The 131,406-nt window shown below is 42.2% G+C and overlaps 6 protein-coding genes and 2 non-coding genes across 12 annotated transcripts; 4 read left to right on the top strand and 4 right to left on the bottom strand.

Moving 5' to 3' along the window:
• Window positions 1-14,416: 14,416 nt before the first annotated feature.
• On the bottom strand, window positions 14,417-20,007 carry LOC115516656 (peroxisomal succinyl-coenzyme A thioesterase-like). The gene is made up of 3 exons (XM_030319518.1): window positions 18,963-20,007; window positions 17,781-17,983; window positions 14,417-15,096 (listed from the first exon to the last, which is right to left on the bottom strand). Exons 1-3 carry the CDS (start codon window positions 19,417-19,419, stop codon window positions 14,491-14,493), a joined length of 1,266 nt encoding a protein of 421 aa, XP_030175378.1. The 5' UTR covers window positions 19,420-20,007; the 3' UTR covers window positions 14,417-14,490.
• On the top strand, window positions 15,149-15,219 carry LOC115517504. The gene has a single exon (XR_003969947.1). It is a non-coding gene; the product is annotated as a small nucleolar RNA SNORD56 (small nucleolar RNA).
• Window positions 20,008-34,591: 14,584 nt separating the features above from the next.
• Window positions 34,592-40,062, bottom strand: LOC115516654 (peroxisomal succinyl-coenzyme A thioesterase-like). Its single transcript, XM_030319515.2, has 3 exons — window positions 39,329-40,062; window positions 38,175-38,377; window positions 34,592-35,448 (listed from the first exon to the last, which is right to left on the bottom strand). Exons 1-3 carry the CDS (start codon window positions 39,780-39,782, stop codon window positions 34,843-34,845), a joined length of 1,263 nt encoding a protein of 420 aa, XP_030175375.1. The 5' UTR covers window positions 39,783-40,062; the 3' UTR covers window positions 34,592-34,842.
• Window positions 35,501-35,571, top strand: LOC115517506. Its single transcript, XR_003969949.1, has one exon. It is a non-coding gene; the product is annotated as a small nucleolar RNA SNORD56 (small nucleolar RNA).
• Window positions 40,063-71,923: 31,861 nt separating the features above from the next.
• LOC115516653 (acyl-coenzyme A thioesterase 1-like) lies at window positions 71,924-78,420 on the bottom strand. The gene is made up of 3 exons (XM_030319514.1): window positions 77,732-78,420; window positions 75,961-76,163; window positions 71,924-73,599 (listed from the first exon to the last, which is right to left on the bottom strand). The coding sequence occupies exons 1-3, from the start codon at window positions 78,300-78,302 to the stop codon at window positions 73,000-73,002; spliced, it is 1,374 nt and encodes a 457-aa protein (XP_030175374.1). The 5' UTR covers window positions 78,303-78,420; the 3' UTR covers window positions 71,924-72,999.
• HEATR4 (HEAT repeat containing 4) lies at window positions 78,376-128,518 on the top strand. Its single transcript, XM_030319498.1, has 18 exons — window positions 78,376-78,458; window positions 87,768-88,721; window positions 90,119-90,306; window positions 91,324-91,464; window positions 96,013-96,216; window positions 97,436-97,579; window positions 100,963-101,142; window positions 102,826-102,986; window positions 103,633-103,737; window positions 106,052-106,170; window positions 107,360-107,540; window positions 108,286-108,355; window positions 109,162-109,351; window positions 110,037-110,115; window positions 110,830-110,989; window positions 112,416-112,474; window positions 126,410-126,572; window positions 128,226-128,518. Exons 2-17 carry the CDS (start codon window positions 87,811-87,813, stop codon window positions 126,566-126,568), a joined length of 3,051 nt encoding a protein of 1,016 aa, XP_030175358.1. The 5' UTR covers window positions 78,376-78,458; window positions 87,768-87,810; the 3' UTR covers window positions 126,569-126,572; window positions 128,226-128,518.
• On the bottom strand, window positions 88,555-114,657 carry RIOX1 (ribosomal oxygenase 1). 5 transcript variants are annotated; one of them, XM_030319500.1, is made up of 4 exons: window positions 112,194-114,657; window positions 111,569-111,745; window positions 107,629-107,632; window positions 107,110-107,519 (listed from the first exon to the last, which is right to left on the bottom strand). In XM_030319500.1, the coding sequence occupies exon 1, from the start codon at window positions 114,621-114,623 to the stop codon at window positions 112,620-112,622; it is 2,004 nt and encodes a 667-aa protein (XP_030175360.1). In that variant the 5' UTR covers window positions 114,624-114,657; the 3' UTR covers window positions 107,110-107,519; window positions 107,629-107,632; window positions 111,569-111,745; window positions 112,194-112,619. The 5 variants fall into 5 exon arrangements, with proteins under 5 accessions (XP_032449300.1, XP_032449301.1, XP_030175360.1 ...); XM_032593409.1 differs by lacking the exons at window positions 107,110-107,519; window positions 107,629-107,632 and adding an exon at window positions 88,555-88,623; XM_032593410.1 differs by lacking the exons at window positions 107,110-107,519; window positions 107,629-107,632 and adding an exon at window positions 95,633-95,663.
• Window positions 128,519-130,522: 2,004 nt separating the features above from the next.
• LOC115516655 (histone H3.3A-like) lies at window positions 130,523-130,980 on the top strand. Its single transcript, XM_030319517.1, has one exon. It carries the CDS (start codon window positions 130,523-130,525, stop codon window positions 130,931-130,933), a length of 411 nt encoding a protein of 136 aa, XP_030175377.1. The 3' UTR covers window positions 130,934-130,980.
• Window positions 130,981-131,406: the final 426 nt, after the last annotated feature.

Below are 131,406 nucleotides of genomic sequence, written 5' to 3'. Positions count from 1 at the left end.
CAAGGGTGTGAGGCATAGTTTACCAGAGCAAAGCAAGGCTGTTGTCTCTTAACCTTCAGTGTCAACACAAAGCTGTTATTTTTCAAGCTAAGCATTAGCCCTACACTACAATTTAACCCTTACACTAATCCTCCCATTGCCTCTCAGTCCTTTACCAAGTCTTTTTCTAGAGTTAAGAGTACCTAGGGTGGCTTCCAGAGCAGGTAGATGTTTCTGCGATGAGATCTACCTGGGTTCCGGTCTGATCCTGCTCCTTAAGAGCCTGGTGATCTTTAGCAAGATATGTAATGAAGCCCCTGAATCCAGTCTCCTTATCTGTAAAAGCTTTATTGTGATGATTACACGGGCTAACGTGTAAAAGCACCGCACTAATCCACCTATAGTGGGTGCTCAGTAAGAGTTTTGCTCTTCATTCGCAAATCTCGACACTGGCAGTGTGAGGGTTGAGTTGTGTCTGAGTTCTGGCAGGAATCAAGTGGCACATTCCAAATGCGTAGTTTGTGGAGAGTTTCATAAAGGGACTATTCCCAAAGGCATTGGCAAGGTTAAAAAACAAACAAGGTTGGCGGCAGACCCTTGGGCCTGAAGTCTCAAGCGAGAGGGCTGCCTGGCAGGAGTTGTAGCTATGGTGGTGGGAGGCAGGCAGTCCACTGTGAGATAGTAGGAGTGGAGAGAATAAACACCTTGACCTCACTCTCCTCTTGCCCTTCATATTCCTGAGTGTGTTTCTTTAGCTGAACCCAGCCAATCAGCTCAGCCTACTAGGTTACACAACAGGGTGGATGGAGCATACAGAAGATGCCCAGTGAGGGCAAGCTCAATAAATATTTATAAGCTGAATAAAAAGAAGCCAGAGTAGGTCCCAGATCTCAGAGTTCGGTGAGCTTTGACTACTCTATCTCCCGAGTAACTGCTGCAGGGTTTTTTCAACACCTGTTGCTTAAAGAGTTACAGGCTGTGCACAATCTAGGGACACTCAGCTTACAAAGACTTCGTGGGCTGTCACAGCCGCCAGCACAATTGAAATCTGCACTCAGATTTCAGAAAGGCATGGTGAAAGGTGACTTCTCCCTCTCCCTTCCCTGATACACAGGATGCTGTGAAGAGACACAGAAATGGCTCCCAGGCACATGAGGGGAAAGCAGCTAAGGAGGAGGCCTTGCGCTGGTCATTCAAAAGTGCTTTCCTGTAGGGAATTCAGCACGTAGGAACTCCATGGAAGAAATAAGTATTGTACAGGCCAACTGCCAGGGCGGCTTGCTCACAATCTGAAAAAGAACCAGCTGCTGTAAGAGAGGAGCGACTTCATACAAATTCCAGTGTTTGTCTAGTGACTTGAAGTAGCTGTAGATTAATACCCCAATATGTGGCGTACTATCTCCAATATTAAACATAAAAATTAATTTCTGTGCCCCTATTTTAAGGGTAAGGACTTATGGATAGACAAAAGCCTTTGCCTGATTTAGGGTAGGATCTCTCTGGTTACCCCCCAGATAATTACACACCCAGAAATGTTTGTATCTTGTAAAAGGCCCCTGAACTTTTCCAGGCTTAATAGCCCACTGACTTTTATTATAAATTCAATATGGAAAGGTTGAGTTTCAGAAAGAATTATTTCAGTGTTATCTCTGATCAGTATAGCATCAATGAGTAATTTCACTATCTGAATTAAACTTAGGACACCTGTTTAAATATTGCCTAAACAGATTATGTCAAATGTTAGAGAACTGGAAATATCTTGGAGGCAAGATAAATCATTGGCTGCCAAGTGAGAGCAAACTGCTGTTAATGTCTAAAATGTAAATACATACATACATACATACATACATACATATATACATATGGGGATCAAAACAATGCCATAGTAAGATTAATAAAATAACAATCAGAGATGACTGAGAAAGATCTTCCTGTAGAGAAATAGTGTCAACCACAGTTACAGATTCTTTTGGGATTTTTATCCTCCGTTGACATCTGAGATCCATTTACTTTTCCAAAAATCCGAGTGAGAGTTAAAGGAGAAAAGGTTGGAGGTGGGATGGGCTCCCAGTTAACGCCAGTATTGGTTATGATTTCACTCATGATCCTGCCTGGGTCTATTTCTTGTTTACAGTTTTTGTGGGACAAGAGAGCTCCAAGTTTCCATTTCTTAGCAGCCAGTATACATCCCATTTGAGTAAGTCCCTTCTCCAAGATAGCGATAACTTAATTTCAATACTACTCTCGTGGTTACATAGTATTGTATCAATGGTAACTTCCTGATTTTGATATTTGTAGTATGGTTATGTAAAATGTTAACATTAAGGGAAGGGGAGGAATTATATAGGGAACCCTGTACTATTTTGACCCACATTGTTGTGGGTCTAAAATTATTTCAAAATGAAAGGTTTAAACAACAAAGAAAAATATCAGAGAGTGAGGAAATCACCAAAAAGGATACCTTTGATCTTCTGTGCCCCACTTGTAGGGTTGCTAAAACCTGTCCACCTCACATCCTTCCTCCTCCATATCTTTCAACATTTAGTCTTTCCCATTTGATTGAGGTTTCCAGGAACTTGTGTTATCTCTGATCCTGTGTCTAAAAATCCGCTGAAATACTTGAATATTTCCCTTGTCTAAAGCATCTAGACCTAAGCATATGATTTCTCCGGAGGAATCTGATATTGTAACAAGTCTAGAGAGAAAGGGCACTAGGGCCACATGTCTCCCCTTTGAGGGAGTCTTTAAGGAAAGGCTCCTTACATTCAGAGAGATTCGATTAAACGGAAAGCATGGTTTTCAAAATAAACACTTGCTGTCTGGGTACAAAGACAGCTATACTCTTAGCCTGGTAAGCCTGCTCTTGGCTCAGTTCCCAGAACTTTGAATGACAGAAGTTACCAAGGTGAGTGCTTGCCAGGAGTTTTGCCCTAGTTGGAGCTGTTAGTGGGGAGTTTGAGAGATTAACTCTTTCAGGTGCTATATCATTTACTTTTGTAACTAAAAAAAAAATTTTTTTTTTGAGAGAGAGAGAGCATGAGTGGGGGAGAGGGGCAGATGAGAAACAGAATCCCAAGCAGGCTCCGTGGTCAGCACAGAGCCAGACACAGGGCTTAATCCCATCACCCTGGGATCATGACTTGAGCCATAATCAAGAGTGAGATGCTCAACCAACTGAGCCACCCAGGGCCCCCCTGCTTTTGTAATTGTATTAAATCACTAGTAATCAATGACGAGATAGTTTGACCCAGAAACTATTGTACGAACAGAATGAAACACTAGTTCACAAAAATACAATTTTAAAATATTTTAAGGAAGCTCTACACCCAACGTGGGGCTTACAACCCCAAGATCAAGAGTTGCATTCTGTACAGACTGAGACAGGCAGATACCCCCTAAAAATGTATTTTCTATTTGCCAGTTCTCTGGCTATTCACCACCAGCACCATCCGTGCCCTGCAATAGCTCTGCTTATAACCATTTGGAAGAGCAGGATGTAAATCTTTGAGAAAATATGAATGCAATTTTCATATTGCAAAAAAATATGAAAGTTTATTTGCAATGTAGTGAAAGCAGATTATTTGGGCAACTGGGGCAGCCTGCTTCATGCTGATTCAGATGGTCTCTTTAATTATTCCTGATTCCTTCTGTTATAACTCTTCATGACTGCAGTTATTTTCCAACTTCCCATAAGTAGGATCGTGGTAATCTCCATAAGCTCATCAAACACAGAAACAGAGCATCTAACTCTTAGACATCATATTCAGAGGAGAGCGCTCACTGTGAGACCCTCTCTCCCCCAATTCAGCCTGGCCAATCTGAATGTCCTCTGCCTGATCCTAGTAGCCAATTTAACATAGATTTTCCAGAAGTCCGGTTCTATATTATAGTAAGAGCTGGATTTCTTGGTGAGTCAGTAGGTCTCTTCTCAATAGTGTGTCTATTTGTTGGCCCTTGGAAGCCTTCTTCTTTTACCTTTATTACTGGGAAAGTTTGAGGTGATTTATGGAGAAGGACTAAATACATTTGCCCTTCAACATCATGAGGAGAAGTCAGAGAATCTTGTCTCAAGAGACCAGCTGAATGCTCCCTGCTGCTCTGATTTCTTGAAAGCCCAGGAGATAGTACTCTCATCCCCTCATCTTTTTACCCTAAGCTTTAAACTCCAAATCTTCTCCCCAAATAGACTTTCCTCTCATAACATCACAGTTTTCTATTTTAATATTGTCATTATAAGTCAGACCCAGGTCCTGCTAGCTGGAATTGTCTTTGCTGCCTAATGTCCTGTCAGTGTTTTTTCCAGGTGCACAACCTAATTCTAGCATACCCCATGGACTACATAGATTTAGACTACATAGTATTGTTTCCACTGGTGGTGCTTTGAATCTGGAGTGTGGTTCCCAAATTGGACATTTGAAATCTCTACCATAGGACCTTGAACTTGTCTAGGAGGTGATAATATCCTTGGATAAAATGAATGGCATGTGCAGGGTCTTAGAAGAATGTTGTATGTTCACATCATCAAGAACAACAGGTAAGAACTTGGCCCTACCAGCAAGAATTACTGGGAACTAGTAGAAACCTCAATACTGGCTTATGATACACAGTGACTGCGCAATATTTACTTTAACCAATGCCAAAGTTCATATAGTTCCAGGCTTTGGACATACCTGAGACCAAACAAAAACTACATCAGAATCCTGGGATTATGAAGAAAATCCAGAAAGTTGATACCTTCATGCAGATTATATATAGTTCATCTTAGAGTGGACAATGCCTTTTCATTTCTTTATGAGCATGAAGTAAGGTAGATATAAAGAAACTGATTGGCATTTCTGTGATTGGTGAAGATCTTAGGGATGGCACAATATAGGAGACACTCTTGATGAACCCCATCATCCCTTCTCATGTCTTTATGTGATTAAAAGTCAAAGGTGTCTGGAATTACAATTGTAGTGGGCAAGATCTTGTACTACATAGATAGATAGATAGATAGATAGATAGATAGATAGATAGATAGATAAAGAGAGACAGAGAGATGCAAGACAGTAGAGAACCCCATCATAAGACAAGAGAATCATTCTGTAATAAGAGCACCACCCATTCATGTACTTACGAGATTAAAATGGTAAGAAGAGTGCCTCGCTGGCTCAGGCAGTAGAGCATACAACTCTTGAATCTCAGGGTTGTGAGTTTGAGCCCCATGTTGGGTGTAGAGATTACTTAAAAATAAAATCTTAAACAAGCAGCAAAACTAAAAGGCAACCGACAGAATGGGAGAAGATATTTGCAAATGACATATCAGATAAAGGGTTAGTATCCAAAATCTATAAAGAACTTCTCAAACTCAATACCCAAAAAACAAATAATCCAGTAAAGAAATGGGCAAAAGACATGAATAGACACTTCTCCAAAGAAGGTATCCAGATGGCCAACCGATACATGAAAAAATGCTCAACATCACTCATCATCAGGGAAATACAAATCAAAACCACAATGAGACACCACCTTACACCTGTCAGAATGGCTAACATTAACAACCCAGACAACAACAGGTGTTGGCAAGGATGAGCAGGAAGAGGATCTCTTTTGCACTGCTGGTGGGAATGCAAACTGGTGCAGCCACTCTGGAAAACAGGATGGAGGTTCCTCAAAAAACTAAAAATAGAACTACCCTATGACCCAGCAATTGCACTACTAGGCATTTATCCAAGGGACACAGGGATAAAGGGACACATGCATCCCCATGTTTATAGCAGCACTATCAACAATAGCCAAAGTATGGAAAGAGCCCAAATGTCCATCGATGGATGAATGGATAAAGAAGATGTGGTGTATATATATATATATATATATATATATATATATATATATACACACACATATACATACAATGGAGTATTACTCAGCAGTCAAAAAGAATGAAATCTTGTCATTTGCAACTACGTGGATGGAACTGGAGGGTATTATGCTACGCGAGATTGGTCAGTCAGAGAAAGACAAATGTCATATGACTTCACTCATATGAGGACTTCAAGACACAAAACAGATGAATGTAAGGGAAGGAAAACAAAAATAATTAAAAACAGGGAGAGGGACAAAACAAAACATAAGAGACTCTTAAATATGGAGAACAAACTGAGGGTTACGGGAGGGGTTGTGGGAGGAGGGATGGGCTAAATGGGTAAGGGGCATTAAGGAATCTACTCCTGAAATCATTGTTGCACTATATGCTAACTAATTTGGATGTAAATTAAAAATAAAATAAAATAAAAATTATTTCTCCAATAAAACAAAATAAAGTAAAATCAAATCAAATCAAATCAAATCAAATCAAATCAAATCTTAAGAGACGTGCCTGGGTGGCTCAGTCAGTTAAGCGTCTGACTTTGGCTTAGGTCAGGGTCTCGCCATTCTTGAGTTTGAGCCCCTCATCTGGCTCTCTGCTGTCAGCGATGAGCCTGCTTCAGATCCTCTGTCTCCCTCTCTCTCTGCCCCTGCCCTCAAAAATAAATAAATATTAAAATGAAATAAAATAAAATCTTAAGATAAAATGGAAGAGGTAGGATTTCCTGCTGGCTCAGTCAGTACAGCATATAATTCTTGATATCAGGGTTGTGAGTTTGAGCCCCATGTTGGGTGTTGAGTGTTTATTTTTAAAAAATAAAATAAAAATTTAGGGAAAAAAAGAAGATGTAGAGGAATTGCAATGCTAGTGAATGATTTTATGCAGAAGAATCTCAGGAAAACCACAAAAAGACCCAAAGCCTACCAATCTGTAGCACATCACTAATTTATGAGATTATAATGAATATGTGTACAGAATTTAAATTCATCTGATTAGTAAGGTTTTCCGAAAGAACCAGCATCAGAAAGGAAGTATTACTTACTGAAGACCATTATCTGTTGCTCTTTTTTGAAATGAAACTGGTTTAGTATTTGTATATTGTTGCTGTGGTATGTAAGTATATTGGGTTCAGACCGATTTAAGACATGAAATACACCCAGGGAGTCATCTTAAGCTGTCTTATGTTGGGTAAGAGTGGTCAGGGGAAATCAGTCTAGCTAAGAAGATCTCAGTAATAGATTTGAGAAGCTGGGTAAGGAGCTCAGAAAAAGTAGAGACAAGTGACTCTTCTTGAAGTCTATATCATTAACTTCTGTCATAAAAGAGCAAAATGGAAAAATGTAGTAGAAATATAAAGTAGATAGGTTATCGCATATCAGATAAACACTACAGAAGTACATTTGCACCCATCCCTTGGAATAGACCTACCCTGCTCCCTTTATGTGAATCAGTTCGGGATGCCTAATGTGGTTCTAAATACTGGTGGGCCACGAAGATGTGCAAGGAACACAGAGGGTCCTAACCTAAGGCAGGCAATTCTTCTGGAGTTTTCTTTCTTTTTAAATCTGTATTGATTTTTTTAAAAGCTAAATGTTGAGTACATCAGAAGAATAATTGAAAAATATGTGAGACTTTAAGGAAAAATAATGACCATTATCTAGTAGCAGTCATAAAACATTGTCTTTACTTCTGAAGCCCCTGTGTGCTGCACCCTGATCCCAATCAAAGGTAATCACCATCTTCAATTTTGTGTCTATTAACCTTTTAGCTTTCTTTATAATTTTATCGTGTTTGTATCTTTGAACGATATTTTTTACTTTCACCAATTTTTGAATCTTACATAATACATTTATTTTTTTTTCTTGATCAAAGTTAAGTTTTTATTTAGATGAATGCAAATCTTTTTTTTTAAATGTTTACTTGTTTATTTTGAGAGTGAGAGAAAACATGCTCAGGAACTGAGGAGGGGCAGAGAAAGAGGAAGAGAGAGAATCACCACGCAGGCTCCAACCTGTCAGCACAGAGCCAGACATGGGGCGTGATGTTTAGAAATTTGAGGTTATGATACGAACCGATATCAAGAGTTGGACGCTTAATGGACTGAGCCACCAAGGCACCACTAAATGCAAATCTTATGAGTATATTCTACTTAAAAGAATAACATCTCTGTGTAGTATGATTTGTAGATCATACCATACAATGTATACTTATTTAAATGTATACTTATTTAAAGTATACAATTCAGTGGTTTTAGTATATTCACAAGGTTGTGCAACCAGCACCACTACTAATTCAAGAACAATTTCATCACCCCAAAAAGAAACCCTGTACCCCTTAGCATCACTCTCCATTTCCGCCCAGGTGTCTCCACTCCCAGCCCTAAGCAACCACTTACCTACTATCTGTCTCTATTGATTTGGTTATTCTGGATATTTTTTACAAATGGACTCATACAATAGTGGTCTTTTGTGACCGGCTTCATTCACTTCGCATAATGTTTTCAAGGTTTATATTGTAGTATGTATCAGTACTTACTTTATTGCAAGACAATATTCTGTTTTGTGGATATGCTGTACTAAATTTTAATTTTCTGTTGAATGATTTACACTTGGGTTGTATCTGCTCCTTGGCTGTTGTGAATATTGCCAATATTTCTTGGCTATTGTGAATATTTCTGCTGTGAGTACTCATGTGCAAGTTTTTATGCATATGTATATTTTTGCTTTTCTTGGATATAATCTAGGTCTGGAGTTGCTGGTCATTGCAATTCTGTATTTAACCCTTTGGAAAAGCCAGACTTTCCAAGTAGCTGCACCATGTACAATCCCAACAGCAGTGTATGAGGGTTCCTCTTCTCCACATCCTCACTAACACTTGTTTTTATCTTTTTTAAAAAGTAGGTTCCACTCCAACATGGGGCTAGAACTCCCGACCCCACCATCAAGAGTCACATGTTCTACCTACTTAGCCAGCCTGGCGTCGCTCTGTCTATTTTATTATAGCAATTCTAGTGGGTAAGAAGTGGTATCTCATTGTGACTTTAATTTGTATTTTCCTGATGCCTAATGGTACTGAGCATCGTTTCATGTGCTTATTGGCAGTTTGTATATTTTCTTTGGGGAAATGACTATTCATATCATTGACTATTTAAATTCCCTCAGCCTGAAGTTCCACTCACTCTTTCATCTTCAATCAAGTCTCTGCTCAAAGACTACCTATTCGAATATGCCTTCTCTCACCAGTCTTTAAATAGATGTCTTAAATGGTATCACCTCCCTCAGGCTCTCATCTTCTATTTTTTATTCTTCACACCACTTATCATTTTATTTTCTTACCTCCAAACTAGAGTAAATGCTTTTGACAGCAAAGACTTCGTTACCTTTGTTCATCTTTGCCAGGAGCTTAGAACATTCCCTGCCACACTGTAGGCTTTCCATAAATATTTGTGGAGTGAAGTGGGATGACTGAAGGCAACAACAGGAGAGAAAAAAAGCTGTTCTGTTACTTTTGGAGTTCCTTTCAACAAAGGTTGAATAAACACAGGTTTATTTCACCTTGACAAAGTAAATGCCATATTAGTAAGACCTAATATAAATTCATTTGAATATACATAGGAGATACGGAGTTTAAACAGATTGGTTAATATGTTTTCACTCTTATGTGGATCCTGAGAAACTTAACAGAAACCCATGGGGGAGGGGAAGGAAAAAAAATGAGGTTAGAGTGGGAGAGAGCCAAAGCATAAGAGACTCTTAAAAGCTGAGAACAAACTGAGGGTTGATGGGGGGGTGGGAGGGAGGGAAGGATAGGTGATGGGCATTGAACAGGGCATCATTTGGGATGAGCACTGGGTGTTGTATGGAAACTAATTTGACAATAAATTTCATATATTAAAAATAAACAAACAAACAAACAAACATTTAAAAACTAAAAATAAACAGATTGGTTAAACTGACTTTAATTTTCATGGAGATTTTATTTCATTCTTCCTTGTTGAAAAAATTCTTAGAACAACGTTTAACTATCATAATTCTGTTACCTTATATGTTTACTTTATACCCTATACATGTGCCTACTGTCACTTGAGGTTAAGGTGTCCATCTCTTATTTTCTGGAAGGAAGTCAATACTATATATGATCTTATAGCATTTTTTAGAGCACAAGATTGAACACACTAGGAAAATCAACCTGATATCTTGCCCTTTACTGAAATGTATAGTCCAATTACATTTCATGTAATTACTGATCTATTTGAGCTTATTATTTATTTTCTTTCCTGCTTATTCTATAGTTTTGATCTTCTTTTAGATTTTTAAAAATTATTCCACTTGCCTCCTATATTAGCTTATGGTAATAACTTTCCTGATTTATTAACATTGAATAAAAATTAATATTTGTATCACCTTGTGAAAAATGCAATAACCTCTACTTATTTCCTTCCTACATATGCTATTTAATTCTTTGTGTATTTGAAACCCCATAGTATATTATTTGTAAATATTTATTTAGATTTATCTATATATTTACACTTTTCATTATATTCCATTTCTTCCTTCACCTACTTGCTTTCCCCTAGAATCATTTTCCTTGTGCTTGAAGAATACTCGTTAGTTTTTCCGTTATTGCAGGTAGGCTATATTATCTAAATTCATATTTTTCTAAAAATGATTTTATTTTGATTTCATTAAATTGTTCTCAACAAACTTTATGAACAATACATGCTTCCATACTGAAGTATCTATTTTGCTAGTTATAGGCTTCTAGGTTGTCAGGTATTTTCTGTCATCACATTGAGGATATTATTCCAGTGGTTTCTCCTTTCCATTATTGCCGTTTTTAAGTCAGGTGTTAGATCCATTGTTTTTCCTTTGAAGGTTATCTTTTTTCTGTGGCTACTGGTAAGGTGTTTTTTCCCATATTTTTCTTTTTTTATACACATATTTTTAGATTTAGATTCAAATTAGTTAACATATAGTGTAGTATTGGTTTCAGGAGTAGAATTTTGTGATTCAGCACTTACATATAACACCCAGCGCTCATCCCATCAAGTGCCCTCCTTAATGCCTATCAACACATTTAGCCTAACCCCCCCCCCCCCACACACACACACACACCTTGCTGGTAAGGTTTTTTGTTTTTTGTTTTTTAATGTTTATTTATTTATTTTGAGAGAGAGAGAGAGAGTGCCCTTACACACACAAGTGGGGGAGGGGCAGACAGAGAAAGGGAGACAGAATCACAAGCAGGCTCTACACTGTCTGCACAGAGCCCAATGTGGGGCTCAGTCTCACAAACCATGAGATCATGACCTGAGCCCATACCAAAATACAGACTCTTAACCCACTGAACCACCCAGGCGCCCTGCTGGTTAAGTTTCTAATCTTTATCTTTCTTTTCAGTTTTCCTACATAACAAACAATTCTGTGGGAAGACTGCATTTTCCAAAGATCACTGCAACACTAACTCCCATCTCAGATGCTCTTCTAGGAAACTTGCCGTTTTCCTTATCAGGAGATGAGGGTCTATAGCCACTTCTCCTTGCACTTGAGGTCTTTGTGTCCACCTCAAACAATAGAGTACAGTTGAAATGATACTATGTGACTTCCAAAGCTAGATCTTTTTTTTTTTTTAATTTTTTTAACATTTATTTATTTTTGAGACAGAGAGAGACAGAGCATGAACAGGGCAGGGGCAGAGAGAGAGAGGGAGACACAGAATCGGAAGCAGGCTCCAGGCTCTGGGCCGTCAGCCCAGACCCTGACGCGGGGCTCGAACTCCCGGACCGCGAGATCGTGACCTGAGCCGAAGTCGGACGCTCAACCGACTGAGCCACCCAGGCGCCCCCAAAGCTAGATCTCAAAAAATGCCATGTATTTCTGCCATCTTCTCTTGGGAAATTCATTCTTGAACCTCCGGTATTATGCTGTTGGAAAACTCAAGCAGCCTGTGGACATACCTATATATACAGGAATCACAACTGCTTTTAGGACTAGGTGGCAGGTGGAAGCTGGAAGGACTTCAAGGAGACTGTTAGTGAAAGCCTAAAGGGCCGCATGGAGACTATTATTGAGGGCTAAAGGAAAGCAATAAACACTTACTGGAAGCTGAAGGCAAGAATGACACAGTAAGGTGAAAAATGGAAAATATACCTAAATGAATTCAATAATCTGGCTAAGGTGATTTCCCAGCAGAATACCCACAGTGCCACCTGGCTTCTTCTTGCTGCCTGTGATAAAATGCAAGAGGACAAATTAAAGAATGCTCTGTTAAATATGAAGGAAGCAGGACTTGCCAAGTTTGACAATAATACTGTTTCTCCTTCCCAGCCTTCCCATGTGTTAATTAGTCTTTAAGTAAGACAGGACCTCAGATCAAAGTCAAACCTGGAATGGGTCTGTGGAAGATCGTTTGTAAAGACCTCAGAGAGATTCAAGGTAGCGCTTCCTGGAACATTTCAGACTGACAAAAGGCCCTCTGAAGATTTTAAGGTGTCCCTAGCAGATCCTATCAAATAACAGAGCTTCTACAAATCTTAAGAGTATTATCCTGCAGCATCCTCACAGGAAGCCCCAGGTAGGGAAGTTCTTATCTCAAATAGACTTCTAGTGGTATGTTTTATCTAATAAGGTGAATCTCACTAAGGTTTTTAGGAAACCCACATAGTTCTTAAGAGAATTGTTCTGGTAGAAGTACAAATTTGAACGAAAACAGAAAAAAATGCCCAAAAAAGGGGGAGGGCGGCACCTGGGTGGCTCAGTGAGTTGAACGTCTGACTTTGGCTCAGGTCATGATCTCATGGTCTATGGGTTCAAGCCCTACATCGGGCTCTGTGCTGACAGCTCAGAGCCTGGAGCCTGCTTTGGATTCCGTGTCTCCCTCGCACTCTGCCCCTCCCCTGCTCATGCTCTATCTGACTCTCTCTCAAAAATAAATAAAAATTAAGAAAAAAAAAGAACTTTGGACTCCTAATATGTTTCATCTAGGAAGCAGATTGAGGAGGCTTTGTAGTTACTAATTCAAGTTTTCTTATGGAAAATAAAGGTAACTCACGGGGCAGATTTTCAAAAAATGGTTACAATGTTTCCCATCCCACATTCTTCTAGAATCTTGCCACTGGTGAACTCTATGTTCTCCTTGAACTTGGGTGGGTCTTTGTGACTGCCTTGATCAAGAGAGTAGGGCAAGAGTGATGCCATGTAGCTTCCAAGACGACATCAAAAGAATGGCATGCAATTTTGCCTTGCTCTCTTGGATCCAAGCCCAAGTAGCCAGGGAGAAGGTCCACGAACTGTGAGATCATGACCTGAGCCAAAGTCGGACGCTCAACCGACTGAGCCACCCAGGCGCCCCCATAAGAGACTCTTAAATACTGAAAACAAACTGAGGGTTGATGAGGGGTGGGGGAGAGGGGAAAGTGGGTGATGGGCACTGAGGAGGCACTTGTTGGGGTGACCACTGGGTGTTGTATGGAAACCAACTTGACAATAAATTATATTTAATATAAATAAATAAAAAATAAATAAATAAGGGCATGAGAGTGAGACCTCCCCCCATGATGGAATTAGCGCCCTTCTAAAAAGAGGAAGAGAAACCAGACCTCACTTTCTCTGCCACATGAAAACACAAGGAGAAGTCAGCCATCTGTAAGCCAGATAAAAGCCCTATCAGGAACTAAATCTGCTGGAACATTGATCTTGGACTTCCCAGCCTCCAGAATGAGATAAGTATCTTGTTGTTTCAGCCATCCAGCCTATGGTATTTTGTTACAACAGCCCACGCTAAGACATAGTGCTTCTTGAATTGTGGCTTGATGTCCTTATCAGTTTTGGAAAATTCTCAACCCTTATTTCTTCAAACACATTTATGCAATGCTTTGTAGCCCTGATGTCAGGAAAATGAGGAATGATGAGAGAGAGAGGGACACAGAATCGGAAGCTGATTCCAGGCTCTGAGCTGTCAGCACAGAGCCTGATGCGGAGCTTGAATCTGTGAACTGTGAGATGACCTGAGCCGAAGTCGGATGCTTAACCGACTGAGCCACCCAGGCACCCCTCCAAACTCTATTCTTAAAGCCAGGAAGCAGGAAAATAAGTCACAGTCATTCATCCTTGGAACAGAGCTTAGACTTAACTATTCTTGGGACAGATGCTCCCCTTCTTACCTCAACTCCTCCTCCCAAAGAATTCATCTCTGATATCTGTGAGGAAAAGGTCAGTCTGGCTATCCTCATATCAACACCTCTCTATACAGTTTTGGCCAATGAAAATTCTACCCTGCTACCAGTATTTGAACCAGTAGCAAACATTGGATGGCAATTCTCCCAGAGATAAAAAAAAGTAACCTAGTATTTATTCAACTTTAAATTTCATCCACAGCTCAAAGTGGTAAGTAAAAACCATCTAGAAGAAAACATAAATTTTAACAGGGAATGCTTTTTATTTGTGTGTGTGTGTTGTATACATCTAACTGAATCTTCTGTAATATGCATGTATTACATTAGTAAAATTAATGAAAAAATAATTTATTCAAATTGTTACCTAAAACCCATCATTAATACCCATGACATGAATTTAATGTTATCCAGGGGACAACCAATTCGCATATGATTATTAAACACCAGAATCTGACCTTGAATTTCTCGTGTAGACAACAGACCCAACACATTACAATTTGGGAGAAGCTATATTCTGGGGACCTCCAAGATGTTTGCAGAAAAAGGTTAGAATTTGTTTCCAAGCATCTTCCTGGGCCTTAGAATGAGCCCTGGGCTCCCCACCCCAGAGCACAGGTTTGTTCAGTAATTTATGCACAGAAGCTGGGCACAGGGGGAAGTAAGGAGGCTCAATGTAATGCCCAGTCCCAGGATAAGAGATGATCTTAAGTTTTTCCTTTCCATGGGCCTGTAACCGTTCAGAGGCTATTTGGGCATATAACTCACTCCTCCAGTTATGGTCATCCTGACCCACGATGAAGAGGATGGGCCCTTGGGCCTTCTCAATTGGAATCATGCTGGGGTTCTCATAGCCTCCTACAGTATCATTCCGTATATCCACAATGTCCAGGAGGCCTGAGAAAGTGACCTTGATTCTCCTCAGATCATAGCCCAATGAAGGCATGCAAGTCTGCTTGTAGTATATAGGTTTGTTTCCACTTAACCCAGATCCATTGATGGAAACTGTGGCTGAGATGTTCTTTAAAAATGAGGCCATGGAGAGACAAATATCAGCCCCTAAAGAAATGCCCAGAAGCCCAATGCCTGGGCCCTTTACCTGGAAGAAAAGAAGAAAGAAGCATCAAGAATGTATCTAATAGAAAAATGTTCTACAATGATGGCAGCATTTTTCGTCAATAGCAGCTCACCTAGTGAGTGTTCATACTTTCAGTCTTAGTGAAGCTGAGGGTAGAGGAAAAATAAGAAGTAGCTGTCCTATTAGAGGTTGACCAAAAAAAAAAAAAAAAAAAAAAAGGAAATGAAGAAAAAAAGGAAAAAAGGAAGAAAGAAAAGAAGAAAAAAAAAAAAAGAAAGAAAAAGGGTATCGGGCTGGGTCAGTGGGTAGAGCACACGACTCTTGATCTTAGGGTCCTGTGTTCAAGCCCCACATTGGGCATAGAGATTAGTTTCAAAAAATAAATAAATAAAGGTATTACCTATTAAAAGAAAAAGGAATGTAACTAGAGATGCTGCTACCTTTAATTTGTGAATTGGCCACAAGAGTATCAACTTCAGCTCAACTTCAACCTCAACCTCTTTCCCATATTAAACATATCTGGCTGAACACATGGCAAACAATTCTTTTTTTTTTTTTTTCATGGCAATCAAAGATTAACCTCACTGGCAAGTCTGGGAATCATTTACAAATGTTCCAGAGAATCATCCACTAGAGAATGCCCAATCATGGAGCCTGTGAAATTCAGGTCCACATTCAGGTAGGCACAAGCAAGTCTCAATGGGCCTAGGTATCTAACTGTGTGGAATCAAGTTCTGTTCTATTAAGTGAAAGATTCATCAAACCCCATCTAAATACACTACCAAATAATTAACTCTATAGAAACAAAGACTTCAGAATCAAATTAAGTAGTTCTTAGCTTCTGAAATGCATGAGCAAGTTCTGGTCAAAATTTGGGAACACACATAGTAAGTTAAAGATTAAAAAATCAAAATAAAAAGATTCCAGTGAAGGAAACAAACAACAAAACTAAAAGGTAACCTAAGGGATGGGAGAAGATATTTGCAAATTACATATCTTATAAAGGGTAGTATCTAAAATATAGAAAGAATGTATAAAACCCAACATGCAAAAAACAAATAATCAAATTAATAGATGGGCAGGGGCACCTAGCCAGTTCAGTCAGTAGAGCATATGACTCTTAATCTCAGGGTCCTGAGTTCAAGACCCACACTGGGCATGGAGCCTACTTAAAAACAGTGAAGGAAGGAAGGAAGGAAGGAAGGAAGGAAGGAAGGAAGGGGAAAGAAAGAAAGAAAGAAAGAAAGAAAGAAAGAAAGAAAGAAAGAAAGAAAGAAAGAAAGAAAGAAAAATGGGCAGAAGACATGAATAGGCATTTTTTCAGAGAAGACATACACGCCAAAAAAAAAAAAAGAAGAGGAAGACATACAAGCCAACACACATATGAAAACATGCTCAACATCACTCATCATCAGGGAAATGCAAATCAAAACTATAATGAGATATCACCTCACACCTGTTAGAGTGGCTAAAATCAGTAACACAAGAAACAAGTGTTGACATGGATGTGGAGAAAAAGGAACACACATATACGGGAATGCAAACTGGTGCACCAAATGTGGAATACAGTATGGAGGTTCCTCAAAAAGTTAAAAATAGAACTACCCTACAATCCAGTATTTGCACTACTGGGTATTTACCCAAACAATGCAAAAACATGAATTCAAAGGGATACATGCACCCCTATGTTTACTGCAGCATTGTTTACAATAGCCAAATTAGGAATCAGCCCAAGTACACATGATAGATGAATGGATAAAAATGTGGTGTGTGTGTGTGTGTGTGTGTGTGCGCGCACGCGCATGTGTGTGCGTGTAGATAGATAGACATAATTGAGCCATAAAAAAGAATGAAATCTTGCCATTTGTAACCCCATGGATAGAACTAGAGAGTACAATGCTAAGTGAAATAAGTCAGTCAGAGAATGACAAATACCATAGAATTTCACTCATAGGTGGAATTTAAAAATCAAAATGAGCAAAGGGAAAAAGAGAGGGAGGGAAATCAACAGACTCTTAACTACAGAGAACAAACTGATGGTTACCAGAGGGGAAGGTGGGTGGGGTTAAATAGGCGCTGGGGATTAAGGCTGCAGTTGTGATGGGCCTTGAATCACTACACTGCACACCTGAAAATAATATAACACTGTATGTTAACTATACTGGAATTAAAATTACAAAACTTAATTAAAGGGGCTCCTGGATGGCTCAGCCAGTTGAGCATCCAACTCTTGATCTTGGCTCAGGTCACGATCTCATGATTTGTGAGTTGGAGCCACACGTTGGGCTCTGCGCTAACAACAGGGAGCCTGCTTGGGATTCTCTTTCTCCCCCTCTCTCTGTCCCTCCCCTGCTTGCTCTCTTTCTCAAAATAAATAAATAAACATTAAAAGAAACTTAATTGAAAAAAGCATGCAAAACTAACAAATTAGAAACCCCATTTGCATAACAAGAGGAATTTTAATGTCCCTGAATAATTCCTTTAAATAAAATCTCACATGGATTTTATGATTAATTCCGCATTACTAAGCCATCTGACAGAGAAAGTGTAAATAGGCACCTAAAGCCAAGGAAGTCTCCAAAAGAAATCTCTGTGAAGGAAGACTAGAGCAGCATCAAGGGCACCTGGTACAGGTGAGTGCAAAGTGACACCATCTCTGGATGTATTTCTGGAAAGAATGATACAATAAAGGACATTAGGACAACCTGGGAGTGTTGAAGCATGTAGCACACGGCTTCTTCAAAGTAGGTCAGGTCTATGCTATCCAATTCCTCGGGAAGATCTTCAAAATTATAATAAGCTAGCGCCAACGTGGCAAAGCCATGACCAGCCAGAAGGCTGGCTCTGTATTCCAACAGGCCCCCTCCAATTCCAAAGATGTCAATGATCCCTGGGAAAGGTCCAGGTCCTAGAGAATAGAATAATATAAAGGAAAGGCATTATACATTTAATGAATTTGTTTTCCTTTTAGAGATCTTTCTAAATTACTTAGTGGGTTCCTATGAATCAAAGGCAAAAATCTGCTCCCCAAGTTACTACTGCAAAGGAACACAAGTACCTTGGAAAGAGGAAAATCTACAAAGTACCTTCTCAGTGATGAATTTATCCTCCATACGATTCTATAAATTATCTACAAGATTCTAAGAATTTTGGTTGTCAGGAGAGTAACAAAGTCTGTCATTAATGACTGCAGCATGGAAGGAGGAATTTCATGTTTCAGACAGTGTTGATACACAGTGTCCTGTTAGGGGATTGGACATGAAATTAAGAATCTTGAAATAAAGCTTTATGTTGGGTTGCATCGACCCTTGGCTTTCGTGTGTGTGTGTGTGTGTGTGTGTGTGTGTGTGTGTGTGTGTGTGTGTTTGTGTGTGTGTGTACTGATATTTCAGATGTCTATCTAGAGAGAGGAAAGAAAAATAAATACCCAGAGATGACTTCAGGTGAGAAAGGCAGGGGAGTCTTAAGTGTGACCTGTGGCACCGAGGGGCATGAAGAAGTGGGGAAACCGCCTAATGCACCCAGGACACTAGAGAAGGATGACATGGCAATCCTTCCTTGATCGTTATCATTTTCCCTAAGACCAGTCGGGCTGATGAGATCTACAGAGTAGTTTTTAATAGCAAGGTGGACAACATGCCTACCCATTTTTTTTTTTTTACCTTCGGGACAATACCCACCTCATTGAGATATTACGGAGATTAAAAGAGATAATGCCAGCAAAACGCGTAACACAGAGCCCAACATCTCAAAATACACACCCCGGTTTGTGCACTGGCTTAGCAATCATCAGCTTCTCTGTCCTTAGGGACGACCTAAATTCTCCCTAAAGCAGTACCGGAAACCACGGCCACCAGGGCACCCTGTCCCGCGTGCCTAGCACTCACCAGGCGGCAGGAAGAGCGTGCCGCGCACCCGGCCCGCGCGCACCGGCGCCCGCAGCATCCCCGGCCGCAGGAAGTCGCGCTCCAGCACCGCCCGGCCCAGGAGCCGCCCGGCGTCGGGCTCGTGGCCCTCGAGCACCTCCAGCTCCACCGCGAAGGGCGTCTGCACGTCCCGCTTCACAAACCGCCAAAAAGGCTTCTCGGGCTCCAAGGCCCAGAGCAGCCCCATGGGCTCGAGCCCCGTGAAGCTGCCGCCCAGCGCGGGCGCGCGCGCCAGGTCCAGGAGGCCGCCGGCGTCCGCTTGGTACAGCGCGCGGGCCCGGAAGAGCGCGCCCTTCTCGTCGCGCAGGGACGTGCGCAGCGTGACAGGCTGTCCCGGGGAGAGGCCACGCACGGTGATGCGCACGGGCTCGTCCCACGCGCAGCGGCCCGCGGGCTCCAGCGTCACCGTAGCCGCCATCCTGATTATTGCGGAACAGCGAGGCCGTCTCCCCAGAGTCACGTGTCCGGCCGGGAGTCCCTCCACCTCCAGGGGAAGCAATTGCAATTGGAAACTTTGCGGTATTCAGATTGGACGCTTGGACACGCTAAGCCGCTGTATGAAGTCAGCTAGAGTTTGTGAAAATCCACTAGTGTCTAATTGGAAGGAAGTATCTGCCAAAATAAGAGTTCATTATTATGCAATCCAGCGCAGTGAGTGTGGAAATAGACGTACCAAGACCGCTGAGATTGGGAAAGATACTAGTAGTTGGGAGAACCTGGAGTTTTATAAAGCATCCCAGGCGATTATAATTCAGATGATCAGTGGAGAAACAGTCCTAATTATTGCATCCACACGACTCCTGAAACAGAATGCTACGGGCACCAGTGACAGTCACAACAAAGTTTATTACAATGAGAGGCAAGGCCGACCGATCGGGACCAACACTCTTGATAAGAGTGCGGCCCCGAACAGTCGGGGTACAGAGTTTTCATAACCGATCACATCGTTTTAGCATCACCTGGGAACAGAACAAAGAAACAGGTTCCAGATGAGTTAGAAACAGTTGCCTAATGAGGTGTTTACTTTAGACTTTCTGCCTCTAAGTTGCAACCAGTGGATCTCCTTGACCCTGCCTCTGATGCTCTTTTCTTTGAACTTTTGTTTCCTTAATTGGTGAAGCCTTAATTTACAAGGGTGTGAGGCATAGTTTACCAGAGCAAAGCAAGGCTGTTGTCTCTTAACCTTCAGTGTCAACACAAAGCTGTTATTTTTCAAGCTAAGCATTAGCCCTACACTACAATTTAACCCTTACACTAATCCTCCCATTGCCTCTCAGTCCTTTACCAAGTCTTTTTCTAGAGTTAAGAGTACCTAGGGTGGCTTCCAGAGCAGGTAGATGTTTCTGCGATGAGATCTACCTGGGTTCCGGTCTGATCCTGCTCCTTAAGAGCCTGGTGATCTTTAGCAAGATATGTAATGAAGCCCCTGAATCCAGTCTCCTTATCTGTAAAAGCTTTATTGTGATGATTACACGGGCTAACGTGTAAAAGCACCGCACTAATCCACCTATAGTGGGTGCTCAGTAAGAGTTTTGCTCTTCATTCGCAAATCTCGACACTGGCAGTGTGAGGGTTGAGTTGTGTCTGAGTTCTGGCAGGAATCAAGTGGCACATTCCAAATGCGTAGTTTGTGGAGAGTTTCATAAAGGGACTATTCCCAAAGGCATTGGCAAGGTTAAAAAACAAACAAGGTTGGCGGCAGACCCTTGGGCCTGAAGTCTCAAGCGAGAGGGCTGCCTGGCAGGAGTTGTAGCTATGGTGGTGGGAGGCAGGCAGTCCACTGTGAGATAGTAGGAGTGGAGAGAATAAACACCTTGACCTCACTCTCCTCTTGCCCTTCATATTCCTGAGTGTGTTTCTTTAGCTGAACCCAGCCAATCAGCTCAGCCTACTAGGTTACACAACAGGGTGGATGGAGCATACAGAAGATGCCCAGTGAGGGCAAGCTCAATAAATATTTATAAGCTGAATAAAAAGAAGCCAGAGTAGGTCCCAGATCTCAGAGTTCGGTGAGCTTTGACTACTCTATCTCCCGAGTAACTGCTGCAGGGTTTTTTCAACACCTGTTGCTTAAAGAGTTACAGGCTGTGCACAATCTAGGGACACTCAGCTTACAAAGACTTCGTGGGCTGTCACAGCCGCCAGCACAATTGAAATCTGCACTCAGATTTCAGAAAGGCATGGTGAAAGGTGACTTCTCCCTCTCCCTTCCCTGATACACAGGATGCTGTGAAGAGACACAGAAATGGCTCCCAGGCACATGAGGGGAAAGCAGCTAAGGAGGAGGCCTTGCGCTGGTCATTCAAAAGTGCTTTCCTGTAGGGAATTCAGCACGTAGGAACTCCATGGAAGAAATAAGTATTGTACAGGCCAACTGCCAGGGCGGCTTGCTCACAATCTGAAAAAGAACCAGCTGCTGTAAGAGAGGAGCGACTTCATACAAATTCCAGTGTTTGTCTAGTGACTTGAAGTAGCTGTAGATTAATACCCCAATATGTGGCGTACTATCTCCAATATTAAACATAAAAATTAATTTCTGTGCCCCTATTTTAAGGGTAAGGACTTATGGATAGACAAAAGCCTTTGCCTGATTTAGGGTAGGATCTCTCTGGTTACCCCCCAGATAATTACACACCCAGAAATGTTTGTATCTTGTAAAAGGCCCCTGAACTTTTCCAGGCTTAATAGCCCACTGACTTTTATTATAAATTCAATATGGAAAGGTTGAGTTTCAGAAAGAATTATTTCAGTGTTATCTCTGATCAGTATAGCATCAATGAGTAATTTCACTATCTGAATTAAACTTAGGACACCTGTTTAAATATTGCCTAAACAGATTATGTCAAATGTTAGAGAACTGGAAATATCTTGGAGGCAAGATAAATCATTGGCTGCCAAGTGAGAGCAAACTGCTGTTAATGTCTAAAATGTAAATACATACATACATACATACATACATACATATATACATATGGGGATCAAAAACAATGCCATAGTAAGATTAATAAAATAACAATCAGAGATGACTGAGAAAGATCTTCCTGTAGAGAAATAGTGTCAACCACAGTTACAGATTCTTTTGGGATTTTTATCCTCCGTTGACATCTGAGATCCATTTACTTTTCCAAAAATCCGAGTGAGAGTTAAAGGAGAAAAGGTTGGAGGTGGGATGGGCTCCCAGTTAACGCCAGTATTGGTTATGATTTCACTCATGATCCTGCCTGGGTCTATTTCTTGTTTACAGTTTTTGTGGGACAAGAGAGCTCCAAGTTTCCATTTCTTAGCAGCCAGTATACATCCCATTTGAGTAAGTCCCTTCTCCAAGATAGCGATAACTTAATTTCAATACTACTCTCGTGGTTACATAGTATTGTATCAATGGTAACTTCCTGATTTTGATATTTGTAGTATGGTTATGTAAAATGTTAACATTAAGGGAAGGGGAGGAATTATATAGGGAACCCTGTACTATTTTTGACCCACATTGTTGTGGGTCTAAAATTATTTCAAAATGAAAGGTTTAAACAACAAAGAAAAATATCAGAGAGTGAGGAAATCACCAAAAAGGATACCTTTGATCTTCTGTGCCCCACTTGTAGGGTTGCTAAAACCTGTCCACCTCACATCCTTCCTCCTCCATATCTTTCAACATTTAGTCTTTCCCATTTGATTGAGGTTTCCAGGAACTTGTGTTATCTCTGATCCTGTGTCTAAAAATCCGCTGAAATACTTGAATATTTCCCTTGTCTAAAGCATCTAGACCTAAGCATATGATTTCTCCGGAGGAATCTGATATTGTAACAAGTCTAGAGAGAAAGGGCACTAGGGCCACATGTCTCCCCTTTGAGGGAGTCTTTAAGGAAAGGCTCCTTACATTCAGAGAGATTCGATTAAACGGAAAGCATGGTTTTCAAAATAAACACTTGCTGTCTGGGTACAAAGACAGCTATACTCTTAGCCTGGTAAGCCTGCTCTTGGCTCAGTTCCCAGAACTTTGAATGACAGAAGTTACCAAGGTGAGTGCTTGCCAGGAGTTTTGCCCTAGTTGGAGCTGTTAGTGGGGAGTTTGAGAGATTAACTCTTTCAGGTGCTATATCATTTACTTTTGTAACTAAAAAAAAAATTTTTTTTTGAGAGAGAGAGAGCATGAGTGGGGGAGAGGGGCAGATGAGAAACAGAATCCCAAGCAGGCTCCGTGGTCAGCACAGAGCCAGACACAGGGCTTAATCCCATCACCCTGGGATCATGACTTGAGCCATAATCAAGAGTGAGATGCTCAACCAACTGAGCCACCCAGGGCCCCCCCTGCTTTTGTAATTGTATTAAATCACTAGTAATCAATGACGAGATAGTTTGACCCAGAAACTATTGTACGAACAGAATGAAACACTAGTTCACAAAAATACAATTTTAAAATATTTTAAGGAAGCTCTACACCCAACGTGGGGCTTACAACCCCAAGATCAAGAGTTGCATTCTGTACAGACTGAGACAGGCAGATACCCCCTAAAAATGTATTTTCTATTTGCCAGTTCTCTGGCTATTCACCACCAGCACCATCCGTGCCCTGCAATAGCTCTGCTTATAACCATTTGGAAGAGCAGGATGTAAATCTTTGAGAAAATATGAATGCAATTTTCATATTGCAAAAAAATATGAAAGTTTATTTGCAATGTAGTGAAAGCAGATTATTTGGGCAACTGGGGCAGCCTGCTTCATGCTGATTCAGATGGTCTCTTTAATTATTCCTGATTCCTTCTGTTATAACTCTTCATGACTGCAGTTATTTTCCAACTTCCCATAAGTAGGATCGTGGTAATCTCCATAAGCTCATCAAACACAGAAACAGAGCATCTAACTCTTAGACATCATATTCAGAGGAGAGCGCTCACTGTGAGACCCTCTCTCCCCCAATTCAGCCTGGCCAATCTGAATGTCCTCTGCCTGATCCTAGTAGCCAATTTAACATAGATTTTCCAGAAGTCCGGTTCTATATTATAGTAAGAGCTGGATTTCTTGGTGAGTCAGTAGGTCTCTTCTCAATAGTGTGTCTATTTGTTGGCCCTTGGAAGCCTTCTTCTTTTACCTTTATTACTGGGAAAGTTTGAGGTGATTTATGGAGAAGGACTAAATACATTTGCCCTTCAACATCATGAGGAGAAGTCAGAGAATCTTGTCTCAAGAGACCAGCTGAATGCTCCCTGCTGCTCTGATTTCTTGAAAGCCCAGGAGATAGTACTCTCATCCCCTCATCTTTTTACCCTAAGCTTTAAACTCCAAATCTTCTCCCCAAATAGACTTTCCTCTCATAACATCACAGTTTTCTATTTTAATATTGTCATTATAAGTCAGACCCAGGTCCTGCTAGCTGGAATTGTCTTTGCTGCCTAATGTCCTGTCAGTGTTTTTTCCAGGTGCACAACCTAATTCTAGCATACCCCATGGACTACATAGATTTAGACTACATAGTATTGTTTCCACTGGTGGTGCTTTGAATCTGGAGTGTGGTTCCCAAATTGGACATTTGAAATCTCTACCATAGGACCTTGAACTTGTCTAGGAGGTGATAATATCCTTGGATAAAATGAATGGCATGTGCAGGGTCTTAGAAGAATGTTGTATGTTCACATCATCAAGAACAACAGGTAAGAACTTGGCCCTACCAGCAAGAATTACTGGGAACTAGTAGAAACCTCAATACTGGCTTATGATACACAGTGACTGCGCAATATTTACTTTAACCAATGCCAAAGTTCATATAGTTCCAGGCTTTGGACATACCTGAGACCAAACAAAAACTACATCAGAATCCTGGGATTATGAAGAAAATCCAGAAAGTTGATACCTTCATGCAGATTATATATAGTTCATCTTAGAGTGGACAATGCCTTTTCATTTCTTTATGAGCATGAAGTAAGGTAGATATAAAGAAACTGATTGGCATTTCTGTGATTGGTGAAGATCTTAGGGATGGCACAATATAGGAGACACTCTTGATGAACCCCATCATCCCTTCTCATGTCTTTATGTGATTAAAAGTCAAAGGTGTCTGGAATTACAATTGTAGTGGGCAAGATCTTGTACTACATAGATAGATAGATAGATAGATAGATAGATAGATAGATAGATAGATAAAGAGAGACAGAGAGATGCAAGACAGTAGAGAACCCCATCATAAGACAAGAGAATCATTCTGTAATAAGAGCACCACCCATTCATGTACTTACGAGATTAAAATGGTAAGAAGAGTGCCTCGCTGGCTCAGGCAGTAGAGCATACAACTCTTGAATCTCAGGGTTGTGAGTTTGAGCCCCATGTTGGGTGTAGAGATTACTTAAAAATAAAATCTTAAACAAGCAGCAAAACTAAAAGGCAACCGACAGAATGGGAGAAGATATTTGCAAATGACATATCAGATAAAGGGTTAGTATCCAAAATCTATAAAGAACTTCTCAAACTCAATACCCAAAAAACAAATAATCCAGTAAAGAAATGGGCAAAAGACATGAATAGACACTTCTCCAAAGAAGGTATCCAGATGGCCAACCGATACATGAAAAAATGCTCAACATCACTCATCATCAGGGAAATACAAATCAAAACCACAATGAGACACCACCTTACACCTGTCAGAATGGCTAACATTAACAACCCAGACAACAACAGGTGTTGGCAAGGATGAGCAGGAAGAGGATCTCTTTTGCACTGCTGGTGGGAATGCAAACTGGTGCAGCCACTCTGGAAAACAGGATGGAGGTTCCTCAAAAAACTAAAAATAGAACTACCCTATGACCCAGCAATTGCACTACTAGGCATTTATCCAAGGGACACAGGGATAAAGGGACACATGCATCCCCATGTTTATAGCAGCACTATCAACAATAGCCAAAGTATGGAAAGAGCCCAAATGTCCATCGATGGATGAATGGATAAAGAAGATGTGGTGTATATATATATATATATATATATATATATATATATATACACACACATATACATACAATGGAGTATTACTCAGCAGTCAAAAAGAATGAAATCTTGTCATTTGCAACTACGTGGATGGAACTGGAGGGTATTATGCTACGCAAGATTGGTCAGTCAGAGAAAGACAAATGTCATATGACTTCACTCATATGAGGACTTCAAGACACAAAACAGATGAATGTAAGGGAAGGAAAACAAAAATAATTAAAAACAGGGAGAGGGACAAAACAAAACATAAGAGACTCTTAAATATGGAGAACAAACTGAGGGTTACGGGAGGGGTTGTGGGAGGAGGGATGGGCTAAATGGGTAAGGGGCATTAAGGAATCTACTCCTGAAATCATTGTTGCACTATATGCTAACTAATTTGGATGTAAATTAAAATAAAATAAAATAAAAATTATTTCTCCAATAAAACAAAATAAAGTAAAATCAAATCAAATCAAATCAAATCAAATCAAATCAAATCTTAAGAGACGTGCCTGGGTGGCTCAGTCAGTTAAGCGTCTGACTTTGGCTTAGGTCAGGGTCTCGCCATTCTTGAGTTTGAGCCCCTCATCTGGCTCTCTGCTGTCAGCGATGAGCCTGCTTCAGATCCTCTGTCTCCCTCTCTCTCTGCCCCTGCCCTCAAAAATAAATAAATATTAAAATGAAATAAAATAAAATCTTAAGATAAAATGGAAGAGGTAGGATTTCCTGCTGGCTCAGTCAGTACAGCATATAATTCTTGATATCAGGGTTGTGAGTTTGAGCCCCATGTTGGGTGTTGAGTGTTTATTTTTTAAAAAATAAAATAAAAATTTAGGGAAAAAAAGAAGATGTAGAGGAATTGCAATGCTAGTGAATGATTTTATGCAGAAGAATCTCAGGAAAACCACAAAAAGACCCAAAGCCTACCAATCTGTAGCACATCACTAATTTATGAGATTATAATGAATATGTGTACAGAATTTAAATTCATCTGATTAGTAAGGTTTTCCGAAAGAACCAGCATCAGAAAGGAAGTATTACTTACTGAAGACCATTATCTGTTGCTCTTTTTTGAAATGAAACTGGTTTAGTATTTGTATATTGTTGCTGTGGTATGTAAGTATATTGGGTTCAGACCGATTTAAGACATGAAATACACCCAGGGAGTCATCTTAAGCTGTCTTATGTTGGGTAAGAGTGGTCAGGGGAAATCAGTCTAGCTAAGAAGATCTCAGTAATAGATTTGAGAAGCTGGGTAAGGAGCTCAGAAAAAGTAGAGACAAGTGACTCTTCTTGAAGTCTATATCATTAACTTCTGTCATAAAAGAGCAAAATGGAAAAATGTAGTAGAAATATAAAGTAGATAGGTTATCGCATATCAGATAAACACTACAGAAGTACATTTGCACCCATCCCTTGGAATAGACCTACCCTGCTCCCTTTATGTGAATCAGTTCGGGATGCCTAATGTGGTTCTAAATACTGGTGGGCCACGAAGATGTGCAAGGAACACAGAGGGTCCTAACCTAAGGCAGGCAATTCTTCTGGAGTTTTCTTTCTTTTTAAATCTGTATTGATTTTTTTAAAAGCTAAATGTTGAGTACATCAGAAGAATAATTGAAAAATATGTGAGACTTTAAGGAAAAATAATGACCATTATCTAGTAGCAGTCATAAAACATTGTCTTTACTTCTGAAGCCCCTGTGTGCTGCACCCTGATCCCAATCAAAGGTAATCACCATCTTCAATTTTGTGTCTATTAACCTTTTAGCTTTCTTTATAATTTTATCGTGTTTGTATCTTTGAACGATATTTTTTACTTTCACCAATTTTTGAATCTTACATAATACATTTATTTTTTTTTCTTGATCAAAGTTAAGTTTTTATTTAGATGAATGCAAATCTTTTTTTTTTAAATGTTTACTTGTTTATTTTGAGAGTGAGAGAAAACATGCTCAGGAACTGAGGAGGGGCAGAGAAAGAGGAAGAGAGAGAATCACCACGCAGGCTCCAACCTGTCAGCACAGAGCCAGACATGGGGCGTGATGTTTAGAAATTTGAGGTTATGATACGAACCGATATCAAGAGTTGGACGCTTAATGGACTGAGCCACCAAGGCACCACTAAATGCAAATCTTATGAGTATATTCTACTTAAAAGAATAACATCTCTGTGTAGTATGATTTGTAGATCATACCATACAATGTATACTTATTTAAATGTATACTTATTTAAAGTATACAATTCAGTGGTTTAGTATATTCACAAGGTTGTGCAACCAGCACCACTACTAATTCAAGAACAATTTCATCACCCCAAAAAGAAACCCTGTACCCCTTAGCATCACTCTCCATTTCCGCCCAGGTGTCTCCACTCCCAGCCCTAAGCAACCACTTACCTACTATCTGTCTCTATTGATTTGGTTATTCTGGATATTTTTTACAAATGGACTCATACAATAGTGGTCTTTTGTGACCGGCTTCATTCACTTCGCATAATGTTTTCAAGGTTTATATTGTAGTATGTATCAGTACTTACTTTATTGCAAGACAATATTCTGTTTTGTGGATATGCTGTACTAAATTTTAATTTTCTGTTGAATGATTTACACTTGGGTTGTATCTGCTCCTTGGCTGTTGTGAATATTGCCAATATTTCTTGGCTATTGTGAATATTTCTGCTGTGAGTACTCATGTGCAAGTTTTTATGCATATGTATATTTTTGCTTTTCTTGGATATAATCTAGGTCTGGAGTTGCTGGTCATTGCAATTCTGTATTTAACCCTTTGGAAAAGCCAGACTTTCCAAGTAGCTGCACCATGTACAATCCCAACAGCAGTGTATGAGGGTTCCTCTTCTCCACATCCTCACTAACACTTGTTTTTATCTTTTTTTAAAAAGTAGGTTCCACTCCAACATGGGGCTAGAACTCCCGACCCCACCATCAAGAGTCACATGTTCTACCTACTTAGCCAGCCTGGCGTCGCTCTGTCTATTTTATTATAGCAATTCTAGTGGGTAAGAAGTGGTATCTCATTGTGACTTTAATTTGTATTTTCCTGATGCCTAATGGTACTGAGCATCGTTTCATGTGCTTATTGGCAGTTTGTATATTTTCTTTGGGGAAATGACTATTCATATCATTGACTATTTAAATTCCCTCAGCCTGAAGTTCCACTCACTCTTTCATCTTCAATCAAGTCTCTGCTCAAAGACTACCTATTCGAATATGCCTTCTCTCACCAGTCTTTAAATAGATGTCTTAAATGGTATCACCTCCCTCAGGCTCTCATCTTCTATTTTTATTCTTCACACCACTTATCATTTTATTTTCTTACCTCCAAACTAGAGTAAATGCTTTTGACAGCAAAGACTTCGTTACCTTTGTTCATCTTTGCCAGGAGCTTAGAACATTCCCTGCCACACTGTAGGCTTTCCATAAATATTTGTGGAGTGAAGTGGGATGACTGAAGGCAACAACAGGAGAGAAAAAAAGCTGTTCTGTTACTTTTGGAGTTCCTTTCAACAAAGGTTGAATAAACACAGGTTTATTTCACCTTGACAAAGTAAATGCCATATTAGTAAGACCTAATATAAATTCATTTGAATATACATAGGAGATACGGAGTTTAAACAGATTGGTTAATATGTTTTCACTCTTATGTGGATCCTGAGAAACTTAACAGAAACCCATGGGGGAGGGGAAGGAAAAAAAATGAGGTTAGAGTGGGAGAGAGCCAAAGCATAAGAGACTCTTAAAAGCTGAGAACAAACTGAGGGTTGATGGGGGGGTGGGAGGGAGGGAAGGATAGGTGATGGGCATTGAACAGGGCATCATTTGGGATGAGCACTGGGTGTTGTATGGAAACTAATTTGACAATAAATTTCATATATTAAAAATAAACAAACAAACAAACAAACATTTAAAAACTAAAAATAAACAGATTGGTTAAACTGACTTTAATTTTCATGGAGATTTTATTTCATTCTTCCTTGTTGAAAAAATTCTTAGAACAACGTTTAACTATCATAATTCTGTTACCTTATATGTTTACTTTATACCCTATACATGTGCCTACTGTCACTTGAGGTTAAGGTGTCCATCTCTTATTTTCTGGAAGGAAGTCAATACTATATATGATCTTATAGCATTTTTAGAGCACAAGATTGAACACACTAGGAAAATCAACCTGATATCTTGCCCTTTACTGAAATGTATAGTCCAATTACATTTCATGTAATTACTGATCTATTTGAGCTTATTATTTATTTTCTTTCCTGCTTATTCTATAGTTTTGATCTTCTTTTAGATTTTTAAAAATTATTCCACTTGCCTCCTATATTAGCTTATGGTAATAACTTTCCTGATTTATTAACATTGAATAAAAATTAATATTGTATCACCTTGTGAAAAATGCAATAACCTCTACTTATTTCCTTCCTACATATGCTATTTAATTCTTTGTGTATTTGAAAACCCCATAGTATATTATTTGTAAATATTTATTTAGATTTATCTATATATTTACACTTTTCATTATATTCCATTTCTTCCTTCACCTACTTGCTTTCCCCTAGAATCATTTTCCTTGTGCTTGAAGAATACTCGTTAGTTTTTTCCGTTATTGCAGGTAGGCTATATTATCTAAATTCATATTTTTCTAAAAATGATTTATTTTGATTTCATTAAATTGTTCTCAACAAACTTTATGAACAATACATGCTTCCATACTGAAGTATCTATTTTGCTAGTTATAGGCTTCTAGGTTGTCAGGTATTTTCTGTCATCACATTGAGGATATTATTCCAGTGGTTTCTCCTTTCCATTATTGCCGTTTTTAAGTCAGGTGTTAGATCCATTGTTTTTCCTTTGAAGGTTATCTTTTTTCTGTGGCTACTGGTAAGGTGTTTTTTTCCCATATTTTTCTTTTTTTATACACATATTTTTAGATTTAGATTCAAATTAGTTAACATATAGTGTAGTATTGGTTTCAGGAGTAGAATTTTGTGATTCAGCACTTACATATAACACCCAGCGCTCATCCCATCAAGTGCCCTCCTTAATGCCTATCAACACATTTAGCCTAACCCCCCCCCCCCCCCACACACACACACACCTTGCTGGTAAGGTTTTTTGTTTTTTGTTTTTTAATGTTTATTTATTTATTTTGAGAGAGAGAGAGAGAGTGCCCTTACACACACAAGTGGGGGAGGGGCAGACAGAGAAAGGGAGACAGAATCACAAGCAGGCTCTACACTGTCTGCACAGAGCCCAATGTGGGGCTCAGTCTCACAAACCATGAGATCATGACCTGAGCCCATACCAAAATACAGACTCTTAACCCACTGAACCACCCAGGCGCCCTGCTGGTTAAGTTTCTAATCTTTATCTTTCTTTTCAGTTTTCCTACATAACAAACAATTCTGTGGGAAGACTGCATTTTCCAAAGATCACTGCAACACTAACTCCCATCTCAGATGCTCTTCTAGGAAACTTGCCGTTTTCCTTATCAGGAGATGAGGGTCTATAGCCACTTCTCCTTGCACTTGAGGTCTTTGTGTCCACCTCAAACAATAGAGTACAGTTGAAATGATACTATGTGACTTCCAAAGCTAGATCTTTTTTTTTTTTTAATTTTTTTAACATTTATTTATTTTTGAGACAGAGAGAGACAGAGCATGAACAGGGCAGGGGCAGAGAGAGAGAGGGAGACACAGAATCGGAAGCAGGCTCCAGGCTCTGGGCCGTCAGCCCAGACCCTGACGCGGGGCTCGAACTCCCGGACCGCGAGATCGTGACCTGAGCCGAAGTCGGACGCTCAACCGACTGAGCCACCCAGGCGCCCCCAAAGCTAGATCTCAAAAATGCCATGTATTTCTGCCATCTTCTCTTGGGAAATTCATTCTTGAACCTCCGGTATTATGCTGTTGGAAAACTCAAGCAGCCTGTGGACATACCTATATATACAGGAATCACAACTGCTTTTAGGACTAGGTGGCAGGTGGAAGCTGGAAGGACTTCAAGGAGACTGTTAGTGAAAGCCTAAAGGGCCGCATGGAGACTATTATTGAGGGCTAAAGGAAAGCAATAAACACTTACTGGAAGCTGAAGGCAAGAATGACACAGTAAGGTGAAAAATGGAAAATATACCTAAATGAATTCAATAATCTGGCTAAGGTGATTTCCCAGCAGAATACCCACAGTGCCACCTGGCTTCTTCTTGCTGCCTGTGATAAAATGCAAGAGGACAAATTAAAGAATGCTCTGTTAAATATGAAGGAAGCAGGACTTGCCAAGTTTGACAATAATACTGTTTCTCCTTCCCAGCCTTCCCATGTGTTAATTAGTCTTTAAGTAAGACAGGACCTCAGATCAAAGTCAAACCTGGAATGGGTCTGTGGAAGATCGTTTGTAAAGACCTCAGAGAGATTCAAGGTAGCGCTTCCTGGAACATTTCAGACTGACAAAAGGCCCTCTGAAGATTTTAAGGTGTCCCTAGCAGATCCTATCAAATAACAGAGCTTCTACAAATCTTAAGAGTATTATCCTGCAGCATCCTCACAGGAAGCCCCAGGTAGGGAAGTTCTTATCTCAAATAGACTTCTAGTGGTATGTTTTATCTAATAAGGTGAATCTCACTAAGGTTTTTAGGAAACCCACATAGTTCTTAAGAGAATTGTTCTGGTAGAAGTACAAATTTGAACGAAAACAGAAAAAAATGCCCAAAAAAGGGGGAGGGCGGCACCTGGGTGGCTCAGTGAGTTGAACGTCTGACTTTGGCTCAGGTCATGATCTCATGGTCTATGGGTTCAAGCCCTACATCGGGCTCTGTGCTGACAGCTCAGAGCCTGGAGCCTGCTTTGGATTCCGTGTCTCCCTCGCACTCTGCCCCTCCCCTGCTCATGCTCTGACTCTCTCTCAAAAATAAATAAAAATTAAGAAAAAAAAAGAACTTTGGACTCCTAATATGTTTCATCTAGGAAGCAGATTGAGGAGGCTTTGTAGTTACTAATTCAAGTTTTCTTATGGAAAATAAAGGTAACTCACGGGGCAGATTTTCAAAAAATGGTTACAATGTTTCCCATCCCACATTCTTCTAGAATCTTGCCACTGGTGAACTCTATGTTCTCCTTGAACTTGGGTGGGTCTTTGTGACTGCCTTGATCAAGAGAGTAGGGCAAGAGTGATGCCATGTAGCTTCCAAGACGACATCAAAAGAATGGCATGCAATTTTGCCTTGCTCTCTTGGATCCAAGCCCAAGTAGCCAGGGAGAAGGTCCACGAACTGTGAGATCATGACCTGAGCCAAAGTCGGACGCTCAACCGACTGAGCCACCCAGGCGCCCCCATAAGAGACTCTTAAATACTGAAAACAAACTGAGGGTTGATGAGGGGTGGGGGAGAGGGGAAAGTGGGTGATGGGCACTGAGGAGGCACTTGTTGGGGTGACCACTGGGTGTTGTATGGAAACCAACTTGACAATAAATTATATTTAATATAAATAAATAAAAAATAAATAAATAAGGGCATGAGAGTGAGACCTCCCCCCATGATGGAATTAGCGCCCTTCTAAAAAGAGGAAGAGAAACCAGACCTCACTTTCTCTGCCACATGAAAACACAAGGAGAAGTCAGCCATCTGTAAGCCAGATAAAAGCCCTGATCAGGAACTAAATCTGCTGGAACATTGATCTTGGACTTCCCAGCCTCCAGAATGAGATAAGTATCTTGTTGTTTCAGCCATCCAGCCTATGGTATTTTGTTACAACAGCCCACGCTAAGACATAGTGCTTCTTGAATTGTGGCTTGATGTCCTTATCAGTTTTGGAAAATTCTCAACCCTTATTTCTTCAAACACATTTATGCAATGCTTTGTAGCCCTGATGTCAGGAAAATGAGGAATGATGAGAGAGAGAGGGACACAGAATCGGAAGCTGATTCCAGGCTCTGAGCTGTCAGCACAGAGCCTGATGCGGAGCTTGAATCTGTGAACTGTGAGATGACCTGAGCCGAAGTCGGATGCTTAACCGACTGAGCCACCCAGGCACCCCTCCAAACTCTATTCTTAAAGCCAGGAAGCAGGAAAATAAGTCACAGTCATTCATCCTTGGAACAGAGCTTAGACTTAACTATTCTTGGGACAGATGCTCCCCTTCTTACCTCAACTCCTCCTCCCAAAGAATTCATCTCTGATATCTGTGAGGAAAAGGTCAGTCTGGCTATCCTCATATCAACACCTCTCTATACAGTTTTGGCCAATGAAAATTCTACCCTGCTACCAGTATTTGAACCAGTAGCAAACATTGGATGGCAATTCTCCCAGAGATAAAAAAAAGTAACCTAGTATTTATTCAACTTTAAATTTCATCCACAGCTCAAAGTGGTAAGTAAAAACCATCTAGAAGAAAACATAAATTTTTTTTTCAACGTTTATTTATTTTGGGGACAGAGAGAGACAGAGCATGAACGGGGGAGGGGCAGAGAGAGAGGGAGACACAGAATCGGAAACAGGCTCCAGGCCCTGAGCCATCAGCCCAGAGCCTGACGCGGGGCTCGAACTCACGGACCGCGAGATCGTGACCTGGCTGAAGTCAGACGCTTAACCGACTGCGCCACCCAGGCGCCCCAAGAAAACATAAATTTTAACAGGGAATGCTTTTTATTTGTGTGTGTGTGTTGTATACATCTAACTGAATCTTCTGTAATATGCATGTATTACATTAGTAAAATTAATGAAAAAATAATTTATTCAAATTGTTACCTAAAACCCATCATTAATACCCATGACATGAATTTAATGTTATCCAGGGGACAACCAATTCACATATGATTATTAAACACCAGAATCTGACCTTGAATTTCTCGTGTAGACAACAGACCCAACACATTACAATTTGGGAGAAGCTATATTCTGGGGACCTCCAAGATGTTTGCAGAAAAAGGTTAGAATTTGTTTCCAAGCATCTTCCTGGGCCTTAGAATGAGCCCTGGGCTCCCCACCCCAGAGCACAGGTTTGTTCAGTAATTTATGCACAGAAGCTGGGCACAGGGGGAAGTAAGGAGGCTCAATGTAATGCCCAGTCCCAGGATAAGAGATGATCTTAAGTTTTTCCTTTCCATGGGCCTGTAACCGTTCAGAGGCTATTTGGGCATATAACTCACTCCTCCAGTTATGGTCATCCTGACCCACGATGAAGAGGATGGGCCCTTGGGCCTTCTCAATTGGAATCATGCTGGGGTTCTCATAGCCTCCTACAGTATCATTCCATATATCCACGATGTCCAGGAGGCCTGAGAAAGTGACCTTGATTCTCCTCAGATCATAGCCCAATGAAGGCATGCAAGTCTGCTTGTAGTATATAGGTTTGTTTCCACTTAACCCAGATCCATTGATGGAAACTGTGGCTGAGATGTTCTTTAAAAATGAGGCCATGGAGAGACAAATATCAGCCCCTAAAGAAATGCCCAGAAGCCCAATGCCTGGGCCCTTTACCTGGAAGAAAAGAAGAAAGAAGCATCAAGAATGTATCTAATAGAAAAATGTTCTACAATGATGGCAGCATTTTTCGTCAATAGCAGCTCACCTAGTGAGTGTCCATACTTTCAGTCTTAGTGAAGCTGAGGGTAGAGGAAAAATAAGAAGTAGCTGTCCTATTAGAGGTTGACCAAAAAAAAAAAAAAAAAAAAAAAAAGGAAAGAAAGAAAAGAAGAAGCAAAGAAAAAAAGAAAAAAAGAAAGAAAAAGAAAAAAAAAAAAATGGGATCAGGCTGGGTCAGTGGGTAGAGCACACGACTCTTGATCTTAGGGTCCTGTGTTCAAGCCCCACATTGGGCATAGAGATTAGTTTCAAAAAATAAATAAATAAAGGTATTACCTATTAAAAGAAAAAGGAATGTAACTAGAGATGCTGCTACCTTTAATTTGTGAATTGGCCACAAGAGTATCAACTTCAGCTCAACTTCAACCTCAACCTCTTTCCCATATTAAACATATCTGGCTGAACACATGGCAAACAATTCTTTTTTTTTTTTTTTTCATGGCAATCAAAGATTAACCTCACTGGCAAGTCTGGGAATCATTTACAAATGTTCCAGAGAATCATCCACTAGAGAATGCCCAATCATGGAGCCTGTGAAATTCAGGTCCACATTCAGGTAGGCACAAGCAAGTCTCAATGGGCCTAGGTATCTAACTGTGTGGAATCAAGTTCTGTTCTATTAAGTGAAAGATTCATCAAACCCCATCTAAATACACTACCAAATAATTAACTCTATAGAAACAAAGACTTCAGAATCAAATTAAGTAGTTCTTAGCTTCTGAAATGCATGAGCAAGTTCTGGTCAAAATTTGGGAACACACATAGTAAGTTAAAGATTAAAAAATCAAAATAAAAAGATTCCAGTGAAGGAAACAAACAACAAAACTAAAAGGTAACCTAAGGGATGGGAGAAGATATTTGCAAATTACATATCTTATAAAGGGTAGTATCTAAAATATAGAAAGAATGTATAAAACCCAACATGCAAAAAACAAATAATCAAATTAATAGATGGGCAGGGGCACCTAGCCAGTTCAGTCAGTAGAGCATATGACTCTTAATCTCAGGGTCCTGAGTTCAAGACCCACACTGGGCATGGAGCCTACTTAAAAACAGTGAAGGAAGGAAGGAAGGAAGGAAGGAAGGAAGGAAGGAAGGAAGGAGAAAGAAAGGAAGGAAGGAGAAAGAAAGAAAGAAAGAAAGAAAGAAAGAAAGAAAGAAAGAAAGAAAGAAAGAAAGAAAGAAAAATGGGCAGAAGACATGAATAGGCATTTTTTCAGAGAAGACATACACGCCAAAAAAAAAAAAAAAAAAAAAAAAGAAGAGGAAGACATACAAGCCAACACACATATGAAAACATGCTCAACATCACTCATCATCAGGGAAATGCAAATCAAAACTATAATGAGATATCACCTCACACCTGTTAGAGTGGCTAAAATCAGTAACACAAGAAACAAGTGTTGACATGGATGTGGAGAAAAAGGAACACACATATTCGGGAATGCAAACTGGTGCACCAAATGTGGAATACAGTATGGAGGTTCCTCAAAAAGTTAAAAATAGAACTACCCTACAATCCAGTATTTGCACTACTGGGTATTTACCCAAACAATGCAAAAACATGAATTCAAAGGGATACATGCACCCCTATGTTTACTGCAGCATTGTTTACAATAGCCAAATTAGGAATCAGCCCAAGTACACATGATAGATGAATGGATAAAAATGTGGTGTGTGTGTGTGTGTGCGTGTGTGTGTGTGTGCGCGCGCACGCGCATGTGTGTGCGTGTAGATAGATAGACATAATTGAGCCATAAAAAAGAATGAAATCTTGCCATTTGTAACCCCATGGATAGAACTAGAGAGTACAATGCTAAGTGAAATAAGTCAGTCAGAGAATGACAAATACCATAGAATTTCACTCATAGGTGGAATTTAAAAATCAAAATGAGCAAAGGGAAAAAGAGAGGGAGGGAAATCAACAGACTCTTAACTACAGAGAACAAACTGATGGTTACCAGAGGGGAAGGTGGGTGGGGTTAAATAGGCGCTGGGGATTAAGGCTGCAGTTGTGATGGGCCTTGAATCACTACACTGCACACCTGAAAATAATATAACACTGTATGTTAACTATACTGGAATTAAAATTACAAAACTTAATTAAAGGGGCTCCTGGATGGCTCAGCCAGTTGAGCATCCAACTCTTGATCTTGGCTCAGGTCACGATCTCATGATTTGTGAGTTGGAGCCACACGTTGGGCTCTGCGCTAACAACAGGGAGCCTGCTTGGGATTCTCTTTCTCCCCCTCTCTCTGTCCCTCCCCTGCTTGCTCTCTTTCTCAAAATAAATAAATAAACATTAAAAGAAACTTAATTGAAAAAAGCATGCAAAACTAACAAATTAGAAACCCCATTTGCATAACAAGAGGAATTTTAATGTCCCTGAATAATTCCTTTAAATAAAATCTCACATGGATTTTATGATTAATTCCGCATTACTAAGCCATCTGACAGAGAAAGTGTAAATAGGCACCTAAAGCCAAGGAAGTCTCCAAAAGAAATCTCTGTGAAGGAAGACTAGAGCAGCATCAGGGCACCTGGTACAGGTGAGTGCAAAGTGACACCATCTCTGGATGTATTTCTGGAAAGAATGATACAATAAAGGACATTAGGACAACCTGGGAGTGTTGAAGCATGTAGCACACGGCTTCTTCAAAGTAGGTCAGGTCTATGCTATCCAATTCCTCGGGAAGATCTTCAAAATTATAATAAGCTAGCGCCAACGTGGCAAAGCCATGACCAGCCAGAAGGCTGGCTCTGTATTCCAACAGGCCCCCTCCAATTCCAAAGATGTCAATGATCCCTGGGAAAGGTCCAGGTCCTAGAGAATAGAATAATATAAAGGAAAGGCATTATACATTTAATGAATTTGTTTTCCTTTTAGAGATCTTTCTAAATTACTTAGTGGGTTCCTATGAATCAAAGGCAAAAATCTGCTCCCCAAGTTACTACTGCAAAGGAACACAAGTACCTTGGAAAGAGGAAAATCTACAAAGTACCTTCTCAGTGATGAGTTTATCCTCCATACGATTCTATAAATTATCTACAAGATTCTAAGAATTTTGGTTGTCAGGAGAGTAACAAAGTCTGTCATTAATGACTGCAGCATGGAAGGAGGAATTTCATGTTTCAGACAGTGTTGATACACAGTGTCCTGTTAGGGGATTGGACATGAAATTAAGAATCTTGAAATAAAGCTTTATGTTGGGTTGCATCGACCCTTGGCTTTCGTGTGTGTGTGTGTGTGTGTGTGTGTGTGTGTGTACTGATATTTCAGATGTCTATCTAGAGAGAGGGAAGAAAAATAAATACCCAGAGATGACTTCAGGTGAGAAAGGCAGGGGAGTCTTAAGTGTGACCTGTGGCACCGAGGGGCATGAAGAAGTGGGGAAACCGCCTAATGCACCCAGGACACTAGAGAAGGATGACATGGCAATCCTTCCTTGATCGTTATCATTTTCCCTAAGACCAGTCGGGCTGATGAGATCTACAGAGTAGTTTTTAATAGCAAGGTGGACAACATGCCTACCCATTTTTTTTTTTTTACCTTCGGGACAATACCCACCTCATTGAGATATTACGGAGATTAAAAGAGATAATGCCAGCAAAACGCGTAACACAGAGCCCAACATCTCAAAATACACACCCCGGTTTGTGCACTGGCTTAGCAATCATCAGCTTCTCTGTCCTTAGGGACGACCTAAATTCTCCCTAAAGCAGTACCGGAAACCACGGCCACCAGGGCACCCTGTCCCGCGTGCCTAGCACTCACCAGGCGGCAGGAAGAGCGTGCCGCGCACCCGGCCCGCGCGCACCGGCGCCCGCAGCATCCCCGGCCGCAGGAAGTCGCGCTCCAGCACCGCCCGGCCCAGGAGCCGCCCGGCGTCGGGCTCGTGGCCCTCGAGCACCTCCAGCTCCACCGCGAAGGGCGTCTGCACGTCCCGCTTCACAAACCGCCAAAAAGGCTTCTCGGGCTCTAAGGCCCAGAGCAGCCCCATGGGCTCGAGCCCCGTGAAGCTGCCGCCCAGCGCGGGCGCGCGCGCCAGGTCCAGGAGGCCGCCGGCGTCCGCTTGGTACAGCGCGCGGGCCCGGAAGAGCGCGCCCTTCTCGTCGCGCAGGGACGTGCGCAGCGTGACAGGCTGTCCCGGGGAGAGGCCACGCACGGTGATGCGCACGGGCTCGTCCCACGCGCAGCGGCCCGCGGGCTCCAGGATCACTGTCGCCATCCCTGCCCAGTTCCGCGTGTAGCGCTCGGCTGCAGTCGCGTCTAGACCGTGGAGAGCGCGCTGGAGGCCCGAAGGGATCAGGCGTCCCCCGGCACCCGACGGTAGGTGGTGGAGCCGCGTCAGGAGGAGTGTCAGGGCGCTTCAGATCCGTGGACCGCACGCCCGGGACTCGTCTCAAGGAAAAGCAGCAGGTCGTTCTCCGGGGCCTGGGCGGTGCGCGCGCAGGGCGTCCTGAAATCTGGGTGTAGCGTCGAACCCGCCTTCAGAACACTTGTCTCCCTCTGGCCATTGTCACTTGAAGTGAAAATTGTTGGGTAATTGATTCGTGGTGAAACCATAGCCTAATGAGCTTAGGCAGAATTCCAAAAATTCCAGCCCCTTCAGGGAAAAGGGCTGCTTGTTTTTTTTGGTTTTGCTTTTTTTTTGGGGGGGTGGGTGGGGTTTTTTTTGGTTTTTAATGTTCAGTACATTATAACGTACACACAAAAAGCGCTCAGACCGACCCTAAGAGTCGGAAATTTTCACAACCGGAACATTCCCGTGTAACCAAGCACACGAATCCAGAAACACCATCACCAGCACTCCAGCAGCTACCCTCATTCTTGCTCTAAGCACCTCCCCTGCCCCCACAGGTACTCTATCCTACTCCAACAAAATGGGTTATTTTATGGAAATGAATCCTTCCATGCGTCGTCTTTAGTGCTTTCCGCTTTGGCCCAACATGATGTTTTTGAGATTCATGTATATCGTTAGGCGTGGTTGCAGATGGTCTATTATCACTGCTTAATGCTATTCCATTTTGTGATAGGAAAGGATTTGTCAATTTTACTATCAATGGGCATTTGATAGTTCTCAGATTGGGACTGTAGTGCTATGAACATTCAAGAACCTATTGTTTGATGGACATACATGTGCTTTTCAGTGAAGTATATACCTGGGAGTGGAATTGCTGTATGGTAGGGAATGCATGGGTTTCAAACTTAGTAGATGCTAAAAGTCAACTTTTTGAATGTGACCCTTGAAGCGGCATAAGGTTCAAAGATGCCCAGCGTTTTATTTATACATATAACAGCTATGCTTTATCAATGCCCAAATGCTTTACATACAAAATTCAGCATGTTCACAAAACACTGGGATTATGTTTCAAATATTGCAAAGGGAGAACTTGAGGCTTGGAGAATATGAAGCCACGAAGTTTACTCTCTAATAAGTGACAGAGCTTTGACCAATTCCAAACGTGGAGCTCAAAGGTGAGAAGCAGCATGGTGGTGAGGTATAATCAGAGTTCTACCTCTGGCTTCATTAACTAGTTCTGTAGCCTTAGGCAAGTTTTTTTATTTTTCTAGGTCTCAGAGTTCTTGTGTGTAACATGGTAAAAGTCTCTCATAGAGGATGAAACATGATACTGTATGTGAAAGTCTTAGAATGTGTGAAGCAAAATGTAATGTTTGATTTCATAATTGTCAGAGACTGAGCCCATGTGTGTTTCATTTCTCCTGGTCTGCAGATCATTGCCAAAGGTTTGTATATTGCTTTTTAAACTGCTCTGTACAAGAAAAATCATGGTTCTTTTTTAGAGAAAAAGAATACATTAAAAAAATTTTAATTTAATTATTTATCTTTGCGAGAAAGAGTGAGCAGGGGAGAAGCAGAGAGAGAGAGAGAGAGAGCGAGAGAGAAGGAATCCCAAGTAGGCTCCAGTACAGAGCCCCATGTGGGGCTCAAACTGAGGAACCGCCAGGTCATGACCACAAGATCATGACCTGAGCCAAAATCAGGAGATGGACGCTTAACCGAATGAACCATCCAGGCGTCCCCCAAAATACATATTTTTTGAAACAGATGTAAGCAATACTGAAAAGTTTAAAATGTGAAGTGATAGAATCTCTTCTTCCAGTTCCCCCTTTCCCCGAAAGATGGGTGCATACATCTTAATTTTTTTCTGAATGTTTGCAGTGTGTAAGCATATGGAAGTGTGAACATACTGAATCTATGTTCTGCAACTTGCAGACCTATGTTTTTATTTTTCTGTATATACAGGAATAGAATTGATAGGTCATATAGTAACTCTATCCTTTTGAGGAGCTGCCAGACTGTTTGCCAAAGTATCTGCACCATTTTACAGTCCCATAGCGGTGCATGAGACTTCCAGTTTCTCCACATCCTTGCCAACACTCATTATTATCTGTCTTTTTCATTATAAACACCCTAATGGGTAATAGTTTCTTTGTACTTTTCATTTGCATTTCCTTGATGGCTAACGATGTCAAGCATCTTGCCATGTACTTATTGACCGTTATATATCTTTGGAGAAATGTCTATTCAGATCCTTGTCCTTTTTTTTTTTAAGTTGGGCTGTCTTTTTATTATTGAGTTGAAAGGGTTTTTATATATTCTACATACATGTCCCTTATCAAATATGTGATTGACAAATATTTTTCCCATTCTGTGAGTTATTTTTTTATTTTTTTTAAATAAAAAAAATTTTTAAAGTAGGCTCCATGCCCAATGTGGGACTTGAACTCATGACCTTCAGATTAAGAGTCACATGTTCTACCCACTGAGCCAGCCAGGTGCCCCTATTTTTTTAATGGTATCCTTTGATGCATGAAAGTTTTTAGATTTTTTTGGTTATTTTTTAAGTAAGCTCTATGCCCATTGTGGAGCTTGAACTCATGACCCCAAGATCAAGAATTGCATGCTCCACTGACTAAGCTAGTCAGGTGCCCTTACTCCTGTGTTTTCTTCTAAGAGTTCTGTAGTTTTAGCTCTTACATGTAGGTCTTTGATTCATTTAGAATCAATTTATGTATGGTTTGAGTTAGGGATCCAAATTCATTATTTTGCATGTGGATATCCAGTTGTCTCAAGACCATTTGTTGAAAAGATCTTTCTTTCCCCCATTGAATTTTCTTCTCACCCTTGTCAAAAATCAGTTGACTGTAGGGGCGCCTGGGTGGCGCAGTCGGTTAAGTGTCCGACTTCAGCCAGGTCACGATCTCGCGGTCCGTGAGTTCGAGCCCCGCGTCGGGCTCTGTGCTGACTGCTCAGAGCCTGGAGCCTGTTTCCGATTCTGTGTCTCCCTCTCTCTCTGCCCCTCCCCCGTTCATGCTCTGTCTCTCTCTGTCCCAAAAATAAATAAACGTTGAAAAAAAAAATTAAAAAAAAAAAAATCAGTTGACTGTAAATATGAGGGTTTATTTCTGGACTCTCAATTCTGTTCCATTGATCTTTATGTCTGTCCTTAGGTGTGTACCACATTGTCTTCATTATTGTTGCTTTGTACTAAGTTTTGAAGTTGGGTATTACGAATCTTACAACTTTACCCTTTTTCAAGATTCTGGGTTCCTTGAATTTCCATAGGAATTTTAGGATCAACTTGTCAATTTATGCAGAGAAGCCAGCTGGAATTTTGATGGAGATTGCATTGAATCTATAAATCAATTTGCAGTCTGCTAGGGTGACCATAACAAATCCCACAGATTTGTGGTGGCTTGAATGACAGAAATTCATTTCCTATAGTTCTGGAGGATAGAAATTTAGGATGAAGGTATCAGCAAGCTTGTTTCTTTCAGGGGGCTGGGAGGGAAAAATCTGTTTACAGACCTCTCTTTTTGGCTTCTAGATGACCATCTCTGTGTCTTCACATGGTCTTCTCTCATGCATGTTTGTGTCCTAATTTCCTCTTTTTATAAGGACACTAGCCATATTGGATTTGGGCCCATTCATATGGCCCTATTTACTTTAATTACCATTTTAGAGGTCCTATCTCTAGGGTGCATAGATGGCTCAGTTGGTTAAGCTTAGGACTCTTGATTTTGGTTCAGGTCATGATCTCAGAGTCCTGAGATCTGAGATCAAGCCCCACCTCAGGCTTCGCCTCAGGCTCCACTTCATTGGTTTCCACATCGGGCAAGAAGCCTACTTTAAAAAAAAAAGTTACTGTTTTAATGGTTACTGTTAAAACTTTAACAGAGTGAAGAGTTACTCTTTGCCTTTCTGTCAGAAAATGAGGAAGATCTTGGAATACTTTTAACTCTCATCAACTCTCATATTTTTGTTGCTTTCTGTTTCCATTTATTATCTGCTTATATTTATTTTATCAGTGCCTTCTTTCCTGCGTTTATATAGCTATATTTTTTATCTAAGTTATTGAGATAAATGATTGGTTCTTTTATTTGTTTTTTTTTTAAATTATATTCCAATGAGTCTATTTGGGCCTGTGCTTTTCTTCTGAATACCAATATGGCTATGTACAGGAGGGTTTGATGTGGACTTTTTCAGTATTGTTTCATCATAATTTTTAACTAGTTTTTAACTTTCTACAGCTCCTTTTTTTTTTTAATGTTCATTTATTTTTGAGAGAGAGAGATACCACACGTATGTGAGTGGATGAGGGGCAGAGAGAGAATCCCAAGGCACCCTGGCACCCCTAACTTTCTACAACTCCTTTTTAATCTGATTTATTTATTTTCTAAATCTGAGTATTTAGAAGGAGCTTTCATTTTAATTGAAAATTTAGGGGCACTTGGATGGCTCAGTTGGTTGAGCATCCAACTTTGGCTCAGCTCATCATCTCCCAGTTTGTGAGTCTGAGCCCCCCTGTTAGCCTGTCAGTGCAGAGCCTCCTTCAGATCCTCTGTCCCCCTCTCTCTGCCCCTCCCCTGCTTGCGCTTTCCCAAAAATAAGTAAATATTAAAAAGAAGTTAAAAATTTTCCCCAAGTAATTTTGTATATTGTAAAAGTCTAAGAGTAGGAAAGAGCTTAAAATGGAAACCAACAATCTTTTTCCCACCCCTCTTCTATCATAAAGTTCCGTGTCCTTCCAGCAATCTCTTTTAACTGTTTCTATTTTCACTTGCTTTTATGGTTACCTCCATTATACTAGATACTATGCCTATACCTCTGTTTCTTAATTTTTACATTTTAGAATTATCTATTGACTCATGAGTGTTCAACGTACTCTTTCTTCCCCTCTCAGTGTTTGACAGATGTGTTATTACTTTTGACTATTCTGTTGATTACTTTTGTAATTTTAAATACTATATTTAAGTCTTTATTTCTAGTTCCATTAGATCTATGACTTTTTTTTTTAATGTTTATTTATTTTTGAGAGAGAGAGCATACATGCACACGTGAACCGGGGAAGGGCAGAGAGAGAAGGGGACAAAGGATCCAAATCAGGCTGTGCGCTGACAGCAGCAACCCTGATGTGGGGCTGGAACCCACGAACTTTGAGATCATGACCTAGCCAAAGTCAGACGCTTAACTGACTGAACCACCCAGGTTCTTTTGAAGATATGACTTTTGAAGATAAAGACTTTAGGCAACCTCTATGTTTTCCTTAATGTTTTCTTTCACTTTTCTTCTCTCCCAGAGAGCTGTTAATATTCCATGTAGATAACAAATTTCTTGTTAATTTCTGACTAAACACCTTGCTTGGTGTTTATTTAAAAAAACATTTTTTTTAACGTTTTTATTTTATTTTTGAGAAGAGAGAGAGTGTGAGTGGGGGAGGAGACAAAAAGAGGGAGACACAGAATCTGAAACAGGCTTCAGGCTCCAAGCTGTCAGCACAGAGCCGGATGCGGAGCTCGAACTCATGGACTGCAAGATCATGACCTGAGCTGAAGTCGGACGATTAACAGACTGAGCCACCCAGGCGCCCCTAAAGAATATATTATAGGGGTGCATGGGTGGCTCAGTCAGTTAAACGTCCAACTCTTGATTTGAACTCAGGTCATGATCTCACAGTTTGTGGGATCAAACCTCACATCAGGCTATGTGCTGACAGTATGGAGCCTGCTTGGGATTCTCTCTCCCTCTCTATCTCTCTCTCTGCCCCTCTTCCACTCACACATGCTCTCTTCCTCTCAAAATAAATAAACATTAAAAAAAAGAATATATTGGGGCGCCTGGGTGGCTCAGTCGGTTAGGCGTCTGACTTCGGCTCAGGTAATGATCTCGCGGTCCATGAGTTCAAGCCCCACATCAGGCTCTCTGCTGACAGCTCAGAGCCTGGAGCCTGCTTCGGAGTCTGTGTCTCCCTGTCTCTCTGCCCCTCCCCTGCTCATGCCCTGTCTCTCTCTCTGTCTCAAAAATAAATAAAAATATTTATTTAAAAAAAAATATATATATATATTATAGTCCACATCATTTTTATTCTCAGGATTTTCTTGAACTTTTTTATGTTCTGTACATTGTCAACTTTTATACATATTGTAAGAGTATTTGAGAAAAATATATTGTCTGTTGCAAAGTTCTCTCTTTCTCTAACTAAACAAATTAATTAATTATGTAGTTTAAATCTTCTATATCTTTACTAATTGTTTATCTTAGATCTATTAGTTTCTTAATGGTTGAAACACATAAACGATTATTGGAGAGCTATACGTTTCTTGTATTTCTAAAATGTTTGCTTTATGTATTTGAAACTTTATTAAATAGATATATAAATGTGACTCTTCTGTTGTCTTGCTGAATTGCCTGTCTTTTTAATACATGGCCACCAAGAATAAACACTATATTTTCACCTCCTTTGCAGCTAAGAGTGAACGTGTAACAAAGTTCTGGCCAATTGTATACAGGCAGAAGTGGAATGTGAAACTTTGGGAAGTTATTCCCAAGGGAGAGGGTGCCCTTCTGCGCTTTTCTTCTTCCTGCTGGTTGGATTTGTATATAGTACTAGAGCTGAGGCGGCTAGTTTTCCTTATCTTAGAGAGCAAAATGGAGTCTCCCATGTTAAGCAGGAGCCTGCGTCAAGCAATAATGCAAGCAGTTAAAGGTACTGCACCTATGAGATACAGCTAGGACCCGCATCAGCTGACCACCCAGAACTGATAACAAGCAGGAGTAGAGGAGGTCTGCAGAGACCCAAGATCAATTAAATCCCTTTAAAAAGGGGAAGATTTTTGCAGCGAACGGTCAGACTCTTCAGACATGACCCCTCCATGTCTGAACACTTTAAAAAGGCAGCTGCCACCGAAGGCCCTGCCCAGTTGATCTTGGAACAGAACTGAGATCCGTCACTGCCTGAATGGCAGCAAGTGCTGAGAGCCAACCTGGACTGGACCAAGGCCTTGTCTCCACTGCCTGCCCACAGACTGACTTCATGTTTGGTTCCTTAACTTCCTACACCCTTCTGTTATCCTGTTGTGTTACCTGTCTTATGTTCTGCTCTGTGTGCTTGTAGGAAGCCAAGTTTAATCACATGGTAAAATGCCATTGAGTTTGGAATTCCTGAACCTGCTTTATAATTATGATTTACTTTGCTTTATGATTGAAAAAAAGCTGACATTGTGGAAAGATCCAAATCATGTGTGCGCTTTCATAGCACGCTCATGATGCTTATATCATGATATGGAGCTACTTAGTGATCATGGTATCTCCCCTACCAGATCACTATGATATTGAAGCCACTTAGTAAGGACAGCAGAGCTTGGGCCCCTGACATTGCAGAAAATAATCCTTGCATTGTGCCGCTTACCTGGAATATTTGTGTGAGAGAAATTAATATCTATGTTGTTTACACCACGGCTTGGGGGATTTTTCTGTCACTAGCAACCAACTCTAACCCTAAATCCTCTTTTTAACTTTTGTGCTGATAGTTGGGTCTCAGCAAGTCTCTTAAGACTGATAGGAATTTCTGCTAATTTAGAAAGGAGGTTCAGAGGTTAGGCAGCTAAAGAAATGATAAATTACCCCTTTCATTATGATTGGTGCAGGGAGTTTGGGGCAAACTACTAAGTTAGAAGAAATAGTCCTTACAAGAGATCACCCTCACTTCTGATACCAACTGCAAGTTTGGCATGGGGGAGGGGTCTCAAAACTACCCACAGAGTCAATAATACGCTGGAATGACCCAGAGAACAGGCAGAAAGCTATTATATTCATATTGTGGTTTATTACAGGGAAGGTACAGATTAAAATCAGCCAAAGGGGGGCGCCTGGGTGGCGCAGTCGGTTAAGCGTCCGACTTCAGCCAGGTCACGATCTCGCGGTCCGGGAGTTCGAGCCCCGCGTCGGGCTCTGGGCTGATGGCTCAGAGCCTGGAGCCTGTTTCCGATTCTGTGTCTCCCTCTCTCTCTGCCCCTCCCCCGTTCATGCTCTGTCTCTCTCTGTCCCAAAAATAAATAAACGTTGAAAAAAAAAATTAAAAAAAAAAATAAATAAAATCAGCCAAAGGAAGATGTGTCCAGGGTGTTTGTCCTGGAAGTTTCTATCATGGGGGGGGGGGGGGGGGGGGGGGAGGGGGGAGGGGCAGAGTGAGAGGGAGACACGGAATCTGAAACAGGCTCCAGGCTCTGAGCTGTCAGCACAGAGCCTGATGCAGGGCTCGAACCCATGAACCATGAGATCATGACCTGAGCTGAAGTCGGGTGCTTAACCGACTGAGCCACCCAGGTGTCCCGTGAGGCCTTTTAATCTGAAGGCTGAAGTTGGCTGCACATACTCACCCTCTAGGCATGTGACCACGTGTACTCTGAGTGTGGGAGGACTTTATACTGTGGCTGTGGGTTTTCTCTTATCCTGAATTTTATTTATTTATTTATTTATTTATTTATTTATTTATTATTTATATTTACTTGGGGGAGGGGAGGAGCAGAGAAAGAGGGAGAGAGAGAGAATCCCAAGCAGGCCTCACACTGTCAGCATGGAGTCCAACAGGGGACTCGATCTCACAAACGATGGGATCATGACCTGAGCTGAAATCGAGAGTTGGATGTTTAACCAGCTGAACCACCCAGGTGCCCCTTATCCTGAATTCTTAAAGCTAAGTAAACTTTGGGGCACCTGGATGGCCCAGTCGGTTAAGCGTCTGACTTCCTCCACTCAGCTCATGATCTCAAGGTTTGTGAGTTCGAGCCCCGCCTCAGGCCCTGTGCTGACAGCTGAGAGTCTGGAGCCTGCTTCAGATTCTGTGTCTCCCGCTCTCTCTGCCCCTCCCCTGCTCCGCACCCTGTCTCTCTGTCTCTCAAAAATAAATAAAAACGTTTAAAATATAGATAAATAAATAAATAAAGCTAAGTAAAGTTGGTGCTGAGTAAAGCCTATTTGTTTCCTAAATTTGTGTAATCCAAAGCCAAGACGATTGCTATTAAGACAGTGTTTGCTGGACGTGAGGACCTCCCATTGGGTGGAGACCAGCAACAGAGATGATGAAAGCATTCACCCAAGGCCAAACAAAGGAGGTAGAAGTTTATTGAATACAGTGCAAGGGAGCAGAGGACAGTACAGCAAAGGAGAGACTACGTGCCAGGAGGCAGTGGTGGGGGCTGTCGTTAAGGGGGAAGGTGAGGAGGTATGGGAACCTATGGAATTTAACTTTGGTAACTATGTCCGAAGGTAAGTAACCCACTGGTCAGCTAGGACTTCTGGTTATTTTGAGGTGGGTTGCCGAATGGGCCTATTTGTAGTCAGCCCAGGGGTTATTACCATGGCTCCTTCTACCTTGCTCAGGTTTCTTTTGCTAAAATTGGTTGCCTAGAAGTGGCCTCTACACTGGAATTTTCCATGCCTTAATTTTTTCTCGTACATTTCCCACCTCTTACTGTTTCAGCAAAATTATGAGAGGTTTTCTTAACTCTTCCTTCCAAATTCCTAATTTGGCTATTTAGCCATAGCCATTTTGTTTTTCAGCTTATCTTCTGAATTGTTTATCTCAGCAATTATATTTGTAATTTCCTTTTTTTTTAAGATTAAAAAAATTTTTTTTAATGTTTACTTATTTTTGAGACAATGCAAGACACAAAGTGCAAGCAGGGGAGGGCAAGACAGAGGTAGACACAGAATCTGAAGCAGGCTCCAGGCTCTGAGCTGTCAGCACAAAGCCCGATGTGGGGCTCGAACTCACGAACCGTTGGATCATGACCTGAGCTGAAGTCAGATGCTTAACCAACTGAGCCACTCAGGCGCCCCTTAAGATTTTATTTTTAAGTAATCTCTACACCCAGCATATGGCTCAAACTCACAACCCCTAGATAAGAGTTGTACACTTCACCAGCTGAACCAGCCAGGCACCCCTATATTTGTAATTTCCAATGAATTCTTTGATTCCTTTTTTAAATTGCAATTTTTTCTCATTTTCATGTGAAATATCTTCAAATACCAAATCTGAGGATGCTGAGAATTTTTTCTAAGTTATATATGGTTTACTGGATCATCTGTGTTTACTTTCGGGTCAGTGTTTCTGTTTGCTCAATGTGGTCCTTGTGATTCGTGCTGCTGGTTTTCCTCATGATCCATTTATATTTATAAACAAAGGATTAGACTAATTGGTATAGGTAGATTGCAAGTTCCCTCAGCAGTTGCAGGAGTCTTTTTCCTCAACAGGCCTCTCTCCTCAACTCCTCAATGGAGAGAGTAAACCCCCAGTTACAAACAGTATGACAGTATTTCCCAGCCTCCTCTGTAGTTCTGTTGGGTTTGAATGATTAATGATGAGGGAGTGTGAGGCAAGCTGAGGGCAAAGTGCAGGCTAACACCACCCGCCCTTCCCACATACACATGGGATATGTGTGATATTCCTCAGACACTCCTGGCTACTCAAGAACAAGGGAAAGGAAAGAAAACATGGTTGACTGATAGAGATCACAGTCACGCAGGACGGGAGTTTCCTTCAGTTTATGGATAACTTAGTAAACTGCAAGAAAAGGGCAATCTTATCCATAGCCTAATCTCCAGAAATCTATATAGACTCCATTTCCTGGAGCCCTAATATCACTCTCATTAAGATGTAAGGAGGTTTAAGTGCTTGCCATGGTGATGTGGGAGACAAAGGCAAATGAAAAATTAAATTCCCTTACTGACTACAGCCCAATGACAAGTCCTTGAAACAGGCAGAGTGACCTTCCTCTAGAAGTTCAGCTGCCTTGATGATGACACTTTGCTAGGGGCAATAGGGAATCTGGCTTAACATTATCCTGACCCCCCAGGATTCTGTAAATCTACCTTAACACATAAAAATTCCTTTGGAAACTTCCTTTATCTCAACTCCCCCAAGATATATGCTGGCAGTCATACTCCAAGCTTATGGTTCCCTGATATACATCTGAAGGGTCTCATGACTGAGGTTTTACTAAACGGTAATAAATGGTGTTTTCCTAATAGCAGCTGGACCTTCAAGGTCCTGGAAACCTTGCCTCCAAAATATCTTAGAGACTTTCTCTATCCCTGACCCCCTCCCCACCTGAAGGCATATAATCAGTTACCCTGTCGCAACCCCAGTGCAGCTCTTTCTGCCCAAGGGTCCTAACCCCGTGCTTTAATAAAATCACGTTTTTGCACCAAAGACGTCTTAAAGATTCTTTCTTGGCTGTCAGCTCCAGACCACCCCATCATCACCCCAAAACACCATCAACTAAGTACTAATGGGATGAGGGCAAAAATTATACACCCTAGGCTGGTCCCTAAAACACGACTCCTTTTCTCTTTCCTTCACATGGCGATTTTGGAAGCCAACCCAGATGTTCCAAATGGCAGGGCTCCATCATAGAAGCCTGGATCCATAAATCAATGCTTGAATAACAGCTACTTAAGTTTGGTTCCCAACTTGCTTCAAATTGTGAGGATAGTGACAAACCATTGTTGTTTTAAGCCACTGAGATTTCAGTTACCAGGGCATACCTAGCATAACCTAAATAACTGTTACCATGCCCATGCCCAGGGCAATTGGTCCAGAGAGTCTTCATGTTCTTTGTGTTTGTTCATTTTGAGTAAGATTTTTTTTTTTTTTTTTGGAGCAGTTCATTTTTGAATAGTCTCCCCATATTTGGCCTATGGTTTCTTTCATTCATGTCTATCCCATTTCTTCTGTGTTTTAAATTTTTTTTTTCAACGTTTATTTATTTTTGGGACAGAGAGAGACAGAGCATGAACGGGGGAGGGGCAGAGAGAGAGGGAGACACAGAATCAGAAACAGGCTCCAGGCTCCGAGCCATCAGCCCAGAGCCTGACGCGGGGCTCGAACTCACGGACCGCGAGATCGTGACCTGGCTGAAGTCGGACGCTTAACCGACTGCGCCACCCAGGCGCCCCTCTTCTGTGTTTTATATTCTAGGAAATCTTTATATTCTCTACACCTTTAAATATCACTCTTTTTTTATTTTCTAAGATTGTTATGGATTTATTCTTTCTTCTTTTTTTAAGTAGGCTTCATACCCAATGTGGGGCTTGAACTCACCACCCCTGAGGTTAAGAGTCATGTGCTGTATGGATGTATGGACTGGGCCAGCCAGGCACCTGTTGGATTTATTCTTTTTTTTTTTTTTTTTAAGTTTTATTTATTTATTTATTTATTTATTTATTTATTTATTTTGAGAGAGAGAGCAAGCGTGAGTGAGGGAGGGGCAGAGAGAGAGGGAGATCCTTCCCATGAATTGTGAGATCATGACCTGAGTCAAAACCAAGAGTCAGATGCTTAACTGACTGCACCACCCAGGCACTATGAATTTATTTATTTATTTATTTATTTATTTATTTATTTATTTATTTTAATGTTTTATTTATTTATGAGAGACAGAGCATGAGCAGGGGAGGGGCAAAGAGAGAGGGAGACACAGAATCTGAAGCAGGCTGCAGGCTCTGAGCTGTCAGCACAGAGCCTGATGCAGGGTTCGAACTCATGGACTGTGAGATCATGACCTGAGCCGAAGTCGGATGCTTAACCGACTGAGCCACCCAGGCACCACTGGATTTATTATTTTTTTTAAGTATGTCTTGGGGTGGGGGCCGGGTACCTGGGTGGTACTGATGGTGCAGAGCCTGCTTGGAATTCTGTCTTTCCTTCTCTCTGTCCCTCCCCTGCTTGTGCTCTCTCTCTCTCTCTCTCTCTCTCTGTCTCTCTCTCAATCTCAAAATAAATAAACAAACAAACAAACAAAAAACTTTTTTTTTTTTTAATGTGCCTTGGGACACCTGGCTGCTCAGTTGTTGGAATGTGCCACTCCTGATCTCAGGGTCATGAGCTCTAGCCCCACATTGGGTGTACAGGTTACTTAAAATAAAATCTCAAAAAAAAAAAAAAAGTATTATCTTTCATTTGAAGGGATTTGGAAGAAGAAGAGTGATGAATTTAGTCCATCAAGTTCAGCCAATATTATTTCCTATATTTATTATCAATTTGTATTTTACCTTCTGAGAGCAGTCTTTTTATATCTTTTGGCCAAGTTTCTTATTGGTTCATAGAAGCCCTTTATATATTTCCTGTGTGTTATGTATTATATTTTCTCCTATTCTGTAATTTATCTTTTAATTTTCTTTTGCCGTACCTTCACATTTTATAATGTTCAATCTCTTGGTCTTTTCCTTTAGTGTTAAAAAACAACATTCAACCAAGTAAATTTGAAGATCTAAGTGACCTTATTAATCGTAATTCATGAATTGGGCAGCATTCCATCTAGTAAGTGGAGGGGAGCTGTGAAGAGTTGTACAAAAGGGAAGATTTTTAGAGGGAGAGTGGGGCAAGACGTTATTAGCAAGGTCACCCTTCCTTAGGGAGAGGATCAAGGGGTCTTATTATGCAGATTACCTCATCTTCCTTTGGGGAATGGCTAGGGCCTCAGGACAGATTCCTCAGTAATTGATGCCGACAGAAAATTCTTGACTGACCAGTTAAGACTGTTTATGGGAGAGGTTGGAATTGGGGGTTAAGCCCAGGTTTGGTGACTTGGCCTAAATGACACCATTTTAGGCCTGTGATTTTGTTTTTAACAGTTTCTGGGTTTTGTGTCATGCTAAGGAATACCTTTCCCTATATATGATTATTACATTTTCTCTCTTATATTTTTCCCTAATCTCCTACTTGTATGGCTTTATTTTTTAACAGTTAAACATTTTTAATGTGTTTATTTCCCTTCAATGAGTTAATGAAGGCAGATCACAGGCATACCCAGAGATTTGTCATTCTTCTTTTGTTTGCTTTTAATGTTTATTTTATTTTTGAGAGAGAGCGTGCGAGCGCAGGGCAGGGCCAAAAACGGATGTTTAACAGACTGAGCCACCCTGGTGCCCCAACAGTTAAACTTTTATTCCTTCCAGCATTCAGTTGGTCTTTTAAGAATTCTTTAGACAGGGGTGCCTGGGTGGCCCAGTTGGTTAAGCATCTGACTCTTGGTTTGGGCACAGATTAGGATCTCACGACTTGTGAATTTGCATATGTCTGCCTCTGCTTCCACAGCATGGAGTCTGCTTGGGATTGCTATCTGCCCACCCCCTCTCTCGAAAATATATAAATAAACATTTTTAAAAAAAAGAATTTTTTAGTCATGTTAGTGACATTATAGTAGTTAAGCTTCTTTTGACTGCAAGTAAGAAAAACAAATTCAAACTGGTTTAAAAGAAATTATGGGAATTATACATTGTAGGGGAGGAAAATGATTTCTCTCGACCCTTCAAAGTCTCCTAGCTGGTCTAAGAATTAAATTGACCTGAGGAGACAGATTAACAGGAGAGAAAAAACAAAGTTGTATTATGTGCACATGGAAGCCCAATAGTGAAATTCAGACCCAAAGCAATGACCAAGGCAGGCAGTTTTTAAAAAATTATTTTTATGGTAAGCAGTCTTTCTACATTTTAGACAAAGATACAGTACATTTGTGAGGAATTAACAGTACAAAAAAAGACTTGTGTTTAGGAACTTAAATTAGTAAGGAATTCTGAACAGAATTTGGGCTAAAGTAGTAAATTAGTAAAAGATAGCAAAGTTGGGGTGGGTGGTGAATGAATTCACCCAAGGCAGAAGAGATAGAAGTTATGGAATACAGTGCAGGGGAGCAGAGGGCTGGACAGCAAAGGAGTGACTGTCTGCCAGGAGGCATTTGGGGAGTGGGAGGCGGCCAGCTGAGTTTGTGGGGGAGTGAGGAGGTATGGGAATGTATGGAATTTTCCATTTTTACTACCTGTGCCTGATTATTAAGTAGCCCATCGGTCAACTAGGGTCTATGGGTGTTTTGAGGTGGGTCGCCTAATGGGCCCAGTGGTCACTGTGGACCCTTTTCCTTACTCGGGTTTCCATTGCTCATGTCTACTGCCCAAAAGTGGCCTCTATAGTTGGTTTATACGGCCTTTTCAGCTCTAAATTCCCTATCTCTGGTGATAAGGATGTCTCTTTCCCTTCTGGTACAGGGAGGGTGCCTTTCTCAGGAAAGATTTATTTCCTTCTTTCTGGGGGACAGAGGGAGTTCTGAGTGTCCTTGCACAGGCTGGTTTTTTTTTTACATAGTTTTAATTAGAAATAATCAATTTGTCATTGTGGTACATTTAGGGGTGTTCTGCCCAGGGCCCCTACAGCATCTATTAGAATGTCCAAAATCCAGAACACTGACAACACAAAACACTAGCAAGGATGTGGAATAACGGGAACTCTCATTCATTGCTCCTGGGAATGCAAAATGGTATAACCACTTGGGAAGACAATTTGGCAGTTTCTTACAAAATTAAACATACTTTACCATATGATCTAGCAACTGTACTCCTTAGTATTTACCCAAAAGAGATAAAAACTTATATCCACACAAAAACCTGCATACAGATATTTATATACCAGCTTGATTCATAATTTGCCAAAGTGTGAAGCAAACCAGGGTGTCCTTCAGTAGGTAAATGGATAAACAAACTTTGGTACTTCCAGACAATGAAATATTATTCAGCAATAAAAAGAAAAGACTATGAAAAGGCTATGAAAAGACATGGAGGAACTAAATGAAAGAAGCCAAGCTGAAAAGGCTACATACATTATGATTCCAACTCTTTGACATTCTGGAAAGGGCAAACATGGCAAAAAGACCAGTGGTTGCCAGGGGTTGTAGGGGAGGGAGTGGTGAACAGGTGAAACACAGAGGATTTTTAGGGCACTGAAACTATTTTGTATATTATTATGGTGGATTCATGTTATTATACATTTGTCCAAACCCATAGAATGTACAATACCAAGAGTTAAACAATGTAATCTAAGGACAGGTAGTAATAATGGGTCAATGTCATTTCATCAGTTGTAACAAATGTGGAGCTCTAGTGGAAGGTATTGGTATTGGGGGGGAGGGGGGCTGTGCATGTATAAGGACAGGGGGCATATAGGAAGTCTCTGTACCTTCTTTTCAGTTTTACTGGGAACTTAAAACTGCTCTAAAAAGTCTTTTTTAAAAAAAAAAAACAAAATAGGGAAATTTATTGCATGGAAATCAAGAATAAGTCTGGTTTCATATTTGTTTGATCAATAGCTCAGTGACGACACCAAGAACGATTTCTTTCTGTCTGTTCTGCCATTCTTGATGTGATAAGGCGGCTGCCAGAATGATTGGGGCTTCAGGCTTCTTCATTCATGTTGAGTGGGAGAGAGAACATTCAGATCTCCAAGTATGTGACCTAAATCACATATTTTCTTCTTTTTTTAAAATGTTTATTTTTGAGACATAGCCCATGCAAGTGCGCGGGGGGAGGGGCAGAGAGAGGGAGACAGAGGATCGGAAGCTGGCTCCACACTGACAGTAGAGAGCCTGATGTGGGGCTTGAACTCACGAACCATGAGATCATGAGCTGAGCTGAAGTCAGATGCTTAAATGACTAAGCCACGCAGGCACCCCTAAATCACATGCTTTCCCTGGATGGAATGTTGAGATGGGCTTAAACCAAACAGGGACCACCATTATTGCCTTTGCCTCTAGAGTGGAGTTAGCTTTCCCCGAAGCCCATTGCTACAGGGAATGGGTGATGCCTGAATACAAATCAGGAATTCTTCTAAAAGGGAGAGGGGTAGTGTTTGCTGGGTAAGTACTTGACAATATCCTTGAAAGCACTGGAGGAGACCCATTATGGCATTGATGGCCTTTAGAAGTTAGGGTAAGAAGGGAAATTTTTTAAATTTAGAGAAAGAAAATGGGATTGATAGGATTTATGACCATTAAAGGAACTAATTAAGGAATTTGGAGGTTGACTTTTAGAAAACTCTTGTGTTTTTAGATTTGAACAGAGAATTTGACATTAGAAAACAGGAAACAAGAAGAAATTAAGCACATAACAGTGCGAGATAAAAATTCTCCCTTAGTTTCTCTTCAATTCTCAAAATCAAGTGGAGAGGAGAGAAACACAGTGGAAATGAGTCGGGAGAAGGGGTTCAGGGGACGATATCCCAATATGTCCCTTAGGCATACTGATCATTTTGAGCTAAAGGCAATTGAAAAACAGCAGGTGCCGGAAAGGCCCTCATCCCCTCTTCCCCTGAAACAGAAGATGAAACTCCCAGGTGAGAACCACCCTCCCTATACCAGGAGGAAAGAAATCAGTCTCAATACCAGAAGGAGTCAAGGCTGAGAGAAATCTGCACAAGATCTTATTAAAATACTTCTTTTCCTGGGGCCCCTGGGTGACTCAGTCAGTTAAACATCAGATTCTTTTTCTGATTTTTTTTTAGAAGATATTTATTCATTTTTTGAGGAGGGATTGGGCAGAGAGAGAAGGCGACAGAGGATCCAAAGTGGGCTGTGCACTGACAGCAGCGAGCCCAATGTGAGGCTCAAACTCACAAACCTTGAGATCATGACCTGAGCCGAAGTTGGGCACGTAACCAACTGAGCCACACAGGCGCCTCAAATGTCAGATTCTTGATCTCAGTTCAGGTCTTGATTTCAGGGTTGTGAGTTTGAGCCTTGCGCTGGACTTAAAAACCAAAACCAAAACCAAAACAAACAAATAAAAAAAAAACTTCTCTTCCTTTAGTTTCCCCATATACTCTACTTTTTCACAATTGCCACTCTGTTCAATCTAGTATGTAAGTACTTGGGTTTTGCCACTTATTTGGGTTGTCCGTTTCTTGTGGAGAGTTCCTTGTACATGTAAAAATCAAATTGGTATGTTTTTCTTTTGTTAATCTGTTTTATGTCAATTTGAATTTTTTATTTTTTTAATTCATTTTTGAGAGAGAGAGAGAGAGAGAGAGAGAGAAAGAGAGAGAGAGAGAGGGCATAAGCAGGGGAGAGGCAGAGAGAGAGGGAGAGACAGAGTCCCAGGCAGGCTCTGCAATGTCAGTACAGAGTCCAAAGCGGCGCTCGATCCCACAAACCTTGAGACCATGACCTGAGCCGAAGTCAAGAGTTGGACGCTTAACCAACCCCAGGCGCCCCTGTCTTATGTCAATTTAATTCTCAGGCTCAGGTAGAAACCCTAAGAAGGCAGAGGTGAAGCTTTGCCTCCCTCCACAAGTGGGATAAGGTAAACCCACAGGAAATTCCTAGCAGAAGTTTTGTTGATACTAGAATAGTAATGAGTGTCAAAATAGAGCACAAATGAATGTTGCTGAAATGGGGAGTGAGGCAAGAAGTTCGTCAAATTCCTAGTAATCAATTCTTGACGACTCCTCAACAAGTATGGAAGATACAATATTCTTGTCAGTAAGATCAACCAGCAGTCTGTCCCGACACTCAGAAGAGCTGATCAAAGAAGTGTTGCCTAGGAATGATGGGTGGCAGATTGCAGGGCTGAAGAAATCATCTACTGTCTACACCAAGCATGGAATAATCTAATTTTTCTTTATTAGTCAGGAAATGAAATAAACTCAATATTCTGTGGTAATATCACCACAAGACCAAAACATAAGGACATAAAAAACATAGAGAAAACAGAGACAAAGTATTGGATACGGCTGAACTTTAATGAAAAAGTAAAACAATGTTTTCCATGAGAATCCAAGAAATTACACTGGTTTGACACTTTATGTATCCTTAGAACTCTGGTTTAGCTCCCCGCCCTATTTTTTCCCCACAATTCTCAATTAGTGGCCTACTTTAAAGTTTGCTCTTCCACAAGAATGATTTTTTTTTTATTATATATTTAACACCTTTCCATTTTATACTGATTAAATTAGTAATACAGTATTTGATTAGACAAGTTCCTGCAGACTTTGTGATCCTTAGACTTTTTTGAGGTAGGGAATGTTTATTTATGGATCGTTTTCTTTCAGTGATTTTCCAGCATTATTCTGTTGAATGTTTGTAAGAACTTTTTTTTTTTCAAGAAAAGTAGATATTCAGAATTTAAAAAAAACAGCTATTGGAATTGAATGTTGGTTATATGGATGTTCTCTTTTATTTAATGGATATTCTTTTTGAACTTATTCATTAGTGGTGTATTCTGTATATTCTGTATATTAGGGAAGATCTATAGTTCTCATCCGATGTCTATCTTTCCTGTGTGTCTCCTTTACTACTGACACAGAACACTTTACTTCTGACACTTCTGGTCGCTAAATGTGTGGAGTGGCGTTTTTTCCTCACACGCAGCAATTTTCTGTGATACAAGCTGGGTATCCTATACCCAGAATTTAATTCAATGCTGACACTATCTACCTAGAGACAGTGTCTGATCTCACAGGTTAAGGGCTCAGTCGCCCAAGGCACATACAAGGCAGCTCCCACCCTATTTTACATGCCGATTCCAAGTGGTAGGGCCCCAGGTTACCCACAGATTTGGAGGTTCCCACAACCCTCTCTTCAGGTTCAGTTAATTTGCTAGAGCAGCTCACAGGACTCAGGGAAACGCTTATTTATGTTTACCAGTTTATTACAGGATATGATAAATGAGATAGATGAGCGGCCAAATGACAAGATACATGGGGCAAGGTCTGGGAGGGTTCTGAACACAGGAGCTACTGTCTCCATAGAGTTGGGGTATGTGCCACTCTCCCAGTGTGGATGACTTCAACCTGGAAGCTCTAAAAATCTTGGAGCATGTGACTCTTGATCTCTGAGTCATGAGTTCAAGCCCCACGTGGGGTGTAGAGATTACTTAAATAAATAAAACTTAAAAAAAGTTATAACACATCTTAACTGTAAACCAGTTATTTTGTTCTTTGAGTAATCTGCCACAATAAATGTAATACTATTGTCATGGAGAACGGGCACTTAGTGTAGTGGCTAGGAATTTAGCTTTCGAGTGGAAAATTATGTTGAAATGCAAAATTATGGATTTAAAATAGTTTAATTTCAAGTGTTTCTTTGGTAGAACTAGATAGATTACATTCTAAAATTGATTGAGGTTATACCTTCTTAACTTCTGTACAGACATAGTAATAAATTCACTTATCCCTTATTTCTGTCCAGGAATACACTCATCCTCAACAGTATCTTTTTTTTTTTTTTTAATTAAAAAAGTGACAAGAGTAACTCAAACATATTAAAGTTATGGAGTTTGAACATTTTTAGCTTCACTTTTACCTTATAAGAGTGTTACTTATTAGTCATAGCCTAAAGTGCCAGTGAATTTTTGGGTTGCCTTTTTGCGGGGGTTGGGGGGGGTGGTTGCAAAAAAGAGTTCCAAGAAAGGGAAAACATGGAAAAAGCGTAACCAAGTTATCCCATGAAAATCATGAAATTTTGTTTTTTTACTTGTAGGCATACCCATAAAATATACAAACTTATTCATTCAGGACAGGTATAGCTATTTGAGATGATATCTTATAATTTATAGCTATGACTATATCTTTCATATGTTATTGAAGCAAGAGTCCTAATGGAAGAACCCTCCCTTTGGAGCCACTTCTCAATTCATGTGAGGCTTACACATCTAGGGAAAATGTTCATGCGGGGTTTTTGTTTGGTTGGTTTTTCATGTCAGAATAGTTTTGAAGAGTCAGAAAGAAATTTCTCTTTGGGGGAGATTTCCTTCTGTGAGCCTAAACTTTTTCCACATAGAAGCTCTCCTAGAGAAGGGTCTTTTGGTCTGGAGTACTGTTCATTACCCAAAGAACTTCTGAGAGTATAACCTTTTCTCAGTTGTGTTGCCACAGAGAATCAATCACATTCCAGCTCAGGAACAGAAGCTTCTTGGTGGAGAGTCTCCTTTCTAACCCATCATACACATAGAACTTCTTGTCACTTTGTGGACTTGCTAGGGGATGGCATGGACTTCTTTTTTTTTTTTTTTTAATGTTTATTTATTTTAGAGACAGTGAGACAGCACAAGCTGGGGAGGGGCAGAGAGAGAGAGAGAGGGAGACACAGAATCTGAAGCAGGCTGCAGGCTCTGAGCTTTCAGCACAGAGCCCAACGTGGGGCTCGAACCCACAGGCATGGCATGGACTTATACAAAAATGAGACCACATTTTGGCTCATGTGGTAATTTCTCCACTTTTTGATCTGATTCATTGTCATTTGCTTTGGAGAAAAAGAAGCATCCTTCAAATCAAATTTATAAATATCCTTGTAACTCTGGCTATCTTACAACTATTCAGTCCAGGTTACCCTGAAGGACACTGCCTTTATTTCTATGAAGCTGTAACTCTATTCATACTTTAGATTTTAATGTAATTAATAATTCATTTTCCAGGAAAGAAACTTAACTCCTCAATCAGATGTACCAGAAGTATTTATACTGTAGTAGGGGAAAAGAGCAGTCCCTCTCACCTTGCTGTGACCATTGGAGCCCATACTAATTCATACTCAACTGATTGGCTGATTCTCATTCATAAATCTGAATAGACTCCATCATTAATGTCTGCATTCTCTTTGTTTCACCTTATATGGGCTCTGTCCATCTTCATAACAAAAAGATAACTGTAATTTATTTTATTTTTATTTTTTTAAGTTTTTATTTTAATTCCAGTTAGTTAACATACAGTCCTATAGTAATTTCAACTGTACAATATAGTAATTCAACAATTCCATACATCACCTGGTGCTCATGACAAGTGCACTCCTTAATCTCCATCCCCCCCACCCAACTCCCCTCTGGTAACCATCAGTTTGTTCTCTATAGTTAAGAGTCTGTTTCTTGATTTATCTCTTTGTCTTTTTTCTTCCCCCTTTGCTCACTTGTTTCTTAAATTCCATATATCAGTGAAATCATACAGTATTTGTCCTTTCTGACTGACTTCTTTTGCTTAGCATTATACCCTTTAGCGCCATCCATGATGTTGCAAATGGCAAGATTCATTATTTTTTATGGCTATAATGTTCCATTGTGTAGACACACACCACATCTTTTTTAGCCATTCATCAATCCATGGACACTTGGGCTGCTTTCATATCTTGGCTATTGTAAATAATGCTGCTATAAACATAGGGGTACATGGATCCCTTTGAATTAGTGTTGTATTTTTTGGGCAAATACCCAGTAGTGTGATTGTGAGGTCATAAGGTAGTTCTGTTTCTGGCTTTCTGAGGAACCTCCATACTGTTTTCCGTAGCGGCTGCCCAGACTTGCATTCCCACCAACAGTGCACGAGTGTTCCTTTTTCTCCACATCCTTTTCAACGCCTGTTGTTTCTTGCGTTGTTGATTTTAGCCATTCTGATGGGTATAAGGTGATATCTCATTGTAGTTTTTATTTGCATTTCCCTGATGGTTAGTGATAATGAACATCTTTTCATGTGTCTGTTGGCCATCTGTATGTCTTCTTTGGAAAAATGCCTGTTCATGTCTTCTGTCCCTTTTTTAATTGGATTATTTGTTTTTCCAGTTTCAAATTTTATAAGTTCTTTCTGTATTTTGGGTACTAACCCTTTATAAGATATGTCATTTGCAAATATCTTCTCCCATTCTGTAGGTTGCCTTTTAGTTTTGTTGATTGTTTCCTTCACTCTGCAGAAGTTTTTAATTTTTTTTTCATAGTTTATTTATGTATTTTAATGTTTATTTAGCTTTGAGACAGAGACAGAGCACAAGTGGTGGAGGAGCGAAGAGTGAGGGAGACACAGAATCCCAAGCAGGCTCCAGGCTCTGAGCTGTCAGCACAGAGCCTAACATAGGGCTTGAACTCATGAACAGTGAGATATTGACCTGAGCCAAAGTCTCATGCCCAGCCAACTGAGCCACCCAGGTGCCCCTATTTATTTTGAGAGAGAGAGAGGGTGGGGGAGGGACAGAGAAAGAGGGGGAGGGAGAGAGAGAGAGAGAGAGAGAGAGAGAGAGAGAGAGAGAGAGAGAGAGAACCCCAGGGAGGCTCTGCACCATCAGTACAGAGCTTGATGCAGGGCTCGAACTCACGAATCATGAGATCATGACCTGAGCTGATGTCTGATGCTCAACCCACTGAGCCACCCAAGCACCCCAGAGGCTTTTTATTTTGATGTAGTCTCAATAGTTTATTTTTGCTTTTGTTTCCCTTGCCTCAGGAGACATATCAAGAAAAAAAAAGTTGCTATGGCTCACGTCAGAGAGGTTACTGCCTGTGTTGTCTTCTAGGACTTTTATGGTTTCAGGTCTCACATTAAGGATTTTAATCCATTTTTGTGTGTGGTGTAAGAAAGTGGTCCAGTTTCATTCTTTTGCATATTGCTGTCCAGTTTTCCCAACACCCTTTGCTGAAGAGACTGTCCTTCCTGTTGGATGTTGTTTCCTGCTTTGCCAAAGATTAATTGACCCTATAGTTGTGGGTTTATTTCTGGGTTTTCTAATCTGTTCTATTAATCTATGTGTCTGTTTTTGTGCCAGTACCATACTGTTTTGATCACTACAGCTTTGTAATATGACTTAAAGTCTGGAATTGTGATGCCTCCAGCTTTGCTTTTTTTTCCTCAAGACTTCTTTGACTATTTGGGATCTTTTGTGGTTCCATACAAATTTTAGGATTGTTTGTTCTAACTCTGTGAAAAATGCTGTTGGTATTTTGAGAGGGATTTCATTAAATGTGTAGATTGCTTCGGGTAGTATAGACATTTTAACAATATTTGTTCTTCCAACCCATAAGCATGTAATATCTTTCCATTTCCTTGTGCCATCTTCAATTTCTTTTCATCAGTGTTTTATAGTTTTCAGAGTACAGGTCTCTTAACCACTTTAGTTAAGTATTCCTAGGTATCTTATTATTTTTGGTGCAATTATAAATGGGATTACTTTTTTTTTTTATTTTTTTAATGTTTATTTTTGAGAGAGAGAGAGACAGAATGCAAGCCAGATTCAGAGAAAGAGAGGGAGACACAGAATCTGAAGCAGGTTCCAGGCTCTGAGCTGTCAACACAGAGCCCGACATGGGGCTCGAACTAGCGAGATGATGACCTGAGCTGAAGTCGGACACTTAACCGACTGACTGAGCCACCCAGCTGCCCCAAGTGGGATTACTTTCTTAATTTCCCTTTCTGCTGCTTCATTTTTAGTGTATAGAAATGCAACAGATTTCTGTATATTTATTTTGTATCCTATGACTACTGAATTTGTTTCTCAGTTCTAGCAGTTTTTTGTGGCATCTTTAGGGTTTTCTATATATAGTATCATTTCATCTGCAAATAGTGCAAGTTTTACTTCCTTTTTTAAATGTTTATTTATTTTTGACAGAGAGAGAGAGAGAGACAGAACATGAATGGGAGAGAGGCAGAGGGGGAGACACAGAATCTGAAGCAGGCTCCAGGCTCCGAGCTGTCAGCACAGAGCCCAGGGCTCGAACCTATGAACCCTGAGATCATGACGTGAGATGAAGTTGGATGCTTAACTGACTGAGCCACCCAGGTGCCCTGGATTTCTTTCTCTTTATTATTTCTACATTTATTAGTGGTTTTTGATATATGGTTACCATTAGGTTTGTATGTCACCTCTTCTGCATATAGCAGTCTATATTAAGTTGATGACTACTTAAATATGAACTCATTCTATTTTCATCTCCTTCCCACATTTTAGGTATTTTAGATTTTTTATTATATTTTACATCCTTTTATTTTGTGAGTTCCTTGACTGATTTTTTACAGAAATATTCATATTTACTGCTTTGGGGTTCCCTACCTTTATACTGACACTTTGGTCTCTCCTTTCCACTTAGAGCCCCCTTTAATATTTCTTGAAGTCTGGTTAGGTGGTCACGAGCTCCTTTAGTTTTTGTTTGTCTGAGAAACTATCTCTCCTTCTATTCTTTTTTTTTTTTAATGTTTATTTTTGAGGGAGAGAGACTACTAGTGGGGGAGGGGCAAAACACAAGGTCATGACCTGAGCCAAAGTTCGATGCTGAGCTCACTTAGCCACCCAGGTGCCCCTCTCTCCTTCTATTCTGAATGATAGCCTTACTGGATAGAATATTCTATGCTGCAGATTTTTCCCATTTAGCGCTTTGAATATATCAAGCCACTCCCTTCTGGCTTGCAAAGCTTCTGTAAAAAATTTCCTGCTAGTCTTATGGGTTTTCCCTTGTATGTTACTGGCTTCATTTGTCTTGCTACTTTTTTTTTTCTTTATCACTATATTTGTCAGTTTAATTACAACATATTTTGGTGTGGGTCTACTTTTGTTGATTCTTTTTAAGGTTTATTTATTTTGAGAGAGTGTGTGTGAGCCCATGTGCATAGGTGGGGGAGGGGTAGAGAGAGAGGGAGAGAGAATCCCAAGTGGGCTCCACACTGAGGGCTCAGTGCTGAGCCCAGTGCAGGGCTCAGACCCACGAAGCATAAGATCATGACCTGAGCAGAAATCAAGAGTCAGACACTGAACTAACTGAGCCACCTAGGAGCCCCTGCTTTTGTTGATTTTGATGGACATTCTCTGTGCCTCCTGGATCTGGACATCTGTTTCCTTCCCCAGATTAGGGAAGTTTTTAGCTATTATTTCTTCAAATAAATATTCTGCTCCTTTTCCTCTATCTTCACTAGGGACTCCTATAATACTAATGTTATTATATTTCATGGAATCACTGAGTTCCCTGTCTATTCTCATTTTGCATAATTCTTTTTTCTCCCTTTTGTTCAGGCTGATTACTTTCCATTACTCTGTCTTCTAGGTCACTATAATTCATTCCTCTGCTTTTTCCATCCTGATGCTCATTCTATCAAGCATGCTTCTCATTTCATTTAATGAGCCCCTTATTTCTGCTGTTATTCCTTAACCTCTGTGATAAGGATATCACTCATGTCTTCTATTCCTTTCTCAAGTCCAGTGAGTATCTTTATGATCATTTCTTTAAATTCTCTATCAGATATGTTACTTTTATCCATTTCAGTTAGATTTCTGGCCATGGCCTTGTCCTGTTCTTTCATTTGGGATAAATTTCTCTTTCTCCTCATTTTCTCTGCCTCTCTGTGTCTGTTTCTATTAAGAAAGTCAGCTATATTTTTTGTTCTTGAAAGTAGCGACTTTATGAAGAAGAGGTCCCAGAACCTGGCACTTCAGGAGAGTATTCTATGTGTGTTGCTTAAGCCCTGCTGTTGTGTGAGTCACTTTTCCTTTCAGTGCAGTTGTCTGCACTGACTCTGCCTGTTGGGGCTGTGCTTGCTCTGTGTAGTGTTAGTGGGACCCAGGCAGGCCAGCTCTGAGGGGGCATGCCCCCTGGGGAACTTGCGAGTGGGCAGCAGAGGTACCAAAATTTTGCTGTGCCGCTAGTCCTTTGTGAGATCCCCCGAAGCACTGTGAAGCCCTGTGGCAACTGGGGGCCAGGTGCTAGGGTGGCTGGGGTGAGAGACTGGGCATCATGCACAGCAATGGTTGGACACGGCTGGGTGTGGTTGGGGGCATGTAGTGGCAGCTGTGCATCCCATAGCTGGGAGCAGCCCACATTGTGGCTGGGCATTGTGCACCAGCTGGAGGCAGCTCAGGGCAGCAGCTGTGTACCCTGTGGCTGGGCAGGACTGGAGTGCAGTTTTAACAAAATATGCCCTGAACCCAGGGCCAAGGAGGCAGGCTTGGAGTGGGCAAGTGCCCAGGAGAACTCATGGGCCTGGCACACTGCTAGCAGGTTAGGTAGCAAGTGCCTGTGCAGCCCTGCCTCCACAAAGGCCCTGTATTTATGCTGGGGGTGGGAGAAGGAAATGGTGCCTGCCACCTCCCTTGTTTTCCAAGTCCCCCAACATGCTACGAAATCAGTATGAACCTATCTGTCTCCCATTTGCTGCCCCCCCACCCCCACTCGGCCATTGTATAAACTGCTGTATTTACGTTGCCTGTCTGCGCAGGCTGCTGTCTCTTTAGGGGTGCGAGCCAACTATCACTCACCCTCCTGGCTTGCCCGGGGCTGAGTCGGCTGACTTTTAAAGCTCTAGGCTCCAAGTCCCACTCATTGTACAAACTCAAGGAATTCATCCCCTCTGTTTTTAAAAGCCAAATGTTACGGGGATTGGTGCAAGTCTGTTTCTCTGCCGTCTCTGGGCACACAGCTCCCTCCCTACTGTGGGCAGCCTCCCTCTGCCTTTCTGACCTTCCTAACCTTTCAGATGCAGCTTCTCTGCATTTAGTTGTGGGTTAGTTCTGCCATCTCAGGATGGCTGTCCGGTTTATTAACTTGGATATGGATGATACCTAGTTGTAAACGTGTGACGGGGTGATCTCAGGGTCCTCTTACTCTACCTTCTTCCCCTCACTGATAACTGGTCTAGTTCGCATAGAGAAAAATCTCGCTTTACAGGGATTTTTTAAAAAATCTTTTTTTAAGTTTATTTATTTATTTTGAGAAAAAGAGAGAGTGAGAGAGCATGAGCAGGGGAGGGGCAGAAACAGAGAGAGGGAGAGGATCCCGAGCAGGCTCTGAGCTATCAGCACAGAGCCCAACTCGACACTCGAACTCAAGAACTGTTAGCTTATGATCTGAGCAGAAATCAAGAGTTAACGTTTAATTGACTGAGCCACCCAGGCGCCCCTAAAAAAAATTCTTATGGGGATTGTAGAATTTGGCACTGGGACAGGCTACCCCATAAAACCAAGTCAGAGTTACAAGGTACCATTGATTGTCAAAGATATTGATTAAACAAACAAGATGGGCATTGTTTATGATTTAAAAAAAAACAATCAGCATATATATTTCTACTACAGTAGTATAAAGAGGAATTGTAGATCATTCTTCTTAACACTATCAAGATAAACAGACTTCATAAAGCTAGAATACAGTGTATTTTGTTAAGAAAGGCACAAGAAGGTGCACGTGGGTGGCTCAGACGGTTAAGTGTCAGACTCTTGATCTCAGCTTAAGTCTTGATCTCAGGGTCGTGAATTCAAGCCCCGCACTGGGCTCCACACTGGGCATGGAGTCTACTTTAAAAAAAAAACAAAAAAGGCAGAAGAAACTCTATTAGCTTACAAAACAAATCACAAATCTTACCGATTTATGCAGTCATCTGAACAATGTTTCAAACTATTTGAAACGCCTATAAGACAAAGAGCTTTTAGATCTATGAAAAGTCTAATATGTAATCTTACAGCATTAGAAAAAAAATCCTAACTTTTTAAAAGCAAAACGTTAGTTGATTAGTGACTATACAAAGATGCTTGGAAATAAATTAACGTTGCAACTTGTTTTTCCTTGAAACTATAAACTTGCTGACCTAGAATCTTTTGTTGTGGTTGTTGTTACTTATTTATTTTGAGAGAGACAGAGACAGTGCAAGTGGGGGAGGGGCAGAGAGAGGGAGACAAGCAGGCTGTGTGCTGACAGTGCAGAGCCCAGCGTGGAGCTCAGACTCACAAAACTATGAGATCATGACCTAAGCCAGAACCAAGAGTTGGACATTTAAGCGACTCAGCCACCCAGGCGCTCCTAGAATCTTCTTTTAAACTACACAGAACCTATTCGTTATCCCTAAAGGATAAACTTATATTTGCAGCCTTACTCTTTCTTAACAGGGAAGTCTTCTACATCCCAAGGAAATGGTCTGAGATCTACACAGAAATGAATTTACAACGCTAACCATCACAACACTAATCATTACAGCTAAACTGTTTTAAAATTTTTAAAGTTCATTTATTTTGAGAGAGAGAGAGAGAGACAGCGCGTGAGCACGAGTGGGGCAGGGACAGAGAGAGATGGGGAGAGAGTGTGCTCGGGCACTGTCAGCACAGAGCCCAACTTTGGGCTGGAAACTCATGGGCTGGAACTCATGAACCGTGAGATGAACCTGAACTCATGAACCTGAACCGAAATGGAGTTGGACCCTCAGCTGACTGGGCAATCCAGGTGCCCTACAGCTAAACTATTTTTTAAACCGAGATGTCCAAAAATAGAAAACTGCTTAGGTCATTATAGATTATGAAATCTTGTCAACATATTTGGTATGGTGTGTGCTCATTGTATGATGTTAGGTCATACAATGGAAAGCAGTGGAAAGCAGGACACACAGTGGAAAGCAGGACAAAAATCTATACACACGATAAAGTATGAATACACACACATATGTAGAAAAAAACTGGAAGGAAATGAAGCAAAATTTTAATTGTGCTTCCTTTTTTAAATACTTAAAACTTTTATTTTAAAAGTTTTTAATTTACAGAAAAGGTCCAAAATAAGAGAGCTTCTGGATATGCAACACCCAGTTTTGTTAGCATTTTATATCACTATGGCGCATTTGTCACAACTAATGAACCAACGGATATATCATTATTAACTAAACTCCATACTGTGCCTGTATTTCCTTAGTTTTTCCCTAATGTCGTTTTTTTGTTCAAGCACCCTATCTAGGATACCATATTACATTAGTCATTGTGGTGTCTAAATGAGGTGTCTCTCCATCCGAGAGGGGCCCCCAAATGTGGGGTGACAATCAGTTGGAAGCTGGTGGTGCAGGAGGTAAAATAATTCACCTGAGGCAGAACAAAGGGCGTAGATGTTTAATGAATACAGGGCAAGTGGGCTGCAGGCAGGACAGCAAAGGAGAGGTGTCTGCAAAGGCAGTGGGTGGGCTCTGTTTTTAAAGGGGGAAGATGGGGCGCCTGGGTGGTGCAGTTGGTTAAGCGTCCGACTTCAGCCAGGTCACGATCTCGTGGTCCGTGAGTTCGAGCCCCGCGTCGGGCTCTGGGCTGATGGCTCAGAGCCTGGAGCCTGTTTCCGATTCTGTGTCTCCCTCTCTCTCTGCCCCTCCCCCGTTCATGCTCTGTCTCTCTCTGTCCCAAAAATAAATAAAATTTGAAAAAAAAAATTTTTAAAGGGGGAAGATGAGGAGGGACAGTGATGTATGGAATTCTCCCTTTTTGGTAACTGTGCCCAGTTATAAGTAGCCCATTGGTCTCTGTGCTGACAGCTCAGAGCCTGGAGCCTGCTTCAGATTCTGTGTCTCCCCCCTCTCTGCCCCTCCCCCACTCATGCTCTTTCTCTCCTCCAAAAATAAACATTAAAAAAAAAAACAAACTTAAAAAAAAAAAAGGCAGCGAATTGGTTAGTTAGGGTTTGTGGATTTTTGGGGTGGGTCGCCTGATGGGCCTGTCTGTATTCAGCCAGGTGGTCGCTCTGGGCCCTTTCTGCATCCCATTGCTCAAGCCTGTTTGCCTAAAAGCCACTTCTACAGTCATGTCTCCTTAGCTGCTTCTTGGCTGACGGTTTCTCAGACTTTCTTTGTTTTTCACGTTCTTGACAGTTTTGAGTATTTTGGTGAGGTCTTTTGCGGAATGTCCCTTAATTCGGGCTTGCTTGATACTTGAGACCAGGGTTATGGGTTCTTGGGAGGAAGACAGCGGACTTAAAGTGCCACTTTCAACACATCAGTCACATCAAGTGTACGTGGTATCAACACAATTTATCACTGATGTTTACCTGGGTAAGGTAGCATTTGTCAAGCTTCCTCATCACAAAGTTACTCCCTGTCCCCCTTTCCATCCTGTACACTTTGGTAGTGAGTAACTAAGTACAGCTGTCTGCCTTTTGACTTCTTCGTAGTTTTCAGTATTTTCTGGATTTCTAGAATAAACATACATTACCTTTAAAAAAAGGCCAATAACCCCCAATTTTAAGTCCTACCTAGAGTTCAAGTCCCATCTGAAATGCCACTTAAGTCCTCCCCACCTCTCTACCATGTTGGAGGTGGTTTGTCTCATCCTTATATAATACTGTCTCCATGGCACTTTTATTCTGTTTCACCTCTACACTAAAATGTTACTTCCCCCACTTGTTTATACCTCCATCTTATTTCAGAAGGGATTAAAGGAGGGTCTCTTCACCTCCCCGTGTCTGTGCTCTAAGGCCCAGTCAAGGAACATGGTCATCCACACTGTTTTTTTTTTTAAGTTTATTTATTTTGAGAGAGACAGAGAGTGCAAGTGGGGGTAGGGGCAGAGAGAGGGGGAAAATCTCAAGCAGGCTCCACACTGTCAGCACAGAGCCCAATGTGGGGCTGGAACTCACAAACCACAAGATCACAACCTGAGCTGAAATCAAGAGTTGGATCCTTGAACGACTGAGCCACCCGGGTGTCCCTGGCCATCCACACTCTTAACATCTTTTTGTTTCTGTCCTGAGGCTCTTTCAGGAACCTGCTCCACAATCTCTGAGGATGCTAAGTATTCCAGCATGATGAACAAGGGAAGAGATTGCCTTGGAGAGTATAGTTAAACCAGTCTGGTTTTTCTTGCCCACGTGCTTAGGAAGGCATGCAGAAAGCACAATCAGCAGTGCAGAGAAAGCTACCTACCTGCTATTACATTCCTGGGCATGGGTGGAAGAGGCATCCCTCAGCCCACTGAGGTTAGTGGGGACTAGAAACTATATAAACAGCACATTTTCTTCATGTGAAAAAAAGAAAACAAAATCTTCGAGTCTTTCATCGCTTTTTGCTTCTTTATTTTTTTCAAAGTTTACTTATTTGAAGGAAAGAGAGAGAGCCCACACGCACCCACAAGAGGGGGAGGGAGGGGCAGAGAGAGAGACAGAGAGAGAGAGCATCTCAAGCAGGTTCCACAACTAGTGAAGTGCCTGATGCAGGGCTTGATCCCACAACTGAGAGATCATGAAAATCAAGAGTCGGGTGCTTAACTGACTGAGCCACCCAGGCATCCTACTTTTTGTTTCTTTTAGTTCTCAATTTTCTTCTATTTTAGTCCTGACTTGGCAGAGCCAGAAACCACAAGCCTCAAGTTAGCACCCTTACTAGAGTTTTTCAAAATGACATTTTATTTATTTAGGTGCTATCTGAATCTGAGGCAGGATTCTCAGTAATGTAGCGATTTAGAAAAATTCAATGAAAAAACAGAAAAGAAAGGGATATATAAATAATATAAATCATAATCCATATTAAGAAAAAAAGATCACGTTGCCATGTTTACATCTTAATAATCTTCCTTTCCTCAGGGCACCTGGGTGGCTCAGTCGGTTGAGCATCTGATTTTGGCTCAGGTCATGGTCTCACGGTTTGTGAGTTTGAGCCCTGCTTTGGACTCTGTGCCTCCCTCTCAAAAATGAATAAACATTTTAAAAAAGTTTTAATAATCTTCCTTTTCTTTTTCTATAATTGTAAATATATTTCCATGTCTGTGTGGATTTCCTGTGCATATGCTATTTAATTTGATTTTCTCCTATTAATCTGTCTTATGTCAATGTGCTTCTTATTCTTAGTCCAGCTAGAAGGACTTGTGACAGGACAGGAATTCTTGCTCCCCGACAGTGGAGACAAGGCTGAGAGCACTGAAAGGAAACAGCAACTTTATCTGTAATGGCCCAGTTTTAAACTTTAATAAAAGTTGCTTATACTTAAGGCTCTCTTTTCATTCCTGACATTGTTCATATGGAGACTTGTTGCGGACTTTGAGTCTGGAGTTCTCTCTTGTCCAGCAAGAGAGTGGATGCAGAATTAAATGTGAGAGAGGCTAATGTCTGGGAGGAGACAAGAGCCCTGAGTGAGGATCTTTGCTCTGTTTTTATTGGGATCAGAATGCTTACAAATGTGATGAACATGCAGAAAGAGACCATGAAACCATGAACATTAACTCATATGTGTGAGAGAAAGGGGGTTTCAAAGATATGTAGTGTTAAGGGTTTGGGTCAATACAAAACAAAATCTTTTCCGCTGAGCCAGATGGTTGTTTACACAGGCATGAGGCGCTGTGTCTGTTTATCTTAACTTGCCTAAGGGAGAAGACAGATACAGCAGGCTACCTCAGGGTCAACAAGGCACCTTTCTTTGGCTAATTAGCTCCACTCTGGGCAGCTTCACCCTGCTGCTGTCTATAGCCCTGTTGACCTATTCTGGACATTCCTTCCTGTGAGAGCAGCTTTCTGCTTTTGTACTATGCTGGGAGTGCTTTTCCCTGTTGACCTAATCTTGGACGCTTTCATTCTGTGGCTTCCCATTCTTATGCTTTTGTACTATGCTGGAGGCGCTTTCGCCCTGTTTACCTTTTCTTGGATACTTTCATCCTAAACCTTGTTAACCCATTGGTGCAAGCTCAGGGAATTCCTAAACGTATTCCCCACAGAGACTATTTTTAACAGTAATGTTATTTAAAGAGAAAGGAATAAAAACCCAAAAGCGTTAGCATAATACCTCAGATGAACTGACTTTAACGGATACTTTTTAGCATATATTGGTCTCACACTCACAACCTTCAAATACTGGGTTATGTTTTCAAGAGAGTCTGCCTAACTTTCCCCCACCCAAGTGTTTGTGGAAGAAAGTCTGGAGCTGCTTCCAAGCATCCACCTGGGCCATGGCATGAGCCCTGGGCTCCCCTCCCCAGATGACAGGACCACCCACCAAGGTGTGTAGGGAAGCCTGGCACAAGGGGAAGTAAGGAGGCTCAATATAGTGCCCTGCCCCAGGGTAACAGATGATTTGCGGCTTTTCCTTACCATGGGCCTGTAAGCGCTTAGAGGCCTCATTAGCATAGAATTCACTCTTCCAGTTGTGGTCATCCAGACCTACTAGGAACAGGAAGGCATTCTCAGCCCTTTCCACAGGAATGAAACTCTTCTGGTCAGGTCCCTCCAAAGGGCTGTTCAGCACATCCAGAATGTCTGCCAAGCCGTCTCTGGTCAGCTTGATGCGACTTTGCTCGAGGCCCACAGGAGGCAAAGTTTCATCCTTGTAGTGTAAGGCTCCCCCCACATTGGCCACAGAGCCATTGATTATGACGGCGGCGGTGATGCCTTTCAGGAACGAGGCCATGGAGAGGCAGAGATCACCTCCTTTGGAACTCCCAAGCAGCCCAACTCCCGGACCCTTTACCTGAGGAAAGAACAGAGGAGAGAGGAGAACGAGTCCATGAACAGTGCAGCATGATCTGTAGTGCCTGGAACTGGATACCAGGCAGAACTGAGTCAGAATCTGGGCTCTACCATTTGCCAATTTTACAACCTTGGGGTATTTACTTTTCTTCCTCTCTGTCTTTTTTTCTACAGTCTCTCCATCATCATTCTTGGGTGACTTCAACAACCATGTGGAGAACAGAGTAAATACTTTGGCTTCTCAGTTGCTTGACCTCAAACTTAAACAATGTTTTTTTCCCTACCCTGTCTCAGCCATCCACTCCCACTGTCATAACCTAAACTGAGTCATCATCAGTGAGTAGTTCATCTCTAAAACCTCAGCTTCAAGCATTCCACTCTCTGATCACCATCTTCAATAATTCCAGGCTAACCATTCTTTTACCACCCATTTCCACCTCTCGGTGGCCTTGACTGCCACTGTTGTTTTAACTGTCAGTATGTCTCTTGTGTTCTTACTTGCCTCTCACTTACTTCAGATTTCAAGCTTCTTTGTTATTATCACTTCCTTGTAACCACCCTTAAGTCTAAGATCTCTCTGCCTTTGGTCATACTTTCCTGGGAAAACACTAACCTTGGTTAAACCCCCCTATTCACTTCCTCCAGGCCTGTATTTGTGCAAGTGAACACTGCTGGAAAAAAACTACACATTTATGCTGACAGAGCTTACTTTCATTTCATGACCACAAATTTCAGATAAGCATCCATATTTCCCATCTATCCTGCCACATTTCACTTATGTGCGCTTCCCACTTCTGTAAAAGACTGTGTCACACCTCCTACCTCCTCAAGCCCCTTAACCTTTAACCTTGTTTCTTTCACTTTCAGCTCTTCTACTTGGTGGAGAAAATAAATAGCCCAGTAGGAACTGCTCCTCATTTTCCCCTGTGAGATCTACTTAGTGCCATGTGAACTCAAACTCTATACCTTCTCTTCTGTTTCCAAAGAAGCATCTCTGTGCTTATCAAAGGCTCCCTGCTGCTTGTACTTGGGATCTCCTCCACTCTCATTCTCAAGGACTTCACTCCTACAATTACATCATCTCCCTCTCCTCTTTCATAACTTTCTTCTCAAATGGCCCATTCCCATCAGTGTACTTAAATGCTCTAGTATCTCCTCCATTTTCACAACAGTCCCTCCACCTCACATCCACTCTGCCCTAGTTTTCTACTCTCTTTTACAGCAAAATTTGTGGAGACAAAATTGTCTATAGCTGTTCTTCTCGTCTTCCCTTTTCTACCTAATCCCCTCAGGGTAGCTTGGGTTTGCACTATTCCACAAGGACTGCTCTTGCCACAGTTACCAAAATCTTCTATTACAAGTGGCCATTTGAGGGGCGCCTGGGTGGCTCCAGAATTAAGGATCCAACTCTTGATCTCAGCTCAGGTCATGATCTCAGGGTCCTGAGTTTAAGCCCCACATTGGGCTGTGTGCTGAGCGTGGGGCCTGATTAAATCTCTCTCTCTCAACAAATGACTAAACTTAAAAAGAAAAACAACCCAAAACAAACAAAAAACCAAATGGCCATTTGAGTCACCTGTCAACAGCAGTCTTTTTTTTCCTTATGACTTCTCCAATAGCACCCTTGACTGGTTTCAACCATTTACTCCTCATAAAGGAAAAGTACTAGGAATTAAATGATATGTTATTACCATCCCAATTTTTCGGAGGAAAGGGAGGCCCCAAGGTCATGGAACTAGTTACTAGTTGGTGAAATCAAACTTACATTTAACTTTAACTTTTGTCTGTCTACATCTTGTGCTGGTGCCATTACACCCTATCACCTTTTCTAAGAGTTCCACAGCTTCCCATCCACTGTGAGCTCTGAACTGTAAAATAAGTAAGGTGTATCTTCTGATCCTCTGATACTCTGAACCTATAAAGCCCTCAAAGCACTTCCTAATAACTAGCTTCTTTGGCAGCCCAGTTCTTCATTTAATACTGTGTTCTCAGAAGGGCCACAAAGAAGGGAGCATTGTTAGACACAAACATTTAACCTACAGCCTTCTGGAGATAAGTGATTACCTTCCCCTTTCCCTCTCCTTCCTGTATCGAACTTAGGGTTCTCACACGTGTTTGAGCTGAATATAATAAACTATAAAATACTGGAATTTAAAATTCCAAGCCGAAGAAGAACATCTTTAGTAGCAGAATATATGATAACATATAATTGCAGACAAACTGTCTACGTGAAGTAACTATAAATGGTAATGTGTGTTGGGTACTGGGAGTAGCTGTTGTGAATTTGTCAAGTTGTATCAAAACCAAGAGCAGTCAGGAGAACACCTGATACACAGATCACAAAACCTAGAGACATTCCAACCTCAGGATGATCCAGCAGGTAGTTCACAGCTTCTTCAAAGTACTCCAGGTGGAGGGTCTCTATGCCCTGGGGGAGGTCTTCATATTTATAATAAGCCAGAGCCATCACAGCAAAACCCTTGCCAGCCAGCAGACAAGCTCGATATTCCGGAAGGCCACCTCCAACTCCAAAAATGTCCACAATCCCAGGGAAGGGCCCAGGTTCTTTGGAAGAAGCAAAACACAAAACTGAACTATTTCTTAAACTCTTTGCAGTGGTGTCAAAAGCCATGTGTTGTCTACTTGGTGATGTCAAACTTTTCTATTGACAATCAGAAATGTTAGAAGACCTCTGGCCTTCAAAGATCCAGACAGTGGCACAGGCTCAATCCACATTTCCCCTATGCCCAGAGCTTCAAAGCCCCATAGATTTTTTACAGTAAGTATGCATCACTTTTCTAATTAAAAATAATTTACAAGTAGACAATGAAAACAGCAAAACCACTGACCACTGCCCCCCCAAAAGTGACAATGCCAAATGCCAGAGAATATGTAGAGCAAGTGGAACCCTCATACATTGACGGTGGAAATGCAAAACAATACAGCCACTTTGGAAAACAGTTGAGCAATTTCTTATAAAGGTAAACATATACTTGATCATATGATTTCACAATCTCACTCCTAGGTGCTTACCCAAGAGAAATGAAAATTGGTGTTCATACAAAAACTTGTATGCAACAGTTTGCAGTGACTTTATTCATAATCTCTAAAGACTTGAAACCCAGCCTGAAAACCCCAGTCCTTCAACTGTTGAATGAATAAAACTGAAGTATACCCATAGAATGGAGTACTACTAAGAAACAAGAAGAAACGATTGGATATATGGAGCATGAATGAATCTCAAATGCATTAAACTAGACTCTGTTTATGGGACATTTTCACCATTTACACAAAAAGTTTGTACTTAACATGCAAAATCTGAAAAAATGATAAGGCAAACACTTTACACCCAACACCTTAAGAAATAACTCAGTACTAACTATCCAAGCCCCGAGTATCTGTGTGCCCCTTCTCTCCCTTTTCACTATGCTGAATTTTATCATTCTCTTATTTTTCTTTACAGTATTACCACTTATACATGTACCTTAAACAGTATTTTATCTTGCCTATTTTTTGAGTTTTATTTATCTGAATGGAATGATATTGAATGTGTTCTTCTGGGACTTCATTGTTTCACTCAGTACTCTTTTGAAATTCATCCATGTTGATTTTTTTTTTTTTTTTAGGGAAACAGCTTCTTTCCTTCCCTTTCCTTCCTTTCGAGAGAGTGCAGGAGGGCGGGGGGGGGGGGCAGAGAGAGAGAATCCCAAGCAGTCAGCGCAGAGGCGTTGCTAACCCACCAAGCCTGAGATTATGACCTGAGCTAAAACCAAGAGTCAGACGCTTAATGGACTGAGTCACCCAGGCGCCCTATACCAATTTTCTTAACCTTGATATACTGTGGGAGTTAGAAGCAAACTTGCTATACTGAGAAACTATTTTAAAAGTCGTTAAAGACTTGGAACTACCTATAAAATGTTTTTGCTTTTACTTACAACTGTCTTTTCCATTTCCTTATGATGTCTTCTAACTGACCTCTAAGTTTTGGAGCAACAGAGCCACCTCCCCAGGCAGGGTACACTTTAACGTCCCCACAGACCTCTGCAATGTTGGGAGTTACATCCTTACTCTTGGTAGACGTGCAGGAGACCAGAGAAAGGCAGACAGGACAGCCTGAGACGCAACGCACTCACCAGGCGGCAGGAAGAGCGTGCCGCGCACCCGGCCCGCGCGCACCGGCACCCGCCGCATCCCCGGCCGCAGGAAGTCGCGCTCCAGCACCGCCCGGCCCAGGAGCCGCCCGGCGTCGGGCTCGTGGCCCTCGAGCACCTCCAGCTCCACCGCGAAGGGCGTCTGCACGTCCCGCTTCACCAGCCGCACCAAGGGCTTCTCGGGCTCCAGGGCCCAGAGCAGCCCCATGGGCTCGAGCCCCGTGAAGCTGCCGCCCAGCGCGTGCGCGCGCGCCAGGTCCAGGAGGCCGCCGGCGTCCGCTTGGTACCGCGCTTGGGCCCGGAAGAGCGCGCCCTTTTCGTCGCGCAGGGACGCGCGCAGCGTGACGGGCTGTCCCGGCGCGAGACCGCGCACCGCGATGCGCACGGGCTCGTCCCAGCCGCAGCGGCCCGCGGGCTCCAGGCTCCAGCTCGCTGTCCTCCGGGCAGGTGCCCATGAGACCCGGCCACCAGACCATAGCTTTGGAGAGCCTGGCAGCTGACCCCATCGGCGGAGTCCAGAAGCTCGCAGTATAGCCGCAGAGGAGGCCACCATTTTGTCTTTTGACCTCGTTTCAATGAACACCGTGGAGAAAGTTAGAAACCAGTAGAGACCCTCTAGTGGCAGGCTGCCTCAGCTGCATGCTGAGAGCCCTGTGCGGCCAAGGAGGACGCCAAGTTGAGCTTGGAGGGCCAGACTCTTGCACATCAGGTCAGTAGCTTACTTGTAAAAAAAAAAAAAAAAAGCCAAAGCGGCGCCTGAGTGGCTCAGTCGGTTAAGCATACGACTTGGGATCAGGTCATGATCTCACAGCTCGTGATTTTGTCCCAAGTCCGGTTCTATGCTGACAGCTCAGAGCCTGGAGCCTACTTCAGATTGTCTCCTTCTCTCTCTCTGCCCCTCCCCGGCTGGCGCGCGCTCTCTCTCTCTCTCTCTCTCTCTCTCAAATATAATAAACAAAAAATAAAAGAAAGAGCGAAAATAGATATACATGAACTTGCTTTATATACTGAAAAACCTGCACTTTTTATGTGGGATAAGAATTTCCTAGTTCTGCTTCTCATAAGCTTTTTGGCTTGTGCAGTGTTGGCTGCACAGGGGCTGGTTGCTGGCTGTCAATGGCTAAGACGAGTGCAGGCCTGGAATTGAGTCTTATCAATTTGTCGACTGATTCACTCCCATTAATAATTATAGGGCGTTTCATTAAAAGTGTGCATCACACGGGACGCCTGGGTGGCGCAGTCGGTTGAGCGTCCGACTTCAGCCAGGTCACGATCTCGCGGTCCGTGAGTTCGAGCCCCGCGTCAGGCTCTGGGCTGATGGCTCAGAGCCTGGAGCCTGTTTCCGATTCTGTGTCTCCCTCTCTCTCTGCTCCTCCCCCGTTCATGCTCTGTCTCTCTCTGTCCCAAAAATAAATAAACGTTGAAAAAAAATTTTTTTAAAAGTGTGCATCATGGTGTTTTGCTTGTATATTTACCTGTGTATATGCTTATCTTCTACACTATCCTACATTTTAGGGGCCTGGAGTCTTACTAGCTGTGTGACCTCAACCTCATTCCTTATAGGTGTAAAAATAGCCAGTTGAGATTATACTGCATTGTCAAGTTGCTGTATTTAGGCAAACGTGATCTCTTTCTCATCCGGGACATTTCACCTTTTCCCCACTTTTTTTTTTTTTTTTTAAGTCAAGTCTTTAAAAATTTTTTTGATGTTTATTTTTGAGAGAGAGAGAGAAAGAGAGCTAGAGCACGAGTGGGGAAGGGGCAGAGAGCAGGAGATACAGAATCCCAAGCAGGCTCCAGGCTGATAGCACAGAGCCCCATGTTCAAACTCACAAACCGCAAGAGCATGACCTGAGTGTAAGTCAGATGAGACACTCCACCGACTGACCCACCCAGGCTCCCCTCCCCACTTTTTCATAAAATCCACCCAGGAGTGGATATTTCATTAAACTTCAGGCCCTTTCCAAGGCCTTGTATTTGATTTTACATTCATGATTTTTCATATCCTTTTTATTAGAGAAACCTGCAAATTGTGTAAGCTTATTTCAAGCCCACAATTTGTGTTTGCCACTGCTCCCAATAAGGCCACCCAAGGACTTTTTACTTAGTTTCGAATGTTCTTATGTCCTGCTGGTCATTAATCATGCAACTCCCTATAGCTCTAATTACTTTTGCACTGGTTCTGTGGGATATTTCAGTGTATTTTGGGCACAGAAACTAAAGAAAGTAAATAATAATAGCTAGTTCTTAATCCTTACAAGAACCTTATGAGAAAATTAAGGCCTGGAGAGGTGAAATGATTTGCTAAAGATCAAGCAACTGGATATACTGGGATTTATATCTCTGCAATCAGATTCCAGAGTCTGTGCTCTAAACCATTATGCTTTAAATGTCTTTTTTTTTTTTTTTAATTTATTTATTTTGGGAGCGCACACACAAGCACGAGGGAAGGGCAGAGGGAGAGACAGAATCCCAAGCAGGCTCAACTTGGAGCCTGATGTGGGGCATGATCCCATCACTGTGAGATCATGACCTAGGCTGAAATCAAGGTGGACCCTTAACCAACTGAGCCACCCAGGCGTCCTGTATTTTGGGTAGTTTTAATTTTCTTCTTTGTCCATAATTTCTATCAGAAATAACATGGCTTTTATAATTAAACAGTATTTTTTTAATTGTATATAGCAACATAAAATGTGCCATTTTAACCATTTTGTTTTAAGTGGGCTTCATGCCCAGAGCAGGGCCCAAACCCGTGACCTGGAGATCAAGACCCAAGCAGAGGGGTGCCTGGTGGCTCAGTTGGTTGAGTGTCTGACTTCAGCTCAGGTCATGATACCATGTCTGTGGGTTCAAGGCCCACATCAGGCTCTGTGCTGACTGCTCAGAGCCTGGAGTCTGTTTTGGATTCTGTGTCTCCCTCTCTCTCTGCCCCTCCCCTGCTCACACTCTCTGTCTCTCAAAAAATAAAATGTTAAAAAAAATTTAAAAACAAAAGACCAATAGTTGGACACCCAATGGACAGAGCCCAGGCACCCCCATTTTAACCATTTTTAAGTGTATAGTTAAATACACTCACATTGTTGTGCAACCATCACCACTGTCCATCTCCAGAACTTTTTCATCACCCAAACTGAAAACCCCCCACAGCCCCTGGAAACCACTTTCTGTCTCTAGGAATTTGATTGCTCTAGTTACCTCATATAAGTGGAATCATTCAGTATTTGTCCCTTTGTGTCTGCTTATTTCAGTGAGTGTGTCTTTCAGGTCCATCCATATATGTAGCATGTATCAGAAATTCCTTCTTTTTTAATGCTGAATAATATTCTGCTCCATGTATGCAACGCATTTTGTTTATCCATCTACTGATGGATATGGGGTTGTTTTCACATTTACTATTGTGCATGTGCTGCTATGAACATGAGTGTACAAATACCTGTATAAGAGCCCCTGTTTTCAATTCATTTGGGTATATACGCAGAAGTAGTAGGATTGCTGGATCACATGGTAATTCTGTTTAATTAAAAAAAATTTTTTTAACATTTATTTCTTTTTGAGAGACAGAGACAGAGTGTGAGCAGGGGAGGGGCAGAGAGAAAGGGAGACACAGAACCCAAAGTGGGCTAGCTCCAGGCTCCTTGCTGTCAGCCAAGAGCCTGACATGGGGCTGGAACTCACGAACTGTAAGATCATGACCTGAACTGAAGTTGAACCAACTGAGCCACCCAGGCACCCCTGTTTTAATTTTTTAAAATGCTTTTATTTTTAAGAGAGAGAGAGAGACAGAATGTGAGCAGGGGCAGGGCAGAGAGAGGGAGACACACAATCTGAAGCAGGCTCCAGGCTCGGAGCTGTCAGCAAAGAGCCCAGCGCGGGGCTAGAACTCACGAACCGTGAGATCATGACCTGAGTCAAAGTCAGATGCTTAACTGACTGAGCCACCCAGGTGCCCAAATTCTGTTTAATTTTTTTTAAGTCTTTCAGTCTTTTTTCATCTCAGAGACCATGTCTTTTCACCCTTTTGTAAGGGTCCCAGGGTCTGAGCACAGCTTGAGCCCAGGCACTGAAGTGAGTGCTCATTTTCTCACTTGGTAGTGCTCATTTCTCTCAGTGGTAACCACCTGGATAGCATGGCCCCAGGTCAACACAACAGACAGAACCTTATGCCCAGAAATCTTCCTTACCATCAGGACAAATTAGTTCTGTAAAGGAACTCCTGAAGACTAGTATTCTGGAAGTCTGGGATTTTACTATTAGAAATAGGGGATTTGAAGAATCCCTTTGTAAAAATAGTGTCATCAGCTGATAATCTAGCCAGGATTTGGGGACCAGGGGAGATGGAATTGAACTATGTGAAGGAAGGGGATTCAGTGGGGGGTGGTGATGAAAGGGGAACAGAAAAGACCCCAAAGACAGACCCATTCTACTTTACGGTTTGTTCTATCAGCCTAGTGATCTTCATGCCAGAGCTGGGTGTTCATGTGTTCACTGCTTTGCCTTTTCTCAGCAGTACTTATGAAGACTAGTGGGGGAAAAAATTGAGCAGCACACATCTAGGGGTTTATTTTCAAAGGATGACTAAGGAATCCATTGTGGCATCAATCAGTAAATACAAGGCAATTTCCCGAAGTTGTTTACAAAAGGAAATTAAATAAATAGTCGAAGATACCACTGATTGAACCTGCAAATTCTGTGAGTAGACTCATGGAATTGTAAAGAGGTGGTTGCCTGGTAACCAATATAAACAGCTTTGGAACCTAAGAAACTACAGAAGGTTTAAGATGCTTTCTTTTGATGACTGTGTTGTAGGAAGCCATTTTGAAGGTAATTTCAAAACACTTCTACTTTACCAGTACCTGAAAAGAGTTTTCGTCAGCTGAATGATGATATAAGACAGCCTGAAGTAGTTGAAAAGATTTTGATTAGGCGTCAAAAGGGTATTACTTCAGGTATCAACCACTACTGTGATCTTAGTCATGTTTTTCCTCTCTGGGCCTCAGTTTTGATATTTGCAAGATATAAGAGTTGGAACAGAGTCATCTTTCTGGCAGTTACCTTAGTAATCTCAGGAGTCAGCAGTATATCTGTGTGAGTACATGGCAAGGAATAGTAATTAGAAAGTAGAGGGGAAAAAAATGAAGGAACTTTCTGATGAAAAAGAGGCAGCAGAGAGAGGGGTGTGAGTCAAGCCAGGTTGAGGCTGTGTTCCCTGATCCTGCTCCCCCCACCACCAAGCTTCTTTCATATATCCCAAATATAGCTCTTGGGGGGGTGCCTGGGTGGCTCAGTCAGTTGAGCAGCCGACTTCAGCTCAGGTCATGATCTCGCGGTCCGTGAGTTCGAGCCCCGCGTCGGGCTCTGTGCTGACAGCTCGGAGCCTGGAGCCTGTTTCAGATTCTGTGTCTTCCTCTCTCTGACCCTCCCCTGTTCATGCTCTGTCTCTCCCTGTCTCAAAAATAAATAAAACGTTAAAAAAAAATTAAAAAAAAATTAGCTCTTGGGGCTATGGCTTCTCTCAATTTAATGTGTATGAACACCTGTGAGAGCTGGTTAAAATACAGATTTCTAGGCCTCACTTGCAGCCTACTCAATCAATATTCTGGGGTGTAGCACACAGGATTCCTCATTTTTAAAAATTTTTTAACGTTTATTTTTGAGACAGAGACAGAGCATGAGCAGGGGAGGGGCACACAGAGAGAGAGACAGAGAGACAGAGAGAGACAGAATCCAAAGCAGGCTCCAGGCTTGAACCCACCAACCGTGAGATCATGACCTGAGGCGAAGTTGGACACTTAACCAACTGAGCCACTCAGGCACCCCTGGGATTCTGCATTTTAACAAGCTCCTCAAATGATCTTGATGCAGAAGATCCTTAACCATTAACACTGTTGTAGAAGCTGACTGTCCCTCTTGGGCCCTACCTTAAAATCTGTGGGTGTAGGGGAGAGGTATTTTCAAAAGCTCTCAGAAAACTGTGCTAAGGTTTATTGCTTTTTAGCCTTCTTTGACAGTTTCTGCTGCTTTAATAACAAAGAAAAAGCAAGGTATTACTCCTTTTGACATGAATCATTCAGCCCACTTTAATTATTTCTGGAGAATAAAGGTACCAGACCAGGGGGTGAGGGTAGGGGAAAATTTGGAACCTCTGAGATATCACTCATTTTGAATCTGGATTCTTCTATTAGGTTTTACTTGGAGGCACGTGGCCTAGCCCTTCCAGCCCCACTCCTGCCTGTCTAGCCTGGTTCTGAGAGGCACAGAGATAATGTTGCTGTTTACCAGATTGTGGGGCCTGGTCTGCAGTTATCCCAGGTTTGACTACAGGATGCCATGTATTCAATTTCTTATGCTCTCAGTATACAAAGGCACCTGGACCTGCCACCCTGTTTTGTTTTGTTTTAAAGTAGGCTCTATGCCCAACATGGGGCTCGAACTCATGGCCCTGAGATCAAGAGTCGCATGCTCTACTGGCTATGCCAGCCAGGCTCCCCCTGCTTTTGGTTCTTAAGGGGATGTTTGTGCCTCAGTGTTGGTCTACGTAACATTTAAGTTTGGATAATATGGAGCCTCCAAACTCCATTCATAGGTTTTTTTCTTCCCTGTCTATCCACCTTCTCTTTTAATTGCCTAGGGCCCCAATAATCCTAACCTGTTCCCTAAGTGCCCAATGCACCATCTAACTGTGGGACCCCAGAGACTTGCCTTCTGGCGGCAATAGTCCATACTGTAAATCAGTTAACAGTTCCTCTTAGTTGTGTAATACTTTGAAGCTTGCAAAAAAAACCCCTTTCATACTTGCTCCTTAATTTTGAGCTTCATATGTACACCAAATTAGATATCAAACTCTATTTTCAGACTGGCAAACTGAGACAAACTAGAGATATTAAATCACATCCCCAAGGTAACATGGCTGGGAAGTGCAGAACTTGGCCTTACACTTGTCTTCTGACCCAATGTCTGTCTAGGACAAGTCGCTTTTGACAAAACCCTTCAACATTTTGTCCTGTCCTCATTTCTTTTCAAAACACATCAGGTATTATTCCTCTTTTCACCAACCTACCTTATTAGATGAGAATAACTATCCCTTGAGAATTTACAAAAAATGGCAATGCTAACATGGTATTCTCTCTGGGATGCTGGCACCGTAACCAAAGATTCTGTGTGTCACAGGCTAAAGAGTGTGTGTGTGTGTGTGTGTGTGTGTGTGTATATATATATATATATATATATATATATATATATATATATTTTGGGACATCCAAAATCATTCCATATAGTCATCTTGGGGCGAAACTGGTCTTTATCTGTTTTTCAGGTGTTTAGGACCAAATGCCTCCTATCGTAAGAGCAAGATATTGACACACTGACGTGTTAAGAATGATAAAATGTTCTATTAGGCAATACACAAGGTACAAGAACACTATCATTTTCATCTAACAATTCATCTTCAACCAGTAAGAGTAGGCACTGTTTCAGGAAAAGTATCACTTGTGACCACCTTCTAACCTTGCCATAACTTTTTTACATTAACTTTTAAAATACTCAGTGCCCTCATGGCCATGTTGCCTTCATGGTTGTGAAGAGATGAAACAACTAAATTTAGTCTCGTGCAAAAAATCCTGGCGGGATATCATATTAATCACGTATGACTTAATTTGAGTGACATCTAGATAAAAGCAGGCTCTTAACAAAAAGAAATACACCAATAGGTCAGATTTCATACACAGAAGAAAGTAGAAATAATCAATCAATCAATCATCATCATCATCATCATCAATCAAGCCCTGGGAAGCCAATGTGGCATGGAGGTGAAGTGCTCTTAAGTTGGAATCTGGCAACTAGGTTTAAAACCTGGCTCTTCTTATGGCCTGTGTGACCTGAAGCAATTTACTTAACCACTCTGAGCCTCAACTTCTTCCCATTCGCATTCAAGACCGTAATATCTTCCCCATGTAAAGCCCTTAGCAAATTGCAGGCACACCTCATTTTATTTTGCTTTACCTTAATGCACTTCACAGAGATTGCATTTTTTTACAAATTGAAGGTTTGTGGCAACCCTGTGTCGAGCAAGTCTATCACTTCCATTTTTTTCAACAGCATTTGCTTACTCTGTGTTTCTGTGTCACATTTTGGTAATTCTTGCAATTTGTTATGGTGATCTCTGATCATGACTCACTGAAACCATAGATGATGGTTAGCATTTTTTAATTAAGGTAGAACATTTTTTTTAAGTTTATTTATTTATTTTGAGAGAGAGAAAGAGAAAGAGAGCAAGTGGGGGAAGGGCAGAAACAGAGAGAATCCCAAGCAGGCTCTGTTAGCGCAGAGCCGGATGCGGGGCTCAAACTCATGAACCGTAAGATCATGGCCTGAGCCCAAGTCGGACGCCTCGCCAGTTGAGCCACCCAGGCGCCCCTGAACGTTGTTTATTAAACATAATGCTATTGCATACTCAATTAAAATTTAACTTTTACATGTACTTGGGAGACCAAAAAATCCATTAGACTCACTTTTATTATGATATTTGCTTGACTGCAGTGGTCTGAGGTACGTCTGTACTCCACAATATTTCTGAGGTACGTCTGTACTCCATTATTGTCAATTATGCTAATATGCTAATATGCTAATATTAGATGAAGGACTTCAGAAGGAAAATTTTTTTAATGTTTGTTTATTTATTTTTCTGGGAGGGGCAGAAAGAGAGGGAGCATCCCAAGCAGGCTCTACGCTGTCAGCGCAGAGCCTGATGTGGGGTTCAAATTCGTGAAAACTGAGATCATGACCTGAGCCAAAATCGAGTCCAACACTTAACTGAATGAGCCACTCAGATGCCCCCAGAAGGAAAAAAGTAAAAAAAAAAAAAAAATTTTTTTAAAAAGTTTATTTACCTTGAGAGAGACAGAGACCGTGTGCAAGTCAGGGAGGGGCAGAGAGAGAGAGGAAGAGAGAGAATCCCAAGCAGGCTCCACACTGCCAGCATAGAGCCCAACGTGGGGCTCAAATTCACAAAACCGTGAGATCATGGCCTGAGCTGAAACCAAAAGTCAGAGATGCTTAACTGACCAAGCCACTCAAGCACCCCAGAAGGAAAATTTTTAAAAAAGCAGTAAATGTAAGCTAGCTAAAACATGGAAACAGCTTGCCCCAGTAATTAAGGAGGAGGTGATTTAGCTACTTGGTGAAATACCCTGTAGCTGTTAGACACTTTAACAGTGAGGACTATGTAGTAAGATGGTAAAGTACTGGGGGATTTGGAAGGGCAGCAGAGACAGAAGACATGATCCTTGGACAGTACAGTTAGCCGAATATTTAACACTGTGAGGTGTCACAGGATTGAGAGTTAAAATTACTGGTACAGAATCAGTGTATTGTACACCTGAAACTAACGCTGTATGTTAACTATACTGGAACTAAAAATGCAGATAAGAAGCTGGTACAGAGTAGGAGTGATTTATAAATTTGTGTGGGACATGGAGGCCTGGATAAGGTCAAGAAAGTTGTGGAGCAGGTAGGAACTGACCTAGGCCTGAAGAATGGACAGAATTTGTCAAGGATGGAGTGTGCTAACACACACAGCGGGCACAGACGGAAGCTCCACTCTGTGGAGGGAGCGATGGGTGGAGATGAGCTAAGAGACTCAAGAGGTTACAGTCGGACAAGGTCATAAACTGGGGTCACACTCATGGAGAACCCTGAATGCCAGGCTGAGGTATCTGAACTTTATGCTATAAATAAGCCTTTTGAACATACATAAAGCAATATTTGAGGAAAAATGAAGGGCTGAGATTTGAGAACAAATGGCAGAACTGGAAGCAAGGGGCTGATACAAGGAATATTTAGAATGTTCACCATTTCTGCTTTTTTTTTTTTGTCCCTCTTCTAATTCACGTGGCTTCTCCCCACTCGGACCCACCCCTCCTCCCCTTATCTGTCTTCCCATTTCTTCCCTTTCTGTACTGCTATGGCCTACCAATTTCTGCTGACCTAAAGCTCTCACCAGTTCCTCCCATCTCCTCAACAGATACCTGGTCACACCTCCAAACCCTGCATCTGGACCAGGGAGTATGGAAGGAAGCCTTTGCTGGGAAAGGATGACCAGAACCCAACATGGAAAGACCTTTCTTTCCCACCATTTCCATCAGTCACTCCCCCCACGGCTGGGATGGGGCATGATCTTTACCCCTTCGAAACCAAGGAACAAGGAGGAATGTGCCTCTGTCTCCAGTGTACCTCCAGTCTACCACTTTAGCCCACATCGCTGTGTGCACCTCAAGAACCAATATCTGAAAAAGGCTGCTACAAACCTTACCTTCTCTGAGGAGGTGGTGTGGCAGCGAGGGCTTTCCAGCATCCCTTTCAGCCAGTACAACTTTGACCATCTCTATAATGCAGACCACATCATGCAGCCTACCCAGATCAGGAGGGCCCAATATGAGAAACCTATCAGCTTCAAGTTCTTGGGTTCTTCAGGTCCCTCAGCAAGGGTCACCTCCCAGGCTGTGAAGACAGAAAGCTCTGCTGAACTTAAGAAGCAGCTGAAGGAATCAAAGCCAGCAAGTGTAGTCCAGGAAAAACCTTGCCCTCTCATCCCTCATTCCTTCAGGGATCCGGACGTGCTAGGTCTATCACTTTCTCCAGATGTGAACCTGGAAGTGAGGGAAGCCTGGCTTCCACCTCCTGAGAAGGAGGCCAGAGCCTGGGAAGCCATCGTGCTGGAAAAGCTGAACAAGCGCACTGCCCGATGGATCCAGAGCAAGCGTCCCCTAAGGTCTCGGGTATCCCCCAACAAGTGGCAGAGCTTTCTGCACCAGCAGTATGACTGGAGCCACATCCGGGATGAGCTTTCTTCCACCAGTGACCTGGAGCTCTTGAAACAGCTGGAAGAAGAAGAAACAGCAGAATTTGAGGATCGAAGTGTTATCCTGCCAATCCAGGAGAAAAAGAAGCCAGAGCTGCTGCTTCCTGTTTACTATAGGTAGACTGGCTGAGGCCTCTGGCACACCTTTGAGAATGCTTGGCTCCCCTTCCAGGACTCCTGCGTTAGTTCACATTCCTTATTTCAGAATGTGCTGTCCCATCAACCTCTTGGAGTTCTCCACTGCCAACCTACTCTCTAAGATCTCCTTCAAGTAAGGTTTCACAGCCTAGGCACTACTGACATCCTGGACTGGATAATCCTGTTGGGGGGGTCTGCCTTATACCTGTAAGATGTTTAGTAACACCCCACTGGATGCCAGTAACACTCTGTAGCTGTGACAACCAGAGAGGTCTCCAGTCATTGACACATGTCCCCTTAAGGGACAAAGTCACTCCCAGTTGAGAACCACTGCCTGTAAAGGGATTGGTTTTGGGCCTTTCCTAACAGACTGAGCGATTCTGCTGATCCAGTTACTATCCAGGTGCTCCCAGAAATGTATCCATGGGGAAAATAAGGTTTGGTCCTGCCTCGCTTTGAATTAAGGAGCCAATGTGTCAGTGCCTCAAAAACGAACTGGCAGCAGGACAGAGAACTAAACAATTTGAGGGAAGATTACTACATATTTCTGGTTGCTTCCTTCTCATTTATAGCTAGATGGAAGACTGGAGCTAGTCTAATGTCCCTGATTCCCAAAAGCGAACTAAAAGTAAGTGGGAATCCATTAATTTGTCCATTTTTTTTTTTAATTTTTTTTTCAACGTTTATTTATTTTTGGGACAGAGAGAGACAGAGCATGAACGGGGGAGGGGCAGAGAGAGAGGGAGACACAGAATCGGAAACAGGCTCCAGGCTCTGAGCCGTCAGCCCAGAGCCAGACGCGGGGCTCGAACTCACGGACCGCGAGATCGTGACCTGGCCGAAGTCGGACGCTTAACCGACTGTGCCACCCAGGCGCCCCTGTCCATTTATTAGATAAATATAAACTGCATTCCCACTACTTGCCAGGTACTCTGCAAAGTGCTGGGAATAAACGTAAACGAGAGATATGGAACCTTTAAGGAGCTTATATGTTCACGGGGTGGAGAGGATGAAATAAGCACATACATAATAAAGTGAAATAATAGAATTGGTTCCCTTCCCCACGTCAGTGCAATCTCTAAGGGTACCAATGTTGTTGTTTTTGTTTTTTTTAAAAAAGGGTAATGCTGGGAGCATGGCCACTCTGTCATACTGTCCAGTGGCTACAGGAGTGGCTCTATTAGAGGAAGAGGAAGTTGGCTGCTGATAGGTACCTTCATAGGGCATCTTGGGAGCAAAGTGAATAGTTAAACATAGGTGTTTTCCAGATGCTCATGTGTGTATGAGGTGAGCTTAAAGAGGAACTGTGGGTCTGATGGAAAGCAGGAGGTCCATCTCCCACCTTTCCCTTCTCTCCCTCTCTCCCTCCTGCTAAGATCGCCCAAATACTTGCCTCAAGTGCAGACAGGTGAACCTATGCCAGGCAACAATAAGACTGCTGAGGGTATCAAAGGAAAGAACATCTGCCAGCCCCCGAACCAGAGGTACTTTCGACAGGTGAATCCTCGAGCTGGAAAGTTTGCTTACTCCACAGACAACACCTTTGAACAGGAAATATACTTTGGTAATAGAGCTGGGGTGCCGTGCTGGGGGCTGGGTGGACATGGAGCAGGGAGGTGGAAAGTAGCCAGGGGATGAAACAGTCATGAGTGTGGACAAGAGGCTCTGGATGACCAAGGTGTTCATGGCAACATCCCCTAGTTACCAGCACAGATTTTTTTTTTGGGGGGGGGGGGGGAAGAGGGGCAGGCAGGTATCTGGTGCAGGCGAAACTGTTTTCCCTCTTCCCCTTTCTCTATCCCTTTCTGTTACTAAGGAGGCTGTGGAGGGTGGGGTCATAAAGTAAACAGATTTGGCTCTGAGAACAACTACCTCTTGTCTTCTTTCTTTCCCTTTGAGATAATCCCCCATTGAGGTGCTATGTTAGAAAAAAATCGTGGGATTTGGAGTCTAGTGGAGCCTGGCTTAGCACCTTTCCACTAACCTTCAGTAAGTTATGTAATCCCTCTGAGCCTTATGGACCTTATTTGTAAAATGATATTAACAAAAATGCACCTCAAGTAAAGAACAGACAAGAAAGCATCTATAATGCTTCTTGGCTCATGCTCAATAAATGTCCACTACCTTCCCCTTCCATCTTGCTATCCTTTAGACGCTTGGGCTTCCAAGATACATGATCTAGGTCTGTATGTTCCAAGCTGTTTATTCTTCCTTGCCCCCATCTTCTTCCTAAACTGTCAACTGAAAGTCTTCCTAAAGCATTTAACAGAATTATTCAGATGAAGGTATTTATGAATGGTAGGAAGTGAATTAAATCTCCCTTTATTAGTACTTAACTTTTAATAGGGGACAATGCCTGTAAGTTAGACAGGTTCTGCTTTGGTTTCAAGCCTCTATGAAGCCACCAGCTCATATTTCCAAGCAATAATCACCTTCAAGGGATGCCCCCACATCATGGTAGTCGTAAGTCCTAAGAGCTTAGAGTAAAGCAAAAGGAAATTGGGTCTGATCCTGGTGACTGAAAACCCAGCAAGACAGGAAGGAGGGTGGTACTAAGGACTCCTTATTTATCTGTTCACAGATAAAGTCCAGGTCATCCACCAGATTGGTGCAAAGAGAGACCATATTTTCCTGGAAAACTTCAATAGGTACAAGAAGCAGCTCTCCAAAGTTTTCCCTGAAACCCCGGAAAGGTGGACTTCCCAGCCAGTTCCTGAAGCACGTAAGCGGGAAGTGGATAATAGGGGTGATGAGGGAAGTGTGGCTATTTCTTTAAGGACCCTGTTTAATAGGCTGGGCATCACCAGCATGTAGCGGAGTCGCTTCCTGCCAACTAAAAATCATCTCATAAAATTATAAAACACTAACTGTAACTAGGAAGAACCTTTGTGGAACATCCATTCAGTTGAAATCAGGTCAAATTCAGATGTAACCAAGAGATTTAGGGCTGGTAATTACCAATGAGGCAGGTCCCATTTTCTTCCTTTACTTCCAGGAGAAGTACATTGAACCCTTGATCCAGCACTGTCCTTTCCCTTTGGGCTGGCTCTACCGTCCCATTCCATTCTCAGACCCATACCTGCCTCAGGTACTAGGGTCATCCTCTGTTCTAAATTTGTTTTATATCATTCTTGGGGTGCCTGGCTGGCTCAGTTGGTAGAGCATGAAAGAGGAGAATCTTTTTCAAAAATTTTTTCTTGTTTTTGCTACAGGTTTCTTATAGCTTTTTTTTTTAAGTTTATTTATTTTGAGAGAGAGAGAGAGAGAGAGAGAGAGAAAATCACAAGCAGTCTCCTCACTATCAGTACAGAGCCCGACTTAGGGGCTCAAACCCACAAATCGTGAGATCATGATCTGAGCTGAAATCAAGAGTCAGACACTTAACCAACTGAGCCACCCATGCATCCCAAGAGAGAATCTTAAGCAGGCACCATGCTCAGCACGGAGCCCAATGCCGGTGGGGGGGGGGTCAATTCCATGACCCTGGGGTCATAACTTGAGCTGGAATCAAGAGTGAGACACTCAACCAGGAACCCAGAGCCACCAGGAACCCAGAGCATGCAATTCTTGATCTCTGGGTTGTTAGAGTCCCACGTTGGGTGTAGAGATTACTTAAAAAAATCTTCAAAAAGAGAGTATCATTCTTGATTCTGAGAGAGAGAGGGAAGAGAGATGGCTAGGAAATGAGCTTATGAAACAAAAAGTGCCCATCCTCCAAGGGACTATGCTTCCATGTCCCATGACCCTTCTCTTTGCAGTGTCACTGCTCCAATGGGCCTCCTGGCGAACAGAAACTAATGGTAGTGGTGGAGAAAGCACCCCAACAAAGCTTTTGATTGGGTCTATGCAAATCACCTTCTGGGGCTTCACTAGCTTCATTAGAGCTACTAATTGTCCCTACAGCAAGGCACTTTTGTAATACTGATTTTTGTGATATTTATTGATACTTAGGGGACTTTGTGAATGCATTTTGTAAACCATTAAGTGCTATACAAACTCAAGGATTTATTATTAGTATACTCCCTTCCCAGAAGCCAACTGGATTGTTTATGTCCTCCCCTCTGAAAAGAGGTGAATCCACAGAGACAGAAAGTTGATCAGGTTGCTGGGGGAAGCGAGGAATAGGCACAGGGTTTCTTTTTGGGGGGATAAAAATATCCTAAAATTAGACGTTGTGATAGTTGTACAACTCTGTGAATATATTAAAAACCACTGAAATGTATACATTTAATTTTTTTAATGTCTTTTTTGTTTTTTTGTTTTTAATTTTTGAGACAGAGAGACAGAGCATGAGCAGGGGAGGGGCAGACAGAGGGGGAGACACAGAATCTGAAGCAGGCTCCAGGCTCTGAGCTGTCAGCACAGAGCCCGATGCAGGGCTTGAATTCACAGGGTGTGAGATCATGACCTGAGCTGAAGTCTGATGCTTAACCGACTGAGCCACCCAGGCACCCCTGAAATGTATACATTTTAAAAGGATGAATTTTATAGTATGTGAATACTACCACAAAGATGTTATTAAAAAAAGAAACCCCCCTGCTGCATTCAGATGCCTCACCACCTGCCTCACAGGCATTTTTTCCCTAGTGTGCTAGATGCCTGCTCTCTTCTTCCCTAGAACACAGAATATTTAATGAACAGAAGCTGTGGAATCTTTCCCAAACTTCTTTTTTTAAAATTTTTTTTTTCAACGTTTATTTATTTTTGGGGACAGAGAGAGACAGAGCATGAACGGGGGAGGGGCAGAGAGAGAGGGAGACACAGAATCGGAAACAGGCTCCAGGCTCTGAGCCATCAGCCCAGAGCCCGACGCGGGGCTCGAACTCCCGGACCGCGAGATCGTGACCTGGCTGAAGTCGGACGCTTAACCGACTGCGCCACCCAGGCGCCCCCAAACTTCTTTTTTTAAATAGTGTTTGAAATTGGGGGCACCTGGCTGGCTCCATTGGTAGAGCCTGCAACTCTTGATCTCAGGGTCATGAGTTTCAAGCCCCACGTTGGGTGTGGAGCCTACTTTAAGTAAATAGTATTTGAAATTGTTCTGGGAGAAGGCAAGTCAGAATAGTAATATACATACACCTTCTTATAACTATTTTACTCCTTATTTCAGGAAATACTAGGTATGAGAGAACCTGAAAAAAAAAATAGGAAAATTCCTGGAGTTAGATGTGGGTAGATTATTTTACTCTCCATTTTGATTGAATTGAAAAACTTAGATAATTTCTTTAAAATGACAAAAATTCTCATGGGGCGCCTGGGTGGCGCAGTCGGTTAAGCGTCCGACTTCAGCCAGGTCACGATCTCGCGGTCCGTGAGTTCGAGCCCCGCGTCAGGCTCTGGGCTGATGGCTCAGAGCCTGGAGCCTGTTTCCGATTCTGTGTCTCCCTCTCTCTCTGCCCCTCCCCCGTTCATGCTCTGTCTCTCTCTGTCCCAAAAATAAATAAACGTTGAAAAAAAAAAAAATTTTAAAATGACAAAAATTCTCAAGATACAAAGTGTACTTACTGCTATATAGCCTTAATTTCCCCCAAATCATGATATAAAACTCTAGTGTGCCCACAAGATCACTACAGTTCTTATATATTAAGCATAGGTCTTATGGTACAAAGTCAAAGGCACCATTTGTTTCTGCTAAAAAGCATACTGTGCCTTTTATACCACAGAAAGCCACAAGGTTGTTGCTTCATGTGCTCCCTTCAGAGGACTTTTTTTTTTTTTTTTTTACATTTATTTATTTTGAGAGAGAGAGAGAGGAGTGAGCGAGCATGGGGGAGGGGCAGAGAGAAGAGAGAGAAAATCCCAAGCAGGCTCTGCACCATTAGTGAAGAGCCCAATGCAGGGCTCCATCCCACGAACTACAAGATCACAACCTGCACCAAAATCAAGAGTCAGACACCCAACCAACTGAACCATCCAGGCGTCCCATCTTCAGAGGACTTTTGACATAGAACGTGGCTAATGGGTGTGTTTTAACCTGCCTAGAACTTAAAGGACCAGAAGTAGAATTAGTGTTGGCAGTTGTGCATGTTTATTCCCATGGAGGTTAAATACCAGAGATTCAAGACTTTCTCACCACATCTTTTTTAACTCCCTGAGCAGGGGGACAGAGGAGGAAAGGAACTAATCCAGCCATGTCTCACTTTCTTGGGAGGGATTTCAAGCAGGCTGAGAGGAAAGAAATGGTGGAGTGTCATGTGGCAAAGTATCGACTCCCTGGGAGCTGACCTGTCTGGATGTGGTTCTACCACTCTGGCTGCACACCCTATACTGAAAGGAAGCCAGCCCTCAACAGGGTGACTGAGCTCCTCCAGTATGACCAACCTGCGGCAGAACCATTTGGAGGGCATGCTCTGTATGGGCATCTGAACTAAACTGCCCTCGAGTCTCACAAGACTCTTTACATTAGAAGAAAGAAATGGTACTGCCTTCCTTGCTCAAAGGGAAGAATGGATTCAGAACAAATCTAAATGTGTTAGAATGAAATCTTGGAAGAAACACAAACCATTGGTAGTGACAGATTAGAGCATGAGACTGATAAGTGATGCAGCAGATAATGAATTTGGTAATCTGGAAAAGTTTTTATCTGTTTTGCCTTCTCCACACAACTGCTCTTCTTAGGAAGAGGCTTTCTGAATTTGACACCAGGGAGATCACCAAGTCTAGAAAATCTAACCAAATTTATATAATATGCTCTTCTGTCCTCAAATTTCCAGCTGTTATTGGTCAGAATAAGGAAAAACTCAGAGATACTAAAACCTTTCAAACTTAGCAGCTTGTAGCAATGTTCCTTCTCCCAAATTAAAAACATTAAAAAGAAATATAAAACCAGCACCTGGCTGGCTCCAGCGAAGAACATGCGACTCTTGATCTCAGTGTCATGAGTTCGAGTTCCATGTTGGTTGTAGAGATTACTAAAATAAACTTAAAAAAAAAAAAAAAAGAAAACCTCATAAACTAGGAATGGACAATTACACTCTACCTAAACTGCAATATATCAGATACTGGATTTTATGAGAAAATCTTATTACATATAAACATATTTATGTTCCTAAAGATTAAACTTATAAAAAGGTTTGCACAGATCTCAATCCCCCCCTACCCCACCCCCTCCATCAGCATGGCTTTATTATGTCTGCCATCAGGACTCTTCCTAATTCTCTATAATAATGGGAAAGTCTGCTCTCAAGAGTTTTGTTTCGCCTTAATGCTAGCTGGGAACACAGGTCTAGGGCACTGGGATAAGACTACCTCACACTGCCCTAATGAACAGCCTGTAGGCCTGTGCAAGGAGTCCCGCGCTGGATTGCTCTGCCCACCCCAGTCAAGGATCTGCTGCTCCAGGTGGATGAGGAGGATGTGCCCATTAAGACCAGGAGGCTGAAGAAGCAGGAAAAATCCCAGGAGAAGGCTGTGACTTGGGAACTGGTGGTGCTGCAGCGGATGCTGCAGGAATGGAAGACTGCCTGGGCTCTGAGTAAGTGAAGGGGTGGGGGTGGGTCCAGAGATAGCAGTATATATTTTAGGGAGGAAGTTCTTACCTTGGACTAGTTTCTCAATCTCTCAAAATCCATTCCTTGCGAAACATACAAATCTGGTTGCCTCCTCAAGTTTACAATAGAGAAGAGCCTTTTACACAATCATAGTTGACGTATAGGCTCTTTGCATTGGCAGGTTTGACTTCAGAAATTTGTGTATACTCACTATCACTACATCGAGGACTCTTCGCAGACAGGGCCTGTCTCATGACCTCTGAAACTTCATGCTCAATAAATGATGCAAGAAAGGAATGACGAAATATGCTGCCCAAGCAATGGAAATGTAGTAATCAAAAGAAACTGTAGTTGGCTGCGGTATAAATAACCCTTTTCTAAAATGTGTATGTGAGGCTGGGATTCTCATATATCCATTCTGCCTTTGGAGATATGGGCGTAGAAGGCTGAGTGCCTAAGGGCAGAGTAAAGGCCTAGCAAGGACTGTGTAAAGCTATAAGACCTGAGGACTCAGGGCTGCTGGCCTGCAAAACACGAGACTAGTTTAATTAGCATGGGACAAACAGGCAATCCATCACATATACTAGATTAGATAAACAAAAAAGGGTTGAAAGAGATCGAGAAAAACCTACTTGATGCTTGCGGAGAAGTTAGCAATAAAGTGTGGAAGACCCTGAAAGCCAGATAGAAGAGCCCTCAAAGGCAGGGAAACATAATAACCACTAACAGTTGAGCCCTTGTCAGGCATTTTGCTAAATACTTTGTCCAGTTAACTCATTTAATACTCAAAGTAGCTCAATATGGTAGGTTCTAGTATCATTCCCATTTTACAAATGAGAAATATTAAGCTCAGAGAGGTTAAGTAACTCATCCAAGGTTACACAGCTAATAACTGTGATTCCAAACTGGGTATGTTTGACAACAAAGTACCCTTAATCACTATGTTTTATCACCCCTATTATTTTCCATATGGTAACAATGAAGAGCTATTTAAACAGAGATAGAATATAAAATGGGATGGGGGGGTGAAGTTGTGTTTGGGAACTGCCCCAGAGGGCCCATGGATTATCAGGGAAGTAACTTCCCAAAGAACCCTGGAGCCCTTTATTTGTCTGAGCTAATGTTTTGCTTGAATTGTGCTAGGAGAAAGCAGACTAACTCTAACCTGACGGTTTTCTTCTCATTTCCCTCCCTGTGGCATAGTTACTGAGTGGCACCATGAGACAGTAGAGGGCCTGCTGCGGGGCTTGGGGGACATGCATGATGACATTCGGATCCGAGCCATCATCACATGTGCTACAGCTGCTTTAGAAAGGCCCCGGATTGCCACCAGCCAAGGGGACTCAGGTCAGAGCCAGAATTGAACTGTTTGAGAATATAAGCAACTCAACACAGCCACAATGTTAACTGGTGCAGACCTTCAACCTTATCTGAGATCATTTTACAAATGTGGAAACCAAGGCCCAGACACTGGCCTGAATACACACAGCTTATCATCAACGGAGATGAAATTAAAATTCCTGACTTATGGTCCAGTGCTTTTTACATCACATTTCATTACCTTTTATTTACTCAGCAGTTTCATGGAAGTCCACATTGTTCCACCTTGAGAGATCCCATTTGTAATAGCCAAAAATTATGTATGTGTGTGTGTGTATACATTGTAGTCATCAAAAGAAACTATAGTTGGCTGTGGTATAATATCCATACATGTATATATACACACACACACACACACACAGACACAATTCACTTTCCCCTCCTGACTCTATTTTAGCACTTCTTTTGACAGCACATCTGAAATCCAAACTGAACTAATCGGCATAGACCCCTCCCCACTTTCCAGATCTCAATCAGCAGCCCTACAATTCATCTATTTGCTGAGTCAAGGCCCTGGGAGTCCTGGACAAATCCTTATTCTTCCCATAACCAATAGATTCTACTCATTCTGCTTCCCTCTTTGTATATTCATCAGTCAACAGACGAATATAAAAAGAGGGAATTCTCTTCCCCCGACTCACTTCCCAGTCCTAGTCCCACCCCATGGCACTCCCGAGTCACCAGTGTTAGTTTGGCATTTCACATCTTTCTTTGTGCTTTTCCAAATATATGCCAACATGCATGTAGGCTTTTCTACTTATTATAAAAATGAGTGAATTTTATCAGCCATTTCCTAGTTTTTTCTCCTTTAATTTGTGCACACGATGAATTCTCTTGTTAGGCTATAACAGATCATGATATATTATTCTTTTATTACTCCACTGGGTTTGATTTGTTAATATTTTATTTATTTGTTTGCTTGTTTATTTAGAGAAGAGAGAGCACAAGCAGGGGAGGGTCAGGGAAAGGAGAGAGAGAATCCCAAGCAGGCTCTGCATGGTCAGCGTGGAGCCTGACTCAGGGCTTGATCCCACAAACCACGAGATCACCTGAACTGAAATAAAGAGTCGATCAACACTTTACTGACTGAGCCACCTAGGTGTCCTGATTTGTTAATATTTTAAAATGTTTTATTACATTTGGTAGTTTACTTCTGTTAAGTTTTAGTTTTTGCTAGCTTTATAAAATGAACTAAGGACACAGCCATTTTTTCCAATGGTCTTAATCTTTTGGGAAAGCAATGTCAATAGCTTTTTTCCTTAGTAGTAATAAGCACTGAAAAAGGAACATTTCCTATCTACAACAGCCAGAACTGTAATCTGCTGAAGCGCCAGTTTAACAAGACAGAAGGACCCAAATGATAAAGTGCTATTGAAAGGACATAAAACCAACTGACTTATTTCTCAAATGCCCTCACATTTTATGTGAAGCCTGGACTGGCACTTTTTCCTCTTTGCTGCTGGTAGCATCCTAATATTATTCTGTCCTAATATTTATTAGTCTATCATAATAGTCTGTTTGCTTTTTTGCCTTTCCTACCAGACAAGGAACTCCTTAATGGCAGGAACTAATTTTATTTCTACGAAGTTGTTAGGTTTTTTAAAGTTTCATTTCACTTACTTTCTATCTACCAAGTTCCAGATAAAGGGCATTTCTGCTACCGGTTTTTAAATCTGCTGGAAAACTCCTCATGTCTCTTTACCTGATTAACTTCTATACTTGTCCTTCAATTTTCAGCTATCACCTCTTCTGAAGAGTCTTCCCTGCCCCATTACCCAGACTTGGTTCATTCTCCCCACTACATGCTTCCACACATATACTTTTTTTAAAAAGCTCTATGCCCAATGTGAGCTTGAACTCACGACCCCAAGATCAAGAGTTGCATGTGCCCCACATATACATTTTTTATTGTATACTTATATCCTTGGGTATTAAATGGATGATGTATTTTCAGTGCCTGGCACAGATAAAACCTTCAGTAGGCAGCAACTGATTATTATAATCTTATCCCCAGATCTTCCACATACATACAAAGAACACTTTTGTCTGCTCCGAATTATGCCTTCCATTTGATCCCTTTCACATGTTGGTGTCTAGATTGATTTGTTTTTGTCTTGTTTCTTCCCCATACATTCTCAAAGAAAATTGTCTTACTCATTATTTCTTGAAATACTCGTTTGACTTCTACTTCTACGTATTCCCCTAAAATACATGTTTCCATCTAGCCTATTCTTAACAAATGGCAGAGTAGCCCACAGCAGTAATAAAACTGGACAGATAAGAAATCTTAAAATTCCTCGTCACAGGTCCAGCTGTTTCTTCTTGGGAAGTCAGTTAGCCTATCTGAATTTCAAATTCCTTATCTCTAAAATGAGGATAACTGTGGATGAAAGGTTAACAGGCCCTTTCCCCTTCTACTTGAGAATTTGAACTTTAGTTAAAATGCCTACCTGTTGCCCAGATAACCTGATCAGGATAGGAACTATCTTTATAGGCAACATTGTTTATGATAAAAATAAACTCTGATAAATCACATTTGGACTGGAAAAAACTGTAAGTGAAATATAAATACTTTAAAGGGGCACCATCCTTTGGGCTTCCATGAATGCTGTCACTTAATAACAGGCATACCCTTTGTGGACCCTGGAATTATATCTATGGAGTTGTTCTAAGACATACTAACTCCTGTGGAACATAGCACTTGTCCCCAGAAGGATGTGTGGAATGCTGTACAAACTGCATCATGAACTCTGGCCAAAAGGAATGCCTGCTGCTACCCTGTTGGCAAACTGTGCTCCTATCTTATATTCTTCTGAAGACTGGTGCTTTGTGTGGCCTATGAGTCTTGTGAGTCTGTTTAAACCTAAAAAGACTCCTGAAATAACTCACATTTCAGGTGGGCTCTACAGTTAATACGTGCCTTGCCTACGTCAATGAGGGCTAGAAGGTTGAATGGGATAACATGAAAACACTGTAATTGGCAAAGCACTACCTAAATATAATTGCTATTATTATTATTATAAATACAAAAAATATACGTGGTAAATAGGTTGATTTTCATCACTAAAACTAATGGTGAAGGTCACCATTGTCTAGCTAGAAACCTTCTGCAGCTTGAATCCAACTCTTTAGAGGCCAGATGATAAAGGATTGGGAACTGGCATACCCAGCACAGAAGTGAGCCATAAAAGCCTGCCCATTGCAGGGGCTCAGCTAAACTCTTATTAAGTAGCAGTAAGCATCTGCAACTGAGACTGAGGCCGACCACTGTGTGGCTATGGGAAGGAAGCTGTGTTTCAGGGAAAATCAACGTGGCTAGCACTTCTTACCTGGGTCTCTCTTGAACATAGACAAAGAGACCGTGAAGGCCCCATCTATCAAGGACTTGCCAGAGGTTCTACAGCCTGCCCTGGAAGCTGCTCTTTGTGATAAAAATGCCAATGTGCGGATGGCAGCAGCAGTATGCCAATATGCCATACAGTCACACAATCCCCTTGCCCGGGACATCATGCAGACTGCCCTTTTAAAGGGTGAGTAACTCCTTGTCACTTCTGACCTGGGTATATGGGGTAAAGACAGGACATCTCACCATCAGCTTTTCCTGATCCTTTCTTCTCCAATATCATGCTTTGTGATGTCTACTGTATTAGAGGGTTTGGGTTTATGTTTATGAACATCCAGAGATAGCTATTCTTAGGGTACTTTTCCAAAATAGGTACATTGCCACCTAGTGGTACCTAAATATTTCATGGATACATTTGCCTAGAAACCATGTCCCCTTTCATACAAATTTACTTTTTAAAAGAAGTTTGTGTTTAGGGGCACCTGGGTGGCTCAGTAAGTTAAGCATCTGACTCTTGATTTTGGTTCAGGTCGCAATCCTAGGGTTGTGGGATCAAGCCCTGCGTTGGGCTCTTTGCTGACAACATGGAGCCTGCTTGGGACTCTTTCTCTCTCTCTCTCTCTCAATCCCCTCCCCCCCCGTCCCCCCTTCACACTCTGTCAAAATAAATAAACTTTAAAAAAAAAAAAAAAAAGGAAAAAAGTTTGTGTTTGTGTGTTTATGTATGTATGTATATAATCTCTACACCTAGCATAGGGCTCAAACTCAGGACTCTGAGATCAAGAGTCACATGCTCTTTGGACTGAGCCAGTCGGGAGCCTCACCACAGATTTCCTTTATTTATTTATTTTTTAAAATTTTTTTCATGTTTATTTATTTTTTGAGACAGAGCACGAGCAGGAGAAGGGCAGAGAGAGAGGGAAACATAGACTCCAAAGCAGGCTCCAGGCTCTGAGCTGTCAGCACAGAGCCCGACGTGGGGCTTGAACTCACAAACTGCAAGATCATGACCTGAGCCGAAGTCAGATGCTTAACCAACTGAGCCACTCAGGCACCCCACCACAGATTTAACTTTTTTTTTTTTTTTTAACGTTTATTCTTGAGAGAGAGAGAGAGAGCGAGAGCGAGAGAGACAGGGAAACACAGAATCTGACGCAGGCTCCAGGTTCTGAGCTGTAAGCACAGAGCCCGATGTGGGGTTCAAACCCAACTGTGAGATGATGACCTGAGCCAAAGTCAGTCACTTAACTGACTGAGCCACCCAGACGCCCCCACAGATTTACTTTTAATTGAAAAGATGTAAATACTAAAGAATACTTTCTAAAAATTAAAAGAAAAAAATCACCCCTGTTCAAACACATCATGCTTCCATTCTCTACATTAACTTACAGGCATTGTCCACATAAAGCAAAAAGTTGTCAGGTGATTTGCCCAAGGGGGCTGACCCCTCTCTGAAAAAGTGCATTTCTTCCTTTCCTGGGGGCCTGAGCAGACAAGGACAACTGGCTGACTGGTTTGGCCTTCTGCATATAGACCTTCAAAAACCTAATTCATCGTCTTAAGAAAGCCTCCACTCTAGCCTTCCCAATCTCTAGGGGAATGAATAATTGTATCTCTTACCCAGGTCGTAAGAGCCTTGTTGCTGTTACCCAGTAAAAGCCTTTTAGGATTTGACTTTTCAGGTTAAGATTTTCAGTCTATATTGAAAACCTTGATGTGATCCATTTAAATATAGGCGTTGACTTCTATACAGGGAGGGGCACAAGGAAGTGAGATACCAGGCAGGCAACAGCCTTGAGTACCAACGCTGAAGGCTGACTGTTCACTCTGTGGGAGAGCAGATCACCATTTTTTTTACCCCACCTGACAGGTAACAGCGTGGACAGCTGGGCTGCAGCTCAGTGCCTGGCTCTGGAAGGTGCTGCCACATACCCCGTGATTAAGAGGATCCTCCAGCAGCTGTTTAACAAGAAGAATGAGGACACTGAGCATCAGTCTTATATGCTCCTGAGCCATCTCAGTGGGGAGACAGTATGTGTCCATTACAGGGTCAAAGAAAGAAACCAAGTTGTGGGAAACAATTGAGTCTTTGAGGTCAGTACGTGTAAGGAATCGAAAATGCAGGTGGTTGAGTAAGACGATCTCACACATAAAGCTGGAAAAAGCGTGTGGGTGAACTGGGGTATGCAGGTATGTATACAAGGAATAGGGACACCTGCAACCTGAGAGAAAGGTGAGAAAAGTAGGCTGCAGATGGTTTCTGTGTTTGCAAGAAGAGTTGTGATATGTAGGATTTGCTTCTGCTACAAGTTTAGAATTGAAAACTGCACAGGCCCACAAGTGTGTTTACTTTCAGTAGAGATGTGAAACTCACAAAGACTGAGGCATACACAAATCACTTTAAGAGTAAAGATAGTTAAAGAGAAGGCCCCAGGAGTCTCTGTTCAAGTTACTAAATCTCTATTTTGTTCTCAGATTTATGATTCCAGAAGTCAGGGGGCTCAGATAGAAAAGTACCCTGTATCTTATAAACTACTCTTTCCTTTTTGGAGGGATGGGCATCTCATGTAATTGTGACATTAATTATGCTGAATGCCATGTTAGGATAGAACTTCTTCAAGGCTCCAGCATCTCTCAAAGTTATCATAAGTATCCACGTAAGTCTTCCATTCCTCAGACCCTGATACACACCATGCTTGCTGTGGAGCTGAACAGCCACCAGTGGAAGGACCGGATTGTGGCCTGCCAGGCTCTTGGGCGGATCAGTGGAAATGTCAGTTTGGTAAGCCTGCTGTGTTTCCAGGACAGAAAGTCTAAGCAAAAGGAGGCTGGGAGCCCTTCCATGTTTTGCTGCTTAGTATCCCATTCTTACCAAGCAGGTCTTTGTCTTCACACTGCTACCTTAGTCCTTAACCCAGGATTATCTTCATATGCCACCATGTCTGACTCAAGCCACCTGCTCCTTAGCATGGTAGAAAACCACAAACTGTAATCTACCCACAAATAAGCAAAAAAACAAAAAACAACCTAGGAGAATTTAGAAACTTTTATAGTACTTTTACATTGCCTTAACATTAATCTACCATTAAGTATCAGTCAGTGACACCTCCCTCGCCCCCCAACTGGTCCTTCAGCAAATAGTTTGAGAAGTATGGACTTAAACTACCCAAGAACCCAACCATACTAGTGTCTATGTTGGCTCTGAGTGTTCAGCACATAAAGAAGGTATAAAACATAGTCACTACTGTGGCGCCTGGGTGGCTCAGTTAAGCGTCTGACTTTTGGTTTCCGTTCAGGTCATGATCTCGCAGTTCGTGGGTTCAAGCCCCGCATCAGGCTCTGTACTAGCCGCGTGGAGCCTGCTTGGGATGCTCACTCTCTCTCTCTGTCCCTCCTCACTTGCTTTTGCTCTTAAAATAAGACTAAACACACAAATGATTCAAGAACAAGTGATAAATGTAAGATACACTCTTAAATTTTTTCAGAGAGACATTATGGTAGGCTGAATCTATCAGTTTAAGTTCTGGGAAGGAGTGTGGGACAGATGGACTAGACTTGGACAAAACTGAAGAGGGACTTCCAGGCAAGGTAAACCCTGACCATCATTTGGGCTTTCACTTGACCTGCTTCTTGCCATTATTTTTGAAAACATCTTCAGCTATCCAAACGGGGATATCCCCTTCTTCCTGTGTGGCGCTGTATCTTTTCCTTGTAACACTGAGCACTTCCAAAATGGCCCAGAACACTGCCATACCCATGAGAAGTGAACACCTTCCACCCTTGGGCCCTCGCATGTTGAGTGGAAAGCCCAAAACCTGGTAGAATTCAGTAAAATCACCTGAAAATGTTTTAGTCTGGGTTAATTCTGCCCCAGCTGCCATGTACCCTTCCTCTAAAGTCCTGACCAGCAGCACAGGCATGACCTGGGTTTGTTAGAAGGGCAAAATGTCACTTCAGGCTAACTCAGTCAGAATCTCCATTTTAAATCTGACTCATTTGCACATTCACCTCCTTAGAACTTGGCACTCAAGATTGCCAACTAAAAGTAAAAAAGACATGCAGAGCAGGCAGGGGACTGACCACATAAAAATGAGTGCTTCACGTTAGATTGCTGGAATGAAGAAAGGCACTATGTGTATTGGTCCTTCACTCATTCAGTAAGCAAGCAGTTTCTGACCACATCCTACATGCTAGTCACTATGCCAGCACTGGGGATGCAAAAATATTCTGTCTTTTCTTGATAAATGTTATAAATAGCTACAACAGAAGCAACTGTAAAGCATTACAGGGATTTCCTATGCTTGCAGAGGGCAGAGGAGAGTTCAGAGATACTTTTTGAGCTAAATCCTAAGAGAGGTTTCAAACAGGGAGAATAGCTTGGGCACATTTACACAATCATGAACTACAACTGTAGTAATCTTTGTCTCTTCCCTTCCTGTTTTTGAGAGGGGGAGGGAGGAGGTCAGGAGGGGAGTGGGGAGAGAGAGAGACAGAAGGAAGGAGAGAGGGGCAGGCAGGCAGAGGTCATGTGGGGATAGGGAGAATCCCAAGCAGGCTCCACACCCAGATCAGGGCCTCACAACTGTGAGATCATGACCTGAGCCGAAATCAAAATCAAGAGTCGGATGCTTAACCAACTGAAGGCACCCAGGTGCCCCTGTCTCTTCCCTTTTGAATGAAGTACTAATATATAGATATAGTAACATATACAGGTCAACTGTCCTGCTTTGTCCAGAACACAGGACTTTTAGTACTAAACCTGGAAAAATCCCAGGCACAGTGGAATGAGTTGGTCACCCTATTAATGTATCACCATCACATTTTAAGTCCTTCAAGTACAGATTACATTGACCCCAACATAGTAGTTTGGAGCCTAAGCTTAGCAAACTGGGTCTGAGTCCAGGTTCTAGCATTCAACAGGTTAACCTTGGGCAAGTAAACCTAAGACTATTTTGTCATCTGCAAATGGTAATCTGCCTCACTGGATTGTTTGGGAGGATTAAGTGATGGGTAAAAACACCTGGCACAGAGCCAAGCACAAAATTGACATTCAATAAATGGCAGCTATTTTATACCTAAATTATACCTCTTTATAGGATATGAAACATAAGTTGATCCAGCTGATGCTGAGTGACTGGAATAAGGAAGTGAGATGTGCAGCGGCCCGAGCTCTGGGGCAAATGAGCCTTGGGAAAGAGGTGCACGACACAATCAGGTAAGACGCACAGTTACGTACACAGTTAACGTACAGTTAACACGCACACAGTAACTTTTCTATTCTTGTGTTTAGGAAGCCTGGGATCCAGTCAGCCAGCATCTGCTGAGTTGCTTTGTATGCTTGGCATTGTATTAGGTCCCACTGCAGGATTATCTTAAAAATAAAAATTACCAGGGGGCGCCTGGGTGGCGCAGTTGGTTAAGCGTCCGACTTCAGCCAGGTCACGATCTCGCGGTCCGTGAGTTCGAGCCCCGCCGTCGGGCTCTGGGCTGATGATGGCCCAGAGCCTGGAGCCTGCTTCCGATTCTGTGTCTCCCTCTCTCTTTGCCCCTCCCCCGTTCATGCTCTGTCTCTCTCTGTCCCCAAAATAAATAAACGTTGAAAAAAAAAATTAAAAAAAAAAAATAAATAAAATAAAAAAAAATAAAAATTACCAGTCCCTATGGACACTAACAATGTGCCTAAGGAAAGAATCATTAATTGAGTGCCCACTAGGTGTTAAGCACTGTTTTGGATGTTTGAGGGTTCAAAAGCATGACATGATTCTGATTGTAGAGGCCAGGCATAATTTACAAATGCTTAGTAAGGTCAGCTTTCAGAGAGGATGGATAAGAAAACTACACAGGCAGGGACACCTGGGTGGCTCAGTCAGTTAAGTGTCTGACTTAGCTCAGGGCATGATCTCGCTGTTCGTGAGTTCGAGCCCCACATCAGGCTCTCTGCTGTCAGCACAGAGCCTGCTTCATATCCTCTGCCTCCCCCTCTCTCTGCCCGTCCCCTGCTCTGTTTCTCTCAAAGATAAATAACCACTTAAAAAAAAAAAAAAAGACTATGTAGGCAAAGAGAAGGGAAGACATTTCCAGGCTGGGAGCCAAATGTGCAAAATGAGGATGGCATGTGTGAGGGCAGTGGAGAGAACTAGACTGTAACAAGAGGTACATGAAAGTTTCCTTTATTCAGTCATTCAACATAGTTTAGTGCCTAGCATATGCTAGTAATAGGGGTCCAAGTAAATAATGGAGGTCTCTACCCAGTGAAACTTCAACCTCACAGGCATAAGGCTGACTAGGAAAGGGTGGGAATGGATAATGGAGACCCTACAGAGGTTGGATTTTATCTTGAGGGCATTGGTGGTGGGGATGCCAAAAGTTTAAGGAGAGAAAATAAAAGCACTTATGCTTTATAGAGTCAAGCTGAGTCAAGGAAATATCCAGGAGCGTGTGGAAGCTCTCTCCCTTATTGGTGGGCTCAAGCTCATGACCGCCAAGCTTCTCCCAAGTTTCCTGAATTGCTTCTCTGATGACTTCATGGTAGTTCGGCGGGCAGCCTGTTTGGCAGCAGGTGCCCTGCAGATCCGTGATAAGATGGTGAGTCAAAGAAACATGTTGCCGTCTTACCTGATTAACCTGAAGAGTGCATTACCTGAGCTTCCCTTGTTGTGCATACTACACTCACCATTCTGTGGGGACACAGAACGAAAGATCAGAAACTGGAAGGTTAGGGGGTAGACTGGCCACATCAGTCAGTTAGAGCCACATTTTGCTCCCAGCCAGCCTAGACTTAACTCTTGAGCACATCCCTGAATCCTGTTCTCACCTCAGTTATGGGCTTCATGATCAACTCCAGTGAATGGAGTTATAATCCCTAATTACTAGGGGGAAACCTGATTCAAGGTGTTCTAAAGAAGCCTGTATGACCACAGAACTGTGAGCGGAGGAAAATCTAGATAAGCGATAATTCAGCTACTGCACTGTGTGTGTAGACCAGTGCTTCAGCCTCCAGCTCATTTGTCACTAGAATTGACAGAAGCCCATTTTTCAGTTGTAGAGCATTTTTTGTTTTATTTGAGAGAGAAAGCGTGTGCATGTGAGCAAGGGGGAAGGGCAGAGGGAGAGAATCTCACACAGCCTCCACACTCAGTGCATACCCGATGTGGGGCTCGATCCCATGACCCTGGGATCATGACCTGGGCTGAAAGCAAGAGTCAGACACTGAACTTGAGCCACCCAGGTGCCCAATTATAGCACATTTTAGAGATAAGAGGGGTCCCTGTCTCTGGTTCACTTTTCCTCTGGTCCTCTCCACTCAACACTGCCCTTTTATTCATCCCAGGTCCTTGAATGCCTTTTGAACCTGATAGAGAGAGATCCTTACTGGAAAATCAAGGCCTTTGCCATTCAAGGTATGACAGGAGTGGCCCCAGCTCTTCAACTTCAAATAGCCTCCCAAATGCTAGTATAGATCCCCAGAATCTCTCTAGGAAGGGGATAAGGTGTAGCTGAAGGGATGATTACACCTTCTCAGAAGTTCTTGCCTGAGAAATTAAAGACTATTTTCTTCTTTTTAATTTTCAGTTAAAGATCCCAAGTCTAGATCTCTGTCAAACTTGTTAAGGCAAAGGGCTGACAAGACAGTCCCTGCCAATAGAATTAGGACTAAGTTCTAAGTAGGTATCCACTATAGGACTCTGTAAAAGACCAGATTCAAGACTGCTACAGACTTAAAACTCTGCCCTCAAATTTTCCCAGGGTTCCTTTTTAAGGATCTTTGGCATTGCTTCTCTCTTGGACAATCTTTGCCCAAGGTAAACCTGTGAAGTAATTGTGTGTCCTTTCCCCATCATCTTGACTTGATGAGGCCAGTGTTCTGAGTTATCCGCCCCATTATCTCATCCCTAGATAAATAAGTAAATTAGTTTATTTTCATATTGTAAGGGGTAAGGATGGGATGGATCCTCCCTCCCCATCCCCACAGGAATCCTTTGGAGACAATGTCCTACTTTAACCCATCCGTAAAATTCTAATGATAATTGTCATCAAGAAAAAGATACCAACAAAATACTTAAAGATTTGCAATACTTAATTTAGCAGGTAGCTGTCTATATGTTATTACTATTTATTAATAAGGCCATTTCTGGATGTTAGGATATATAGCCAACTCCCTCTTAAGTGACAGTGGAACATACATACTGCCCTCTAATGTCTGCAGCTTTGGGTCAGATTGGCCAAGTGAGTCCCCAGCTGACAGACCTCCTGCTCTGGGCCATCCACTATGAAGAGTCACCAGGTGTACGACTAGAAGCTTGCCGTAGCATCCTAGCCCTCAACCTCCAAGGGGACCGGGTCAGGGACACCTTCCTAGATGTGCTGCTCCTAGAGAACCATGAGGCTGTTCTAAAGTAAGCTCTGAACCTGACTCCTGCCGTGACCTCTTATACTGCCCACTCTCCCATCCTTGTTAACACAATACATCCCTGCGTTTCTAGGCTGTCTAATGGCTGTAAAAGCACAGGCTCACCTGTGCCATCCACCTACCTACCTACCTAAGTGGGTAACAGAAAAACTGGCCTAAATTAGATAGGTCATGAAGTTCACACACCTGTTCTCCATTCCAGGTGGTTTTAAGTTATTCATTTATCCAGCTAACATTTATCAAGTGCCTACTGTCATGACAGGCTTTAGAGTCAAAAAGACCAGGGTCTGAATCCCAGGCTCAGGTATATACTAGCAATGTGAACATGGGTAAGTTACTTAAACTTTCTGAGCCTGTTTTTTCATTACCAAATGCAGATTATAAATCTGCCTTATGGGTCTGTGGTAATAATTAAAGAGATGACATGTTTAGTACCCACCATTAAGGTGTTCAATAAATGGTACCATTAGTATCTTCGAATATATCCTCCTAGAAACTACACCAACATCCCTATAAGCTAAGCACCATACCAGTTTTGCAGATAAGGCTCAGCAAAATGCAGTGAAGATTGGAATTTAGGATTCCTGTCTGATTCCTATTCCTGTGTTTTCCACCCTGATACCTTTTTTTTGAGGATAAAAACAATCTAAGAAGTACCTCTTATCTTTCAGGGAAATTCACCAGGCCATGAAGATACTCAACTTAGAAAATGAAGGAAACCAAGAAATGCTTCAGGAGATCACGAACAGGGTAGTTAAGTGCAAGCTATGTTTTCAAGAGTTCCTCAGACCCTTTTCACCATCACAGAAATACTTTCTACAACCCCTCAGATACATATTTTCTGAAGATACAAAAACATCTATGCAAGATCAGATTATAAAACCCTATTAGTAAAAAAAATAAAAAAAAAATAAAAACAATCACCACATCAGCCTATCAAGTAGCCCTCAAAATCAGGGTTGTTGTTTCTGAAATCTATTTCCTTCCCCTCCCATTTTCTGCCCACCATCAACTAAACCCAAGTTGTTTTTTACAAGTAGACCTAGAGATGGAATGAGTGGCTAGAGCTAGCCCCCTAGATTTTCCTTTTCCTTTTTAACCTCCTAATCTGGGCTTTTACCAAAGAACATTCTAGTTCAACAGGTGGTTCTAATTTTTCAGAGTTGTTAGAGGAGATGAAGAAACAGAGGGACAAAGACTTTAAAAATGTAAGATTCTTTCTTCATATAATTCACAAAACCAGCTTCACATCAAGCAAGCATTTCTTAGGTTCCTTTCATCATGCCCAAAAAGCTAAAGTAAATTTCTCATTAACAAGTGTAAAACCAACATCAGAAGAGAATGCTCTGAGGCACTGTACCACCACCTAACACCAACAGGCACAATACATTACTTTATTAACGCTTTTTGATGATTTGCAGCCTAATACAATTGTTTTTTTCAACATCATTTCTTCTGATCTAGATTCAAACACTAAGCCAAAAGGACTTGCTGACACAGAAAATATTCAGGATGGAGAGGGCCATAGGAAAAATGAAGGAGGAAGCAAAACGTGTCTACTGGCAGCCCAAGGAAGGGCATAAACCATTGAAACTCCATACTTTTCTACAACAAACTTTTCAGGGTAGGTTCCCTAGGGGCGAGTACTATCACGTGACTCCTTTAACAAGCCTTTTCTGGGATCTGGTGTTTGGGGAATTTAGTTTTGAGCCTGGTAGGATGAGTCAGGAAAGGTTACTACCTTTCCTTCTTAGCTGCCATCCTTTTAGTCCTTTTATTTTTTTTTTTCTGTCTGTCCCCTGGGTTTTATTTGCTATTTTGTCACTTAAAAAAAAAAAAAAAAAGGTAGTTCTAACTGAACTGATTTGAAAAGTTAGGTCCAAAACTGACAGATTAGAAAAACAAGAGTATAAAACAAACCAAAAAACAAACAAACAAACTACTGTATGTTTGATTAAGCATCCAAACAAAGCCTTGTGAGTTTAACTTTTAATAGTAGTTACCTCTGGAAAGTAGAACTGGAGAGAGAGCTATCATTTTTATTTTATGTACATCCATGCTTTCCCAACTTAAAAAAAAAAGACCTCAGAAAGTTCTCAACCTTATATATAACTGCACCTATCAGATATGGTGATAGGCTCTGAAAGTTCCAGACACAAGCTAAATGAAGTGCAGACATCAAGCTATACCAAAATATACTTACAAAATCTGTGTGCCCAGGTGTAGCGGCAGCCTCAGATCATTCAGCCAGCTGCCTACCAGCCACCACCCCAAACCCAGGTCTTCTGGTTCCAAGTCCAGTGCTCTCTCTGGTACACCAGGCTCTTTTCCACCAACCATGAAAATATTCACTTTCCAGGTTTGGGGAAGATTCTTCCAACTGCCAGAAAAAAATGAGAGTGGAAAGTAACTTGAACACCAGCCTCCCTTCATGGCCAGCTTGCTATAAGTTGGTTGACTGAGGCCTATGATAGCACAACTAGGTGACATGCTGTCCCTTGGGGAGCAATGCCAGCCGCTGATGCAAGCAAGCACGGAGCAAAAACATAATGCACTCTTAACTTTTCCAATAGGATTGTGCTGTTTGGGGTTCAAGTAGCATGATTAAAATGAATAAATTACCCCCAAAGTTATAGAGTTGGCCTCAATCCTACAACCACCCCAAGTTACCTTTCACATCAGTCATTATAGATTTTTCCTATCTCCCACCCGCCAACCCAATTCCTTCATAATAATCTAGCCTTTAAAAAGAGAAACATTCTTTGGCACTTTAATTAATAACTTTTCTAACATTCATACAAACTCACAGTAGCAAACAAGATACTGACCCCAACCCTCCCCCCAAACTGAAGAGAACTCAAATGAAGGATGCAAATTCCAAATAAAAACTTCTAATGTCTCAAGCAGAATGACACAGCAAGTGCTACACAGTACGCTGAAGCCTGAGGGTGATGAAGCTGGTGCTCTGAAATGATCAGGGATCAAAGTTACTTCTGCAAAAATTGCTCCTTTTTTCCACCTCCAACTTCTGCTTTTACTTTTGTGCCTAGATGAAGTGGTGATTCCTAGAAAACCATCTGAAATTTGTGACATTAAAGCAGTCATAAAGGTAAATGTGAGCAGTCATAAAGGTAAATGGTTATCAAGGTAAGAACATGAGTCCCTCCTACCCCACCCCCCTGCCAAAAAGATGGTAATGGTGGCTAAGAGAGAATCACCACTGTCTTGCTTCCAACAATCAAGAAGAAACTAGTTCAGGTTAGAGGCATCTTGGTGAGCAGCAGCCCCTTGTCATATAACATGGTCGCTAAGGAAAGCTGGTCCTCCACCGTGTCACAGGGCAGGTCCCCTACTCTCACAAACTCTGGGTAGGAGCGGAGCAAAAGTTCCATGGCATCAGCTTGCTGTGGGTATATCTCCAAGCACTTAGGCTCTTCCAGATGATAAACACGGGAGTTCTCCACTGTATAATAGAGAAACAAATGGCCTCCCTCACCCACCAGCCGAGCTATCCCATCCTGAAGCATGTGCACTTCTGTTTCTGTTGTCAACTGGGCCCCCACGTTAACAGGTTCTCCAGCCTCCCAGCGAATTGGGAGCCCATAAACACTTAGTGCCCTCTCTCTATCAGTCAGCACAGGGGGCAGAGAGTCGTGGATGAAGTCTTTGGCTCGCTGGTCAGCCACAGCATCGACAGGGGCAAAGTGTCCCAAGCGGGCAACCAAGACTCGCACCTTCTCCATAAAAGCGGTTCTTCGTGGATCCTTGGAATCTGAGTGCTGGGCCCCCATGTAATCCATGAAATCTCGGGGAAGACCCCTTCGGAACTCCACATTTTCTTCCATGGCAGCCTGCACTGCCAGGGGCAGGACGGCCTCCAGGAAGTCGCCCCAGGTATTGCGCTGGTACGTGGACAAGGTGAGGTGCAGAGAGTGCACTCCATCCTGGCATTCGGCTTGGTGAATGAAGCCCCGAGGAAAGTAGAGCAAATCTCCAGGTTCCAGCACAGTTTGCAGCACCGGCTCACCGAGGTCGTCCTGGCTGAAGTTGGGACTGGATGTCAGGGCCAGCTCCTCGGTCGGGACCCGGGGTCGGTACACACGCCAGAGTTTCCTACCTTCCAGCTGCAGCACAAAAGCCTCGATGTCGTCGTAGTGGGGGGCAAAACCCTGCGAATTGGGGGGCGTGAGGTAAACGTTGGAGCCTGCCATGCTGCCAAACTGCTCTTGGAGGACGGCCAAAAACTGCCACACTGTGGTCGAGAAAGCCTGCGGACAGAGGAGGCGCAGGGAGCAGCCAGCCTGGTACAGGGCCCAGGCGGCGGCAGGCAGCGCGCGGCCGGGGGGGTTCAGGGTCTCGCGCCGCCCGTTGACGTACCGAGCAGCATCCAGGTGCTGCCCGAACTGCACCTCCTCGTGGCGCAGCATGGAGTCCAAGTCTGCGGTGGAAAAAAGCCCCTGATAGTAGGCGTGGTCCTGCCGCCGCACCAGCACCGCCTCCCGCTCCCACAGGCGCCGGTAGAAATGGTCGGGCGGCATGGGCGAGATGAGCCACTCAAAGAGGCGCGCGGCCCGCCGCCGGCTGCTGGGGATGCGGTTCAGCTCCGCCAGGACGCGCTGCAGCGGCGAGTCCCAGGCCAACTCCCCGCCGGTGCTATCCACCTGCGGCCCCGACAGCGTTGCGGGGGCCACGGATGGCGGGGCGGCCGCCAAGTGCTGGGCAGGGCACAGCAGCGCCGAGGTCTCCACCACGCGCGCCGGCGCAGCGGGCACCTCCACCAGGCGCGCGGGAGGCGCGGGAGCCGGCACTAGGCGCGCGGGCAGGGCGGGCGCCTCCACCAGGCGGGCCGGCGGGGTCTGAGCCTCCACCAGGCGGGCCGGCGGGGTCTGCGCCTCCACCAGCGCGCGGGGGGTCTGCAGGGAGCGGGACGCGGGCGAGGCCTCCAGCAGCTCTGCAGGCCCCAGGTGACCGTACGGCTCTCGCCGGGCCGCATCCGGGATGGTCGCTGCCCCACCAGCCAGCGGGTCTCCAGGATCGTCGACCGTCGACTCCACCCTCGAGTCCTCCGAGTCCTCGCTCGGCAGTGTCTGGGCCCTCAGTGCGGCCATGCGGGACGCCACGCTTCTCCTCAGCTGCCTTCGGATCTTCCTGGGCCTTAAGGGCAGGGCCAGGACCGACCCGCTGTGTGGCTGCGGCTGGCGCCGGCGTCTCAACCGCCCGCGCCTCAACAGCCCTGCGCTAGCCCGAAGCCCATCCATGGTGGGAGCACCTTCTGAGCCGGGCCAGGGCTGGCTAGAAAAGAGATCTCGCGGGGAGCGGCTGCGGGGCACTCTGGGAAGGGGGCGCGGCCTCCAGCCGCCTCCGGGTTGGCCACGCCTGCCATTCTTCCGCCCGGCGCCTCCCTCTCGCCCGGCTGGTAGGCTGTCTCTCACCACCATAGCGGAGTGGCTGCCAGATCAGCTAGGATTTCACGTTTGCAGGGCAATTTAAAAACCAAGTTGCCGGGAACTCTTTAATCTCTGTACATTGGAGTGTGCCCCAGGACGTCCTCATTCCCGAACAGCGTGTTTCCCAGCAACTTTGCACGTGAAGTCTCGAAATTCTTATTTTAAAGGAATGTCCTCGGGCAAAGAGCGAGATTCCTCAGGCAGAGTTCAAACCGGAGTGGGGATGGGGGGCGCACCGGGTCTTTCTGAGCAGATGACGTCATTGATTGACGCCATAACTTCCCTCCTCCTTTGGCCAATACACAATCTCAGTAACTGTGGAGGGTGGGGGGAGCCTGGCTGACTCATTTGGTAGAGCATATGACTTGATCTCGGGGTTGTGAGTTCAAATCCCTCCTTGACACAACCTCACATTAGAAAAAAAAAAAAAAAAGCACGGATAGACAAAATTCCAGTCATTTCCCTCTCTATGATATGAGAAAGAAGTTAAAAAAGAAAGTTATGAGCTTTTATACTTGGATTCTTGATATCTGCCTTTTTCACCCCATCTGGAATTTTGTTTCATTAGCTACGACTTCTCCAGAGTTTTGGATCACACATCTGAATCTTAAATTGACTTCTTAAATCTGAGCCTCTCATTTAGCAGGCACTGTTCAATGTGGTAGGTATGAGGGTGCAATTGTTGAGAACGGCATGGTCACTATTCCATGTAAGTATTATTGCTTTGTACACAAAGATTCTGTGTCTTCATTTGAATCATTTAAGATAAATTTCTAGGAACTGAATTGCTGGGCCAAAAGGCAAGATAGTTTTTGTTATTGTTAGAAGGTTTTACCAAACTACCTTCAAAAGGGTTTACCAAATTGCCCTTCTAAAGAGTTTAGTGTTGCAAGCAATTAGGAGTATGTTAGACTACATGGCCTATAGGGCCTTTTCACTGGTTCTATTTGATCCCCAGTCCTCTGGACTCCAAACACTTACCAAAGCTTTTAGGTTTTACCCTTGCCCATGTGTCACATCCACCTTTTAAAATTTCTGCCTGTAATATGGTCTATTACAGTGGCCCACAATGGGGGCGATTTTGCCTCAATTGGGGGTGGGGTGGAATGTTATAATATATAGTGAATAGAGGCCAGAGATGCTGCTAAACATCTATAGTGCAAAGAACACCCCCCCACACACACCCAGATAATTATCTGACCCAAAAGTCAATAGTACTGAGACCAAGAATTCCTGGTCTATTACAAGTAGCCTCCCAACTGATCTTTATCTTTGATCTCTCCCTGTGCTAATTTATAACACAGGTAGCTACAACATTAATTTTCTCAGGTTTGTATACCCAGACTTGCCATCACCCCACTCGAAACCCATCTGGTATTCCATCCACCAATCCAAGTTCCTTAGCTAGGTACTGAAGTCATGTAATGCTACAGCTTTATCAGCCACAACTCTCCCAAGCTCTACTTCTGTAAGTTAAACTATTTATTGTTCCTTGCCTATGTTCTCCATACCTTTACTCATGCTGTTTCCCCCAAATGCTGTCCTCCAAACATCTTTTGCGAAAACCCTTATTAAAGCCCATTTCATATTCCATCTCCTCCCCAAAGGCTCTCCCATCTCTCTAAGAGAACTTTGACCCTTTCGCACGAGCTTAGCACCTTGTGCCTTGTATTGGTGTATCGTGTGCTTGTCATATTCCTTCCTAAACTTCCTAAACTGTAAACTCTTTCAAAGATGGTGGGATTTCAAGGAAAGGTCTTTCTTATGCCTTTTTCTCTTGCTTTTGGCAAACTGCCTTTCATACAAGAGGTGCATGGGAAATGTTTGTGGGAAACAGACCAACCAGAATTGATTCCTTGTCACTCATTAGTATCTGTGGCATTATTAGCCCAGTCAAGTTACTCTCTCAGGTCTCAGCAATCTTATCTGTAAAATGGGAATAATAATTAAACTTACTTCTTCATTGAGTTGTGAAGATAAAATAATGCATATAAGGCATTTAGCACAGGGTCTGGTACAGAACTAAACACTTAAAAAATGGTAGCTATAATAATAATTTATTATTATGGAGCAAAGCCCTATAACATGGCTTGTGTGCCCTTGGCCTGGTTTGGAGGAACTTGGAGTGGGATAAGACAGGAAGTTCTTGAATTGGGCAAAGTGACAGCTGGGATGGCGAGATTAAGATTATTTTTGCATATGTTCCATGGAAGTTTAAGTAAATCTACAGGGACCATATCAGACAAGGCCATTGTGTAAGGAACTACTCTGCAGTTATTAGACCAAGGGTCAAAGTATGAGCTGGGGCGGGTGGCAGGGGGGCAGTATCATATCCTCCCAAGTCCTGTGTCTAGTTTAGGGCTTCAGTGTACAGAAGAAGGGACAGCAGGAAAGGGATCCCTCTTCTTAATTGACACACAGGTTGTGTGTGCTGGCAAGGCCAAAATATCAGATCCCTGGGGAAATGTTGAAGAAGGTAGTTTAGTTTGTCACTGGGAGATTTAACTACCTTTTCAAAGGGAATAGTTTTCAGTAGACTAGGGATACATCCTGCAGTGAACTAGGGGGACGGGCTGTGCTTCTGGGTTCACAAAGCTTGGGAAGAAATTCAGCTAGAGGAGAGCTCTAAATTTGTATTTTCCACATCCGGTACAAACATCTCCTCTCAGTGTGTCCTGTGACCTCATCCTTTGCTTTTTCAACATTTTGTGATTTCCGCAAAGAGTGTTGTTGCTATCTGTCTTCTAGTTTCCCTTGTGACTGAGAGACATCTTTTGGAGCCTGACTTTTTAAAAATTTCATCACTTTTCCTGTAATGCTACTTAGTTCTCACTATAAAAGCAGATATTAATAACCATCTTCAGAAATACAATTGAATGACATGGAATAATGTTCTTAATGTATCATTGGGTGGGAAAAGAAGCAGACACAACAAGTATTCCAGTAGGATCCCATGTGGGGGGACATTTATGTATGTGTGATGTGTATGTGTATACCTACCTATCCATATATGCATACATACTGTTAAAAAGCAACATTTGAGTAAGTTTTCAGATCTAATTGGCTTTATTCAACAAATTTATGAATTAGGAAGCATCCCATCCAGCAAGTAGAAAGGAGCTCCAAGTTGTACAAAATGGCAGGCATTTTATAGGCAGAAAGAGGGTGGGACAAAGAAAAGAATGGGATATTTCAGTGGAGGTTACCTTCCCATAGGGGAAGACAAAGGGTCTTATCATACGGATTACCTTAGCGGTGCAGATCTGGAAATTCCAGACTGATTGGTTTAAAGTTCCACTGTTGGGAGAGGCTGGAAGTGCAGTTAGGTTTAAATGTTGAGTCTTGACGGAGTTTAGCAAAAGTGACTCCCTTGGGCCTGTTGTTTATTTCAAAGAAAACATGCTACTAAAGAAAGTTTTGGTGTCTTTGCACCAGAATATTTAACAGTGATTACCTTTGGGGGCGCCTAGGTGGCTCAGTCGGTTGAGTGTCCCACTTCAGCTCAGGTCATGATCTCACGGTCTGTGAATTTGAGTTCCGCGTTGGGCTCTGTGCTGACAGCTCAGAACCTGGAGCCTGCTTCAGAATCTGTGGCTCCCTCTCTTTCTGCCCCTACCCTGATTACTCTGTCTCTCTCTCTCAAAAATAAACATTAAAAAAAAATTTTTTTTAAACGTGATTACCTTTGTATAGTGGGATTCAGGTGATTTTTATCTTCTTTGGTTGTTTGTATGTTCTGGGTTTTCCACATAAAACATACTGTTAATGAAACACAAGTTCAGCTGCCGGTCACTTGAAAGGCGAATACTCAAAAGACGATAGATAAGTTTTGACAGAAAAGGAATATGAGCTTTATTCAGGAGTCTGGCCACCTAGGGAGAAGGCAGACTCTTGTCCAAAGGAGAACTCCCAGGTTTCTGCCTGTTCCAGAATTGTGTGTGTGTGTGTGTGTGTGTGTGTGTGTGCGCGCGCGCGCGCGCGCGCGAGCGCGCGCGTGCGTTCGCGAGCGAAAGATCATGAGCCAGCAGGCGCCCACTGCAGACTCCATGATGCCAGCCTCAGTTATCTTGGTACTACTCAGAGGTTGTGCAACAAGTTCTGGTTCCTTGGTACCCAAGGGTTGTGCAAGAATAGTCTGTTCTTTCTGCAAAGGAGGACAAGGTCTACATATGTGCAAAGAGGTCAGTAAAGTCATTTGTGTGACCTTAAAAATGAAAAACATGTTGCTAAGAGGTATCTGAGCTAATCAGAAAGCTAAGGGGACTTCAAACAGACTTGCTGGCTTCTGTGGTCTGGGAACGTTGTGGTCCTCTATTCCACAAGACCAGTGGCCAGCAAATCTCAAAGAAAGCAAATTGGTTCTGTTACAGATGAAGGTCCTTCATCTCCAGCAAGCAAGGAGTGTGTTAACTTGAAGCTAGTTAACTCTTAAGATCAGCTAGAGTGCTGTTACAACATCCTTGTGCAATTAAAAATAGTGTTTTTTAAGCAACAAACTTTACTTTCCCAAACTCATCTCATTTTTCTCGATCTCCAGTCATTGTTTGTCTTGCTTTTCTGGTTTTTTTGAGTCAATAGAATTCTCTTTTAAAAAAGAGAGATGCCCCTGCGTGGCTCAGTCGGTTAAGAGTCCAATTCTTGATTTCGGCTCAGGTCATGATCTCAAAGTTCGTGAGTTTGAGCCCCTCGTTGGGCTCTGTGCTGACGGTGCAGGCCCTGCTTGGGATCCTTGCTGTCCCTCTCTCGCTGCCCCTCCCCCACTTGCTCTGCCTCTCTCTCTCTCTCTCTCCCTCTCTCTCAAAAATAAATAAATAAGCTTAAAAATTTTTTGAAAATCAAAGGAACTTGACATTCAGATTATAGAAGTTAATAATTGCTTATCGGAGAAGTTGCTATAGAAAACAAGTTAAATTAGGGCACCTGGGTGGCTCAGTCAGTTAAGTGGCTGACTCTTGATTTTGACTCAGGTCATGATCTCATAGTTTGTGAGTTCGGGCCCCATATCGGGCTCTGTGCTGATGGCATGGAGCCTGCTTGGGATTCTCTGTCTCCCTCACCCTCTCCCTCTCTCCCACTTGAGTGTTTGCACTTGCTCTCTCTCAAACTAAATAAACAAAAAAATAAATAAATAAAATTCAAATACACTGGAAGGTGTATTAGTTTGCTAGGTCTGTCATAACAAAGTACTACAGACTTGATGGCTTAAACAAAAGAAGTTTATTTTCTCATAGTTCTGGAGACTGGAAGTCTGAGGTCAGTGTATTGACGGAGCTGGTTTCTGTGACCTTGTTCCTTGTCTTGTGAAAGGCACCTTGTCTTGTAAAAGGCACCTTGTCTTGTAAAGGACACCAGTCATATTAGATTAGGGTCTACTTTAATGATCTCCTTTTAACTTAGTTACCCCTTTAAAGACTATCTCCAAATATCATATCCTGAGGTACTAGAGGTTAGGACTTTAACATATGAATTTTGTTGGGAGGGGCATACAATTCAGCCCATAGTGATACAAGCTGTCTGTGTTTGAGGACCCAGAGGGGGTCTTGCAGGACCAGCCAAGAGGATCCTTGGCTTTATGCAGGATAGAAATCAAACTCAAGCCAGCAGGAAGTGAGATCAGAGTTTATTGAAGATATAGAGAGAGTGCTGATGCAGACAGAGCATCTGGGAGATTCCAAAAGGAAAGAAGAATGAGGGGCGCCTGGGTGGCTCAGTCAGTTAAGCGTCCGACTTTGGCTCAGGTCATGATCTCACGGTTCGTGGGTTCAAGCCGCGCATCAGGCTCTGTGCTGACAGCTCAGAGCCCGGAGCCTGCTTCACATTCTGTGTCTCCCTGTCTCTCTGACCCTTACCCACTCACATTCTGTCTTTCTCTCTCTCTCTCTCAAAGATGAATACACATTAAAAAAAATTTTTTTTTTTAAAAAAAGGAAAGAAGAATGAGTCTTGTCTTTGTTCCCAATCTGGGATTTGGGGATGATGGTCTGATGTACTATCCTCTCAGGCATCCATGAACCGGTCAAAACAAGGTCGGTGCTCAGGTGTCCTCCATAAGTCACTTATGTCCCTGGAGCCAGGGGTCTCGGTGTCAGGAGTTAGTGGTGTCTGGAGTCAGTGTTCTTGGAAAACCTCGTGACCACCCCACGAAGTCACTTCTTAGATATCATCTATTGTGCCGCAAGACTCCAAAGAACTCATTAACTCCTTGACCTTTACAAGGAGGGCATACATTGTTTGTACCATAAGCCCTGATGCAGGGTGTCTCTCTGCCCCTCCCCCACTTTCTCTCTCTCTCTCTCTCTCTCTCTCTCTCAAAAAAAAATAATAATAAACATTAAAAAAAATTTTTTTTTCAACGTTTATTTATTTTTGGGACAGAGAGAGACAGAGTATGAACGGGGGAGGGGCAGAGAGAGAGGGAGACACAGAATGGGAAGCAGGCTCCAGGCTCTGAGCCATCAGCCCAGAGCCCGACGCGGGGCTCGAACTCACGCACCGCGAGATCGTGACCTGGCTGAAGTCGGACGCTTAACCGACTGCGCCACCCAGGCGCCCCTAAAAAAATTTTTTTTAATCAGCTTTTTTTTCATGGAATCCCTTCAGTTTCCTTGTCTCAATAACAGGGGGGTGATATCTTAGAACAACCTCAGTTTTTCCCTCTTGTATATGGAAAAGCCAGTTCTTTCCTCCTCTTGTGTCTGTCTTATGTGTCTCCTTTACCCTTCACATACAAAACATTCACTACACTTCACTCGGACACTTCTCGTCCCCAGATGCATGAAGGTTTTTCTTCACAACAAGAAAATTGTAGCTTGGGGTCCTACAATTTAACTCAATTCTAACCCTATCTACCTGGAGATAGTGTCCAATTCCACAGGTTAAGAGGGCTTGGGCCCTCAAGGCTGCTCCTGCCTTACTTCAGATGCCAATCACAAGTAATAGGTCTCCAGGTTACCCTCAGTTTCTGTCCAATTTGACTACAAATCTGAGGTTCCCGCAACCGCCTCCTTGGTTTCAATTAATTTCTTAGAGTAGTTCACAAAACTCAGGGAGACATGTTTACCAGTTTATTAAGGATACGATGAAGGGGACAAGTGAAATGAACAGCCAGACCAAGCCACATAGGGGGAGGTCTGGGAGGGTTCTGAAAGCAGGTTTTGTTCTTATGGAGTTGGGGTGTGTGTCACACTCCTGGTGTGAATGTGTTCACCAACCAGAAATTCTTTGAACTCCACACTATTGGGAGTTTATGGAGGCTTCCCCCCACAGGCATAATTAATTATTAATTATTGGTTTCTAGCCCCTTTACCTTCTCTAAAGGTTGAGGAATGGGCTGAAAAACCCAAGCTTCTAATCATGGCTTGGTCTTTCTGGTGACCAGCTCCCACCCAGAAGCCCACCCAGGGTTATCTCAATAGACCAAAATATGCTCCACTTTCTCTTTATCACTTAAGAATTTACAAAGTTTTTAAGAGCCCCGTTTCAGGGAAGGGGTCAAGGACAAATATGAGAACAAAAGATGCTCCTAGTATTCTTATTATTAAGAAATTATGGGAGCTTCAGGAGCTCTGTGCCAGGAATGGGTGGTGGAGGAGACTAACATATATTTTTTCTATTATCTCACAGGTGATATATACTGAATCACAAGTTCCTTTAAGTACTTTTCCTTCATGAAGGAAGGATCATATGAGAAGTTGTTGAAAGGGGAATAGGAAAAAAGAGAAATAAAAGAAAACAAATGTCCAGGGCAGTGATTCTCAACCCAAAGTGATTTTGCCCTCAGGGGACATTTGGCATTGTCTAGAGACATTTTTTGGTTGTCACAGCAGGAAGTTGCTACTGGCATATAATGGGCAGAGACCAGAGATGCTAATAAACACTCTACAATGTATGGTACAGCCCTACAGCGAAGAATTATTCAACCCAAATGTCAGTAGAATCAAGATTGAGAAACTCTAGTATAAACTTTCAGATGACTTCACCAATATAAAAAAATTGAAGTCTTTGACTGAATTATTCTACTTTTAGAAATCTATCCTTTAAAATATTCACCTGTGGGGCACCCGGGTGGCTCAGTCAGTTGAGCGTCTGACTTCGGCTCAGGTCGTGACCTCATGATCCATGGGTTTGAGCCCCGCGTTGGGCTATGTGCTGACAGCTCAGAGCCTGGAGTCTGCTTCAGATTCTGTGTCTCCTTCTTTCTCTGCTCTTCCCCTACTCATGCTCTCTCTTTGTCTCCCAAAGATGAATAAATGTTAAAAAAAAATTAAAAATATTCACCCATGTGATGGGGTGCCTGGGTGGCTCAGTCAGTTAAGCATCCAACTCTTGATTTTGGCTCAGGTCATGATTGCATGGTCATGAGATCAAACCCAATGTGGGGAGCCTGCTTAAGATTCTCTCTCTCTCCCTCTCTCTGCCCCTCCCCGACTTGCATGCAACTACACTCTCTCTCTCAAAATAAATAAACTTTAAAAAATAAATTAATTAATATAAACCTCTAACATAAAAAAATAAATATTCACCCACGTGTACAAAGATACACACATACAGATGTTCATTGCTTATAATTTCAAAATTGGAAATGATGCAAATGCCTGTTGATAGGCAATTGTTAACAAGAATGACAAGGAAGGATGTTTAAAATATATTGTAAATTGGAAAATCAAATCGCCGAACAATATATATGTTGTCTTATTTTTTGTTAAAAAAACACAATTCATACATTTATATATGGTTTCTTTATTTTTTTAATTTTTTTAATGTTTATTTATTTTTGAGACAGAGAGAGACAGAGTGTGAGTGGGGGAGGGGCAGAGAGAGAGGGAGACACAGAATCTGAAACAGGCTCCAGGCTCTGAGCTGTTAGCACAGAGCCCGATGCAGGGCTCGAACCCACGAACCGTGAGATCATGACCCGAGCCGAAGTCGGACGCTTAACCGACTGAGCCACCCAGGCGCCCCTATATATGGTTTCTTTAGAACCATATATGTTGTGTGCATATGTATATGTGTTTGCACAGGTGAATATCAGGAAAGATATATACCAAACTGAAGACAGATGTTTTCTCTGGGAATGGGATTACGGGCAATAGAAGAACTTTCGTGTTTTACGTCATATATTTCTGATTTACTTTGGTTAAGGCCTCAAGGAAGAAGCCTTTGCTTCGTCCAATGTGAGACAGATTGCAGTCTAACTTTGAGACTACTGACTTCTAGTTTTTAAGACTTACCAAATTACTATAATTCAGGGGTCATTAAATTGTGGCCCTCAGACCAAATCCAGCCTGTCTCTGGTGTTTAAACACTACATGGAGTAGGAATGATTTTTATAATTTTGAATGTTAAATGAAGAATAATATTTTGCAACATAAATGTATACAAAACTCAAATTTCAGTGCCCACATGTAAACTTATATTGAACACAGCCACTCTCATTCATTATAAACTGCCTGTGGCTACTTTCCCATGAGATGATGATTGAACCGTGAGATCATTACATGAGCTGAAGTCAGACGCTTAACCAACTGAACCACCCAGGCACCGGAAGCATGTGACTCTTGACCTCAGGGTTGGGGGTTTGGGTGCCATGCTGGATGTAGAGATTACTTAAAAATAAAATCTTGGGGTGCCTGGGTGGCTCAGTCAGTTAAGCTTCTGACTCTTGATTTTGCCTCAGGTCATAATCTCACAGTTGTGGGATGGAGCCCCACATTGGGCTCTACAGTGGGTGTGGACCCTGTTTGGGATTCATTCTTTCTCCCTTTGCCCCTCTCCTGGTTACACTCTCTCGCTCACTCTCTCTCTCTTTCTCTCTTACTCTCTCAAAAATAAAATCTTAAAAAAAAATTTTTTTTAATCTTTTTTTAGGGGCATTCATTTTTGAATGCCAGCTCTCTGTAAAGACAGCTTTCATGCTATTCACACTTTCTGATCTTATACTCTATTAAACTTTTGCCTGCTGCTCATTTAAAAAAAAAATCTTTTTAAAAATGCTTATTTGAGGGGGGAGAGGGGCAGAGTGAGGGAGAGACAGAATCCCAAGCAGACTCTGTGTCACCAGCCAGAGCCCAATGCGGGGTTTGAACTCACAAACTGTGAGATCATGACCTGAGCCAAGATCAAGACTGATCCACCACGTGCCCCAAAAATAAAAAAAGTCTTTACAAAGATAAGTGTTTTCATTTTAAGTTTAAATAGATGCAAATGGTCTAACTTTTAACATTTACATATTCAGTATTTACACGTTGGTATATTTTTTGTTTGTTTTTTAAAGTTTATTTGTTCATTTTGAGAGAGAGAGGAGGGGAGGGGCAGAGAGAGAGGGAGAGACAGAATTCCAAGTAGGCTCCGCACTGTCAGTGCAGAGCCCGATGCGGGGCTCGATCCCACAAACCATGAGATCATGACCTGAGTTGAAATCAAGAGTCAAACACTTAACCAATGCAGCTACCCAGGTGCCCCTCTTTATTCATTTCAAAATTCTTTATTACTTATTTTTTCTTTTTTGAGTAAGCTCTAGGCCCAGCTTGGCGCTTGAACGCATGACCCCAACATCAAGAGTCAAATGTTCCACCAACTGGGCCAGCTGGGTGCCCCTTCATTTTTTGTTTTTTGTTTTTTGTTTTTTTTTTTCGGATTCCACATATGAGTGAAATCATATGGCATTTGTGTTCCTCAATCTGACTTATTTAACTTAGCGTAGTACCCTGCAAGTCCAGCCATGTTGTTGAAAAATGGCACGATATCATCCTCTTTTATGGCTGTAATATTCATGTGACTGTGTCTCTCACATCTTCCTTATCCATTTCTCTATCAATGTACACTTAGTTTGCTTCCATAGTTTGGCTGTTGTAAATAATGCCGCAATACACATGGGGATGCATATATCTTTTCAAATTAGTGTTTTTTGTTTTCTTTTGGTAAATACCCAGTAGTGGAATTATTGGATCATATGGTATTTATATTTTCAACTTTTTGAGGATACTCCATACATGTTTTCCACAGTGGCTGTACCAATTTATATTCCTACCAACAGTGCATAAGGGTCCTTTTTTTCTCCACAGAGGATCTCTCTCTTTATTATTCCATGGACTAATACAGAAAATTGATATTAGAAGTATCTAGATTTCTGAGGATGCTTTAACCTAGGTACAGGCTCAATCCTGGCCATCACTATATTGGTTTATGGGTTGAAATAGAACAGGACTGCATCCCCAGGGACTATTCACCCTGAGTGAACACACCTCCTCGGCACACCCCTGGAGCAGGTCTCTTTATTCACAGCTACAAGAGTGGCCCATTGCTGCTGCTGCTTCTGCATGATAGTAAAGACAGAAAATGTAGGCTAACCCCAAACATCACACAGATACCCAAGACTTCTTGGGCAGAAAATTCAGGCATATTTGCCACGTTAGGCTTCTGACTGGGGACAAGGAAAGACAGGTCTTGAATTCATATGATCTGTTTTTTTAGTTATTATAGTAGTTAATAGAGCTGTTCTGATAAACCATGGCTCACGAGGCTTTCTCTTTGGGTCTACCTTTGACGTGAGACCACATGTTTGGCATATGCACTCATGTGTTAATATTTCTCTGCAGCCTGTCAGGCCCCGCACACCAAATCCGTGGTCACAGAGTCCAGTCCTGGGCCTAAACACAAGAAGCAGAGGTCGACCATCACCTGTGAAAGATCTACGCACTGCCCGGGAAAAAAGGATCGTGATGGGACCGTTTGGATCTGACAATCCAGATCTCTAGCTGGGTAAATACTCAGAAGTTTTTTCCAGGGTCATATCCTCTTCCCCCCAAAGGAAAGGTGATTATTTTTAGGACGATCCCTTCTCTTGCTCCAAGACAGGCAGCAGTGGACCTAGTCACATCCTGGTTCTTTAATTGATGTCATACAGTCTCCTTGTCGTTATGTATATAAAGAAAAATCTATTTAACAGTAGTCCTGTTTTTTTAGTGTGCACCATTTACCCAGAAGGTTAAAGAAAATTGACATCACATTAGATGATTGAGCATATTTTCCCATACCACCGACAGGTTACAAACTAATTTATAGGTCAGAGCTCCAAATTTTACTAGAGTAGAAATATTGAAAGACCCATCATCTCTTGCAAGGTGTATAAAGAGCCCTCTGAAACCCAAACTAGAGTACCATTTGTCTAGGAAAGAGACAGCTTTCGTAATTTTTTTTTATTATCTACAAGTCTAGTCTTGTTCTAGAGCAAGTTCTTTACAAGAGTGTTACAAGAAAATCAGGGTGGCGGGCTGGCTCAGTCAGAAGAGCATATGACTCTAGATCTCGGGGTTGAGAGTTCGAGCCCCACGTTGGATATAGAGATTACTTAAAAAATAAATTAAAAATTAAAAACAACAAGAACAACACAAGAGTGTAGTAAGAAAACCAAGCTGGTGCAATCATTTTCCCTTTGCACCACACAGGTGGGCATGAACACTTTTAGATCCCTTGGAAACATTGATGCAGTTTCACAAGGCTGATTAACAATTCTCATGAACCTCAACAGTACCCTATGGCTTTAAAGCTTTAGGCATGATGAAAGAGTTGCAAACCATGTATGTGTCATTAGATGGGAGTCTATAAGAGCACACTGATGCAGGCCGGCCAGGTTGAGAACCCAGAGGGGATCCTGCAGGACCAACCAAGAAGGTCTGTGGCTTCATGCAGGATAGAAATCAAACTTGAACCAACTGGAAATGAGAACAGGGTTTATTGAAGATACAGAGAGAGTAGATACAGATGGAACATTAGGGAGACTCGAGAAAGGAAAAGGAACAGGAGTCTCATCTTCGCTTGGGTCTAGAGTTTTTCCAGAGGGTTGTGGTCTAGTGTACGTCTTCTCAGGGATCCAGGAACTGGTCAAAACATGGGTGAGTGCTCAGGTGTCCTCCATAAGTCACTTATGTCCCTGGAGCCAGGGGTCTTGGAAAACCTCGTGACCACCCCACGAAGTCACTTCTTAGATATCATCTATTGTGCTGCAAGGCTCCAAAGAACTCATTAACCCCTTGACCTTTACAAGGAGGGCATACATTGTTTGTACCATAAGCCCTGATGCAGGGTGGGAGTACAGGTCCTAGCAGAAATAGAAGCAGGAAAAGGAGCAAAGAAAAAAAACAGCTTTTTTTCATGGGGTCCCTTCCGTTTCCCTGTCTCACAACACAATGCCAAAAAGTAAAATAAAATAAAATAAAATAAAATAAAATAAAATAAAATAAAATAAAATAAATCCCCATGGAAGACGAGAGACCCAGAATTCAAAGTAGTGTGACTCCAGCTTTCTTTCCTAAATACTGATCTCTATTTATAACTGACAAAGTTTTGGGACATTTAGAGGTGAAAATATAAACTATAAAATAAGTGAATCTTTCCCTTTTTCTTCTCTTCCAGTGACACTGTTATCACCAGAAATATAAAAAGCAATAATTTCCACCATGAATGCCTCACAGCTATGGAACACAGGGAAAAAAGGACTTTGGGGGAGTATCAGCTAACCACAAAACAAAATCTTTCCTTTCCCTGACTCATGTAACCCATGTTTTTATTTATTCGTTTATACATTCCCTCCAAGTGAAATACTGATTCAAAAAGTATCATCATGGATATCAAAGTTATTTCCACTTCTATCAAACCCGAGGATTCTGGAATCTGGCTACCATGAGGCATTTGAGACAATAAATAATTCTGTACAAGTACTTTCTCAGCCCCTCTATCTTTGACTTTGTCATTTCATAGTGAAAGGACTTTATTGTGCACTCTGCATTGCTGGCCAGAACAAGAGGGCCCAATGAACGCTTCAGTCAGTCAGCAAGGCCAGACAGAAGGTCTAGTAGAAGGTCTGCACTGTGGGAGATGTAGCAGCCGCAGAAGAAATGACCCTTGTGCTCAAGGAGTTTACAAGGGGTTTTATAAGACATACATACAAGAATCTTTCAAAGACAATATGCTTAATCTAGTAGGAAATGTGTGGCACCCAGCAGATGTGCTGTAGGAGTCGGGGTGGAGGTGGGAGGTGCTGGAATAGTCATGAAGACACAGGAGTTTGTTTGGATCTCAGTGCACAGGACTTGGATAGACAGAGAGAAGACCCTCCAGATGAGGGGAAGGATATGAGAAAAGGCTGGAGGAAGGAATGAGCTTGCTTTTGTTAATCTGTTCATATAAACAAAATATTATACTGACAAAATACTCCAGGAGTATCCCAAACCCTTTATATAAAGAGCCTTGCCTGTCCTTCCCGACTGAAACATCTGTAGGACATGCCCTTCTCAGTTGTCTCCTTTTTATTGTTCCTCTTTTCCTCTTTCCTCTCCCTTTCTTCTGCCACAGACCTTCATTATCTCCACTGGCTGATTAAACAAGTGACAGCTCCCTATCCTACCCTAAAAGGAAGCTTCTGTTTGGCCCAGCATGTGAGAGAAATGCAGTGCCAACCTTCTCTTGGTTGAGATCTAGAGAAAACTTCCATTTTTCAACCAAGATTCATGTCTTTATCAGTTTACACATACCAGCTAAGTTAGTATCCATTAGTGAATTACCATCAACAGCAATCTTCTTGACAAGACCAACAGCAAAGTGGGGCTTGTGGGTCAGAAGGAAAGCATCTGTGTTAGAATTTACTCCCTCTTCTTCACAATCTCCTCCTGGTTATCACTTAATCCTCTCGCTCTACCATCATTTCTTTAAGAAAATAAAATTTTTAACGTTTATTTTAAGACAGAGAGAGAGTGTGCACGCACAAGCAGGAGAGGGGCAGAGAGAGGAAGAGAGAGAATCCCAAGCAGGCTCCTCACAGACAGTGCATAGCTGGAAGTGGGGCTCAAACCCATGAACCATGAGATCATGACCTGAGCCGGAATCAAAAGTCGGATGCCTAACCAACTGAGCCACTCGGGCATACCCCACATCATTTCTTGATGATCTGTATTGTCAGCAAACATTTATTAAATGCATGTATTATTGGAGCACCTGGCTGGCTCAGTGGGTTAAGAGTTAAGATCAACTCTTGATCTCGGTTCAGGTCATGATCTCACAGTTCATGGGACCGAGCCCCGTGTTGGGCTCTGTGCTGACAGTGCAGAGCCTACTTGGGATTTTCTCCATCTCTCTCTTCCCCTCCCTTTCTCCCTCTCTCAAAATAAACAAATAAAACATTTTAAAAAATGCATCTATTTATTTACTCATCATGGATACGTCAGGAAGCATAAGACCGTTTCTCTTACTTTGAGGAATTTGTCATCCAGTTGGATAAAATAGGATTGTCTGTTTAGAGGCAGCATCAGACCCTCTCAGGGGTCAAGAATGAGCTGGATACTCTAACATTTTTGAGACTCTAGAAGTACTTCATTTTTTTTATTTTTATTTTTTAACATTTATTTATTTTTGAGACAGAGAGAGACAGAGCATGAAGGGGGAGGGGCAGAGAGTGAGGGAGACACAGAATCTGAAACAGGCTCCAGACTCTGAGCTGTCAGCACAGAGCCCGATGCGGGGCTCGAACTCACGGACAGTGAGATCATGACCTGAGCTGAAGTCAGACGCTTAACCGACCAAGCCACCCAGGAGCCCCTCCAGAAGTACTTTAAAAAATAAAGTGCCCAGGCTGTCACTCGCTAACGCCAGCGCCGCCTCTAGCTCACTGAGCTCCAGCCGAAGGAGAAGGGGGTAAGTGAGAAGGTCTCAGTACCATGGCTCGTACAAAGCAGCCTGCCAGCAAATCCACTGGGCATAGAGCACGGAGGAAGCAACTGGCTACAAAAGCCGCTCGCAAGAGTGCGTCCTCTACTGGAGGGGTGAAGAAACCTCATCGTTACAGGCCTGGTACCGTGGCACTCCGCGAAATTAGACGTTACCAGAAGTCCACTGCACTTCTGTTCCACGAACTTCCTTTCCAGCGTCTGGTGCGAGAAATTGCTCAGGACTTCAAAACAGACCTGCGCTTCCAGAGCGCGGCTATCGGTGCTTTGCAGGAGGCAAGCGAGGCCTACCTGGTGAGCCTCTTCGAAGACACCAGCCTGTGCGCTATCCATGCCAAACGTGTAACAATTATGCCAAAAGACGTCCAGCTAGCGCGCCGCATACGTGGAGAATGTGCTTAAGAATCCGCTCTGATGGAAAACATTTCACTCTTTAAAAAAAAAAAAAATTCTCTTCTTCCTGTTATTGTAGTTCTGAACATTAGATATTTTTTTTTCCATGGGGTCAAAAGGTACCGAAGTATATGATTGCAAATGGAAACATCGGGGACAGAAATCAGGTATTGGCAAGTTTTTCCGTTTTCATTTGTGTGTGAATTTTTAATATAAATGCAGGGACATAAAGCATTAATGCAAGTCAGAATGTTTCAGTGAACACGTTTCAGCAGTTCAACTTTATAACAATTAAAAGTAAACCTGTTAAATTTTTCTGGACAATGCCAGCATTTGGATTTTTTTAAAACAAGTAAATTTCTTATTGACGGCGACTAAATGGTGTTTGTAGCATTTTTATCATACGGTAGATTCCATCCATTCACTATACTTTTCTAACTGAGTTGTCCTACATGCAAGTACATGTTTTTAATGTTGTCTGT

This window comes from Lynx canadensis, chromosome B3, assembly GCF_007474595.2.
Source record: "Lynx canadensis isolate LIC74 chromosome B3, mLynCan4.pri.v2, whole genome shotgun sequence".
Classification (NCBI taxonomy): domain Eukaryota; kingdom Metazoa; phylum Chordata; class Mammalia; order Carnivora; family Felidae; genus Lynx; species Lynx canadensis.
Note: the sequence above shows the minus strand (reverse complement) of the source record. Positions and strands in the feature narration are given on the sequence as shown.

Bases quoted from the DNA above. Each gene is read 5' to 3' on its own strand.
- LOC115516656 (XM_030319518.1), bottom strand. From the start codon at position 19,419: ATGGCGGCTACGGTGACGCTGGAGCCCGCGGGCCGCTGCGCGTGGGAC. The intron at 17,984-18,962 runs GTGAGTGCTAGG...TCTATTCTCTAG, and splicing joins CACGCTCTTCCTGCCGCCTG to GACCTGGACCTTTCCCAGGG. The intron at 15,097-17,780 runs GTTGTCCTAATG...CTTTTCTTCCAG, and splicing joins ACATGCTTCAACACTCCCAG to GTAAAGGGCCCAGGCATTGG.
- LOC115516654 (XM_030319515.2), bottom strand. From the start codon at position 39,782: ATGGCGACAGTGATCCTGGAGCCCGCGGGCCGCTGCGCGTGGGACGAG. The intron at 38,378-39,328 runs GTGAGTGCTAGG...TCTATTCTCTAG, and splicing joins CACGCTCTTCCTGCCGCCTG to GACCTGGACCTTTCCCAGGG. The intron at 35,449-38,174 runs GTTGTCCTAATG...CTTTTCTTCCAG, and splicing joins ACATGCTTCAACACTCCCAG to GTAAAGGGCCCAGGCATTGG.
- LOC115516653 (XM_030319514.1), bottom strand. From the start codon at position 78,302: ATGGTGGCCTCCTCTGCGGCTATACTGCGAGCTTCTGGACTCCGCCGA. The intron at 76,164-77,731 runs GTGAGTGCGTTG...CTTCTTCCAAAG, and splicing joins CACGCTCTTCCTGCCGCCTG to AACCTGGGCCCTTCCCTGGG. The intron at 73,600-75,960 runs GTTGGAATGTCT...TTCTTTCCTCAG, and splicing joins ACCTGCTGGATCATCCTGAG to GTAAAGGGTCCGGGAGTTGG.
- HEATR4 (XM_030319498.1), top strand. From the start codon at position 87,811: ATGGAAGGAAGCCTTTGCTGGGAAAGGATGACCAGAACCCAACATGGA. The intron at 88,722-90,118 runs GTAGACTGGCTG...CCTCCTGCTAAG, and splicing joins CTGCTTCCTGTTTACTATAG to ATCGCCCAAATACTTGCCTC. The intron at 103,738-106,051 runs GTAAGCCTGCTG...ACCTCTTTATAG, and splicing joins TCAGTGGAAATGTCAGTTTG to GATATGAAACATAAGTTGAT.
- RIOX1 (XM_032593409.1), bottom strand. From the start codon at position 114,623: ATGGATGGGCTTCGGGCTAGCGCAGGGCTGTTGAGGCGCGGGCGGTTG.
- LOC115516655 (XM_030319517.1), top strand. From the start codon at position 130,523: ATGGCTCGTACAAAGCAGCCTGCCAGCAAATCCACTGGGCATAGAGCA.